The 118,947-nt window shown below is 36.1% G+C and overlaps 5 protein-coding genes and 1 non-coding gene across 6 annotated transcripts; 2 read left to right on the forward strand and 4 right to left on the reverse strand.

Annotated features, from left to right (window-relative positions):
• Nucleotides 1–21,952: 21,952 nt before the first annotated feature.
• Nucleotides 21,953–22,923, reverse strand: LOC101975638 (olfactory receptor-like protein DTMT). Its single transcript, XM_005337385.2, has one exon. It carries the CDS (start codon nt 22,900–22,902, stop codon nt 21,961–21,963), a length of 942 nt encoding a protein of 313 aa, XP_005337442.1. The 5' UTR covers nt 22,903–22,923; the 3' UTR covers nt 21,953–21,960.
• A 19,326-nt stretch (nt 22,924–42,249) lies between these two features.
• On the reverse strand, nt 42,250–43,949 carry LOC101973286 (olfactory receptor 1468). Its single transcript, XM_005337289.2, has one exon. The coding sequence runs from the start codon at nt 43,571–43,573 to the stop codon at nt 42,635–42,637; it is 939 nt and encodes a 312-aa protein (XP_005337346.2). The 5' UTR covers nt 43,574–43,949; the 3' UTR covers nt 42,250–42,634.
• Nucleotides 43,950–51,134: 7,185 nt separating this feature from the next.
• Nucleotides 51,135–51,239, forward strand: LOC120884601 (U6 spliceosomal RNA). Its single transcript, XR_005727025.1, has one exon. It is a non-coding gene; the product is annotated as a U6 spliceosomal RNA (small nuclear RNA).
• A 721-nt stretch (nt 51,240–51,960) lies between these two features.
• Spata22 (spermatogenesis associated 22) lies at nt 51,961–80,243 on the reverse strand. The gene is made up of 9 exons (XM_040269555.2): nt 80,157–80,243; nt 78,811–78,922; nt 77,052–77,180; nt 73,929–73,983; nt 73,712–73,807; nt 69,923–70,262; nt 67,422–67,548; nt 55,370–55,467; nt 51,961–52,449 (listed from the first exon to the last, which is right to left on the reverse strand). Exons 2-9 carry the CDS (start codon nt 78,851–78,853, stop codon nt 52,258–52,260), a joined length of 1,080 nt encoding a protein of 359 aa, XP_040125489.2. The 5' UTR covers nt 78,854–78,922; nt 80,157–80,243; the 3' UTR covers nt 51,961–52,257.
• Nucleotides 80,244–88,972: 8,729 nt separating this feature from the next.
• On the reverse strand, nt 88,973–91,938 carry LOC101975918 (uncharacterized protein C12orf71 homolog). Its single transcript, XM_005337386.4, has 2 exons — nt 89,597–91,938; nt 88,973–89,179 (listed from the first exon to the last, which is right to left on the reverse strand). Exons 1-2 carry the CDS (start codon nt 90,236–90,238, stop codon nt 88,973–88,975), a joined length of 849 nt encoding a protein of 282 aa, XP_005337443.3. The 5' UTR covers nt 90,239–91,938.
• Nucleotides 91,939–99,766: 7,828 nt separating this feature from the next.
• On the forward strand, nt 99,767–112,472 carry Aspa (aspartoacylase). The gene is made up of 6 exons (XM_021734564.3): nt 99,767–100,162; nt 101,669–101,864; nt 103,341–103,434; nt 105,886–105,993; nt 108,857–108,966; nt 110,935–112,472. The coding sequence occupies exons 1-6, from the start codon at nt 99,927–99,929 to the stop codon at nt 111,130–111,132; spliced, it is 942 nt and encodes a 313-aa protein (XP_021590239.2). The 5' UTR covers nt 99,767–99,926; the 3' UTR covers nt 111,133–112,472.
• The last annotated feature ends 6,475 nt before the right edge of the window (nt 112,473–118,947 follow it).

Consider the following 118,947-nt stretch of genomic DNA (forward strand, 5'->3'; position numbering starts at 1 on the left):
GTTTGTTGGAGTCCTTGGTTTTCCTAGAAGATTAATTCACCATAAAACAGGGGCTATTGCACTCGTTCTTACTGAATTGGATGACTTTTATTCCTTTCTCTTGTATAATTGCTCCAGCTAGCATTCCCAATGCTTTGGTAAATAGTAGAGGTAGGAATGGGAGTTCTGGCCATGTTTCTGATCTTAAGGGGAAATAATTTATAGTTTTAGGTTTTCACTGTTGAGTATGATGCTATTTGCATGCTTGTTATATGTGGTGTGTGTGTGTGTGTGTGTGTGTGTGTGTGTGTGTGTGTGTGTGAACAGTGTGTTGTTAAGTTACTTCAATCTATGGCTAGTTTGTTGAGAGATTTTTTATCATAAAATATTGAATTTTGTCATTTTTTTCTACATCTATTGAGCTGATAATATGGGTTCCCTTAGTTTTATAGATATGATTTATTATATTTATTGATTTGTGAATATTGAATCATCCTTGTACTTCAGGTATAAATCCCACTTGGACATGGTGAATGATCCTTTTAACGTACTATAAAATTCAGCTTTCCAGTGGGTTTTTTAAAAAATAATTTTTGCATTAATGTTCATCAGAAATATTAATCTGTAATTTCATCCCCTTTTAATGTCTTTGTCGGGCTTTGGTGTCAAGGTAATTTTTGCCTAATAAAATTACTTTAGAAATCTTCATTACACTTTGACTGGAAAAGTTTAAGAAGGATTTGTGCTATTTCTTCTTTAAATGTTTGATAGAATTCAGTAATAAAGGCAATATGGTTCCATCTTCTTAGTTTTTATTAATCTATTAAGAAAATCTACTTCTTCTTGTCAGTCTTTGTAGGTTATGTATTTCAAAGAAGTATCTATTTCTCCTAGTTTTTCTAATTTGTTAATCTATAGTAGTTACTGCAATGTGTTATGATCTTATGATCCTTTTATTTCTGTAGCATCAGTTGTAGTGTGTCTTCTTTCATTTCTGATTTTATTTATTTGTGTCATCTCCCTATTTTGGTTTAGTTAAGTTTGTATTTATTATTTTTTCAAAAAAAATGAACTCTTAACTTTTTTCAATGTCTTCTATGATCTCTATTTCGTTTTTTTCCTGATCCAATCTAATCACTTCCTTCTTTCTACTACCTTTTCACTTACTTTATTATTTCTCTGATGTTTTAAGATATACCGTTAGATACTTTCTTTGTGACTCTCAAGTTCTAATGTGGACATTTATTACTATATACTGCAGGTTTTAATAAATCTTGAAATTGGATTCTGTCATTCCTCTAGTGTGGTTCTCATGCAATACTGTGTTCACCATTCTGTGTCTCTTTTTCTGTATAAACTTTATATTCAGTTTGTTAATATATATGAAATAACATGCTGGTATTTTGACTAAGATTGCATCAAATCTACAAATCAAGCTGAAAGAACAGACATATTGATAATACTGAGTTTTCTAATCATGAATGTAGAACATTTCTCCATAAATTTAGTTTTCCTTTACATCTTTCAGCAGTAGTTGGGACTTTTCTTCATGTATATTTTTGATGTATTTTTAAAGATGTATACCAAACATTTATATATTGGGGAAATTCAAAAGTAAATGGTATTGTGTTATTAATATCAAATTCCACATGCTCATTGTTGCTACATAGTAAATAAATTGACTTTTAAATGTTAACAGTGCATCATAGAATCCGGCAATAATCATTTGTTGGTTACTGGAGATTTTATGGACTTTTTTGTATTTACCACTTAGAGGATAGTGTTTTATTTCTTTCTTCCCAATATGAAGACTGTTTATTTATTTTTCTTCTCTCATTGAATTGGCTAGAACTTCCAGTATATGCTGAAAAGTGGTGGTAATAAACAACACTCTTATCTTGTTCATGATTTTGGTAAGAATGCTTCAAGTTTCTCAACATTAAGTATATATTGTAGCCATTCTTTATGAAGTTTAAGAAGTCCTAGTCTATATCAAATTAATTTAGAATTTTTTCATAAAAGGGCATTGGATTTTTTCAAGTGACTTTTTTCTGCAGGTACAAAATCTGAGATGGCCAAAAAGTCATTAACAAGTGTGTAGCATGGACATGCTGAACACAGGGATTATCCAGATCCCTAGAATGATGGAGAAAAGTACAATATTTCATCATGCTGCTCAGAATGGTGTTAAATTTAAAATTATCGATTATTTATTTTGGGGATATTCCCCACTTAATATTTTGGAATGCAGTTGAGTTGAAAGAAACCACAAAAAACAAATACACAGGCAGGTACTACAGGGTGTATATGAGCTTTATATTTTCAAAACCACAAAACAGTGACTAAAGAAATCTAAGACTTAAGAAATTAGTAGATATACTATTTTTCTAGACTATATTCTTAAGATGCATACTCTTCAAAAACTACTTATGACAAGTTATGTGCATGTACAAACATCATAATTAATACAATTATCATGTAAAATTATAATGTACTAATAAAAGCCATTTAAAAAAACATGTTGAGATTCCATCTCACTTGGTCAGAAAGTGACTGAACAATTCATAGTAGCTAAGCTATGGAGACAAACTTGATGCCCACCAATAGATGAATGGATAAAGAAATTTGGTTTATATACACAATGGAACATTAATAAATAAATTAACATAAAAAATGACTTTATGACATTTGCCAGTTAATGAATGAATCTGAAGACTATCATGCAAAGTGAAATAAGCCAACCCCCCAAAAACAAGGGGCAAATGTTTTCTTTGATATGTAGAAGATAATCCACAGTAAATGGGATGGGGGTGGAGAATGGAAGTTCAGAGGATTAGACAAAGGGGAATAAAAGGAAGGAAGGAGGGACAGGAATCGGAAAGACAGTGGAAAGAATTGGACATAACTTTCTTGTGTTCGTATATGAATATACTACAGTGAATCCCACCATCATGGACATCTACAAGACTGGGGCCCTAATCAGAATAAGATATACTCCATGAATGTATAATTTTATCGAAATGGAATCAATAAAAAATACAAATATTAATAAGTGTTGGCAAAAATGTAGGGGAAAGGGGACTTTGACACACCATTGGTGAGAATGCAAGTTAATGCAAGTTAGTGTAGCCACTATGGAAGTTAATATGGAGGTTCCTTAAAAATCTAAAAATAGATCTACCATATGATCCACTTATACCACTCCTCAGTATATACCTAAAGGAGTTAAAATCAGCACACTATAGAGATACTTGATACCCATGTGTTGAGAGCCACAGCCAAAGGGGCCCCAGCAAACTTTCAGACTGCCAGCTGATGATTGGCTCACAGCGGCCCTAGCAACATCTAGCTGATTGGCTCCTCTGCGGTGATGCTCATTGGGCTGTTTCCCTGCCCTTTCAGACCACGGAGCTGCTCATTGGGGGACTTTTTAGGCTCCACCCACATGACCCAGCCAATCGGCCTCAAGAGCAGGAGGATTGTGGGAGGTGGAGAGGCTTGTGGTTTTGGGGAGAGGCTTGTGGGAAGCCGGTGGTGGCAGTTGGGCTCTGAGGGTTTTTCCTGAGGAGCTGTTTTGTTTGGTGTGTGTGGTTCTAAAAATAAAGTTAGTTTCTTTTGACATATTACTCTATAAAATTAAAATGCAATAATAAAAACTGAGATTCAACAAAATCCAAATGATAATTCCAACAGGAATATTTGTGTACAAATTGATAATATCATTATAAAAGAAACTAAAAATCAAAGACAATTTTAAAGGAAGAACAAAGTAAGAAAATTTATGCTCTCTGGATTCCAGTCTTACTATTAAGTGAGGGAAAGTATGATATTAAAGAAAAGATTGAAATATACATCAATATTGAGAGTACAGAATAACAAAGAGGACAAAAATATCTACTCATATATTATATGCTTGCTTTTCAACATAACTGCAAAGGAAATTCTGTGAAACATGGTCTTTTCCAACAAATGGTACTGGAAAAATCATATTTCCATATGCAAAAATAATCCCTCAATGCCCTCAGAGAGGATCCAGACCTTCATATTTGTGTAAGAGTGAGGAGAGTCCCTGTGACATCTTTCTCTGAAGTCAGAGAAGTCCCAAAATAAGAATCAAGGAGCAGGTGGAGAAGGACTGAAGTGAGATGATGATGAGTTGCATCTACCAAATCTGGACGAAGTCAGTGCAGAGCTGGTTCCTGAAGCTGTGGCTGAAATAAGAGATGAGATTGACAAAACCTAAAATGGTTCATCAAAGTATGTCATTTTCAAAGCATGTGTTCTTCTGCCAGAGGATGTAACACCAGTTTTATTGATTGTTTTAGTTGAATCTCCCACACCATCATTTCTTTTGGTTCTTAATGTAAACCAATGTACAAAGAGAAGGGGTGTCATTCTATCTTGGATGATTGACACTGAAATCAAGGGAACACTACTCTACGCACCTGGAAAAGGAGGTCTGTGTCTGAAATCCTGGGAAATTCCTTGAGTACCATGTTTCTATGTCCAGAAAGAAATGGGAGTATAAACCATAACAACCCAATAAAGGCAAGACTAACGAGGACACAGATTCTCTAGAAATGAAAGTTTACCTTATATCACTAGGTACAGCAACTTGCCCAGTTGATGATTGCCTAGTGAAAGGAACAGGTAGAGGAAGGAATGATAAATATCAGCTATGGCCCTGTGAGCAACTGCAAGGACATGGAACATGGCATTAGGAGTTCATTGGATATGTATGGAGAATGGTTAGGATGATGGTGCTATTAATCTTCTCCTGGAGAGACAACAATGTAGAAGAAACTGAATGGGGTGAGAATCTGGCTCATTTTTCTTTCTTATCCCTGTCCTTTCCTTAAACAGGCATATAAATACGGTTGGATAACAGAATTCTGATCTTTATTAGCAGCATTTACCTCTCCTAGGTCCTGTTTAGGTAGAGTTGTGTCATGGCCATTTTGGTATTTTTCCAAAGATTTCCATGGTGGTGCTCTGCTTGAAAGCTCTGTAAACTTCGTATGCATAAGACATTTGAGATCATTAACAGTCAGGTCCTTGATTACTTTTATGAATTTTTCAAACATTTTTTCCTATCTTGAAATAGGGTCTACCAGCACAGAACTCCTGACCATTCTCTAAACAGGCAGCATCTGTCCCTGAGCTCTCCATCCCACCAAAGTATAGTCACCTGTGATCAGTGGCTATAATCAATCATCATACAGGGCTCTGATGAAATTTGTTCCAGTTAGGTCCAGATAATTACTTTGTGTTTAATGGGTTACTCCACAATCTGGACTCCTCTGGGATGCACAGCCTCTCAGGCCTGGGGATAGCTAAAAGGGGAGATATTAGAAGGGACAGTGCAATTAGGTGATGACCACAGAGGCTGTTACTCCCTATGCTTATAATGAATGAAGGATAATAGGATCTTGGGTCAGGGCCCTGGAGTCACCCTCACTCTGGGTAAGTTCGCAGAATAGAGAATGAGCTGGTGCCTTACTGTCTTTCCAACCTGAGGGTCTTGATTTGCTTGGTTGCAGGATGTTCTGTAAGATAATTCTTAGGTTTGATAATTTTCTTCTTTTCCACCTGTCTTCCTCCCAAGATTTTGTCACACTGTAGAAGTATTTTGTTTAAAGATCACCATTTATTTTTTTATGTGAAGCCTTTAGAAGTTTCATTTGAGAATACAAAATTACAGCTAATTCAATTTTATATTAGATATAGGCAATTTTACATTGACTCAAGATTAGACATGGCCTCAGATTCTGCAATTCCAAATTCAATCTCCAACTAAAGATTTTAAAAATTGATATGAGTCTTAACATACATGTGTATAACTATATAAGCTAATGTACAATAATTATTTTAATGAGCCATTATAGAAATTCAATAAATCACTAAATTACCTGAATTTTCAAATACAATTTTTTTCATATTTTTGTTGGTGAATTATAAGTATACACAATAGTGAGATTCTTTGTTAAATATTCATACATGAACATGTTATAAGAGCATAATTTGGTCAATATTGTGGCTAGAATTTCCCCTTTCCCTCTCCCTTTCCTGCCCCCAGTCCCTTTCTTCTACTCTACTGATCTCCTTTCTGTTTTCAGGAGATTCCTTCTTCCCAATTTTTTCCCCTTTTCTCTGTAACTTCAATATATGAGAGAAAACATATGACCTTTGACTTTCTGAGTTTGGCTTATTTTGTTTAAGATAACGCATTCAAGTTCCATTTATTTTTCTGCAAACTACATAATTTCATTCTTTTTTATGGCTAAATAAAACTATTATATATATATATATATATATATATATATATGCAATAGAACATGAGACATATATATATTTGCAACAGAACATGTTCTTTATTCATTCATCCATTGATGGGCATCTAGGCTGTTTTCATAATTTGGTTATTGCAAACATCCATGTTTATAGCAGCATGCATCTATTACTATTGTATGCTGACTTTAATTCATCAGGATAAATACCAAGGTGAAATATGGTTTTGAAATGGTGATTTGTAGCTCATCAGAGATGGCCACCAAAGCTTAGTCACATTTGCATCTCCTTATCTGGCACAAAATAAGCTCCCAAAGAATGTTGGATGAATAAATAAATGAGTGAATGTTAAGTAGAACACAGTATTTAAAAACGTCTTTTTGTTCTTGTCATTTATTTTTGTCCAGAACATCCACTTGCTTAAGGTGTGCATTTCCCATTATTTGCCTCATTCACCAGGAAGGATTTTTGACTTAGACAGAAAAAGAAATGATTTTGTTACTTAAATGTGCATATCAGAAAACATATCATGACTATGACCTTTACAGCTAATGATCACCATTTATAAATTTTAAATAATAATAGTGTTCATCATTGTTATTTGTTGCAATGAATTCTCCTAATATTGTGTCATTCTCCTAATATTGTAGAAAATTCAACACCATAACAACTCTGTGAAGTAGGGTTCAGTGTAATGGTTCTTAAGCCTTCTTTTTTTAAATATTTATTTTTCAGTATTTGGTGGATACAACATCTTTATTTTATTTTTATGTGGTGCTGAGGATTGAACCCAGCGCCCCGCGCATGCCAGGCGAGCACGTTACCGCTTGAGCCACATCCCCAGCTCAAGCCTTCTTTACTTTAAACTCACCAGTAAACCTTTAACAAATCTTGCACAGGCCTCCTCTTAGATATTATGATAAATTTGTCTGATGTTTTAAACCAGTAATAGGTATTATGTAATATGTTTTAAACCAGTAATATGCCCTTTTATCCCCTTCTTTAAATCTCAATTCCATGCAGAATTTATGTTTTAACAGTATCCCTATGGGTCATATGTGGAAGTTTTTCACATATGGAAGTTAGAAAAAATAAAAGAAAGGGATCCCTTAAAAGTAATAGCAAGATATGTATTTGCAATTCAAGTGCAGTCCGTAGTCAAGTGCAATTCCATTGATCACAGTATTAACCTTACCAGGCTGTTCATTTAAAAACATGTAGAATTGGAGCTACAGATCAGAATCAGCATTAAATGTTTTTATTAATGCATTATAATTATACACAATAGTAGGGTTCATTTTTACAAATTCATACATGCACATAATATAATCTGCTCCATTTCCCCAATATTTCCCCTTTCTCTCTCCTCCTTCATCTCCTGACCCCCTTCTTCTACTCTACTGGACTCCTCCTATCAATTTATTGATTCTTTTAAATTGGTACATTATAGCTTGACATAAAGTAAAATTCACTGTGATCTATTTATACATACACATAGCATAGTTTGGTAAATTACATTCTGCTGTTCCTCCCCTTTCCCATTCCTCCTGCCTGCCCTTTCATCCCCTTCTTTAAATCTCAATACCATGCAATATTTGTGTTTTAACAGTATCCCTATGAGTCATATGTGGAAGTTTTTCACATATGGAAGTTAGAAAAAAATAAAAGAAAGGGATCCCTTAAAAAAGGAGACCAGTAGAAGAGAAGAAGGGAATTGCACAGGAGGAGACAAATGGGTATAAGGGAATGAATGAAACAGACTAAAAATTTATGCATTGTGCATGTACAAATATATCATGATAAATGTCATTATTACATATAATTATATTACACCAACAAAATATTTTAAAATATAATAAATGAATAAAGTGTAGCACCTGAGACACTATATTACAATTAGTGTTTAACAGAACACCAGCTCATTTGTAAGCCTATTAAATTTTACAGACACTGCCCTGGTGATTCTTATGTGCAGTCCAGCTTGGGGACTTTGCATTTAATGAATAAGATTTAATTTATGGGTCATCAGGGACAACATCTGCAGGTGATATCTCTGGTTTGTGATCCCTACAAATACTAATATTTTTTATAAATACAAAATTACATATGTGATGTTGGTTTTATCATTTTATCCAAATTCCACATTGACCATAGTGTAACTTTTAAATAGTGCTAATAATCTTAGTTTAATATTCAGTAACATCCAAATATCTTTACCTCCCAGCTACCTTGTAATGTCTCCTACCTCATGTTCCTGCACAAATTTGACTCTTTCTCTCAACTTTCCCACACCTCTTACTTATTGTCATATCTATGCTGTTTTTCTCTTCCCTCTTTTAACCTAAATAAATTTTTCTAGTTCTTTGGCAATAGTTTCACTGCACAATTTTGTCTTTATTTGTAATTAACTAAAATCTAGGGATTCTTGTATTTATTTCCCCAGGAAATGACAAAAGAAGATTGAGGATAGTAAAAAGTTTAGTTTTAGGGATGTCTCTCTTACATCTATGTTTTAGATACAAAATTCCTTATATCAATGTTTTTATTTGTATTCTCACAACAATTGAAGGAAAAAGAGAAGATGTTTTCACTAGAGACTGAAAAATGTGAAGCTCAACAACTTTTTTATGTCACCCAGAGGATCAGTTGTTGAGCCTATGGTAGACAGGAGACTCCTCTTATCCTGCAGTTTCTTTTCATTCTCCCAATTCTGAAACAGGAGGAGCAGACATTCTTTTTAAACTCTTAGCTCCACCATAGCATGGGCTGTTTGCAGCCTCGGCCCATTCATTTCCTTAGTTGTCCCCTCTAAGTGATGGCATTCAAACCCATTCCTTTCCTCCTTTTACACAGTCTGCTAACCCCACCTCTTTATCTGAAGACCAGAACTTCCTCAAGAGCTCCCAGCTGTTCTTTCATCTGCCCATGGACATCTCCACTTTGAGATTTGCGGACAGTTAAATCTCAGCATGCAGAACCTGGAACTCTAGGTTCGCTTCAAGCCTTTCTTCATCCTTTATCCCATATCTCAAATTATGATGCCACCTCCTACACCACTTTTCTGTTATTTGCATTATGCTTTTTCCATTCAATATTATTCTGAAATGTTTTGTTATTTTCCATGTGGTTGTTAAGGTACTACCAGTTCTTAGACAACCTCTGAAATCTCAGTGACACAAAATTATCAGTGACAAGATAGAAGATTAATATTTCAATTAAAATACTTTCCTCTGTAACAGAAAAATATGACTAAAAATCCATGAAGAATGCATCCTATGCCTGATAGTAATGAAAATTAGGTTCAAGAACTATAGGAAAGAAATAAACTATCTTCTATATAAATATAAATGATATAAATGAGATATAAATGAATACCACAATAAAAGGACATACCTAATAGCTCAATAAATCATGTATCTTTTCAAAAAATTGTTTTTATTTTTCAACTGAACATAAAAGCATTAAAGTGGCTCAGCGGTAGAGTGCTTGCCTAGCACACGCAGGGCACTGGGTTCAATCCTCAGAGCCACATAAAAATAAAATAAAGGTATTGGGTCCAACTACAACTAAAAAAACAAAGTATTTTTTAAAAAAGCATAAAAGTGTAACCCAATCAATAAATGGGCCAAGGAACTGAACAGACACTTCTCAGAAGAAGGTATACAATTAATCAAAAATATATGTAAAATGTTCAACATCTCTAGCAATTAGAGAAATGCAAATCAAAACTCCTCTAAGATTTCATCTCACTCCAGTCAGAATGGCAGCTATTAAGAATACAAACAACAGTGAGTATTAGTGAGGAAAAGGGAAAAAGGCATACTCATACATTGTGGTTTGAATGCAAATTGGTGCAGCCAATATGGAAAGCAGTATGGAGATTCCTTGGAAAACTGGGAATGGAACCACCATTTGACCCAGCCTTCCCACTTATCAGTCTATAGCCAAAGGACTTAAAAACAGCATACTACAGGGACACAGTCACATCAATGTTTACAGCAGCACAATTCACAATAGCTAAACTATGGAACCAACCTAGATTGGTTGGTTCCATAGTTTAGCTATTGTGAATTGGTTAGCTAAACTATGAAACCAACCTAGATTGGTTGGTTCCATAGAATAGCTAAACTATGGAACCAACCTAGATTGGTTGGTTCCATAGTTTAGCTATTGTGAATTGGTTAGCTAAACTATGAAACCAACCTAGATTGGTTGGTTCCATAGAATAGCTAAACTATGGAACCAACCTAGATTGGTTGGTTCCATTCAGTAGATTAATGGATAAAGAAAATCTACAACTAAAATTTTTTTAAATAAGAAAATGTGGTATACATACAGAATGGAATATTTTCAGAATTAAAAGAGAATAAAATCATGGCATTTGCAGGTAAATAGATGGAGCTAGAGAATATAATGCTAAGTAAAATTAGCCAGCCCAAAAAACTAAATGCAGAATGATTTCTCTGATTTAAGGATGCTGATTCATAATATGCTCAGGGGAAGATGGGAGGATTAAATGAACTCTAGATATGGCAAAGGGGAAAATGGAAGAGAAGGGAAGGGAGGGGTCATAAGGGTAGGAAAGACGGTGGAATGCAATGGTCATTATTACCCTAAGTACATGTATAAAGACACAAAGGATGTGACTCTACTTTGTGTATAACCAGAGATATGAAAAATTGTGCTCTATATATGTAATATGAATTGTAATGCATTCTGTTGTCATACATAACAAATTAAAGTTTTTAAAAAGCATAAAAGTGACATGATTCCATTCCTTTTAACTCTTGAATTATTTCCACTATATACGTGTACCACACTTTCTTTATTCATTGATCCCTTCATAGTTTGTTTCTATTTCTTAATGCTACAATGAACATGGGAATGCAGTTGTGTATTCAACATACTGATTTATTTCCTTTGGATGCATACCCAGTAGTGGGATTGCTGGATTACATGGCAGTACTATTTTCAATAATTTGAGGAGCCTCCATGCTGCTTTCCATATGGCTGAACTGTTGTTACATTCCCACCAACAGTGTGCAAGTGTTCCCTTTTCTCCACATCCTTGCCAGTACTTGTTATGTTTAGTTTCTTTGATATTAGCCATTCTTACTGGACTAAGGTGATATCTTACTATGGTTTGCACTTGTATATCCTTGATAATTAGTGCTATTCCACATTTTTTCATGCATCAGCCACTGTGGAGATCTTCTTTTGAGAATTGTCTATTTGTAATCAATTGGCCATTTTTAAATCAGGTTATTTGTATGGATTTTTTTTCATTTTGGCTATAGAATTTTAGAACTGCTTATATATTCTGTATATGTAAATTTCTTGACAGGATGTACACTTTGTAAATATTTTTTTCCATTCTTTACAGTTGTGTCTTTGTTCTGTTAATTATTTCCTTTGCTATGAAAAAGCCTTTTAGATTGAGGTAATACCATTTGTCTATTTTTTGCTTTTATCCTGATCTTTAGGGGTTTTATATAACAATTATGTCTATTCCAATGTTCTGAAGCATTTACCCTGTGTTTTCTTCTAGTGATTTCATAGTGTCAGGTCTAATATTTAAGCCATTAATCTATTTTCAGTGGATTTTTGTAAATGGTGAGAATTAGAGATCTGGTTCCATTCTTCTACATGTGAAGATCCATTTTCCCAACTACTTATTGAAAATATTATGTTTATCCCATTTGTTTTCTTAGTACCTTAATAAAAAATCAATTGGCTCTAGATGTAAGAGTTTACTTCTAGACTTTCTATTCTATTCCACTTGTCTATGTATCTGTTTTTATGCCAATAGCCTGCTATCTTCATTACTCGAGGTCTGTAGTATATTTTAAAGTACAATCAATGCCACCCACTAGTTCTTTTTGCTCAAAATGTCTTTGGCTATTCAGGGGTTTGGTGGTTTCTTATAAAATTTAGAATTTTTTTTCCAGTTACATGAAGAATGTCAACCATATTTTTCTAGAGATTCTACTGACTTTGAAGATCACTCTAGGTAGTATGGGCATTTTAACAATATTGATTCTCCCAATGCATGAACATGAGATGTCTTTATACATTTTTGAGTCCTCTTCAGTATCTTTTATCAATGTTTTTTAATTTTCACAGTAGAGCTCTTTCACCCTTTTGGTTAAATTTCTTCATAAAAGTTTTATATAAAATTTTAACTACTGTACATGGGTTTGTTTTCTTGATTTCTCTTTCATTTGCTACTGGCATTTAACAGTGCTACTTATTTTTGTATGTTGATTTTGTATCCTGCAACTTTACTGAATTTATTAGCTTTAAAAGATTCTGATGGCATTTGGGGAGTTTTCTTATTTTTCTTTTATTAGTTCACTATAGTTATACATAAGAGTTGGGCTCATTTTGACAAAATTGCACATTCATGGAATTTAATTTACTCCATTTCAGTCCCAAGTGCCTACCCCCTTTCCCTCTCCTTTTCTCTCTTTTTATTCCCCCTCCTCTACTTGTCTTCCTTTCACTCATCTATTTTTTTTGTTGGTACTTCCTATATATGCATAAAGGTGGAATTTACTGTGACATATTTGTATATGAACATAGCATAACTTTGTCAAATTTATTCCATATTTCTTCCCCTTTCCTGTCCCTCCTCACTCTAAATCTCCTTCTTCTATTCCACTGTTTTTCCCTGTGTCTTTATGACCTCCAACGTCACCTCCTTTTTTCTCTTATTTTGCTCTAGCTTCTGCATCTGAGAGAAAATATTTGATCCTTGATTTTCTGAGGTCTGGCTTATTTCACCAACATGATGTTCTCCATTTCCATCTATTCACCAGTAAATGCCATAATTTCATTCTTCTTTATGGCTAAGTAAAACTCCATTGTATAAAAATACCATATTTTCTTAACTCACTCATCTATTGATAGTCATCTGAGCTGATTCCATAGTTTGGCTACTGTGAATTATACTGCTAAAAACATTGTTACATTGATGTGGCTGTATTGCTATAGTATTCTGATTTTAATTCTTTTGGATAAATATTGAGGAGTGGGATGGATGAGTCAAATGGTGGTTCCATCCCTGGTTTTTATGAGGAAACTGTATTGCTTTCCAGAGTGGTTGTACTAGTCTGCAGTCCCACTAACAAATGTACGTGTGTACCTTTTTCCCCACATCCTCACCAACATTAATTATTGCTTGTGTTTTTGATAACTTCCATTCTGACTGGAGATAAAATCTTAGTGTAGTTTTGATTTTCATTTCCCTGATTACTAGCGATATTGACATTCTTCATATATTTGTTGGTCATTTGGCTTTCTTCTTTTGAGAAACATCTATTTAGTTCTTTTGCGCATTTACTGATTGGGTTATTTGGGATTTTTTTCCTTTGGTGTTAGGCTTTTTGAGTTATATATATATATATATATATATATATATATATATATATATATATATATATATATATATATATTCTGGATGTTAATCCTCTGCCAGAGAAGTAGTTGGCAAAGATTTATTTCCCATTCTGTAGGCTCTCTCTTCACACTCTTGTTTCCTTTTCTTTTCAGAAGCTTTTTAATTTCATAGCATCACAATTATTGATTCTTGGTTTTATTTCTTGAGCATTAGGAGTCTTGGTAAGGAAGTCAGTGTCTACACCAGTATGTTGGAGTATTGACCCTATGTTTTTTTAAGCTTAGATTTAAATTTAATTATATTAAACATTTAAAATTGTATATACTTTTTAGAAAGTTCAAACTTTTCCCACAAATTTCATGTTTTCTTCTAGCAATTGCAAAGTTTCTGGTCTAATTCTGAGGTCTTTGATTTGACTTTGTGCAGGGTGAGAGATATGGATCTAGTTTCTTCTACATATGAATATCCAATTTTCCTAACATTATTTGTTAGAAAGGCTATCTTTTCTCCAACATGTATTTTTAGCACCTTTGTCTAGTTACAGATGACTGTCAGAATGTGGGTTTATCTCCATGTTTTCTATTTAATTGGTCTTCATGTCTGTTTTCTGTTACTGTAATTCTGTAGTATAATTTGAGATCAGGTATTGTGATTCCTCCTGTATCACTCTTCTTGCTCAAGATTACTTTGGCTATTCGGGTCTTTTATTCTTCCAAATGAATGAAATATCAAACTAATGTAATATTACATCATTGCAAACAGTGATAATTTGACTTCTCTGTTTTCAATTTAATTTCCCTTTGTTTCTTTCTCTTGACTAAATGTTCTGGGTGGGACTTCCAGATACTATACTGAAAAAGGGGGTTAAAATGGGCATCCTTGTGTTGTCCCAGATTTTAGAAAGCTTTCAGTTTTTCCCCATTCTGTATATTATCATCTGTTGGTTTATTATAAGTGGCCTTTTGTTATATGTTTCTTCTATGCCTGATTGCTTAGGTTTTTATTATGAGGAGTGTTAAGTTTTATCAAACGCATTTTCTGCAACTATTGAGATGATTATGGAGTTTGGTTTTGTCTTTTGTCTGTAGATGCACTGTATTATAATATTTATTGATTTGAATATTTTGAACTATCCTTATGTCAACTGAATGAATACCACTTGATATTGATGAGTAATCTTCATAATGTACTTTTGAATTTGGTTCTAGTATCTTGTGTAGTGTTTTATGATTTCATCAATAATGTTGGCCTGATGTTTTTGTTTCATTTGTCTTCATCTTCTTGTGGTTTGTGTATTAGATTAATGCTAGCCTCATAGAATATGTTTGGGAAAATTCCTTCCTCTTCAATATTTGGAATAATAATTAGTTTTTCTTTAATTTTATCTTTTAGAACTTGGTGATGTAGCCATATAAATCCTGGGGTTTTATTTGATGAAAAGCTTTTATTAGGATTCAAATTTGCTACTTGTAATTGGTCTTTTCGGGTGTGATATTTCTTCATGATTCAGTCATGGAAAGTTGTATATATCTAGGAGTTTGTCCATTTATTCTATGTCATCATTTTTACCAGCTTGTGAAGATGAATTTTGACATGATAAAACCAGTCAATTTAAAATAATCAATTTAGAGTTCTTGCCTAGCATGTGTGAGACCATGGGTTTTATAAGCAGCATCACACACAAAATAAAATTTGCAATTTGATGAGATGTGAAGTCATGATATTATTTGAACAGCATCAATTCTTCTGAAGTACATTTGCTGATATCCATGCCAGGTGTTCAGTGGAATTATTTTCATAGAAACTGTCAAGCTTATTCTTAACATTCATTTGGAAGACAAAAGGAGTAAAATTTCTAAGAACTATTTGAAAACCTGGAAACATTGGTTGCCTCCATACCTACCAAATATCAATACATACTTGAAAAAATCCTATAATTAAAATAATGCATATGTATGCAAGAATTGACAAAATCAATAAATTAGGAAGGATTTGTAGCAGTAGTCATAGGTATGTGGGGATTTATTTTATGATGAATATAGTGTTTAAAATCAATGTGGTAACCAGGTGATGCGAGCCTGTAATGCCACTCCCTATAACTTGGGAGGCTGAGGAGGATCACAAGTTTGAGGCCAGTGGCAGCAATTTAGTGAGACCCTTTCAAAATAGAAATTAAAAGGACTGAGGATATAGCCAGTGATAAAGCAGCCATGTGTTCAATCACCAATGTTGCAAAAATAACTAAATAAATAATAAAATAAAATTAATCTGGAAAACACAAAGAATAAATAACAATATAAAATTCTAGATGAATCCCTTACACTCTAAGTGAAAGAGCATTTTAGTTGGCTTAAAAAGCTAAATGTAAAAATACTTTCATACAAGAAAACATTCAAATTCATATAAAACCAAGAAGCTATATTTTAGAAGTTTCGTGTATATGACCATGTAAAAATATGAACATATGATAACATAAACAAATTGGGAAGACTATAAGTACATGTATGAAAACACAAATGATGTGACTCTACTTTGTGAACAACCAGAGATATGAAAAATTGTGCTATATATGTGTAATATGAATTGAAATGCATTCTGCTGTCATATATAACAAATTAGAATAAATTTTTTAAAATTGGAGAATTCACAGACTATAAATGTCTAACAGATACATGATTGAAATTCACAATATATAAATGACTTCTGCAAATATAATAAGAAAAAACATAGTAAAGTGTTCTAAGAATAGGAACAGAATTCATAAAGAATAAACAATTTGAAAAATGTTCAGCTTCAGTATTAATCATGAAAAAGCTAATGGGAAAACAATATTTGATCACTGGATGAGCATGTGAATGGCTAGTTTATAAATGATTTACCTTCTATGATAATAACAAGAATGTGGGCATTTTTCAAGTTTCTTGAAATATAATATACATATAAGAAAATGCACCCATTTTAAGTGGGTAGTTCAAGGTGTTTTGTGTGTAACCTCCACCCTAGTCCAAATCTAATATAATTACATCATTTCAAAATTTACCATGAACTCTTCCAACCACTCTCTCACCTCCTGCAATTTATCTTACACCTATCTGCTTTCTATCACTACAGATTAGGCTTGCTTGTTTTGGTACCAAGGATTGAACCCAGGGGACTTAACCTCTGAGAAACAACTCCAGCCTATATATATATGGAGATAGGTTCTTGCTAAGTTGCTTAGGGCCTTGCTAAGTTAATGAGGCTGGATTTGAACTCATGATTCTCCTGCCTCAGCTTCCCAAGCCACTGGGATTACAGACATGGGCCACCGCACAAGGCTTGCCTATTTTTTGAACTTCATATAAATGAAATCATTTAGTATGTACTCTTTTATGCCTGGTCTTTTCAGCTCTTCCTAATATTTTGTACTCATACATATAATTGTGTGTATTAGTAGTCTGCTTCTTTTTATTTCTGATGGTATTTTAGTGTATAACATATACCATTCATTCATTCACCTTTTGATAGATTTGGGGATGTAGTCATTGTTTGGAAGGTCATGAATTGTTGAAAAGTGCTATCTATCCTTTCTCCCAGAGAATTCCCTGAGTGACTTCATATAAACTCAATTGAGACTTATTTCATTCCATTGATCTATATGTCTCCTACTCAGATGTTCCTGTTATTCATCTTATTTTTCCAATGTATATTCCTATCTACCTTGTCTTTTCTAACTTAGTCTAACCTCAAAGGATCTTTCTGAAAATTATTGCATGATAACTGTACATACTTATGTGGTAGAGTGTCATCTTTTAGTACACACGTACCTTGTATAATGATCAGATCAGTGTAATTGACGTATCCTTCACCTCAAATGATTATCATTTCTATGCTTTTGGAACATTCAAAATCCTCTCTAGCAGACATTTTGAAATAATCAATTAATTGTCAACCATCCCACTGTGCTACAGAACATTAGAAATGTTTCCTCCTATAAAACTGTGCCTGTATAACCATGTACATCTTCCTCTATTCGCCATGCCAGACTCTTCTATTCTCCTTCTGTGAAACCAACTTTTATCTCCCCTATTATAGCAATAAACATTGGACTCTTTAATGGCATTTGTCTTAAATTTAATTTTGTTATCAAAATATGTGTGTTGTTCAACCATAAGAACGGGATCCTAATTAGAGTAAGTTTTACTCCATTATGTATAATATGTGGCTACAGTCTACTGCCATATATATCTAAGAAGAACAAATAAATAAGAATATAAAAAGGTGATGTGTGCTATTTTCATTTATTACTATATTTTTCTTACATTATTTTACTTACATTAAACAGAAATATTCCTATCATTCTTTTAGTATAATTACTTTATTTACCATAAAATCATTGCCACCACATTAATGTATATTTGCAAGTATTCTGTGCATCTCAATCTTGCACCAAAGACAATTTAGTAATAAATTATTTTTAAGTAATACCAGCAAATTAAAAAAAACTTCACATAATCATTGAAAAAATAATTGGCATAAAATCTGTGACAATTATATTGTGAAATACTGTTATGATTATTTAGCTTTTGAGAAATATTACAACTGTATTATTATATTATATATAATCATAATACTATGATTACATAAATATTTTCACTGAAAAAGAAAGATGTATGATTAAATTCATTGATTTATAAAAACTAAAAATCTATGTCATTAAGCCCATCATATTCAAAACAAAGATTCCAGGCCTAATGCTATGTTAGTTTCCCTTTCTTGTGCTATATTTATTCCTCATTCCATCATTTCACCTGTTCATACTGGTGTCATTTGCCTATCTCTCTCCCTCCATTGCTTTCTTTGTCCTTCCATTTCTCTCTTTCTTCTTCTCCCTCTCTCCCTCTTTTTTTCAGGTGTTGAGCTATTTGAGATAAGTTCTGACACAAAGACATTTACAGCTGAATAGTTCAGTATTCAGAATCTCCTATGCAGTAGAACAATATTGTATACAACTGAACCATTATTAGACCAGAAATTTAACACTAATGCACAAATACTTAAAAATACAATCTATATTTCATACACTTGATTCAAGTGGGTTATGAACTCCCATTTTTACCACATATACAGATTGCAGATTCACATTGGTTTCACATTCATGTTTATACATACTGCCATACTAGTGTCTGTTGTATTTTGCTGAAATATGATATGTCAAGAGCATTTTAATGTTTTGAACAACCAATAAAAAAATAAAATAAAATAAAAAATACAATCTATACACAAATTCTCCCAATTATAATGATTACTTTCAGAGATTTATTAATATATATTATACATACTATACCATTCACCTATTTAATATGTACAATTAAATAGGTTATTTTTATATATTCACAGAGTAGTATTATCCATCATCACAATCAATTTTAGAATATATTCAGTATCCCCAAAAACCCTTGTGTCTACTAATAATTACTCGTTATTTTCCCCAGTCCTACACCCACCCAGCCATAGACAACTCTATTTTACTGTATGTCTCTATGGATATTCCTAACTTCATATGTCACATAAATAGAAACATACAATATATGATATTTATGGCTGCCTTCCTTTAATTAGCATGTTTTAAGGTATGTGTATGTACGTGTATGTGTATCAGAGTTCATTTATTTTGTTGCTGAATAATATTTCATTGTATGAACAGATTCTTTTCACATTTAATTTATCCAATCATCAGTAGATACTTATTTCACTTTGGGACTATTATAAATAGTGATGCTGTGAACTTATATGTGCAAATATCAGAACACTGCAATTATTTTATGTATATACCTCGGAGGAGAATTTCTGGGTCACACAGTAGTAATTCTGTGTTTAACTTTTTAAGGAATTGCCAAATAATTTTACCAGAGTACCTGTACCATTTCATGGCCTCCAAGCAATGTTTGACAGTTCTAATATCTCCACATTCTCACTGACATTTATTTTCTATTTGCAAAAACTAAATCACCGTAATGGATGGCAACTACTGTGGAAAGCAAGCATTCCTCAAAAAAACTTGGTGTTTTTTTTAATTTTGTGTGTGTGTGTGTGTGTGTGTTTGTGTGGTATTGGGATTGGCCCAGGAGTGCTTTAGCACTGAGCTACATCCCCAGCCCTTTTAATTTTCTTATATTTTGAGAGAATATCTCACTAAGCTGAATAGGTGGGACTTGAACTTGCAATTCCCTGCCTTGGCCTTGCAAGTCACCAGGATTATAGGCATGTACCACCATACCCAGTCCCTTGAAAATTTTAATATCCATAGAAGATAACCAATGATGTTGAACATCATTTTGACATGGCTCCCTGGCTGCTAAGCCATGCAGCCAGCCCACTGGCCCTGCCAAAAAGCCACAAGAGAGTGGTGAAGTAACAGACTGGTGGCCAGGCAGGTTAAAAACACAGGTAGCAAGCATGGGCTGCTGTGCGGAGCCTGCCATGCCACTCTGGGCCTGAGGGCAATGGACCAATATAAAAGTGAGCAGGGCAAGCTGACCTGTCACCCCACGACAGCCAGACCTGCAAATTGCAGAGGGAACACAATCCATGCAGGACTACAGTTCTAGACACCTCCATCCCCACCCCACCCCCACACACTGAGCATGCGCAATTCAAGGACTTCAACCTCCCACTTCCCCAAGCCAGGAGAAAATGAAAGTAAGGCAAACCTGAAAGGGATTTAGGGCTAACCAATAGCTTCTCCAAACCCTAATTAGCATAAGTTTGGACCAATAGTGTCCAAATATAAACCATATGTATATATAGTGTCCAATGTAAACCCTAGACTTGCACAATCAGACAGCTATCCCTGTCAGGTCCCCTCTCATCCTGCAAGAGTTCTGATCTATGCTTACTTGAGTATATCCTACTTTTACACTCACTCATCTTGGTCTCTGAACTTCATTCTTCCCAAAAAGATGAAATTGAGGGAGTGCTGCGGGGGTCTGTCACAACACTGTTACAACATAGACAACTATTAAGAGCCTCAACACTTGCCTGCTCTTTGTGTAGACCTCACCTGCCAGCAGAAGCAGTGAATCCAGTTTCATCTCAAAACTTAGGTTTCAATTTCACATACATCTTATTTGAGGAAATTCTGTTCAGTTGCTTTGCACATTTTTTAAAATTCTTTTTAATTGTTGATGGACTTTTATTTTATTAATTTACTTATATGGGGTGCTGAGAACTGAACTCAGTGCCTCACACATGTGAGGCAAGCACTCTACCACTGAGCCACAACCCCAGCCCCACTTTGCACATTTTTCATTCAGTTGTCTTTTTGTTGTTGAGTTGTGCAAGTTCTTTATATATCATACATACCATATTCCTACCAGCCTATGTACAAATGTGTTCTACCATCTGCAAGTTGTTTTAACTTTCCTGATACTGGCAATTGATGCATAAATGTTTACATTTAGCTATTCTTACTTTTTATTGTTTATACATTTTGTGGTGGTAGAAAATAGAGAATAGATTAAAATAATGGGTTTGGATGGCATCATTTAAATGGGACAACAAGAAAATTAATGGACCAAATTTGGAAATGTTGACAATGGCATACATGCAGCCAAGATTGAAAAATGAATGACTGAGCCCCCTATACCTGAGGTGGAGAGAAATGAGAAGAAACCCCATAATATAATCATCTGAGATATCAAACACAATGAAATATGGACAAATTTAAATTCCACATTTTTAAAATTTTAACAGAGTAACAAGGTTTCCTTCCCTTTATGGAATCATCACAGGAGTAAAATAAGATTGTGGATATAGAATTTATGGAAAAAGTTGAAGTATGAACAATGGAAAAGTGATCCTTAAGCAAAGTTGTTTCCTGTGCCATGCTTGAGGGAACAACTTTTGGGAACCAAATATGACTTAATTCTCAGATAAAAACAGACAAAACTGCTATAACAATGTAAAAAAAGGTTCATTTTCAGTACATATCAGGTTTCAAAACAAATAATAGATACTAAAAAAGAGAACATGATGAATTTGTGTTTTAACAGCTTCAGACAGAAGTTTCAATAAAAAATTTTACACTGTGATTCCTAAGAGTCAACAGTAATTTAAAAATGGAAAAACATTTCCTATCAAGTTCCCCAAAATACACAATACATAAATTATACACCTCTACTTCAGCTGTGTCATTTGTTGAAAACCACATAATATTTTATATTAATAGAAACCTCTACAATTAGAAAAAGGTCTGGAATAACATTCCAATATCCATATACCTAGTGCATTAAATTATGTAATAATACCAAGCATTACCATGCTAGGATAATTTTCCTCTTAAAGATTCTTCCAATTGCTCCCTTCATGTCTCTGTTCCTCAAGCTGTAGATGAAGGGGTTCAGCATGGGAGTCACCACCGTGTACATCAGAGCCATGACAGTATCTTTCACAGTAGAATTATTAGCTGATGGACATAAGTAGAGTCCAATGACTGTCCCATAGAACAGCGACACCACAGACAAATGGGAGCCACAGGTGGAGAAGGCCTTATGGATACCTCGAGCAGAAGGAACCTTGAGAATGGAGGACACGATGCGCCCATAGGAAAGAAGAATGAGGACAAATGGAATGAGAAGAATGAGGCCTGCTGTGATGAATATCACCAACTCATTGACATGAGTGTCAGAGCAGGACAGCTTCAGAAGGGCAGACATATCACAGAAAAAATGGGGAATCACATTCTCTGCACAGAAACACAATCTGGCCATAAGCAGGGTATGGAGCATGGCATGGAACATGGTCAGCACCCAGGACAGCAGCACCAGGAAGAGACAGAGCTTGGGGCTCATGATGGTAGTATAGTGGAGGGGAAAGCAGATGGCCACATAGCGGTCATAGGCCATGGCCACTAGAAGGAAGCTTTCCAGGTCTGCAAAAAACAGAAAGAAGTACATTTGGGTCAGGCAGCCTGCATAGGAGATGGATAGAATTTGACTCTGCATGTTCCGTAGCAATTTGGGCATTGTGACAGAGGAAAAGCAGAGATCAGAGAAGGACAAGTTGCTGAGAAAAATATACATGGGTGTATGCAGATGGGAGTCCAGGCGAATGAGGACGATGATGAGGAAGTTCCCCAGGACAGTGATAAGATACATGGCCAGGAATAAGGCATAGAATAGGTTTTGGTGTTCTGGCTGGATGGGCAGGCCCAGGAGGAGGAATTCTGAGATGATAGATTGGTTTCTTCCTATCATGCTCTATCTCCAGTATCTTTAAGAGAAAATAATAGGGTTCTTTTAAAATATAGATAATAAGCCAAACCTATTTCTATGATGTGCAGTCTCTTTGCATATTTGATCTCATTGATCATGCACTCAGTATTCAAAACCACATCTACAATGAGATTATGACACACCATTCAATCCAAGCCATCTCTCAGACTCACTTATCATTGAACGTAACAATGCTGATTCTTTTCTCCCTTCTGATATAATGTCATCTACTAGATTCTGTGTGATAATATTGGTTCTTCTGATATTCCATGGACATTTATTATCAACAATTATGACTTCTTTCTTTTCTGACAGTGTCTTGCATATCATTGTTTCTGAGCTCCTCCCTAAATACTCTTCTATTTCTGTAGATATAGCCCTTTACATACTCACCTAATCTCATGGCATTGATTGCCATCTAAACAGATGATGAACAGCTCTATCGCCTTCAGTTCCCTGTCACCAACAGCTTACTGATTATTTCCCCCCATAGGTGTACCACAACCATCTGCAGCTCAACAGATCCCAAATGAAACTCACGATGCACTCTACCCTCTCCCTTTCCACTCCTCCAGTCTCTTATACCTCAATAAATCCAGGCTCAAGTCAGACACCCAAGAGTTGTATTGTGTCTGTTAATTTCCCTTTCCATCAATAGCTCACCTAACAAGCCCTAAAGATTCTGCCACTTCATTCTCTAATTCATCTACTCTTCATCCCAAGTGCCATAATCTGGACCACTGATGACATACCTGGTCTGGACTTCAGAAAAACCTATTGTTTCATCTCCCTGCTTCCATGCTCTCTCTCCTTCAAACTCATCCCACTCTGGCATCCTGATGATAGGAAAGGTAGCAGAATACAACAGTTACTAATAGGGCATTATGTAAAAATGTGGATGTGTAACCGATGTGATTCTGCAATCTGTATTTGGGGTAAAAATGGGAGTTCATAACCCACTTGAATCTAATGTATAAAATATGATATGTCAAGAGCTTTGTAATGTTTTGAACAACCAATAAAAAAAAGAAAAAGAAAAAAAATAAAATCCAATCATCAATCTTCTGAAAGTTTTGTGGATTCTCATCATTCATAAGATCAAGGTAATAATTCATAAGGTCAAGAAGAAAAAGATGTGTGGGGAGCCACTCTGAATGACTCATGCCTCTGAAGCGAGAAGCTTTGACCATCACTACATTTCATAGTTATCTGAGTGCTGTCCCAGTTCAGGAAGTTGAGGGTGTGTCTTTAGATGTAGACTCACCTGTCCCTTGTAATCCAGCCCCTTCTGGTCTTTATTGGATGTAACTTTCTAAGAACAAGGGTCCCCTCAATAAAAGCCCACTTCCAAATGTGCTTGCTCTCTCTCACTAGCCTCTCATGACTTTCTCTTGCTCTCCCATTTGGGGAGCCTGAGGTCAAGAGCAGAGAAGCTGTCCTGAAGTTTGTTTTAAGGTAAAGTGTGTGCCTGTGTTTTATTTGGTGTCCCTGGAAATTCACACAAGCGATCTTAAGTTCAGCTGCCCGCTTGGGTTGGGGGCAGCAAAGATGTTTCACATTGTCACCCTTACCTACTTCCACAGTCTTGACTGACCCCACAATCACTTTTACATCATTTCTCCAGCAACACTGGACATGTAGGTCACGACTTCTTGATATCAGCCTGAAACACTTACTGTTCTTCTTGTCTTACCTTCTCTCACCTCTTCCCACTTCATTTGGCTTGCCCCCACTTATTTTTTGGATCAATTACTTGTGACTTGCTTAGCTATTTCTATGTTCCTATTTCTATGTTCCCACTGCATTCTGTACTCATCTCATAGCATTCAGTGTCCTTGATCCCTTATTTATAGCTGACTGCCCTGCTGGATTATGAACTCCATGCAGGAAATACCTTCAAGTCTATAGCAGAGCCAGCACCAGGCACAATGCCTGGATATGAGCAGTGTTTCCTGAATATCTACTGGCTATTCTTCAGACTGAGACATACCTCCAGCAAAATTCAAAGGCAATAAACTCTCTTTGAAGTTAGAATCATTACTCCTTCTACATCCTCCCAGGCTTGAACCATGTACAATAGATTTTGACACTGGCTATAGAAATCCTGGCTATAACTTTAGATATATGGAAAAAGTTAGACTCAACCACACTACTCTTTTTCTTAAACAGACAACCAGACCACCCTTTATGCATGACCACACTGATACTTTATCTCTTGTGTTTATATACTTCTGACTCATTGATATTTATGTGAAAATATTAATCTTTAGTAATTTGGGGGCAAAAACAGGAAAAAAAAGTTCTACCTTTAAGATCTCCAGTTCGTCTCCAGATATCTATATGCAGAGTGCGTAAGAGCTAAGAAAAATTAAAGGACATTAAGACACATGGGATGTTCCTTCCCTAAACAGGTGTAACTGAGTATAGTTGCTAAAATTTTCACCCTGTTTATCTGTTTTATCTAGCCACATTTAATAGTTTATTACATTTGAACATAATACATTGGAATTGCAGGTAGGAAAGGGAACAATGAAATTTTATACACTTAATTTCTCAGAATGTTGCTTGCCTAGGAAATGAATGGGATGCATCTGTGGCTTCAAGGATCTTATTACGAATCACAAAGCACAGAGATACCACTTGCAGATGATGCCACTGATTAGACACTAGCATTTCAGTGTTCTGGCAATGCTGCCTCTCATCTTCTTCAGTTTGTATATGCATAGTTGGCATACTGAAATGTACATAAGGCTCATAAGGGACAACACTTTTATTCAGTAGGTGTGGGCCTAAAATATTATATTTTTTTAAGAGAGAGGGGGAGAGAGAGAGAGAGAGAGAGAGAGAGAGAGAGAGAGAGAGAGAGAGAGAGAGAAAGAATGAATTTTTAATATTTATTTTTCAGTTTTCGGTGGACACAAAAAGTGGTGCTGAGGAAATGAACCCAGCGCCCCACACATGCCAGGGGAGTGTGTTACCACTTGAGCCACATCCCCAGCCCTAAAATCCTATATTTTAAAAGATAAAATTTTACATCTGGTGATGCTAACTCTCCTGGCCAGTGGACCATACTTTGAGTAGTACAATGTAAATTTTTAAAATACAGATCTGTGCCACTCTTCAATAAATATGATCAGAATCTCTTGGAGGGGGACAGCTCTAAGTATTTCAGAGCTCCTTGAATAATTTGATTATATAGTCAAGGGCTAAAAACCTGTGTATTTAATTCCTATCTCACAGATATGTCAGTATGCTGAAATGATACAATCTTGTGAGAATATGTTGCATGATAAGTAATATTAATGAATATTATAATAAAATAATTGCAAGCGACAAACTTTAATTCTAATGTTACTAAGAGAAAAGTCTTGTGAAATGATATGGAAAAGGAGAAAAATAGCATACCTGAAAATATATCCTGCAGAACATCATACATCCTGGGAAATCAAGACCCTCAGGGTGGAAGGACACTCAATCTTCTTCATAACCCTGACAAATTACCCAGTGTCTGAAGGTAACTCTAGAGCCCAGACCAAGATCTTGCTCCCCTTTATTCATTATGGGCATATGAAGTCACAGCCTCTGTAGTCATCACCCATGTATGCACTGTCCCTATTCATATCCCTCATTCTACTCATCCCTGGGCCTAAGGGACTCTGTGTCCCAGAGGAGTCCACATCCTGGAGGAGCTCATTAAAGTCAAAATAATTACCCTGTACCTCCCCAGGACAAGTTCTTTCAGAGTCCTGTAGTGATGACTGATTACAGTCACCAATCACACCTGTCTATACTCTAGGGAAAAGGTAGGATGGAGGGAAGGTCAGGGATACAAGCTTAAACTTTTCCCATCTAAGGAATGGAGTGTTTTGTTTAACTGGAGCCTATATTTTGGGAGGTGAAGAACAGTTTTTGCAGAAGCCACAAAAAATGTCAAAATCCAGACTGCAGATGATTTTAAATATCTTAGAAGATTTAGAGTTTAACACAAGAAGCCATCAGTGGATTTGAATCCTTTTTTATTGATTTTTAAAAAATGGCAGCATTACAATTCTTATTACCCTCATACAGCACAATTTTTCATGTCTCCAGTTGTATATAAAGTATGTTGACACCAATTCCTGTCTTCATACATGTACTTTGGATCAAAACTACTCTAAGAATCATCTCACTCCAGTCAGAATGGCAGCTATTATGAAGACAAACAACAATAAATGTTGGTGAGGATATGGGGGAAAAGGCACACTCATATATTGCCAGTGGGACTGCAAATTGGTGCAGCCAATATAGAAAGCAGTATGGAGATTCCTTGGAAAACCAGGAATGGAACCACCATTTGACCCAGCTATCCCTCTCCTCAGTCTATACCCAAAGGACTTAAAATCAGCATACTACAGGGACATAGCCACATCAATGTTTATAACAGCACAATTCACAATAGCTAAACTATGGAACCAATCTAGATGCCCTTCAGTGGATGAATGGATAAAAATTTGTGGCATATATATACAATGGAATTTTACTCAGCAATAAAAGAGAATAAAATCATGGAATTTGCAGGTAAATGGATGGCGTTGGAGAAGATAATGCTAAGTGAAGTTAGCTAATCAAAAAAAAATGCTGAATGTTTTCTCTGATATAAGGAGGCTGATTTATAGTGGGGAAGGGAGGGGGAGCATGGGAGAAATAGATGAACTCTAGTTACTAAGGACTGGATCCTAATACCACTAAGAAAGACAACTGCTAGGGAAAGATTCCCCAATGGCAGTCTCAAAATACAACATGATTCACTTCAAACAGCCCTAGGTAATGGGATTACAATGCTAACAAGGATCAGACTTCTATGACCCCATTTTCCATGTGTTTCAATATATGGAAAAGGCAGGTATAAGAGAAAAAATGAACTCCACCAGATCATATTCAACTATTCTTTAGGTCAAGATAGATAAAGATAGACCCAGATTCCCACCCTATTCAGTCAGTTATGCCTCCTTACCTCTAAAAAACATTAATAGTACCCACCATCTTCCCAGCCACTCTCCCTATGTGTCAAATGACCTCCTAATACTATGTTCTATGTCCCTGAAATTGATCACAAGGCTATAGCTGACATTATTCCCTCTTCACTACTTGTTCTAGGTTTCCCTTGTATAAATCATCAGCTGCATGAGGTTTTTTGTTTGGTTGTTTGTTTACCTAGGTTCATAATATGAATTGTCCTCCTCAAAATTATCCTTTTCATCCTCATTTATGTTTTCTTTTGGGGGTTGTTATAGATTATATTAACATTTATTTTTGGACATGAAAATAGTATGTGAAACCCAAGAAATTCCCAAGATTTCAGACACAGTCCTTCTTGTTCCAGGTGTGTAGAGCTAACAGGATTTCTCATGCTGTGAGTTCAGTCGTCCCAGATAGAATGACATCTCTGTTTTTGGTACATTGTTTTCCATAAGAACAAAAAAAATGGCTGCATAATGGGCTCAATTTCCAATTCAGTGAAACAACTGCTACATATTCTGGTAAAAGAACCAAACTTTGAGAACTACATACTGTGGTACACCATTTTAGGTTCATCAGTCTCATCTTTAAGTCACAGCTGCAGGATCCAACTCTGTACTATAATCAACCAGCTTTAGTAAATGCAACTTGACAACACCTCACTTCAATCCTTCTCCACCCACTTCTATTTTTTTTGCTCTGGGATTTCTCTGATTCCAGAGAAAGATGTCATAGCAAATCACCTCAATATTCACATGAACCTTAAGATCTATGATCCATTTTTTTTTAATTTGGTTGTAGATGGACACAATACCTTTATTTTATTTATTTATTTTTATGTGGTGTTGAGGATGGAACCCAGTGCCTCACATGTGCTAGGCAAGTGCTCTGCCACTGAGCCACAACACCAGCCAAGGTCTGTGACCCATTTTGAGTTATTTTATAGAGTAAGAAGGGCAGTATGAGGTTCACTTTTTAAATTTTGTTTTTGCATATGAAAATCTTACTTTTTCAGCACCATTGGTAGGAAAGGCTATATTCCATTGAATTGCTTTAGCATTTCTCAAATATCAGTGAAGAATATAAGAGTAGATCTATTTGTGCATTCTCTGTGGTATCTGTATTCTCCATACTGATGTATATTTTATTTTTTTCTAATATCATACTTACCTGATTATTGTCACTTAATAGACTGGAAGCCAATCAGTGTGAGTTCTCCCTCTTGGTTCCTCTCTTACAAAATTGATTTTGATTCTTAGTTTGTTTGCCTTACACATAAATGTTATATTCAATTTAAACACAAAAATTCCTATTGGATTCATGATTGGCATTTTGTTGAATCTCAAGATGAATTTTTGAGGTATCAACATCTAACAAATACCGAGTCTTTAGTTCAGAAAAATAGTATATCCATTTCTAAAGTCTTAATGTCTTAAATCAGTGTTTCATATTTTTCAAGATATAGATCTTGCACATACAGAAATTCCCCCTTTGTGTTTCCATTCTCCATGGTTTTAGTCACCTGTATACAACCATGGTTAAAAAAAATACATGGAATATTCTAAAAATTAACAATTCTTAAGTTTTATATTTACACATGCCATTCTGAGTAACATGATGAAATCTTTGTTGTCCCACTGTATCCTGCCAGGGATATGAATCATCCTCTGTCTGGTACATCCACACTGTAACTGCTAAACATTTATGTCACTCAGTAGCCATCTCAGATATCAGTTTGAAGTGACAGTTTCCCAGGGCTTGTTTTCAAGTAAACCTCATGTAGTAACCTAATTCTACATGCCTTCATCACTCACCTCACTTCATCTCAATGGAGAGGCATTGCATCATCACATCACAAACAGAACAATGAGTACACTAACAGTTAACATATTTTTAGAGAGGGACAGATCACATTCACATAACTTTTCTTCAAGTATATTATTACAACTGTTCTATTTTATTCTTAGTTATTTTGGGAATTCTTCCTATGCCTAATTTATAAATTAAACTTCATATATGTATAGTACAAGATATACAATTCAGTACTATCTATAATTTCACTAACCACTGGGAGTCTTGGAATGTATCACCTGTAGATAAAGGAGGAGACATGGATAGTGTAAGATTTGTACTTAAATGTTAAAGAACTTAGTCTTATTTTAATGGGTGTTTTAGATTTTTTCCCTATTTCTGTCCATTGCTATTTGATATAACTTTAATTTACTAATATTATATATTCACATACAAAATACAACATTTTAATAGGCTAACCTCATATCTTATGACCTTATTGAACTCACTTATTAGTTTTAGCACACCACTTTAGATTCCTAGAGATTCTTCATATTCAAACATGTTATTTTTTAATAGAAATAGTTTATTTCTTTCTTTTCAATAAGTATACATTTGAGTTCTTTTTCTTGGCCTTTCCCACTATATAGTAGCAAAAAGGTCAATTTTACAACAATACAATAATCCCTAAATATATTTTGACCTGAATGAAAATGAAAACACAACTTATGAAAACTTGAGGAATGCAGCAAAAAAAAGTGCTTAGAAAGAGATTTATAAAATTGAATAGATATATATATATTTTTTTCTTCCAGGATGTAGTGTATATTTCTTTTTTTTTTATTGTTGGTCGTTCAAAACATTACACAGTTCTTAATACATCATCTTTCACAGTTTGATTCAAGTGGGTTATGAACTCCCAACTTTACCCCGTATACAAATTGCTGTATCACATCAGTTACCCTTCCATTGATTGACATATTGCCTTTCTAGTGTCTGATGTATTCTGCTGTCTGTCCTATTCTCTACTTAGATATATATTTTTAAAGAACAATCTGAAATCAATCATACACATTTCTATCTTGAGAACCTAGAAACAAGAAGGAATTAATCAAGAAAAAAATGTATGATTAAAAAGAGGAAAATCAGTAGAGATGAACAATGAAACCAAAAGCCAGATCTCTGAAAAGATAAATAAAACTGAAAATCCTACAGCCAGGCTGAAAATTAAAGAGAGAGGACACCAATTGCTCAGAACTGAAAGAGAAAGCATGTCTATAAGATGCCACTCACATTTAAACATCATAGACTTTTTATTATTTTTTCTGGTGCTAGGGATTGAACCCAGGGTCTGGTGCATGCAAGGCAAACCCTCTCCCAATGAGATACATAATCAGCCCTCACAAGGGGATTTCTGAGGTAAGATGGAGGAATAGAAGTATTTTCTGTGTGACTCTGCAAGTAAGAAGAGTCAGGGCAACTAAAGAGAAACTGTATTTTGAAGCAAGAAAGAGAAGAGCTCTGGATACCAACAAACAGGTGATGGGAACACTAAACAGAGAAACAGAAAGGAAACTCAGATATAATACAAAGCAATCTGAAACTTCAAACACATCTCCACAGCAGGGGAGAAGAATCCCAGGCTAAGCATCAGATAAGCTGGAGAGGGCAGCCAACACTGATGATAATAGTAGATAGGCAATCCTAGCCCTAGGAAAAAACCCATGGTTTTTATAAGCTTTAAATCCAGTACTAGGGTTTGAACTGAATGTGACTCCTCCTGCATAACAAACTAGCTTTACAGAACAATCTCTTATATATCTGACCATCTCTCAGAGTGCTATAACCAGAATCATACTCAGATGGCTCCTATTGTTACAGAGAAGAAGATTAACCCAAGGAGCCCAAACAGCCATGCGGGTTCTAGCCACTAGTTCTTGCAATATTGCAGGAAGAACTTCAAGTGAGTCACACAGAGTAACAAGCCAGAGTTCATTAGGAAAGATGGAGGTAAAAATGACCATGACAGTCTAACTAGGGCCACCTCTGGGAGGTCAACAGGCCCTAACAAAGTTGGGTTTTTAAGAGTTTTGAGTCCCCTTGTCCCTGGGTTGATATCACATATCCTTTTTATTGGTTTACTACACTCTGTGAATAGCCCTCAGTATACTTTGTATGGTTCTGGATGTCCTGATAACAAGGATTGGTTGGGTAACTATGAAAAAGTTTCAGTGATGAAGGAAGGTCATGGCAACCTGGTCACAGAAAGTGCGATTATGTAGTCTGGAAACAGTAGTTCCCTTTAGAGATTGTAATTAACTATGGCTGGAGGGGGTTCTGATATGTCAAGCCCAATTTTCATGAAGCTTATCTGCTTCAATAAGATTCCCCAAGTTTTTAATAATAGTTCCCTTAAGGTATTATAGTTACCTAGGCCTGGGAAAGGTTGGACATTCTGGATTCCATTTTCCAGATCCTTGCCTGCCTGGTAAGACTCCTTGTGGTCTATTTTGGACTCATGGATTTTCTTAATGCAATTATTGCCCTTCATTATCCTGGTAACTGTGAGCCCCTCTCTGGTAGAACACAGTGACATGGTGGTCTATTTGCTTTAGCACACCAAGGCATTTGGGAATATGCTGTGGTTCAAACATTTGCTATCTCCCTAAGCTCTCAGCAGTGAGTACAGAGTGAGTTTGTGTACCCACTTGGCCAGTCTACAAAATCTTGGAAGAACAATCAGGAAAAAAGGCTTACAGACAGCTCTCATTTACACCACATGATTGGTATGCATACAAAATGCCTCTGGAGTGTATTCAGGCCTGCCACAGACAATATTAACTTAACCAGCTCTGAGGGAAGACTCTGGGCAGGGTTCTCCCTGCATATAGCACTGACCTGTTTGGTGAGAGCAGAGATAAATTACAATTTCCCTTAGCTATGACCACTACTCACCCCATATCTGGCAGATTACAATACTAGGGATTCCTGAAAGAAGTTTTCCACTCTCAGTACCCTGGCTACAAGCAAGTTTCCCCTTGTTTTCCTTTTTCTCTTTTTTTCTTAAATTTCTTTTTCTTTTTGTCCTCTCATTCTTTTCTTACTTTTAATTAATTTTATTTTTTAGTAATTTAATTGGATTAATACAATTTAATCTCTATCTTTTCTCATTTCTTTTGTTTTTTAAGTCTTTCATTTTTCATTCCTATTTTATTATTAATTTTATTCTTATTCATTTTGAATTGTTCATTGTGTTCTAGATTATTTTTGCCCCTTTCATTTCTATTGTTATTGTCATTGTACTTACTGTTGCTGTTCACTGGCCTTTATGTTATTTGTTTTTATGTTGTTGTTACTGTTGCTTGTTTTATCCTGAGTGCTACTAAGATAAATCCTAAGACTTCAAACACATTGTGTGGCTGTTTGCTTTCTCTCTGAGTTCAGTTGAGAGGAAACTATGCCTTACTCCAACCACAACCTAACCCTAATTGAATCCTGGTGGATATTCAACTTAAATAGTAGAGGAGATAACCATCAACTGATGACCCAGCTCCAAGTGGACAAAGCTAGAGGGGCCTGAAGTCCCACTTCTGGACATTCATGCCATTAGCAATGGTAGAAAGAATTAACAGTTAAGGACGTAGCACCTATGAAAAACCTCATCACAGGTCACTCCTACACCCTTTCAGAATGCACATCACTGACAAAATTGGAGGAGTAACCTCAAAAACTGGAGAAAGTGCACCCCAAATACTTCACTCTCTACAACATACATGACTGAACAACAAGAAGGACCCCAGTCTTGCAAAACCTACAGAGAAATCAGACCTCCTGGGCTCCAACACTGTATGCACAGCATAAATCCCACTAATCTCAGCCAAGGAAAGCACAGGGAAAATACACTAGGAAGTCCATTTGGAATTAAGGCCAACACTACACAACAAAACAATATCTCTGGGTTCATCATCAACAGAATGTTTTTCCAATTCCATTCACAATAGCCTATAAAAAATAAGATACCTAGGAATAAATAACAACAAAGGAGGTAAAATACCTCTACAATAAAAACTATAAAAACACTGAAGAAAGAAATTGAAGAAGACCTCAAATGATAGAAAGACCTCCCATTTTCATGGATATGGATAATTAACATTGATAAATGGCCATACTACCAATAGCAATATACAAATTCAGTGCAATTCCCAACAAAATACCAATGACATTCTTCACAGAACTATAAAAAAATAGTCCTAAAATTCATTTGGAAGAATAAAAGACCCAGAATATACAAAGTCATTTTAAGACAAAAAAAAATCAATGCTGAAGTCATCACATACTTGACTTCAAATTAGAATACAGAACTATAGTAACAAAAACTGCATAGTACAGGCATAAAAACAGACACATAGACCAATGGTGCAGAATAGAAGGCACAGAGACAAACCCACACAGATATAGTCATCTGATCCTTGACAAAGGTGCCAAAAATACACATTGGAGAAAAGACAGCCTTTTAAAGAAAGGAAAACTGCTAGGAAAACTGGTTATCTGTATGTGGCAGAAAAAAAAAAACAGACCCTTATCTCTCGCCCTGTGCAAAAAATCAACTCAAAATCGATCATAGACATAGAAATTATACCTCAAACTATGTATCTCCTAGAAGGAAATACAGGGTCAACACTCAGGCTTTTAGGCATAAGCAATGACTTTCTCTATAGAACCCCTTAAAGCTCAGGAAATAATCCCAAGAGTTAATAAATGAAACAGCATCAAATTAAATCACACAGCAAAGGAAACAATTAGAAATGTGAAGATAGAACCCATAGAACGGGATAAAATCTTTCCCAGCTCCTCTTCTGACAGAGGATTAGTATCTACAATATAAAAAAAACTCAAGACATTTTACACCCAAAAATCAAATTACCAATTAATAAATGGTTTAATGAACTAAACAGATACTTCTCAAGAAATACAAAATGGCCAGCAAATACATGAAAAAACGTTCAAAATCATTAGCAATTAGGGAAATACAAATGAAAACGACACTGAGATTTCATCTCACCTCAGTCAAAATTTCAGTCATCAAGAACACAAATACATAATGAATGCTAGAGAAGATGTAGAGAGTCCCACTTGTTGGAACTACCGCTATGGAAATCTGTATAGAGATTCATTAAAACACTATGTATGGAACCAGCATATGACCCAGCTATATCTCTTCTCAATACTCACCCTGATTAATTAAAGTCATCTTATTACAGTTGTTTATTCCAATTTCTAAATAATAAGATTATGCAAATACACTTTTAGAACAAAGACTATTTGTTATAATCTATTGGTTAAGTTGCCAGTTGACTGTGTTACATAGTTACTCTAAATGAAAAACAATTTCTGTAAAAGTCTGTCTAGGTAGGAATCAAGTTTATTTTATTTACTATACAGAGCTTTATCGTTTAAAATTCATTATTTTATTGATGTATATTAAATAGGATGGCATGAAATTAAAAAGCATCTACAAGCAAAGGAAACAACAGTGTGAACAGATAAACTACAGGATGAGAAAACATCTTTGCCAGAGGTTATCCTCTCTTTTGACAGAGGATAAATATGCAGAATATATCAAGTATACAACATTTAACAAAAACCTTAATCAATAAGGGAGAAAATGAACTAAAGATACTTCTCAAAAAAGGAAGGAAAGAAGGAAAGAAGGAAGGAAGGAAGGAAGGAAGGAAGAGAAGAAAAAAGAAGAGAAGGAGGAGGAGGAGGGGTGGTGGTGGTGGTGGTGGTGGTAGTAGTAGTAGTAGTAGTAGTAGTAGTAGTAGTAGTAATAGTAGTAGTAAACTGGCCAGCATTAGTAGTAGTAGTAGTAGTAGTAGTAGTAGTAAACTGGCCAGCATTTATACATCTTTAGCATCTAAGAAATGCAAATCAAAACTATACTGAGTTCCATCTCACTCAGACAGAATGACACTCATCAAGAACAAAAATAACAGTAAATGCTGGTAAGAAATTGAGAGGAAAAGGAATTTTTATACTCTGTTGGTGGGAATGTAAACTAGTATGGACCCTATGAAAATCAGTTTGGAGATTCCTCAAAAACCTAAAAATCAAAATACTATGTGATTCAGCTATCCCATTCCTTAGAATTTACCAAAAAAAGTTAAAGTCAGTGCTTGAGGGATACACACATAGCAATGTGTATTGTAACACAATTCACAATTTCCAAGTTGTGGAATTAGTCTAGGTGCCTGTCAATAGACGAAGTGGTAAATAAAATGTAGTACACATACACAAATGACATGATTTCATTTTTCTTTCAACCACAAAGAAAAATGAAATCATGTCATTTTCAAGAAAACAGATAGAACTGGAGAGTTTCATATTAAGCAAAATAAGCCAGACTAAAAAAGGTTAAGTATCACATGCTTTCTCTCATATGTGAAATCTAGGAAAAATAAAAATGATGGCATGAAAAGAAAAGAGAGACTATTAGAAAAGAGGAAGGGGATCAGAGGAGTGAGTGAAGGGAGAGCAACAGAAAATAATCAAGTGCTATATGCATGTACAAATATTCTAAACTGAAACCCATTTTTCTATAAATTAGCATATGCCAATACAAAAGATCATATCATATGCAAATGGAGATCATTTTACTTCTTCCTTCCCAATTTGGATGCCTCATTTTTCTTTCTCCTGTCATTTGCATGGTCCAGTGCTATCTTGAGCAAGAGTGGTGAAAATGGACATCTTTGTCTTATTCTAAATCTTAGAAGAAACACTCTTGAACTTTTCCTTGTTCAATATGAAGCTCACTGAGGGTTTCCCATATTTGTACCACTGTTCTGTTGAGATACATTCCTCCTATACCTAACTAGTTGTGATTTTTATCATGAAAAGATGTTGAATTTTCTCATGTTTTCCCTGCATCTAATGAGACGATCACATGATTTTTTGTCCTTTGTTTTGTTAATGAAGTGTATCCCTTTTATGATTTGCAAATGCTGAGCCATCCTTCCATCTCAGAAATAAATCCCACTTGGTCATGATGAATAATTTTTTTAATGTGCTGTGGAACTCACCTGATTATTTTGCATCTGTGTTCATCAAGCATATTAGCCTGTAGTTTTCTTTTGTCAGGAAGTTCCTGTCAGACTATAATTTCATGGTAACTCTGGTCTTGTAAAAATTGAAAATATTTCTCCCTCTTCCAATTTTTTGAAGAGTTGTGGAGAATTTATATTAGGTCTTAATATGTTTTGTAGAATTCAACAGTGGAACCCTCAGGTCCTAGGCCTTCCTTTGATGGGATTTTTTTTTAACCAACTCCATCTCTTCTCTTCATTATTTGTCTTTTCAAATTTTTTGCTTCTTTGTGATTTGATCTTAGTAGGTTCTTTGCGTCTAGCAATTTACCACTTCCTCTGGGGTATCCAATTTGGGGCATATAATTGTTCATAACCATCTCATGATCCTTTGTACTTCTGAGGAGGCAGTTATAAGGTTTATTTTTTCATTGCTAATTTTATTTGATTCACTTCATTTTCCTTCCATCAGTCTAGACAGCTAATTGTCTGTTAATTTTATTTTTTCAAAAATAAACCCTTGACATAGATATTGTTTCACTGTATTGTTTTCCTAGCCTCTATTTCATTTATTTCCATCTGATATTTATTATACCCTTGCTTTGCTAACAAACTAAGATTTGTTATTCTTTTCCTATTTTCCTGAAGTATAAAGTAGTTTATTTTCCTTCTTCTTGGATATAGGTGTTTATTCCAATGAATTGTTATCTTACAACTGTTCTTGCTACATTCCATAATTTTCTCATTGCCTCAAGGTATTGTTTTCATTGCCTCAAGATATTTTTAAATTCCCCCTTTTAATTTCTTCACTTACCCACTAGTTGCACAGAATCATGCTGCTTAATTGTCATGTAATTGTGAATTTTCTGAAATTGCTTATTATTGAGTTCTAGTTTCAGAGCATTGTATTCAGAAAAGGCCTTTTGTATGGTTTCAGTCTTCTTAAGTTTGCTAAGATGTGTTTTATCCTAACATATGATATGGAGAATGTTCCATGTGCATTTGAGAAGAACATCCCTTCTGTTGCTGTTGGATGAAATGTTCTCTATATGTCCAATAGCTCCATTTTGACTAAAATGTTGTTGAAGTTCAGTTTTCCTTATTTTCTGTCTGGATACTGTCCAATACTGAAAGTGCTGTGTTGAGATCCCCTATGAAAGGGCCTAAAATGAGAGGATCTTTCATATTTGCTTCACATTGTTAGGTGTCCCATTGTTATTCCATATATACTTAAAATTGTTATAACATTTTGACAACTTGATCATTACATTAGTATATAATGTCCTTTATTTCTATTGATAGTTTCTATTTAATGTTTATTTTGTCAGATAAACATATTGCTCTCTCTCCTCTTTTGCATAAATATTTGTATAGAATATCTTTTTCTATCTTTTCACTTTCAATCTCAGTGTGTCTTCAAAAGTGAAGTGTTTCTTATAGAAAGCATAGAGGTGGGTCTTGGTTTTTTGTTTGTGTGTTTTTTGTCTTGTACATTCACTCAATGTCTTTTTATTGAATAATTTAATCTATTTTCTTTATTCAAGGTTATTATTGATGGATATGGACTCACTACTATTATTGTTTTGGTATTTGCTTAGTGTTTTGTAGATATTATGCTTCTTCCACTCTTGTTGCCTTCCTTAGTGATTTGATGGTTTTCTGGAGTGGTATGTTTTGAATGTTTTTTATTTTTCTCTTGTGTGTCTCATAGAGATCTTTCCCTTACTGTTCCCACTGGGGGTACAGAGAAGATCTTACATTTGTAATAGTTGATTCCAAATGGACAGCAACTTAATTTGTATTGAAAATAACAACTTTACACTGAAACTCTTACATTTTGAGTTTTTAATGTCTGAATTTATATCATTTTGTAATATATATCTTTTGACAGTTTATTTCAATGATTGCTGCAATTAGTAATTTGTTATTTGCCCCTTGTACTAGGTATAAAATTACTTAACTGCTTTCACAGTCTCAGAGTATTCTGAATATTGCTCAGTATTACTTATACCATTGGGTTTTAAACTCCTGTAAGTTTTATGCTACCAACTGGTAGACTTTTGTTTCCATTTAATGAATTTTCCTTAGTATTTTCTATAGGGCAGGTCTAGTATTTGTTTACTTAGTAAAGTTCATATTTTCCCATAAATTCTGAATTCTTAAAGACAGCTTTGCTGGGTCATGTTCTCTGTAGTGTGTTGTTAGCAACTTTATCATTGTGCTAACAATGATAAACATCATTGAATATACTTATACTAACACAACTATGATGTCATTCAATAATATAGACTTACGGAACCACCCTTGTATGTTTACTCCATCATTGACTTAAATGTCATCATGTGCAGTATGACTGTATTTATAAGCTTCACATTGTAACCCATAATTATATAAAATCATTTATCAATAGAGGCAAGGGACAGGAGTAAGTAGGGCCAGATGAGGAGAGATTGATCTATAGGTACTAAATTATAGTTAGGAGTAAGATGCTCTGGTGACTATAGATAACTATAATGTACTGTAAATTAAAAAAAAACAGAAAAAGAATTCTGAATATTTTTACCATAAAGAAATGATGAATATTTGAGGATTCAGTTTGACTTTTTTAAAAAATTTTTTTAGTTGTCGATAGACTTGTTTTATTCATTTATATGCAGTGCTGAGACTCGAACCCATCCCTGCACTGAGTCACAACCCCAGCCCCTTGACATTATTTAAATATTACACAATAAATATATGTATCCAAACATTACATGATACACCACAAATATTTTTTTTGGTACTGGGGTTTGAACCCAAGGGCACTTTTCCACTGAGCCACTCCCCAGCCCTTTCTTTTTAATTTTGACGCAGGATCTTGCTTAAATTATGAGCCTGGCTTCAAACTTGTGATCCTTCTGCCTCAGGCTCCCAAGTAGCTGAGATGACAGGCATGTATCACCACCCCAGGCTATTATGTACAATTTTTATGCTTTAAGGTATCAGTTAAACATTTAAGTTAAACATAAACAATTTTAAAACTTATATTTCAAGAATTCTAATAAATCTATACCAAAAATAAAAATGCCTTTTTATTTTGTGCCCACTTATCCACAAGCTCTTCATTCTGACATGTAATATCAACAATGAATTCACCCTCATATCTAGTTGTACACTATTCAACCCAAGCTTCTGATTGTGGGGAGAGTTATATGAATCCATACATGAGATAAATACCATAAACTCCAGAGAAGGGCACATTGTAAAATGATGCATGAAAAAAACTGGTGAAATCCAAGTATATTCTGTGGTCCAGTTAATTACCTTGCACCAAACATCAATTTGTTTGTTTTGATAATGTATTCTAGTGTGTAAAATTATACCATTAGGGTAATCTGGGAGAGGTACAAATGACATTTTGGTGATTTGTCTTAAAGTTGCAATTCTATAATTATACAATAAAAATTTTAGAAACATATACATTTTGACAATAAATCATATGGTATTTTTAGCCAAATGTACATAGTTTAGTGACTCCCTTTAGTCTCCCTTTCTGGACTTTATTAGTTATTTCATATAACTTCCCTGAGTTAATGTAGCAAGACATCTAAACATAAGGCAAAAATTCATGGTTCCTACTTTGATAGGAAAATGCGAGCATCATGTTGAGTGAATTAAGTCAGACTCAAAAAGTCAAGGATCATATGTTTTCTCTCATATGCAGAAGACAGAAAATAAGAGGTAATATGGGGCTAGGGTTGTGGCTCAGTGGTAGAGTGCTCGCCTAGCACATACAAAGCACTGGATTCGATCCTCAGCACCACACAAAAAATAAATAAATAAATAAAGGTATAAAAATAAGGAGTAAGAAAGGACATCATGATGCCCTTCAATATATGAATGGATATAAAAAAATGTGGCCTATATAAACAATGGAATATTACTCAGCAATAAAAGAGAATAAAATCATGGCATTTGCAGGTAAATGGATAAAGTTAGAGAAGATAATGAATGCTAAGTGAAGTTAGCCAATCCCAAAAAACTAAATGACAAATGTTTTCTTTGATATAAGGAAGCTGATTCATAGTGGGATAGGGAGCAGGAGCATGGGAGGAATAGATGAACCCTAGATAGGGCAGAGGGGTTGGAGGGGAAGGGAGGGGGCATGGAATAATTAATGATGGTGAAATGTGATGATCATTACTATCCAAAGTACATGTATGAAGACACAAATTTGTGTGAATATACTGTGTATATAACCAGAGATATGAAAAACTGTGCTCTGTATATGTAATAGGAATAGTAATGCATTCTGCTGTCATATATAAATTAAAAAGTCTCTTTGTAGTATTTGATCTCATTTTTTTTACATAAAAAAAGAAAGGACATCATGAAAATACAAGGGACATTACTAGGCTAGAGGGAAAAGATCAGAGAGAGGGAAAAGAAGAAGGGAAGAGGCTATACTGGGGAATAAAACTGATCAAATTTTGTTATGTGCTTATACAAATGTTCCACAAAGAATCCTCCTATTCTGTATAATTATTATTTTTCAATGGAAAAAATGGACCATAAAAAATCTTGACTCTCTGAATAGAATTCAGGTGAAAAAAAAATTCTCTCACTACCTCCCAAAACTGCATCTCAGTTGAGGAATATGGCTGAATTCTGGAGAGAAAAATGTAGATCAGAATGATATATGCAACTTCTAGGCCTGGCTTATAAAATTCTTCTATGTAATCCTCTACCCATTATCTTTTTCCAAATGAATGGCAAAACTTGAGGTGCCTTTGGAAACCATATGTTGAAGATGACAGTGCCTTCATCAGCTGGATAGCAAGAAACATGTGCCTCCCACACTTCAGTGCTGACTGAATTTTGAGAGCCTATCCATTATAGCAATTAGTGTAGCTTTAGCAACACAATGAGAATATTAAAATAAATCAGTAATCAGTTTTAAATAACAAATTAAAACTGGATGATAATTCATTGTCACACTGGAACCTTGGCAAGTTCAAATTCCACATTTTTCAGTCTTTAACAGTAATAGTTTCCTTCCATGCTTAAATCTTCACAATAGTAAAATAACATGACAGATGTAAAGTTTAATGATAGATTTTTAAAATACCAAGGAGGAAAAAGAGATCATTAAAGAGTGAGGTTGATAAGCAAACTCTGAATTTCTTAAGCATCCTTCAAATATTCCTTCCATGCTTAAAGGAATGATGTTCAGGGTCCCAGACATTACAGAGTTCTCAGATAAATTCAAACAAAACTATTATAAAAGAGCAAACTGAAAGTTCACTTGAGGTTAAGATCAGGTTGAAAAAAATACAATGAAGGCATGAAAATAAGGAAGCTTTTTAAAAAAGATTAAGAGAAACAAGGATGTGAACACTTCTAAGAAAGAAAAAAAAATTTTTATTCAGTAATGAAAGTCAAATTTAAAATATGGAATAGTATACATATTGAGATTTAGTATTAGCATGAAAGGAGAGAATATCATTTGAAGCAAATATGGCTTATAACTGTTATGGCTTTTCAAGACAGTGCTTATAAAAAACAACACAAGTTAATTAGTGGCTTAACAGTTACAGAGAGAAATTTCAATTAAAAGGTTTTTTACCTTATGCCTCCTCACCCTCAGCTAGATTTAACAAATAGAAAAGTCCTACTAGAAGATTCTAAGAACCTTTTATATAAAATACACACCAAATATAGTTGTCTTATTTACTGGTTAATTATGCTATATTATATTTAAATAGTAACTTCTCTTAAAGGTCTGGAATAGCATTCAAATATCAATATATCAAAATCATCATTTGCAACAGAAAATGATGCAATGTTCCCAAGCATTACCATCATAGGCTAAAGGGAATTTTCTTAAAGATTCTTCCCATCGCTACCTTCATGTCTCTGTTCCTCAAGCTGTAGATGAAGGGGTTCAGCATGGGAGTCACCACCGTGTACATCAGAGCCATGACAGTATCTTTCACAGTAGAATTATTAGTTGATGGACATAAGTAGAGTCCAATGACTGTCCCATAGAACAGCGACACCACAGACAAGTGGGAGCCACAGGTGGAGAAGGCCTTATGGATACCTCGAGCAGAAGGAACCTTGAGAATGGAGGACACGATGCGCCCATAGGAAAGAAGAATGAGGACAAATGGAATGAGAAGAATGAGGCCTGCTGTGATGAATATCACCAACTCATTGACATGAGTGTCGGAGCAGGACAGCTTCAGAAGGGCAGACATATCACAGAAAAAATGGGGGATCACGTTCTCTGTACAGAAACACAATCTGGCCATAAGCAGGGTATGGAGCATGGCATGGAACACGGTCAGCACCCAGGACAGTACCACCAGGGAGAGACAGAGCTTGGGGCTCATGATGGTGGTGTAGTGTAGGGGAAAGCAGATGGCCACATAGCGGTCATAGGCCATGGCCACTAGAAGGAAGCTTTCCAGGTCTCCAAAAAGCAGAAAGAAGTACATTTGGGTCAGGCAGCCTGCATAGGAGATGGATGGAACTTGACTCTGCATGTTCTGTAGCAATTTGGGCATTGTAACAGAGGAAAAGCAGAGGTCAGAGAAGGACAAGTTGCTGAGAAACAAATACATGGGAGTGTGGAGATGGGAGTTCAGGTAAATGAGGACAATAATGATGAGGTTCCCGAGGACAGTAGTAAGATACATGGCCAGAAATAAGGCATAGAATAGGTTTTGGTGTTCTGGCTGGATGGGCAGGCCCAGGAGGAGGAATTCTGAGATGATAGATTGGTTTCTTCCTATCATGCTCTATCTCCAGTATCTTTAAGAGAAAATAATAGAGTTCTTTTAAAATATAGATAATAAGCCAAACCTATTTCTATGATGTGCAGTCTCTTTGCATATTTGATCTCATTGATCATGCACTCAGTATTCAAAACCACATCTACAATGAGATTATGACACACCATTCAATCCAAGCCATCTCTCAGACTTAGATTCCTCACTTATCATTGAACGTAACAATGCTGATTCTTTTCTCCCTTCTGAAATTATCTCATCTACTAGATTCTGTGTGATCACTTTGGTTCTTCTGATACTTCCATGGACATTTATTGTCAATAATTATGATTGCTTTCTTCTCTGACAGTGTCTTACATATCACTGTTTCTGAGCTCTTCCTAAACACTCTTCTCCTATAATTCCGTAGATATAGCCCTGTACGTACTAATCTCACGGCATTAATTGCCATCTAAACAGATGATGAACAGCTCTATCGCCTTCAGTTCCCTGTCACCAACAGCTTACTGATAGCTTCCCATGAGTATACCACAACCATCTGCCACTCAACAGATCCCAAATGAAACTCATGATGCACTCTACCCTCTCCCTTTCCACTCCTCCAGTCTCTCATACCTCAATAAAAAAATCCAGGCTCAAGTCAGACACCCAAAAGCTGTATTGTATCTGTTCATTTCCTTCTCCATCAACAGCTCACCTAGCAAGCCCTATAGATTCTGCCACTTCATTCTCTAATTCATCTACTCTGTCCCAAGTGCCACAAGCTGGACCAGGCTGTTGGCATACCACTTAATTCTCTAATTCATCTACCTTTTATCCCAACTGCCACATCTGGACCGAGCTGAGGACATACCTTGTCTGGACTTTAGAACAGCCTATTGTTTCATCTCCCTGCTTCCATGCTCTCTCTGCCTCAAATTTCATCCCACTCTTATCCCACTCATCAATCTCTTATTTTTAGCTGACTTCCCACCAGAGCATAAACTCCATGCAGGAAAGACTATGTCTACATTCATGACAGCAACAGAGCCAATATAAGGCATGATACCAGAATATGGCCAGTGTTTCATGTATATTTGTTGGCTGTCCTTAAGGCTGAGATATACATTCAGCAAAATTCACAGAAGCTTTGTAATGAATCTGACCTAACTTTCCTATGTACATATGTGAATATACCACAGTGTATCTAACCATTATATATATCCACAAAGCACTAATTTAAAAATCAAGCAACTAGGGCTGGGGTTGTGGCTCAGTGGTAGAGTGCTTGCCTCCCAAGTGTGAGGCACTGGGTTCAATCCTCAGCACCACATAAAAATAAATAAATAAAAATATTGTGTCTATCTATGACTAAAAAAATGTAAAAGAAAAACAAACAACTATAGGTTAATAGCAGAGAAATCATTAGAGTAGAAGGAAGGTGTAAGAGTTCTGTGTTTGGGATTGGGGTCTCTGATGACAGCTTCATGACTGTGGCATGCTTGATGGCTAAGGAAGTTTCTGTGCAAAGGCACTGAATGCCTGGCTGCTAAGAAATGCCTGGCTGCTGTAGCAATGCTCTGCATGAGAAGGCTCTATATTAGAGTCTTATCAGCCTCCCTCTTGATCTCAGGCACATAGCTCCTAGAAATAAAGAAACTCTCTTTTAAACAACCACAATGTTTCACCAAGCTCTGCTGCACCTGAACCTGTCCACATAACAGTAACTTTAAACAATGGACTTTCTTGAGAGCTCCACAAAGCTCCTAACATTGCAACTATAGTATGTAACTGAGGAATAAGCTGCATAATGCTGCTAACTCTGTAACCTGCCTAATGACATAATGAACAATAAGGTACTACTGATGCCAGTGACCTAATGTAACCTATTGATATAAATAAAGCTGGCAGCTTGGACAAGGAGCATTCTGCCATTCAGCCTTGCACGTTGTACATCTTCTTTTGTTTCCTTTACAGGAAGGGAACAGGGGTCAGAGTGGGGAAGAAAAACGAAAGCACTAGGGACTGAATTAGGGCAAAATATTCCAAGCTTTTGTAATTATATCAAAAATGAATCCTAATATATGTATAACTAAAAATAATCCATTAAAATACTATTGTGATTGTAAGCTTATAATAAATAATAAAATCAGGAAAAGTTCAAAGGCAACAAATTCCCTTTGAGGTTAGAATCACTACTCCTACCTACATTCTCCCAGAGGAACTCACTAGCTTGAACTGTGTACATTAGATTTTGACCATTTATTACAGAATACATGGCTTCAGATCCATGTAGAATATTAGATAACTCAATCACATTAGTCTTTATCCTCACCACACTGACATTTTGCTTCTTGTGTTGTTATTCACATGACTCATTGATATCAGTGTGAAAAATGTTAATCCAATAGAGAGGTTTAGTAATTTTGGGAGAATTAAAGTAATGAGGATATTTTCTACATTTGAGACCTCACTCCAGTTCCTCTCCAGATATCCATATCTGAGTACCTCAGAGATAAGGAAAATGAAGGGGGACATTAAGGTACATGGGAAGTTCCTTCCCTAAACAGAAATACTGAATCCAATTGCTGGAATTTTCACCCTGCTGATGATGTCTAACATAGTCACATTAATGGTTTTTACATCTGCCATAATATACAGGTATTTCAGATAGGAAAGTGATCAATGAAATTTTATACACCTAATTCCTGAGAATGTTGCTTCCCTGGGAAATGAGTGGGATGTATCTTTGGCTTCAGGGGTCTTAATTGGAATCACAAAGTACAGAACCACTCTCAGGTGGTGCCACTGATTGGGCATAAGCATTTTATTGCTCCCATAATGCCACCTCTCATCTTTCTCACCTCTACATCTGTAGTTCTGAGTCTAGACTGTATATTAGACTCACAAAAGATAGTGCTTCCAAAATGGCAATCTAACATATGAAGCACATGGTTGTTAAATTTTGGTTTGGATTTAATAGTTTTTGTGTGGGACTTGCTTAAAATTCAACATTTTAAAAGATAAAATTTCACATTTGGTGGTGCTAACTCTACTGATCTACAGACTATACTTTGAGTAATAACATCAAACATTTTTATTTTTCATGTAAGATTTAATTAACACTAAAGTAAATTTTTAATTTTTCTTATTGTGGATAGTTAATATTTATTTTTAAAGTACCAATTTTTTGCCATCCCCCATCAAATGTGATCAAAATCTCTCTGAGGGGGACTATGGCATTTTTAAAGCTCCTTGAATAATTCAATTATATAGACAAAGATAAAGAACCTTTGTAAATGTCTATCTCATAGACACATCAGTATGCTAAATGATACACTGAGAGAATACACTGCATAGTAATACTAACGAATACTATCATTAATAAAAAAAATTGTTAAGTGGGAAAATTTAGTCAGAATATTTTTACAACGTGGAAAATTGATGGAAAGCAGGAATTTATCATACCTGAAGAAGTATCCTGAAGAGAAGAATGGGAAGAGCAGGAAGGGAGGGTGGTGGCTGTGCTCAGGGAAGAGTCTGCAAACTTTCTGTTCAAGGGCATTGTGAGAAGTAGACATGGTCTGAGGCTGGGGCCTCACCTGTCAGCAGCGCGGCTCCTGCACTTGGCTCTGGCCCTGGCCCTCGGTGCCTGTGAGCAGGGTGCTTTCAGGTCTGGGGCAGTGGTGGCCAGACCACCATGTAAATATCAATGGATATAACCTACACACATACACATAACCATCTTTGGGGTTCTCAGTTCTTAAAGAGTGTCCAAGACATATCATAATCACCGTTGTGGAACTGTGACAGGAATTAGGAGTACATGTTCATGAAAGGACTTGGAATAGCTTTGTCCATTCTAAGTGCTTGGAGCCACTAACTCCTATGTCATCACTATCATGGGTGAGAAAGAACAAGCTACTCTCCCTACCTTTCAGCAGCTCAAATGCTTAGCCCTCTTTGTTGAGGGCCAGTTTGTGACCCGCCTCTGCCTCCCTATTTGGATATTGGTTCCTGGCTCTTGCTGGCTATTTTGCAAGGAAGCTGGAAGATGCTTACAGCAGTTACCTTGTACTCTACACTCAGAAGGTGGTTCTTGATTCCATGTGCCAGCAACCCTGGTTTCATATCTCCTGTAGTTGGGGCAGGGTCCTGTTTATATCTGGATCATACAGTTTAAGTCAACTGTGGACTTTATCTTGCTTTTGTTTTAGAAATCTCCACCCTGGAAAATGATGTTAGGCCTCTTGTGCTTCAGGAATCCCACAGGCTCTGAGCCCAGTATGTTTAAAATCTTATTGGTAAGAATTTACTGTTGAATGGTCAATAATGTTGATGGATGAAGGAGAATGTTGTTATAATTTTTCCTTTAAGAAAATAGTTGTGTGGGGCTGAGGTTGTTGCTCAATGGTAAAGCACTTGCCTAGCATCTGTGAGGCACTGGGTTCAATCTTCAGCACCACATAAAAATAAATAAATAATGAAGGTATTGTGTCCACCTACAACTAAAATATACACATATTTTAATTTATATATATATGTGTGTAAAAATATATTTTTACTAATACTAATATGTATATGTATACTAATGTATACTAACACTATATGCATATGTATACTAATACATATATATTTTACTAATACATACTAACATACATATTTTTACTAATATACTATAAATATATAATATTTTTACATATATATATATAAATATAAAAGAAGACAGCTGTGAAAAATGATAAGAGTGATGACTGAAAAGCTTTGGGAACACCTTTAATAAAAATGCAAGTGTACTTTGGTTTATGCTGTGCACATACTTCTGAAAAGTTGAGGCAACTTTCAAAGCCACATAGTGAACAAAACAGGGGAGTCACTCACTGGAAGAAATCAAAAGGTGACCCCTTTGGAAATACACAAAATCATCTTTTTGTGTTGCAAATCCAGTTCTCAGGTTGTGTGTTATTTATATCAAGTGAGATAGACTTATACTAAAATATTCAAAGATTTTTGGATTTTTAAATCTGAGTTGAGAGAGAACTCGCCAACTGACCTGTGAAGCCACCTCTTTGTCAGAATTCATATTAGTTTGAAATAGCACAAATGCACACTTCTTTTAAATAAGATTTAAAAAACATTTGCCCTGCTAGTTGTAATCTCACTATGTATACACAACTAGAAAGGTTGAAGAGAGTTGCAGAGAATAAGGAGACCCCGCCACGCACATTTCTCCCAATAATCAACTTCTTTGATCTTTAAAACAAAAAGGTATCCTGAATATCATACAACTTGGGGAATCAAGAGCCTCAGGCAGACAGACACTAAGACACCAGCTCATTCACCCTCCTGACTACTTACCCAGAGTGTCTGAGGGTGACTCTAGGGCCCAGAGCCAAGATATTGCTCCCCTTCATTCATTATGGGCTATGAAGTCACAGCCTCTGTAGTCATCACCCATGTCTGTACCGCACCTGCTTACATTTCTCAATGTACTTATCCCTGGGCCTAAGGGGCTCTGCATCCCAGAGGAGTCCACATCCTGGAGGAACTCATTAAAAACAAAATAATTACGCAGTACCTCCCTAGGAAAAGTTCTCTCAGAGTCTTGTATTTTTGAATGATTACAGCCACTGATCACACCTGACTATACTTTGGGGAAAGGTGGGGATGGAGAAAAGCTCCATGACACATGCTTTCTCACTGCCTGCCTAAGGAATGGAATAGTCTTGTAAAACTGCAGTCTACATTTTGGGAGATAAAGAATAGTATTTGAAGAAACCATAAATTAAGTAAAAGCCAGACTGTGAATATCTCAGGAGCATAAGAATTTATGTTTTACCCTTTGGACAAGAAGCTATAAGTAATCTCTGAGTTGAATAACACCATGAAAGACTCATATTTCGAGAATTTTTCAAGGGTAAAAGAATCTCTCACTACAACTGAACTCCTCATAACCACACTACAGGAGAGAAATAAGCCTTCCTTATTTATAGGGATTAGAATTCAACAACCCAAAGACATGTAGACATATAGGAAGGACAGGGATAAAAGATGGACTCTCACAAATTTTGTTCCATTTTTCCTCAGGCCAAAATAGAAAAGAAAATCCAAATTTGCATCCCACTGAGTTAATTCTAGCTCCTTACCTCTTTAGAAAAATTTTAATAGCACCCATCACCAACCACCATGCTCCCAACCAGTCTCTGTCAGATTATCTTGCAGCCAGTTTTTCCTTACCCTGCAATTGATCATGAAACTATAATTGATATTTATAACTCCTTCTTCAAAACCTCTTCCATGTTTCCTTTTTCATAACTAGCTACATTCAACCTTCATTCCTAGGGAATCTGAATCCCCAGTATTTTCCCCCTTTATTGGGTTACTATAATAATTTCCCATTAACGTTTACTTTTGACACCCTCCCCCAGAATCTCCTGGATATCAGAATGGTCTCTTCCTTTCCTCATTATGTAGAAAAAGGCAAACTTCCATTATTAACTGGGATTGGATTGCCACAGGCAATATACTAACTCTCATTATTTGTCTGTTGTTCAGTGACATAAAGAACCCTAAATTGCTAACTGACAGAATGAAACCACTGAAGCATTCTTGGTAGAAGCATTCCTTCCTTGGGAATTATAGCAGACACTTTTTGTGTACCACTTCAAATTCTTTCAGCCATCATCTTTTACTTAAGACATGGCTGCAGTAAGCAGTTCTACACAGATTTCAACCACTAGCCTGTGTAGTTAGTCTGACAGCATTACCTCAGACATGTTCCATATGCTCCTTATGTCCTGCCATGGGAATCATGGAATTCCATGCATGTGAGAGCTCAACTCTCACACATGCAGAACTGGTAAGTGCAGAGGAGTTAATATCAATTCTTACAGGTGCTAAATGCTGATGAATACAGGCTTCAGTCACTCTTAATGGGGCCAAGTCATCAAGCCTTCCTAGTATTGGGTATATCTTCTTCCCTATTTAATATTCCTCTATTTCTCATTTCTCACAATGAGATATAATCCTCAAACTTGCACTTAAGACTTTGTCTCAAGTCTCTTTATTGATTTTTTAAAAAACAAATAACAGAGGAATGCATTAAAATTCTTATTAAATATATACAGCACAATTTTTCATATATCTGGTTATATATAAAATATGTTGATACCCATTCCTGTCTTCAGACATGTACTTTGGATAATGATGTCCATCACATTTCTGCTTTTTAAAAAAAAAAAATTGGGGGGGAGGGGCATTAACAGGCTATGAAAGAAAGTAAAATCTATAATCTCTAAACCAACAAAGCCCCAAACTGTGGTGATGGGAAGCAAAAATTCTGTGAGTGTTATTTGGCTTAATAATGAAAGACATCCTGTTATCATCCCTTTGATTCCCAGAACTGTGAATCATGTCTATAGGAAAAACAGCACCATATGTGGGTTTCTGGTTCAAAGTACATGTCATAATCTATAATAAGAGACTACAATGACTTTTCTGGTACTCTTAATTTTTGTTATTCTGTTTAGTATTTTGTTCCAAGCAAACTTGAAAAAATATTTGACATAGAGTAGATTCTCATAAATATTTGAAGTAGTGCTTTAAATCCAAATGAACTAAAATCCAAATGATAAAGAGAAGATGAGCATAGCCTCTGCACCAAGATAAAATGCATAAAGCTTTCCATATCTTTTTTAAGAGACAAACATGTCATTAACATATAAAAACAGGTTTGTGTTTTAAGGAAGAAAAAGAAGCATTTCAAGAAAAATGAGAAATTATATCCCATCTGATTCAAATGTATGACTGTCAAGATCATTGTACTGTCATGTGTAACTAATTAAAACAAATTTTAAAAAGAAGCATTTAAGAATGAGAAATGGTAGGCAGGTTAGTACAGCTGAAGATTATAACTAGTGGGAAAGAACTCAAATACCTAGCACTAGAGTTAGTACCTTGTTACTTGTTGTTAAAACATTTTAGGAGATATCACTAGTCCATACCTCTTCATCTATCTACTATCCTAAAGACCAAGGAAAGACTGTCCAAAAGGCAAAAAGAAGGATGGGAAAGAAGAAAGGAAAGTGATATAAGATACAGAATAGAAGGAAAGAATGAAATGAAATAAATTGATATCAAGGAAAAGGAACATAGGATGTGTTTCTTGGTATCTCTGTTGAACTGTGATTGAAGCTATGTAAGATTAGTTGCCTCTAGAGAAATAATTTTATAGTTTAAAACTATATTAAGCAAGCTTCTTTTAAATCCTTGATTTAACTTTTTCCTCAAATTTTATACACCAGAAGAATAAAATGCTGTTCTTGAAATTTAAAAAAAATGAACTAATTAAATGAACCACATAAACCAGCAGTTCCAGAAAATGTTTAATAATAGTACTTAAGAAGAATGCTACTGATAGTCACAATGTCTTCAATGATCCCCCTTCAGTGAGACACTGGCTTTTGGGCTGCCTCAGATATGTTATGATCCCAAGGTGAGAAAGTATCCATCTATTTCTATTATAGTGGGCATTTTTATCTAAAATCATCACTGAATTTTAGTAAATACATCCCATCTTTCAAAAACTATTTCCACATTTTAAAAGGATTTAAATATTTTAATTCAAGAAGTAGAACACAGAAACACAGAAGCTCCATAACTTTACAAACAATAAATTAAACAATATCAGAAAATGCTTTAATTTATACTATCTAAATTTCATTCATTACTTTAGTATAATAACTCATCTCAGCATCTACAATTTTAACAAATGTCTGGAAAGTTTTTTGTTCAGAAACTGATGCTGGTCTGACAGAAACACATTTGAAAATGTTCTTTTTCTGGTCATAGTTTCCAATACACCTATGAACTCGGCCTCTAATCAGTCTTGGAAGTTCACGATCCTGTTTTTCAAAACATAAATATTTTTTAAAACTTGTTACTTCATCTAAATTTTAATTTTTAACAAATAATGTAACAACTAGAAAGAATCACCCCAAATATTATACTTTCCTCACCTGAGTCAGGGCCCCACTGCTGACAGAGTCTATGACAGTTAGTCATATATGGATGCCCTATCACAGAATAAAGACACGAACTTGGATAGGGCTTCTTACAAGATAGCAAGATGCTGCTTATTAAATAACTTAATAATTCTTAATGTAATGGCCCATAAATTATCCACTCTTCTGTCAGACTGTCAAGAGTTCCACTTTCAGTACATGGCAGAAAAGGTGGTTCATATCAACTAAATACCAGCTGAGAAGTAGAATAGCTGGACTAAAAAAAAAATGTTTAAAATCCCCTGCATAGGCATCAGACATATCAAAGCAGTGAGGAGTTATATAAACCTCATCTGGACAGCATGAAAGTTCAAGATGAAGCCTGATTTTGGGATGCATTCTCCTTTAAAATATCTGCCATTACAGAAAGGTAATTTAGAATCTAAAAACTGAACAGAGATTTTAACGGTCTTAGAGCTGGGAAAACAAAAAATGGAGTCTGATGATCCCAAGTAAAGAGATTCTAGCAATCACTCCCACCCTACCCCAGGTTTAGGGTTGGAACCAAAACAAAGCTACACATTTAAGGGAAATAGTTAATCAGAATAAAAGACCAGAAATCTCCACACCCCCTCAATCATGAATGAAACTATAGCATTCAGAAACCTCTTTCACTAAAAGGTTATGACTTAAAATAGAGGAAAAGACTTGATGATTTTTAAAATGGACTACAATAAAATGAACAATTTCCCTCCATTATAGCCACCATTAAAAGTAAAAAAGCAAACCATGGAATATGAAAAAAATATTTGAAATAAATATTAACAAAAAGTTTGTGCCTAGAACAGCTTTTCAAAAAAATCACATAAATCAATAATAAAAAGACCACTAATTCAATTGGAAAAAAGCAAGAGACCTATCAGACTTTACAAAAGAAGTTATCTAAATGGCCAATAAACATATGAAATCGTGCTCAGCAACACTGGTCACCAAGCAGAGAAATGAGGTAACATTTATCTTGCTCAGAAAGGCTACAATAAAAAAGACAATATTAAATGTTGATAAAAATGCAGAGAGGGGTTGGGGATATAGCTCAGCTGGTATAGTGTTGCCTTGTTCAATCCCCAGCACCACACACAAAAAAAATAGAATGCAAAGAAACCATGACTCTCCTACAATCCTTGATGGTGTATGAACGGATACAATCCTTGGAAAATCCTTTGGCAATAACCACTATATTAGCTCTATAATGTGGCAATTTTACTTCTACAGATACACCAAACAGAAATACATGCATATGCACAAAAAATAAAACAAAAAAGTTCATATTCATTATGCTTATTATTCATAACGGCAAAAAAACTTTTTAACTAGCCCAAATGCCCATGAACAATAAAATAAAATTCCAAATTGTGGAATATTTGCATAACCAAATACGTAGCAACGTAAATGAATGAACTATAGCTACATTCAATAATATAGATGAATCCTACAAACATTGTGTTGAGTGATAACAACCATACATTTTTCAAAAGATATACCATATGATACTATTTATGGGAAGAGGTTCAATGGGGCTTCAGAGATGACAACATTTTACTTCTTAACTTGGGAAGTGTTCACTTTGATGCTTCATAGCACTATACAGTTAGAAACACTGTACTTTTCTGTATATATTATAGCTCAATAACAGGGTTTTTAAAAATACTTACACTGGAAAAAATAAACTTCCAAGATATTAAAATAATTAACATGACAATTACTATTTCTTGATCACCTACTTTTGAGTCAGGCACTATGCATTTGTTTTATCGTTTCATCTCCACAATAACTTTTCAAAGCAGGAATTCATCTCCCCATTTGTAGATATTTTTTTAATATTTATTTTTTAGTTATCAGCGGACAAAGTATCTTTATTTGTATGTGGTGCTGAGGATCGAACCCGGGCCACACGCATGCCAGGCGAGCGCGCTACCGCTTGAGCCATATCCCCAGCCCCATTTGCAGATATTTAAAAACCTGAAGCTCAAATAGTTTGAGCAGCTTACTTATGTCATAAGGCTGGTAAATACTGAAGTATACTAAACATTGGAATCCAAGTGTGATTTCAGAATTGAGGCCAATTTCAGAAGTAAAATCAATAAAACATGTAGGTCTTAAAAGGTCTCCAGCCTCCTTTAGGATCTCTAGCCTTTGTTACCTAGCCTTTGCTTATATCCCAAGCCACTCCTGCTTTAACTTCAGAATCCCATACCCTCAACCCCTTCACTTACTAATTCTCACTGTGGTAATTATATATAGCTCCCTGAACAAGTCAGACTTTCTCTTAGCTTCATGTCTTGCCATATGTTGCCCCCTCACCTTAAAATGAATCTTCCCCACCTATTGCCCTACCAACACTTGGGCTTATTTGGTTCTTATGGGTTCTTAAATATCTAAGATAATACAGGTGATGATCTCTTTGAACATCCTTCTCTGATCTGGCCCACTCTTCTTATCTACATCTGTAGCACCCTTCTTATACCTCTATCATGTAACATTATAACATTTATGTATTTGTCTTTCTATTTGAAATTAGAAATTCTTTAAGAGAAGGAGCCATTTATCACTTGTATTTCACATTATATCTTTTGCACCCAATGCAGTGCTTGACACATAGGAAGCTCTCCAGATTAAGTAAATAACTTTAATATCTGAACTACAAGCAAACAAAATGTTTAAAGTACTAAACAAATGGAATTTCTAATACACTGAAATCACAGCCTGCATTTTTTGTTTTGTTGGCATGGTCTTTGCATAGAATGCTTTAAAAAATACTCACGATTTCATAAAATACACAAGGCAGAGTATTTTTCCCATCTCTCATAAGAAAATTCTTTGAATAATATGGGCCAGGTGTAACAGCCGAATCGAGGACAGCTAAACCACATTGAAATAAGGGGGAAAATCAACATTAGAAATGCAAATAAATAAAATAAAATGTAACAAAAAGTTATGTTTAAATAATTCCCACATCAACCTCTTAAAGTTCTATTTATAGTAATAAAGAGGACATTTTTAAAAGGAATGATATTTCTGAAACAATTTTATGGAAAAGAAAAAATTTGAGCCCTTTCTTATTTAGAAACAGATTATATGTCAAGTTCGTACAATTGACAATGGTGGGCCATCTGAAGCTTTTTCCATAGACTGTGTTCTCTATAGAGGTTAACTCCCCAGAACAGTCTACTGTATTGTAATAATAAGTACATTATTATAATAAGCATGACAGCTTAATTGAAAAACACTAAATTATAATCAGAAGTCATGCATTCCAGTCCAAGTTCTTCAACTTACTAATATTTTGTAACTTCAAGAAAAATGGTTTTTAAATTTATTTTTAATGTATTATTCAGGGTATACAACAAGATACATACATATATGGTACTGAAAATGTGAAATAATTAATACAGATAAGCAAAATTAACATATCCATCACCTTCCACAGTTACCTTTTTTCATGTGGAAAGAGCACCTAAGATCTATTCTCTTCAATTTTTCAACATACAATTCATTAACTATATTCCTCCATGAATACATTAATTAGATCTCTAGGTTTACTCTACAACACTGAAAATCTTTACCCTTTTACCTATGTCTCCCCATTTCCTTCCCCTTGAGCAAACTGTTCAACCTCTTTACAAAGCTATTTCTTTACCTGTAAAATACAAATACTAATCCATGCTTATCTTCAGAAATTTTTATCAAATTACATTGTTTATTCCTTCAGTAACCATCTACTAAGTACTAGTAGTAGGCATTTGATGTTTTGAGGTTCACTTACATTTATCCTAATAAGATCCAGATTTTCCTTTAGGAAACCTCTATTGGAAACCACATCTATTCCATTTTTAGATGTGGGTGAGCTATGTCCCCTTCCACAGATCCAGGGGTGACCTGTGACTTAAGCCAAGGCATATTCCATTCCCCAGCTACACAGATCAGGGTTTCAGTGATGGGTATGGTACCATTCAGAAATAATGATACCCAAAAGTCCATTAGTTTATTTCTTGGAAAGAGCAACCAAAAGAAATTCATCTAAAAATGTGACAATGTGGTGTAAATCTAACACAGGTCAGGCAAGGTCGTGTTCCTTTTGAAATCTTCTAGACACTGCATTCTTTGAATTATGACTCTTTTCTCCAACTCAAAGCTGGCAGGATAATATCTTCCAATCTTTCCCTGACTCTGACCTTCCTGCTTCCCTTGTAACTATGTTAGGCCCACCAAGATTTCCAAGATAATCTTCCCACTTTGAAATCCTTAATTTAACCATATCATCCAAGTCCCTCAACCACATAAGGTAATATTCATAGGCTTTGGGAATTCAGACACAGACATCTGAGGTGCTAACAGTCTGCCTACCATAGATATTATTAAATCTGCAATTGTCATTACTATTATTAAAATTGCAATTCTTTGTATATATTTCAGGGAGCAGCAGAAATAACACTTTTATTTCAGAGGGAAAGAACTACCCAAGATAGAAGTTAAAACAATGAAGAAACACCATACCTAAATCTCAAAAACAATACTGGCTGAAAATGCAAGCTTTGTATTTCTATAATACATAAACCAAAAATATAAGCTTATGGAATCAAATGTATACTATAAAATGATAAAAATCATGGACATAAAAGATACTACAGTAGCTCTCTCTAGAGAGGCAAATATACAGGGGCATCAAATACACCTATGACATGGTCATATGGATATTATATTCTCTGTACGTTTCCATATGTTTGGATTATTTTGTAATTTAAATAAATACTATTATTAAACTTAAATAATGGAAATAAATATGTTTTGAATCTCAAATCTTACTTGTTTATCCCTTCATTCTAGGTAATATCAAGTTCCAGAAACATTCTACAAAACTCACCTACTTTTAAATGCTAATTTAGAAAAAGATTAGTTATAGGGTGGTTATTCTTATCAGTAAAGTATTCTTAATGTTCTTTCAGAGTATTTCAAATATGATTTAATTTATATTTGGATGAGCTTTGCTCCAAATGCTAGATTTAGAATAAGGAGATTCAGATTCTAGATTCTTTTTTTATTTATTTTTTATTTTTTATTATTAGTTGTTCAAAACATTACAAAGCTCGACATAATATTTCATACATTTGATTCACGCGGATTATGAACTCCCATTTTTACCCCACATACTAATTGCAGATTCACATCGATTACACATTCACTTTTTTACATACTGCCATACTAGTATATGTTGCATTCTGCTGCCTTTCCTATCCTCTACTATCCCGCCTCCCCTCCACTTCCCTCCCCTCCCCTCCCCTCCCATCTTCTCTACCCCATCTACTGTAATTCATTTCTCTCTCTCGTTTTTTTCCCTTTTCCCCTCACTTCCTCTTATATGTAATTTTGTATAACAATGAGGGTCTCCTTCCTTTACCATGCAATTTCCCTTCTCTCCCCCTTACCCTCCCCCCTCTCATCCCTGTTTAATGGTGATCTTCTTCTCATGCTCTTCCTCCCTGCTCTGTTCTTAGTTGCTCTCCTTATATCAAAGATGACATTTGGCATTTGTTTTTTAGGGATTGGCTAGCTTCACCTAGCATAATCTGCTCTAGTGCCATCCATTTCCCTGCAAATGCCATGATTTTGTCATTTTTTAGTGCTGAGTAGTACTCCACTGTGTATAAATGCCACATTTTTTTTATCCATTCATCTATTAAAGGGCATCTAGGTTGGTTCCACAGTTTAGCTATTGTGAATTGTGCTGCTATGAAAACCGTTGTAAGCTGTATCCCTATAGTTCGATCTGTTAAGGTCTTTAGGGAACAGTCCAAGAAGGGGAATACCTGAGTCAAATGGTGGTTCCATTCCCAGCTTTCCAAGGAATCTCCATGCTGCTTTCCAAATTGGCCACACCAATTTGCAGTCCCACCAGCAAAGTACAAGTATACCCTTTTCCCCACATCCTTGCCAGCACTTGTTATTGTTTGACTTCATAATGGCTGCCAATCTTACTGGAGTGAGATGGTATCTTAGGGTGGTTTTGATTTGCATTTCTCTGACTGCTAGAGATGGTGAGCATTTTTTCATGTACTTGTTGATTGATTGTATGTCCTCCTCTGAGAAGTGTCTGTTTAGGTCCTTGGCCCATTTGTTGATTGGGTTATTTGTTATCTTATTGTCTAATTTTTTGAGTTCTTTGTATACTCTGGATATTAGGGCTCTATCTGAAGTGTGAGGAGTAAAAATTTGTTCCCAGGATGTAGGCTCCCTATTTACCTCTATTTATTGTTTCTCTTGCTGAGAAAAAACTTTTTAGTTTAAGTAAGTCCCATTTGTTGATTTTGTTGTTAACTCTTGTGCTATGGGTGTCCTATTAAGGAATTTGGAGCCCAATCCCACAATATGTAGATCGGAGCCAATTTTTTCTTCTATCAGACGCAGAATCTCTGATTTGATATCAAGCTCCTTGATCCAGTTTGAGTTAATTTTGTGCATGGCGAGAGAAGGGGATTCAGTTTCATTTTGTTACATATGGATTTCCAGTTTTCCCAGCACCATTTGTTGAAGATGCTATCCTTCCTCCATCGTATGCTTTTAGCCCCTTTGTCAAATATAAGATAGTTGTAACTTTGTGGATTGGTTTCTGTGTCCTCTATTCTGTACCATTGGCCCACCCGCCTGTTTTGGTACCAGTACCATGCTGTTTTTGTTACTATTGCTCTGTAGTATAGTTTGAAATCTGGTATCGCTATACCGCCTGATTCACACTTCCTGCTTAGAGTTTCTTTTGCTATTCTGGGTCTTTTAGTTTTCCATATGAATTTCATGATTGCTTTATCTATTTCTACAAGAAATGCCATTGGGATTTTGATTGGCATTGCATTAAACCTATAGAGAACTTTTGGTAATATCTCCATTTTGATGATATTAGTTCTGCCTATTCATGAACAGGGTATATTTTTCCATCTTCTAAGATCTTCTATTTCTCTCTTTAGGGTTCTGTAGTTTTTAATGTATAAATCTTTCACCTCTTTTGTTAGGTTGATTCCCAAGTGTTTTATTTTTTTTGAGGCTATTGTGAATGGGGTGTTTTTCCTCATTTCCATTTCAGAAGTTTTGTCACTGATATACAGGAATGCCTTTGATTTATGCATGTTGATTTTATATCCTGCCACTTTGCTGAATTCATTTATTAGTTCTAATAGTTTCTTTGTAGACCCTTTTGGGTCTTCTAGGTATAGAATCATGTCATCCGCAAATAGTGATAATTTAAGTTCTTCTTTTCCTTTTTTATGCCTTTAATTTCTTTCATCTAATTGCACTGGCCAGTATTTCCAGAACTATATTGAATAGAAGTGGTGATAGAGGGCATCCCTGTCTTGTTCCAGATTTTAGAGGGAATGCCTTCAATTTTTCTCCATTCAGAATGATGCTAGCCTGAGGCTTAGCATAGATAGCTTTTACAATGTTAAGTTACTGTTATCCCTAGTTTTTCTAGTGTTTTGAACATAAAGGGATGCTGTACTTTGTCGAATGCTTTTTCTGCATCTATCGAGATTATCATATGGTTATTATCTTTACGTCTATTGATGTGGTGAATAACATTTATTGATTTCCGTATATTGAACCATCCTTGCATCCCAGGAATGAATCCTACTTGATAATGGTGCACAATTTTTTGATGTGTTTTTGTATCCGATTCGCCAGAATTTTATTGAGGATTTTTGCATCTAGGTTCATTAGAGATATTGGTCTGTAAGTGTCTTTGTCTGGTTTCAAAATCAGGGTGATGTTGGCCTCATAGAATAAATTTGGAAGAGCTCCCTCTTTTTCTATTTCCTGAAATAACTTGAAAAGTATTGGTATTAATTCTTCTTTAAAGGTTTTGTAAAACTCCGCTATATACCCATCCGGTCCTGAGCTTTTCTTGGTTGGTAGTCTTTTGATGGCTTCTTCAATTTCATCCATTGATATTGGTCTGTTCAAATTGTGCGTATCCTCCTGACTCAGTCTGGGCAAATCATATGACTTAAGAAATTTATCGATGTCTTCACTATCTTCTATTTTACTGGAATATAGGGTTTCAAAATAATTTCTAATTGTCTTCTGTATTTCTGTAGCATCTATTGTGATATTGCCTTTTTCATCTCGTATGTTAGTAATTTGAGTTCTCTCTGTTCTTCTCTTCGTTAGCATGGCTAAGGGTCTGTCGATCTTATTTATTTTTTCGAAGAACCAACTTTTAGTTTTGTCAATTTTTTCAATGGTTTCTTTTGTTTCAATTTCATTGATTTCTGCTCTGATTTTAATTCTTTCTTTCCTTCTGCTACATTTGCTGTTGTTTTGCTCTTCCTTTTCTGGGGCTTTGAGATGAAGTGTGAACTCATTTATTTGTTGTTTTTTTCTTTTTTTTGAGGAATGACCTCCAGGCAATGAATTTCCCTCTTAAAACTGCTTTCATTGTGTCCCATAGATTCCAATATATTGTGTCTGTATTTTCATTTATCTCTAAGAATTTTTTGATTTCCTCCTTTATGTCTTCTGTAACCCATTGATCATTCAGTAACATATTGTTCATTTTCCATGTGATGTAGGGTTTTTCCTTCCTTCTTTTATCATTGATCTCCAGTTTCATTCCATTATGATCAGATAAAATGCATGGTGTTATCTCCACTCCTTTATATTTACTAAGGGTTGCCCTATGGCATAATATATGGTCTATTTTTGAGAAATATCCAGGTGCTACTGAGAAAAAAGTATATCCTCCTGATGATGGTTGATATATTCTATATATGTCAGTTAAGTCTAGGTTATTGTGTTATTGAGTTCTATAGTTTCTTTATTCAACTTTTGTTTGGAGGATCTGTCCAATGGTGAGAGAGGTGTGTTGAAGTCACCCATAATTATTGTGTTGTGGTCTATTTGATTCTTGAACTTGAGGATGGTTTTTTTATGAATGTTGCAGCACCATTATTTGGTGCATAAATATTGATAATTGTTATGTCTTGTTGGTGAATGGTTCCTTTTAACAGTATATAATGTCTTTCCTTATCCCTTTTGATTAACTTAGTCTTGAAGTCGATTTTATTCGATATGAGGATGGCCACCCCTGCTTGCTTTTGAGGACCCTGTGCATGGTATGTTGTTTCCCCAACCTTTCACCTTCAGCCTGTGTATGTCTTTTCCAATCAGATGTGTCTCCTGGAGGTAGCATATTGTTGGATTTGTTTTTTTAATCCATGTTACCAGCCTATGTTGCTTTATTGGTGAGTTTAAGCCATTAATGTTTAGAGTTATTATTGATATATGGTATGTACTTCCAGCCATGTTTGATTATTTATCTTTTTTTAAAATTTGGTTTGTTTCTCCATGATTAGCTTTTCCCCCGCCCTCTCACTTTACTGAGGTACTTCCCACTGTTGGTTTTAGTTATTGTTTTTCATTTCTTCCTCATGTAGTGTTTTGCTCAAGATGCTTTGCAATGCTGGTTTTCTGGCTGCAAATTCTTTTAACTTTTGTTTATCATGAAAGATTTTTATTTCGTTGTCATACCTGAAGCTTAATTTTGCTGGATACAAAATTCTTGGTTGGCATCCATTGTCTTTCAGTGTTTGAAATACATTGTTCCAGGATCTTCTAGCTTTCAGCGTCTGTGATTAAAAATCCATTGTTAACCTTATTGGTTTACCCCTGAATGTAATCTTCCTCCTTTCTCTTGTAGCTTTTAATATTTTCTCTTTGTTCTGTATATTGGATATCTTCATAACAATGTGTCTTGGTGTTGGTCTACTGTGATTTTGTATGCTCAGTGTCCTGTATGCATCTACAATTTGTACATCCGTTTTTATATCTGGAAAGTTTTCCATAATTATTTCATTCAACAGATTTCTCATTCCCTTGGTTTGAACCTCTATACCTTCCTCTATCCCGATGATTCTTAAGTTTGGTTTTTTATGTTATCCCATATCTCTTGGATGTTTTTCTCGTGATTTTTTACCAGCCTTTCTGAGTTGGCTAGACTCTTTTCAAGATGATATATTTTGTCTTCATTATCTGATGTTCTGGCTTCTACTTGCTCCACTCTGTTAGAGATAGTCTCATTTGAGTTTTTAATTTGGTTTATAGTTTCCTTCATTTCTACAATTATTGCTTGATTTTTAAATAATCTCTATCTCCTGATAAAGATGCTTATTTGCTTCTTTTATCTGTTTATGTAATTCATTTTCAATGTGTTCTTTCATTGTTTGAATTTGCTATATCATATCCTCTTTAAGATTCCATTCCATCTGTCTAAGGTATTCCTTGAGTTGTTTGACCATTTTTCTGATGCAGATTAAAGCAGATTCTTCGTTTCTTAAACTGTGTACGGATTCTGATGGCAGGTAGCGGTCTGTGGTTTGGTATTGGGACTTATATTTAGGTCGAATGATGTGATGGTATTGAGGTTGGTATCTCTTGGCAACCTTGGAAGGTTGCTCTACTGACGAGGGATATTAACAGGAAAATGGTCTGGGGTATTTGGGGGTAGCTAGGGACTTGGTAGCACTATATAATGCCTCAGAACATTTACCTATATTTATTTAGTAAATTACACATAAACAGCGTGGTGATGCTTGGGAGGAAAGGTATTAGAAGGGGAGGGAAGAAGTCACTAAAGAGAATGAGAGTAAACAGGTAGAATTCAAGGAAAGGGAGGGGAATAAGGAAATTGAAAAGAAATGAAAAGAAAAAAGAAAAAAATAGAAAATAAAAAAGAAAAAATTTATAAAAAATAATTTTAAAAATAAAAATTAAAAAAATATTTTAAAAAATAAAAAAGAAAAAGGATATAAAATCAACACACATAAATCAAAGGCATTCCTGTATATCAGCGACAAATCCTCTGAAATGGAAATGAGGACAACCACTCCATTCACAATATCCTCAAAAATAATAAAATACTTGGGAACCAACCTAACAAAAATGGTGAAAGATTTATACAATGAAAACTACAGAACCCTAAAGAGAGAAATTGAAGAAGACCTTAGAAGATGGAAAAATATACCCTGTTCATGGATAGGCAGAACTAACATCATCAAAATGGCGATATTACCAAAAGTTCTCTATAGGTTTAATGCAATGCCAATCAAAATCCCAATGGCATTTCTTGTAGAAATAGAGAAAGCAGTCATGAAATTCATATGGAAGAATAAAAGACCCAGAATAGCAAAAACAATACTAAGCAGGAAGTGTGAATCAGGTGGTATAGCGATACCAGATTTCAAACTATACTACAGAGCAATAGTAACAAAAACAGCATGGTACTGGTACCAAAACAGGCGGGTGGGCCAATGGTACAGAATAGAGGACACAGAAACCAACCCACAAAACTACAACTTTCTTATATTTGATAAAGGGGCTAAAAGTATGCAATGGAGGAAGGATAGCATCTTCAATAAATGGTGCTGGGAAAACTGGAAATCCATATGCAACAAAATGAAACTGAATCCCCTTCTCTCGCCATGCACAAAATTAACTCAAAATGGATCAAGGAGCTTGATAGCAAATCAGAGACTCTGCGTCTGATAGAAGAAAAAGTTGGCTCCGATCTACATATTGTGGGATTGGGCTCCAAATTCCTCAATAGGACACCCATAGCACAAGAGTTAACATCTAGAATCAACAAATGGGACTTACTCAAACTAAAAAGTTTTTTCTCAGCAAAAGAAACAATAAGAGAGGTAAATAGGGAGCCTACATCATGGGAACAAATCTTTACTCCTCACACTTCAGATAGAGCCCTAATATCCAGAGTATATAAAGAACTCAAAAAATTAGACAATAAGATAACAAATAACCCAATCAACAAATGGGCCAAGGACCTAAACAGACACTTCTCAGAGGAGGACATACAATCAATCAACAAGTACATGGAAAAATGCTCACCATCTCTAGCAGTCAGAGAAATGCAAATCAAAACCACAATAAGATACCATCTCACTCCAGTAAGATTGGCAGGCATTATGAAGTCAAACAACAATAAGTGCTGGGATGTGGGAAAAAGGGTACACTTGTACATTGTTGGTGGGACTGGTGGTGCAGCCAATTTGGAAAGCAGTATGGAGATTTCTTGAAAGGCTGGGAATGGAACCACCATTTGACCCAGCTATTCCCCTCCTCGGTCTATTCTCTAAAGACCTAAAAAGAGCATGCTACAGGGACACTGTTACATCGATGTTCATAGCAGCACAATTCACAATAGCAAGACTGTGGAACCAACCTAGATGCCCTTCAATAGACGAATGGATAAAAAAAATGTGGCATTTATACACAATGGAGTATTACTCTGCATTAAAAAATGACAAAATCATAGAATTTGGAGGGAAATGGATGGCATTAGAGCAGATTATGCTAACTGAAGCTAGCCAAGCCCTAAAAAACAAATGCCAAATGTCATCTTTGATATAAAGTAACTAAGAACAGACTAGGGAAGAAGAGCATGAGAAGAAGACCAACATTAAACAAGGATGAGAGGTGAGAGGGTAAGGGAGAGAGAAGGGAAATTGCATGGAAATGGAAGGAGACCCTCAGGGTTATACAAAATTACATACAAGAGGAAGTGAGGGGAAAGGGAAAAATACAAGGGGGAGGAATGAATTACAGTAGTGGGGGTAGAGAGAGAAGAGGGGAGGGGAGGGGAGGGGAGGGGAGGGGGGATAGTAGAGGATAGGAAAGGCAGCAGAATACAACAGACATGAGTATATCAATATGTAAATCAATGGAAGTGTAACTGATGTGATTCTGCAAGCTGTATACAGGGTAAAATGGGAGTTCATAACCCACTTGAATCAAAATGTGAAATATGATATATCAAGAACTATGTAATGTTTTGAATAACCAACAATAAAAAAAAAGAAAAAACAAATAATAAAAAAATTTTTAAAATGCAGTCTTAGAGTTTGATTAACTTCTCTTCCAGCAGGTGAAGCTGTGCCCACCGGGCCAAGCTTCTCCTCTCTATACGCAGGAACCAATCACTGTGGAGCAGCTCCTCCTCACCGACTGGGCAGTCTCCAATCCTGAGTGCCTAGGGCCTTTTCTTGTGTCTTGTCACTTCCCCACTTTTCCTCCAGCCAGGCCCCGCTCACGGGTGACGCTCACCACAATACTGGCTACATGCCAGGTCTGCTGCTCCCGGCAGCCCTATTTTCTTGAACGACTGGGCACACTCTCCCTGCTTGCCATTCCCTCAGACCCTAAGGTTGTGGAGCGTGGTGCTGAGAACCTCCGGTAGCCACGCCCCAGGTAGCTGGTGAAAGAGACCTCAGTTGTCAGCACTGGTGGGAGCAGTAGCCGGGGGTCCCATGCCACGGGTCCCGCGCCGATCCTGATTCCCTCGGTCTGACTATCGCACTCACGGGAGAGCTGGGAGGGGCCCTTGAGGTTTCCCCGTTGTGTGGAGAGGGAGGGCTAGGGGGTTACACACCTGCCGCCGCCGGTTTCAATGAAGTTATCTCCTCCGCTGCATTCTGGTGACATCAGTTCTCTGCCATAGTGATATCCCATGCGAATGGCAACAGTTCTTTTCCTTTGCCGGGTGTCTGATGCAACTGGTGGGTGGGTCCTGACCCACTCTCCCAAGCCCTGTCTCAATCCTGTGGCCACTGCCTATGAAGGCTCAGTTGGTATTAACCTCCGCAGGTTCAGGAGTAACCGACAAGTTGATTCAGCGGGAGCGTTTAGCTGAGTCACAGCCATTTGTCTGCAAGAAGCAGGCGAACGGGAGCCTGAATTCAGCCACTCCAGGCTCAGTGTGTGTTCTGAGAGGTGCAAACTGTTTGCCCCAGATCCACGTCAACTCAGCATTGCCTAGTGATCCTGAGCAAACAGCATTTAGTCGGTTTAAGACTCCTTATGCCCCTGCAGCTGAAGAGGTCAGAGACTTGATCTCTCCGCACCCGCCGCCATGTTGGATCAATTCTTTTTTTTTAATTTGTTTTTATTCTAATTTGTTACATATGATAGCAGAAGCATTACAATTCATATTACACATATACAACACAATTTATCATATCTCTAGTTGTAAATAAAGTATATTCACACCATTCGTGTCTTCATACATGTATTTAGGATAATGATATCCATCTCATTCCACCATCTTTTTTACTCCCATGCTCCCGCCCTTACCCTTCCACCCCCTTTGCCCTATCTAGAGTTGTCAAATCCTCCCATGTCCCCTCCCCAACCCCACTATGAATCAGCCTCCTTATATCAGAGAAAACATTCAGCATTTGGTTTTTTGGATTGGCTAACTTCACTTAGCATTATATTCTCCAAGGCCATCCATTTACCTGCAAATGCCATGATTTTATTCTCTTTCATTGCTCAGCAATGTTCCATTGTGTATATATATATACCAAATTTTCTTTATATACTCATCTACTTAGGGGTATCTCGGGTGGTTCCACAGTTTAGCTATTGTGAATTGTGCTGCTATAAACATTGATGTGGCGGTGCTCCATTAGTATGCTGTTTTTGATTCTAGATTAATTTCTGCTGCTAACTAGCTTCATAATTTTAATCAAGTCTATTTTAATTATTTGCCCAATTTCCTCATATAACTCAAGAGGATAGATTACCTGAAAATGTCTTTTCAATTATAACACTATAAATCAGAAGAATACTGCCACAAATAACCAAATACTTAACTCATACAAATCAATGACACACCCAACCAAGAACTTAAAGAATTCTAATAAAACATATTTTCCTTTCACAAAATTTTTTCTTCAATATCCCTTAGAAATTCCTATCAATATTAAAAACTTGTCCAGATAGTATGACCTGACATATTTTTAAAGTATTATACTTACCCAACACCTCAAAAAGAAGTACAGTTTTCTGTGCATGTTCACACCAATACTTCATGCTTTCAATAACTGCAGAAATAATTCTTAGAGAATTATTTTTTTCCTTAAACTGTAACTGACATGAGGCTTCCTTTTGAAAAATAAAAACATTACATTAGAAAAATCTTTCTATTTCTCTTCATCATACTTTTACCTTCTATGTAAAGATTCTAGGTCTTTATAAGTAAATATGTAAAAAGAACTACTACAAGTTTCAGTACAATTACTTCATTAGTATAATATAGGAGGATAAACCAGGATGCACTCAGAGGCAATCAAGAAGAGAATCATTTATACAGCACTCATCCACTCATTCGTTCATTCATTCAATAAGCATCATGTGCCACATCCTGTGATAGACCTGTGAGTAAAACAGTTTCTCCAATGTGCTCACACACAAGGAGGTGAATCAGACACATTCACTAATTCACTTCAAAAGTGTTTACTGGGCACCTACTGTGTGCCAAACATAGCTTCTAAGGAAGCAATAATGAAAAAAACTAACAAGATATCAGCCTCCACATATTTTATAATTTAAATGGGGATTCATACAATAAATAAATACATAACAGAACATTAAGAAGTGATATATTCTATGCATTTTTAAAAAACAAGATAAAAGGACAAAAAGAGAATTATTTTTAGTGGGTGGTGAAGTGGGGCAGAGAGAATAGCAAGTGTAAAGATCCTAAGGTAGAAATTTTTTTAGCATTTTTACAGATCAAACTAAGAATACAATGTAAGATACTAATTTTCAGGGGTGGGGACAATTTTGTCGGGATGAGTTTTGTAAGAACACCTGATGGGATTCTTTTTTTAAAAAAAATACAATTACTTTGCCCCTTTTCTTCCTCCTAACAACAATTCTAATAAAACTACAGTTGAAGATGAATGTCATAGGGAGCCACTGTTACTAAGGTGACTATATCATTTATGTACAAGGAATCATAAAGTTGAGAATCACTATAAAACGTGCTATATTGGTCTCATGCTATACTGGTCTCCAGAGAGTCTCTTTTCTTTCCAAAAACAGAATTTACCCTGATGGCTTACTGAAAAGACTGTTTTTACAGACATAGGGACAAAACAAACTTAAGCACCCAAAGATTAACAATAGTATGAAATTATTACCACTCCCAGGCTGAAAGAACAAGGAAAGAAATAAAATTATCCAATCTATGAAAACCAGACTCCTGAAAAGACTATGTTATGTAGGGACACAGCCACTTCCATCAGTACGACATTTAAGTAGGGAGAAAAGTGGGAAAACACAACCTCTCCACCCACCCTTTAATGTTCTCCCAATGACTCCCATTGGGCAATCTTTAGCAAAAGCCAGCAGATAAGGAATCCCAGGATGAGGTACTATATAGATGATTCAGCCTTCTAAGGTACAGAGAAGAAGAGATAAAGAATCCAATGGGCCAGGGGAGTGAGAAAGGGAAGAATAACCAGCACACATACTATATAGAAGACTTTTATAAAAATAAGTAGAATATTGTGCATAAAGAGAATATGAAGCAGATATAGAGAATACAAACCAAATCAGGGATCAATTAGAATGCATGCCATGTTTGTTTGGAGAACTGTGCAGAGTTTGGAATGACTAATACATTTAAGAATTAGTGGGGGGCTGGGGATGTGGCTCAAGCGGTAGCGCGCACGCCTGGCATGCGTGCGGCCCGGGTTCCATCCTCAGCACCACATATCAACAAAGATGTTGTGTCCGCCGAGAACTAAAAAATAAATATTAAAAAAATTCTCTCTCTCTCTCTCTCTCTCTCTCTCTCTCTCTCTCTCTCTCTCTCTCTCTCTCTCTCTCTCTCCTCTCTCACTCTCTCTTTAAAAAAAAAAAGAATTAGTGGAATGTGAAATACGGAGTTTGGTAAAGGAGAATAGATCCAGATGATAAAACAAAAATCAGCAAACAATGGCCTGTACTCCAAATCTAATCTTTGATGTTTCTTTACACTTTTAATGGAACACTGACATACCCATTCATACTGTCTATGGCTCCTCCAGAGTTGAATTAACATAGATGTATAATTGCAACAGAGATAGTATGGCCCATGAAGCCAAAAATACTTATTATTTGGCCCTTTACAGAAAAATGTTTCTGTTCTCTCTGTTGGGGAAAAAATATGTAAGAATGATAAACAGAGTTGGATAATTTCTGAAAGCAAAGAATAAATTGTTATGCTAATAATCAGTAAGCAGTGAAACATAGAATCCACTAGGAAACTCTGAAGCACTTATGAAAAAGAGCAGTTATCTGCTAAGAAAATATTTTACAAACTAATATTCATCCCTCCAATGGAACTGGATATTTATGCTAATCAAGTAACATATACTAGGGGATTGATTTCAAATATTCTTACCTCTATAACTTTCCTAATAGCTATTTATTTCACATTTTAAAAATATAAATAAGTCATTCATTCATTCATTAATATTTAAATGTTTACCTTCAGAGTGTTTTCTTCTGGAATAGCATCCAACATTTTTTTCTTAAATTGATTTTGTTGAAAATTGGGCTTAAATGTCTGTAATGCACTGTTTTTGTCTGAGCCTTTTATTGTAGAGCCAGAAACTTTTGACGAACACATTTGTCTGAGTACCTCAGTTTCTCTGTGATGAGATAAATTAGGAGTTTCAGATACCCTTAATTGTTTCTGTAGTATCTGAGCTCCCAAATTCACTGGAAAAGAATTTTTTCCATCATTTGTCATTAGTTTTGTTGTTTTACATTGAGGTCTAAAGTCATTTTTATCCCAAGTTTTCAAGCTGGTATTTTTGTTGTCATCTCTGTAGATATAATAGGAAAAAAGAAAAAGAAGGGAAAAAGGAAAAACATTTATTTCTTTATACTTTTTTAAAAGACAATGATAAAAATTTTATTTATATGGCAATTCCTGGTTTACAAACTACTTTGTAACTAACTAGTTTTAAATTCCAAACACATCATTGCGACAACTCTACAATAAATTATCTCTATTTCCCGATGAGGACAAAGAGCCTTGGTGAGGAAGTAGCATATATCAAGTTACTAACAAGTTTAGAACCAAGAGAAACCTACACCATATATTTTTAAACTATGCCAGCCTTTAAGTGACAGTGGTTGTCTCCAAGTGGAAAGATTTTGCTTATTAATTCTTTATACATTTATTTTTAAATTACTACAAAGTAAATTTTTAAAGTTAAACCATGGTTTATCAATGATTTTAAATCACAAGCAAAATGAATATACACAGGGTAGATAGCTCTAATTAGATATTTTGTGCTTTTACTGTGTATCTAAAAAGCCATACTAATCAACCTGTTACAGTATTTACTAACTACATTAATCTAAATGGAGTTGTAGCAGTTGATCAGAACTTGTTGTTAATGAGGCTAAAATCAGAAGGGTGTTTTCTAAATATTAAAGTTCCAAAGGAAAAAGCTAGTGCAAGTCACAAGTTCTTAATTCTGAATAATTTTCCTAGAAATATCACAATCAATACAACCCATCTCTTGTTTAAGAAAATAATCCAAAAAAAGGTCTAGATTTGCTAGTGATAGGAACAAATCTAGGTTTTCTGGAACCCGAAGCTTGAATAATTTGGAAAGTACAGTTAAATAAATTAAGTATAAAATTAAATGTGAACAAGATGGAATAAAAAAATCACAATTAAAAAATTTAAGTTATACCATAAACATTATAATATCCAAGAAAAATATGACTAGGATTATTATTAATTAACTGCCTGACACTCAAGACTTTTTTTCCAACACTGATCACCTCCTTTTCCTATGACAACAATTTTGTTACTTTATTTCAGTAGAGAGTACAGAAATACAATTTTGTCTTTCCTCTCTCATGGCTATTCAAATTATTTTATTTTTTATAGTCTAGAAAGATTTCTTTTAGCTTCACAACTATTTAATAGTTCATCTAACATTAGCAACATTTTTACTCATTAAGATATTACTGGCCTGAGAACTATAGTCCTTTCACCTTTGCAGTGGGCCCACACAGAGATCATGTCTCAAAAGTCAATCCAACTCAGCCATGTCCTCAACACCCCAACCAGACCATAAAGTCCAAGTTGCAGGGGCTTCTAAGCAGGGAAGTAGCAGAATCTCCCCTTAATCATTCTTGTTGAAGAAAATATAGGTCCAGATAGTCAACAAAGTCCCCAACAGCAAGCTGTTGCTGAGTCCATATGGATGTGAAAGTAGGGCTAGCCACCCACTAGCCAGGGCCTGTAGCCCCAGATGTATCATCAGAATATAGTGGATGACCCTAAGGCTGAGATGCCACTTTATAAGGCTGAATTTACTGCCTTCTTCTCTGGCCCATGGATGGGGATATGACTTTGAAGGGGACAATATAATTAAGGTCTTGATGTGTAAGCATCATTAGTTTTATGGTAAATTCCTCTGCTAATGAAAACTATCACACTTTTTTGTCATTTAGTTCTTTAATCGGGCCATTATAATTATACATAATAGTAGGATATACTTTGTGGCATATTATACATGCACATAACATAATTTAATTCCCCAGTATCTCTATTTTCCTCCCTCCTCCCTCCCCCTGATCCCCTTTCTCTACTCTACCGATCTCCTTTTTAATTTCATGAGCTCCTTCTACCTTTTGTTTTTCTTTTCCTTTTTTCTCTCTAGTTTACACATGAGAGAAAACATGACCCTTTGACTTTCTGAGCATGATTTATTTTGATTAACATAATGCTCCCAAGTTCCATCCATTTTCCCGTAAATTATATAATTTCATTCTTCTTTATGGCTGAGTAAAACTCCAGAGTGTACAAATCCCACATTTTCTTTTCCATTCTTCTGGTGACAGAGACCTAAGCTAGTTCCCATAACTTGGCTATTGTGAATTACACTGCTATGAACATGTGTATGCATGTATCACTGCAGTATGCTGACTCTAGTTTTTTCGATAAATACTGAGGAATGGTAGAGTTGGGTAATATGGTAGTTTCTTTTTTAATATTTATTTTTTAGTTGTGGTTGTACACAATACCTTTATTTTATTTATTTATTTTTATGTGGTGCTGAGGATCAAACCCAGGGCCCCACACTTGCCAGGCGAGTGCTCTACCACTGAGCCAAAACCCCAGTCCATATAGTAGTTTCATTCCCAGTCTTTTGAGGAAACTCCATACTGATTTCCATGGTGATTGTACTAATTTACAATCCCACCAACAGAGTTCCTTTTTCACCATATTCTTGCCAACATTTATTATTATTTGTGTTTTTTGATGATTGCTAGTCTAAATAAACCTCCTACACTTTGAATAACCTACTGAACTATACTCAATCATTCACAATTCAGAGTAGCAAGAAAATAAAAGCTCCTTAGACTACCATCATGAAAATCAATCAAAAATTCATGTGTATTATTTTAACATTTTCTAAAATTTATACTGTAAATTTTACAATACATACTGTTCTAACAGTCTCTAAAAGAATATGTGTAACATTTTAAAATTATGAAAATCCTACAAATTGCTGGACATAATTATTGGAGAAGTGAGACTAGAAACCTTAGAGAAGTTAGAACTTAGGTTCAAAGCCAAAATCATTAAAGAGAATGGAAGCTACTGGAGTAGAGAAGCACACTGATACAAAAATAAGAGACAATATGCTAGTTTTAATAGAAAGAAACTAAAATTCTCTTCTCCCTTCACCAAATGCCTGTAAACATGAGAATATCTGGTTCACAAGTATTTATTAAGCTTAGATTAAATTACCAGCAATTGCCAAGGAACTGAAAGATCTCAACAGGTTATGTATTACAAGAAATGCTAGAGTTCTTCAAGTTGAAACAGAAAGATGCTAAAAAAGCAATACGAGATTACACATATGAAACTCACTAGCAAAGGTAAATATGTATAGAAAACAGAGAACAGTCAGCCATCTGTACTCACAGATCTCCACATCTACAGATTCAACCAACCACAGCTCAAAAATATTTGGAAAAAAATAATATCTGTACTAAACAAATACAGACTTTTTCCTTGTCATTATTTCTTAAACAATATGACAACTATTTACACAGAATTAATATTAGTTTTGTATATAATCTAGAGATGATTTAAAAGTACAATGAGAATGTCCATAGTTACTAACATAGAAATCTCCTAAATGCAATTCTATCTAAAAAAGGAGAAAAAGTTAAAGGAGGGGGAAAGAGGAGGAGAGAGTAAAGACAAAAAGAATAGAAGACAAATTTTAAGTAGACTCACCTCCAACCACTTTGGCTTCTTGCAGTATTTGACTGAATTGATTTAGGAATAGAATCTTGACTTCTCAGGGGATGAGAAACTGAAGGTGGTATTTGGCTTTCAAGGAAATATGTCTTGTTAAATGTAAATAATTTGTTTTCAAATCAATAAATATAAAACACACACAGAAAAATGGCATCAGACACACATTTTTTAGCTTATATTTTTCTCCACATACCTTGTGTTCATTGTTAAAGGAGCCCACTCTTGATTCATAGCCTCCCAGGCCCAATCTCAAAAGAATAAGAACACAAACAAAAGTAAAATAGGTAACATTGTTCAAAATAACTAATTCATATTTATTTAACTTGGGAAATGTAAAAACTTTAAGAGAAAGAAATTCTTTTCAATAGAACTTTATTGTTGAATTTGCCAGTAGCCTTCCTTATTGATTTTCATAGATATCTTTCCTCCCCTTTGTACTGTAAGCAAAAATAATAAATTCTAATATAGAATCTTATACTTTGTAGCATAAAAATTCTAATATTCTTATACTCTATAACATAAATGCAGTCTATCCCAATTTTTTATTCCACCCCACAGTAAGAAATAGATCATCATAATCCATAACAGATACATACATAATGTGTGTTAAAAGAGATGAACAGAGGCAAACAAAAAGAGGATAAGAGAATGTAACAAAATTTCACCATCAAATATTATCCTTATTATGTATGTCACACACTGATCTTTTCTATCATACTCTAGTCTCTTTCTTTTTTTTACAGATTGGTTATATCCCAGCCCAACTCTTGAGTCAAGACAAAAATTTGGAAAACACTGATGTAGTCCTTTTCCTTATCCAGTGTAAGATCTTATTATATCGGTGACAAATAGTAATTTCAGTCAGAGCTTGAAGAGTTCAGAATTGAGTAAAATGAACATTTCCTTATGAAGTAGTTCATACTTATTAGTTTTTAAGGTCAACATTCATGCTACTTAGAAAAAAATTTAAGTGGTGGTGAACTTTTTTTATTTTTTCCATATTTTTATTGGTACATTATAGTTGTACATAATGGTGGGATTTATTGTTACATATTCATAAATACATACAATGTAACAACATAATTTGGCTACTATCAATCCCCAGTACTTCCCCTTTCCCACTCTTCCTCCTCCTCCATGGTCCCTTTCCTTTTCTCTACTGATTTCCCTTTAATTTTCATGAGATTCCACCCCCTCACATACACATACCCCACACATTTATTTTCCTTTTTTCTTTCTAGCTTCCACATGAGAAAAGACAGATGACCCTTGACATACTGAGTTGGATTTATTTGGCTTAATATAATGTTCTGAAGTTCCATCCATTTCCCTACAAATGGCATAACTTCATTTTTATTTTATGGCTGAATAAAACTCCATTGCATGTATATATATATATATATATATACACACACACACACACACACACACATACACTACATTTTCTTAATCCATTCATCCACTGATGAACACCTAGGAGGGTTCCATAATTTGACTATTGTGAATTGTGCTGCTATAAACATGGTTATACGTGTTTCACTACAGTATAGTAACTGTAATTCTTAAGGAAAAATACTAAGAAACTAGCTCAGTTATATGGTGGTTCCATTCCTAGTCTTTAGAGAAATAGTAGAAAATTTTTTAAATGATAGAGGATGACTATATAAATGCTGACTTGTGCCTACCCATGTGAATTTCTAATTTTCTATACATAAAAATGGGAATATTAGAAACTTTATACCTCAAATTCCTCTAACATGAAAGAAAAAATCATTTTAGAGCTACATTAAGGTCTATGGGAAAATAATAAAATAAATTAACAATACAATTATACATATAATACAATATATTATATATAATATATAATACATATATACACATTGTATATAGTATAATACTAGTAATATAATATGTATTTTATACATAATATTAGTATATATAATTCTGTACAATATGTATATATGTATTATATATTATATATGATATATTGTATTATATATAGTATTATATATACTTGTATATATAACACATATACTTATGCATATAACATATATACTTGTATGTTACATATACAAGTATATAATATATATATTATATATGCAATACAAGTATATATATACACACAAGTATGTAAAGATCTTTTAAAATTCTAGTTGCATAATATTCTATTAATAATTTTTAGTATCTACCAAGTTTAAATGTATACAGCCATTTTGCACCAAATATACTTTAAAATGTCTGCCTTTCCAAGCCTTCATCCAGAGGAAAGTACAAAGTTAGCAAACATATCTCCCAGCACTCACCACCATGGCTAACTGGTTCAGAAGCTAAGCCAGGATTTTAGTGGTCTTGCTTAAATGATTAAATGAACCAAAGCCTCCCTGCCTCCAGGACTTAATTAAGAGATACAGAAGACAGTCAACCAATTACCTCTAAAAGCTAGAACTAAAAGATTATGTAAACTCCTTGCAATGGCAACTTAGTTCATGGTTCATGCGCTAGTTGAAGCTATAAGAAAACAAACTGGATAGGAGTGCCTTAGTCCATTTAGGTTGCTAAAACAAAATACCTTTTACTGGGTATTTTAGAAATAATAGAAGCTTACTTTTGAACAGTTATGGAGGTTGGGACGACCCATATCAAAGCACCAACAGATTAGGTATCTGACAGATGGCACCTCTTACATGATAGAAGAAATAAAAAGCTCCTTCAGAAGCATGCACAGTGTGTGTCCCGAATCCTGTGCATGAGGGCAGAACCTTCATGACTTAATCACTTTCTACAGACCCCTATCCTTTAATACTACTATCACATTGTTGATTAAATTTCAATATATGAATTTTCACACCATAGCAGAAAGTAAAGAACCAGCAAATAAGAAAGGCAAAAACAAAAGAAATCAGAACCAAGCACCAAAAATTCCTGGGCTTCTATCCTTCCTAGAGTCTAATTTTTTTCCCACATTTTTTCCTGTATTTCATGCATACTTATTCCTGTTCCTGAGGCAACTTGAGTTTCTCCAAATGTACAGATCACAAAAATCTATATCTGTTTGAAAAAGGAAAAAAAATATTTGCAATGTAGTTTACTACTTCATTAGAACAAATCTAAGATACTCCATTTAAATGCTAAGCAACCCTTATAGAGAGACACTCACACTCCTGTACCATAATGATAAGGAAAAGCCAAGATATTTCTGTATTTGGACAGTAAAAGAAGAAAAAAATATTTCTACTCTCATTATAAAGAAAAAGTGCAATTTTCTACAATCCCAGTTCTTGTTTCCTGAAATATTTCACCTTACTCCTTTTCTTACCTGTTGGTATTGGAGGGAAATCATAACTGTCAGAAGCAGTACTGATACCTGGATCATTTTTAAGTGGATTAGATGTTAACGGCTGTCTATTCCTCTTCTTCTGATTGAACAATGGTACAGGCAAACAGCCTACATTGAATATACCAATAAATTAGTACATAACAGAAAATAAATTATTACATAATCAGATCTACTTATAGAATAATTACTTATAATGCACAACTTTAATGTCTACTTCCATATATTAATATACTTAATAGAGGCATATTTCTATGCCCTTGAATTGGTTTTTACATTTTTTTTAAATCCTAAATAGCTTCATTTATCTCTCTAAAAAGTACTTTTTTATTCAATCTTAACATTGCTTTAACTCCTCCTGTTTGGAACTTATTCCCATTTCTTCTCTCATCCCACTTTCTGTTTTCCTTATTTCTCTCATGTGCTTACCTATTACCCTATTAACTACAGAAAATCCATGGTGTACAACAGAGGTCACTGAACCATGCTTCTCAAAACCCCAATCACTATTTGGATAATACCAGCACATCTTTTAGGTATGGTTCTCAAGTTTATTTTGAATTAGATTTAAACTAGAATTCCACTTAACCTCAAGTACTAAGACCATAAACCCATTCTTATAAAATTTTATTTCAACAGATTTGGTCTGGAACCCAAAGTCTCACCCCCAGCATCTGTAATGATATTTTTATATGTAATTTTGAGAATGCCTTAGAGAGAGACACTATCAAATCCAAACAAGAAAGAAAAAAAACTAACTCTACTTCCTAAGGTAGCAGAACTAGGATCTCAAGTAAGGCCAAAAGTCACAATATATAGATTTTAAATCTTATAAGGAGACTCAGAGGAAAAGAAGTCCAAAAAGTTTGCCTATCACTTCCAAGAAAGTATCTGGAAGAATCCAGATAGGACCCAAGCTTCCTAAATCTTAGTTCAAATCTCTGGCCACTAGACCATCATCTAGCTATCTGCCATCACTACACTTCAGAGTACTGACTCTAAAACTTTCTAATGAAGTACTAAATTATGTGAGATCTTCAGTGAGACTACCTAGGTAATAATTATGTATTTGGATTACAACTTCAAAGTATAAACATGGGCAATTTCCTTCAACTCTTTGTGCCAATATGACACAAACTGAGATGGAGAATAACATAACCATTTTGTGTCTTGGTTTCTTATAGGAAAAACAGGGACAATAATAATAACCTATTTTAAAGGGTTGATGGAGGAATTAAATGAATTAATATGAATAATTAAATGTCTAAAAATGTTCACCATAAATAATAGTTATTATTATCTTCATTGTGCATCATATTGATTCTTTGACCTGGTTCTCACCATTTTTGTCCTGTCCTTATATTACCTAATAAGTTAGGAAAATAGAAATGATAGCTCTTAGGAAACATATGTATTTCTGGAAATATTTTTAACAAATCAGTCACAAATATAACTAAAAATAGATCTATGTATTTGTTTTTATCTTAAAAGCAAAGAACAACTCAAGCACATAGGATCTGCAGAAGAATACCAGAATGAATCTAAGCTTTTATTTTACTCCCACCTCTGTCACTAAATACTTTTAGTTAAGTTTTACTTTACCTCTTTGGACCTAAAAAGAAGTAAGACTCAATGTTTCATCTTTCTTAAAGTTCCTTCCAAAATGTTTCACCTACAAACTACACAAGCTTTAAATGGCATATACAAAATAAATAAGCTTCAAAAATAAAGTTTTCAATACCTGCTGTACTTCGAGTTGAATTTTCATTTAAGTTTCTCTTCATTTTCTTCTATATCAGTCTATAATCTTTTTTTGCATTCTACATTCAAAAAATGAAGTTGTTTGACCAAACCTTCAAAGAAAGAACATTGTAACTCATATTGTAACAAAAAATAAATTCCCAGCATATTAATTATGAAAATTATCATTGAAAACTACATTGAGATCTGATAATGTAAACATTTTAGGGAGTCCTTTGCTTCTGAATAAGTATTTACAACAAAACTTATGTTTCCAGCTCTGTTCAAAATAATTATAACCTTGCTTCCTAATATGTGCATATTTTCATATTGTCTATACAATTTACTCCAGAATCAAGGACATACCATAATTCTGAATCAGATCTATAAAGAGAGAAATGGATTACTGCATTGGCAAACTCACAGGTAGAAAATATAAAGTACAGAACTAGCCATAGGAGACCATAGTCTGTTGCACTTCATGACACTATGCTTTAGCTATTAGTTTGAGACTATCAAAGACTAAATCCTCACTTAATATTCAAATAAATAAATATGAAATTTCCACTCAGTTTTTGCAATGTAAACAAACGAAGTAAAGGGGTTTTTTCCCTGTAATTTTTTCCTTTTGCAACATATTTGCTTTTGTGATTTTTCCAAGTATAGCCTCCTAATATAGTTCAATCAAATTCAATAACTACTTGCCCATTGCATGAGTGAAAAGGAAAGATACAAACTTAAAAATTAAGATCATTTCTGCTCCAAATTTCCTATCCAATAATACATATAGACATAAACACAAGTAAGGAATGATGCAAATCAGACTTAGGTAAAAATTAACTTCCAAATATCATTGTAAAAATAAAACTTGGGAAACATGAGGTGAGGGGCTACCTCTGCTTTGTTTCTCTATCTTGACTTTAGATACAATAGGCCCTTTTGAAAATACTTTTGGTTCTATTCTAGGAACCAAAACACAAGTCATGCCACTTTTTCTCAATGCAAATTATATCGGAAACACAAGGGCGCCTACAAGAGCCATTACATCTTCAAGTGTCGCGATCAAAATAAACTGATTTTTCAAGTGAGAAATCCTCCCCTGGATCCCTGGCTCGCACAATTCCTACTTCCAGTTGGACCTGAGTGGCTTAGTGAAGCGGCTGTGTGGTACACTTCCGTCCCCAAAGACCGTTGCCTCAGGAAGAAGCCAGAAGGGCACGTTTGGGCCTCTCCTTGCCGGAGAGGCGGCGAGGTTCCTGCCCCACCCAGGGGACCCAGAACGGTTTATAACTAGAGCCAACGCAAGGGTTTCCCCTTCTTGAACGCCCCCACTACAATATTACACACAACTTGAACCCTCAAGTTTCCCCGCCTCGGTCAACCGTCGACGAAAGACCCCAGTCAGCGAGAGCCAACCTTCACGCCTCAGGAACCTAAGCACAGAAAGTGGGTTATGCGCAGACGCAAGCGAAACCTACGCAGGCGCACTTGGCTGAGCAGGTGCGCGCGCCACGAGCGCATTGGTGCTGGGGCGTCTGGCGTTCCTGCCTCTGAGAACAGCGGGAAGGGCAATGTTAAAGCACTTCTCTCTGAGTTCTCACCCTGTAAGGGGGAATGGCCCTGCCTACTTATGTGGCCCTTTGCCCAGACAGGGAAGGAGGCTGTTGGGGGTCACTGGAGAGGCAGAGACAGATGTTCAATCCAGTCATCTTCTGCCTCAGCTGCGTCGGAAAATTACGGCTCCTTCTTTCCTGAACCCCCTGGTCATCTCATAGACCTATGGACCCAGGATTAGAATTAGGGGTCTAGAAATAAACCATAAATTCATTCATGGTTGATTGGTTATCAACAGTGGTGCTAAAATAATTCATTATGGAAGTCACCTTTACAACAAATGGTATTGGTTCAAGGTACCCATTTGCAAAAACAGGAAGCTGGACCCCTACTTCACACCATTTGCAAAAATCAACTCAAAATGAATGGAACAACTTAATGTATGCGCTAAAACTAGAAAGCGTGGATAAAAATCTTTGTGAACTTGGATTAAGTAATGGTTTCTTACACATCAACCCAAAGCATGCCAACCAAAGAAGGAAGAGAAAGAAAAGGAGAAGGAGGAGGAGAAAAGTTAAACTTATGTAGACCTGATAAAACTCCTAAAGTTGGTATAAAGATTATTTTAAAGTAAAAGTATTTGAGCTAAAGACAATGCAGAAGAAAAACATATCTGAACTGCCTTTATCTGACCAAAGAACAGTCACCAGAAAATACAATTACCATTAACTCTCATGTTATGGAGAGACGCCTCAGCACTCTTAAGTCCAAATTTCAAATCAAAAGAGAGCTTTATTTACCTGGCCAGGGTCTGTCACTCACCTTGGAGACTCAAGCTCTGTGGGAGGATAGCAGCTTCCTGGTCCATCCAAAGAGAATATAAGGATAAAACCACAACTTAGTAGTGACTTGCTTATCGCCATGTGAGTTAGCCAATCATAGAAATTAAAACATTAGTAAGTGGAACCTGTGGGCTCTAGGCAGGACTGGAATTTTCCAGTCAGCAAGCAAGCCAGAAGCTAAAAAAAAAAAAAAAAAAAAAAAAAGCAATAGCTTTGCAGTTCAGTTGACACAGTCCTGGGTTCAATCCGGTGCCTGATAGTTGCATCCTGAATTTGGGCGGGGGTTGGAGGGGTGAGAATCTATTGCAAAGTCATGCAGACCCACAAGGGCATTCACACCCAGGATGTAGCTCACCAAGACCACCGACCACCGTGCATCCTGAATAGGGTATAATTTGTAGGGTACAAAGTACAGAAACACAATTTTTATAAGAAAACAGCTTTCATTTCAGTTTCTCAGAAACAGCTCTTGTAACAGTTTTTATAGAAGGCAGCAAAATGAAGTCTTAGGCCTGTCTATAACAGTTTTTGCTTTATAATTGTCTTATCTCACTTATCAAAATCTTATACCTATAATCTATATTTTTTACTAACCTATAACTTATAATTTACACTCTTATTGATTGTATTTATCAGTTCACACCACAACATCTCCCAGAAATCTTCCTGCAAATTTAGCTGCTATGAAGATAGACAGCCCAGTCTCATTGTCATCAAAAGCACAATAGAAAACATTCTCTCAATTAATTTGCAGATTCATAATGTACCCAAGTTGGTTGTGGAAAATTCAAGTACACCCCAGTTGGAAGTGGAAAAGTTTTCTTACCACTAACCTGTCCAAAAATAATTTTTTTGTGTGTTTCAAGTGGCTCCAGAGGCCGAGACAGGAGGATTGCAAGTTCAAAGCCAGCCTCAGCAATGGCGAGCACTAAGCAACTCAGTGAAACCCTGTCTCTAAATAATATACAAAAATATGGCTAGGGATGTTGCTCAGTGATGGAGTGCCCCCCCCCCAAAAAAATGTGGGGACTATCAAGGAAGTGAAAATGAAGCCAAAATAAAAAACAGAATGTTTGCCAATCATATATCTAATAATGGTCTAGTATCCAGAATGAATTTTAAAACTTATATTAAAAATACAACCTATTGTGGGGTTGGGGTATGGCTCAGTAGTAGAGTGCTCACCTAGCATGCATGAGGCACTGGGTTCGATCCTCAGTGCCACATAAAAATAAAGATATTGTGTCCATCTAAAAAAATAAAAAATAAAAATATAAAAAATACATTGTTTTGAAAAATGAGGAAAGTATTTGAATATGTGTGTGTGTGTGTGTGTGTGTGTGTGTGTGTGTGTCTGTAGCCAATAAGCACATGAAAGGATGCTTAACACTGCTAATCATTATGGAAATGTAAAATACAAGTAAGATTGTAAAATACCACTCATTAGAATGGCTAAAATAAAAAAGATAAGTCTTATCAAGAATATGGAGAAATTACAACCCTAGCATTGTTGGTATGACTATAAAATGGGATAACCACTTTGGGAAACAGTTTGGCAGTTCCTCAAAAAGTAAAATGTAGATTTACCATATAATCTAGCAATTCCATTCCTAGATTAAAAACACATGTCCTTACAAAAACTTTCAGGCATGGAAACTCATTCAGAGCAGCATTATTCATTGTAAACCCCAAATGGAAATAACCCAACCGTCTATCATCTGATGAATGGATAAATAAATGTGGTATATCCATACAATGGAACTTTACTCAGTCATAAAAAGAAATCAATTACTGATACATACTATAGCATGGATGAACCCTGAAAACATTGTTAAAGAAGTTAGATATTAAACATACTGAAAGACTCAATTCATATAATGTTTAAATATAGGTTATGTCATTATTTAGGTCCTATAATGCCAATGAATCGGGAGCCACTGAAAAGATAATTTATTATATTCCCAAGAGGAGAGGGCACACTACATCAGAACAAAGGCTATATGGGAAAGCACTGGGTCATTCAGGAGGCAATATGACATACTTAATACATATGAAATAAGCAAGTCTCTGGAAACAAAAATTAAATTAGTTGCCAGGAATTCAGGTGACTAGGGAGTGACTGGTCATAGAATTTTTTAATAAGATAGTGAAAATGTCCTGGAATTAGTACTGACTGTTGCCCAACCTTGTGAATATATTACAATTTGTACACTTTGAAAGGCTGGGTTTTATGGCAAGTAAATTATATCTATCAATTAAAATTTACAAGTCTTGCTAATGGATAGAAAAGCTCTCTGCGACAAATATTCTGCTTGATGCAGGGAAAATAGTTTAGGGGCAAATACATTTTGAAGGAAATTTTTATAAACTTTTTTATATTTTTTATAACTTTTTATAATTTTTTATAACTTTCCTCTAGTCAAGGAAAGGACTATCAGGCAAAATTAGGTTTTTAAGAATGTAGCCTTTTTAAAAATCTTGATTTAATGCAATAAGCTATTTAAACCATTTCTTCTGGCTAAAATAAAATATACTTCACATCATATAATAGAATGAATGGCATATGGAATCAAGTTAGATGCCCATCAATGGATAATGGGTAATAAACAGGTGACATATACACATGGTATATCATTCAGCCATAAAGAATGATATTCTATCACCTCCAGGAAAATGGATGGAATTAAGTGAAACAAGTCAGATACCAAAAGACAATACTATGTGTTCTCTTTCATGCGTGGAACCTAATAATAAGTTGACGTGAGTATAGAACAGTGATTATTGGAGGCTGGGATTGGTGGAGGGAAGGGAATATTAGGAGATTGAATCATAGACATCAAAACACAATGAGATAGAAGGAGTAAGTTCTAGTGTTACACAACGCAGCGGAAGCACTACTGATCACAACTACCTATAATGTATTTTATGGATAACAACAAGAGATGAGCTTGAGGGCTCCAACCATAAAGTTAAGGAGATGGAAATGGTAATTAGCTTGATTTGATCAGTATACATTGTTCAAATGGAAATATCATTCCATACCCCCAAATATGTACAATTAGGATTATAATTGAAAATAACATAATGGCTATCCATTCTCTATTTTTGGTGAACAAACTCTAACCTCGATCCCCTTTGTAGCTGTACCTCCTCCATGGGATATAGGACTTAGGCCTGACCAAACTAAGGCATCACATTACCCTAGAGGTAAAGGTAGGTTAAGGCATTCAGATCAAACTGCCAGTTAAATTAATCCCTATGCAAGATCAATTCTGAGATTCCTACCTGAAGAAAAAGGGATGTGACCTCTCTCATGGAATTAACCTGGCAGGAAATATCTTAAAACTATAGAGAATGAAGTCAAAGTGAAAGTCAGAAGCAAGACATGGAAAGAGAGATTGGGTCATAGTGTCATCACTTATGTACCTGGATGAAGCCATGACTGCTCAGTTATGAGAGGCCACAATATTTTAGGTCGGTGTAAGTTGATCTCAATTGAATTGCCCGCCATTTGCAATTGAATAAACCCTAAAGGAAACCCAGAAAATGCATTCAGAAAAAAATGTAAATAATATAGCCCATGAAGGATCTTGATTAGAAAGAAAAAAGCAATTGTTCATAAATTACTTTACAACTTTTATATGATCCTATTGATCAGCTACTGTTGACTATATTGTACATATAAAATTTGGAGTTCCTGACCAATTCTCTGGGTTAGGAAAGAGAAGATGGCCTGTTTCTAGGAAGTAACAAACCTAAAAATAGGTTATTGATTGGAGGGAAGGAATCTTCAAAGGTGTTTCTATCTAAGGAAAAGCAATTAATGGAGGTCAGAATGATTTGTATGCTATTATAGATGCTTTAAATGCTATTGCTCATATGTTTTAAGGATCTGTACCAGTGTCATGCTAACTCCAAGGGAACAGCATGACTCTTCTCTATTATCCCTAAAGGAAAAGTGGATGGTAAAACCCCATGTCCCCAAATGACCCCTTTATGTAAGCTTGTAATTTGTGTTGGGTTTGGAATTTTCACATTCCTCTGATATCCCAGTGCATGTATATGAATTTTATCTTTTTCTTCTTATTAATCTGCCCATTGTCCATCTATTTCAGCCAATTCTTACATCAAAACTTCAGAGGTAAAGTTTGAACTTTACTAATTCAGAAAGAGTTTGAATTTGCTCCTTAACCCAAGGTCAGTCTCATTACATGCCCCAGGGCTGAGCACATTCTTGTGTGATTCTAGGAGGTCAGACTTCCTACCCTCTTACACAAATATTCATATCCTCTACAATGTGGGAATGATACCTCATACAGCAAAAAAGGACATAACCATTGTGATGAAGTGGAGGATTTTGAGACGGAAAGATTATCTTGGATTATCCAGGGAAGTTCTAAATGTAGTCACGGGTGTTCTTGTGAAAGAAAGAAAAAGGAAGATTATGTACACTCCCACAGAAGAGGAGAAAGCAGTGTAACCACAGAGGCAGAGATTGTAGTGATGTAGCCACAAGCCAAGGAATGTCAACAGCCACCAGAAGCTGGAAGAGGCCAAGAATGGGTTTTTCTCTGGAGCCTCCATAAAAGATATAATCCTTCCAACCATTCAATTTCAACTCAGTGATACTGATTTTAGACTTCTAACCTTCAGTACTGTAAGAAAATTGACATCCATTTTTTATGCTGTTAAATTTGTGAATTTTTGTCATAGTAACCAGAGGAAATTCATATTATGACTGACAGTACAAATGTTGGTGAGGATGTGGGGAAAAAAAGAATGCTCATACACTGTTGGTGGGACTGAAAATTGATGCAATCCCACTGGAAAGCAGTATGGAGATTCCTCAAAAAACTAGGAATCTCAAAAACTATTTTTTGAATTCCTCAAAAAGCTAGGAATATAACCACTATTTGATCCAGTTATCCCACTCCTCTGCATATATCCAACGGATTTAAAATCAGCATACTAGAGTGACAAAGCTACATCAATATTTATAGCAGTACAATTCACAATAGCTAAGCTATGGAACCAACCTAGTCGCCCATCAACAGATGAATGGATAAGGAAATTGTGGCATAGATACACAATGGAATATTACTCAAGCATAAAGAAGAAAGACTATGACATTTTCCAATGAATAGAGGGACCTGCAGAATATCATGCTAAGCAAAATAAGCCAAACCCCAAAAACCGAAGGTTGAATGTTTTCACTGATATGTGGAAGCTAAACCACAATAAAGTGGGGGAAGGGAAGAAAAGAAGTTTAGTAGATTAGACAAAGGGGAACCAAAAGAAGGGAAGTAGGTAATAATAGGAAAGACAGTAGAATAAATTTAACATAATTTTCCTATGAACACATGTGAAAATACCTAAGTGAACCCCACCATCGTGACCACCCACAAGAATGGGATCTAATTAGAATAAGAGATATCCTATTTATGTATAATTTGTCAAAATGCATCCTGCTGTCATACATAACTAAGAAAAACCAAGAAAATAAAATTTAAAATTTTTTTCATTTACTCTATCAGAACACTTATAAATCTTTTTGCCTTTGAAAGTATGCTTAGATGCCCATGATGATTTTTCATTATGTTTATCATTTCTGTTAAGTGTGAATTTACCTAGAACATATTCTAATGTAGACTTAAGAGTGTAATCTAACATTTTTTTATGAGTTGACAGATGTGAGTCAATGAGTAGTGACACAGAATTCAGAGCAACTTTCTCCCCACAATTTTTTTTATGTTTAAATTTTTTATGTCTTTATTATTATTTTATTTTATTTTTTTATTGTTGGTCGTTCAAAACCTTACACAATTCTTAATACATCATATTTCACGGTTTGATTCAAGCGGGTTATGAACTCCCAACTTTACCCCGTATACAGATTGCTGTATCACATCAGTTACCCTTCCATTGATTGACATATTGCCATTCTAGTGTCTGATGTATTCTGCTGTCAGTCCTATTCTCCACTATCCCCCCTCCCCTCCCCTCCCCTCCCCTTTTCTCTCTCTACCCCTTCTACTGTAAATCATTTCTTCCATTTGTATTATCTTGTCTTACCCCTCCATTACATAGCTCTTGATATATCATATTTCACACTTTGATTCAAGTGGGTTATGAACTCCCATTTTACCCCGTATACAGCTTGCAGAATCACATCAGTTACACTTCCATTGCTTTACATATTGCCATCCTAGTCCCCACAATTTTTATTTTTTCAAGCTATTCTAGCTATTTACAGGCATTTCACTTTATCAAATTAAATATAATGAAAAACATTTTCTTTGGAGAGACAATAACAGAGTTAATTTATTTATCTAGGTATCTAAGAATGATTTCTTCAGCCTTTCTTACAGGATCCCTTTCTTTCCCATCGTCAAATACTTTCCTTCATCAATGATCCCCATTCATCATGATTCTTATCTGTTGGTTGATCTTGGGCCTGGGAATTCCCTCTGGTTGTGTTTTTCGTTTGGTTTGTATCTGTCACTTCCCTTTTAAGACATGTGGGCTGGGGATATAGCTCAGTTGGTAGAGCTCACTTTGCATGCACAAGGCCCTGGGTTCAATTCCCAGCATCACAAAATAAATAAAAAAGACATGGCCAATACCACATTAATCCTGTAGGTAGTCTCTTGGGAAAGATCTTGGCTGGTCAATTTAAAGTTTCCCATCTGTTAGTCATGGTTCTGGGGGCTCCTCTCTTGTTGTCTCTGTGTGTTTTAGAAAATGTTGCAATTGGAGTTGGTCTGTCCGTGGAAAGTGAGTTGAAGAAAGGACCACCTATAGGTATGAGCCTGTCTAAGGTGTTTTGATGTAACAATTTGCTTTGGAATGGCTTTCTGGATTGTTACACAATCTTGAAATTGGAGTAGGTCTGTCAAAGGTAAAGTAAATGGAAGAAATTTGTACATGCAGTCTGTCTGTTTTAAAGGTTACCATCTATAAACCCTGGTTTTGGTGATCCTCTCTGTTTTTTTTCATATTTGTTACTGGCCATTTAAGACATGGGCCATGCCTCATTGATCTTACCAGTACTCTCTTGAGCAGAGAGATTTTAGCTGAATGGGCCACCTTTAGAGATAAGCCTGATAAGAAAACACAGTTTACAGTAGCTCTCACCTTCCTTCCCCATGAGCCACATGTGTCAGCAAACTTGCTAGAACTAGACAACATGCCAGGATATTTTAGATTAACATGCTAGAACCAATCTGGTTCCCCAGGGACATCAGAACTGCTTTCTGATTGTCTGAACACTATTGATTAACATGGACACTTCCTAGTGACTCACTGCCCTAAGCCACTTGCTCAAGACCCAGAAGTTCCACCAAAACCGTCCTGCCATGTGGGAGTCACAGGGGTCCTGCTGCCTCTGACACTGCAGATAGGAGTTAATGATGAAAGAGGTTGAAATGCATGAAATAATAGATAAAATAGGGGGAAATACAGTAAGAAGGGACATAGGGAGAGAGAAATGAATGCCTTCTATTTAGGAAGCAAAATACTCCTCCTTGTGAAGTCCTCAGAATCAATTTCAGTCTTCTAGTCAATATTCGTACTTTCAACCTGGGCCCAGATGTTATCTTGGAAAAGGAATAAGACATGGATAACAAGAACATTTATTGGGAAAACAAAAAGGCATGCCAATTTTAAAATACGGGCTGGGGAAACAATTAAAATTCTGGGTATATAGGGTTTCCTAACTAGAAGGATTCTTGAGGTAGGAGTCTGTGGCGTCAACAATGTGTCTTCTCTTTAGTGCCAGCAGAATGGGGACCTTGTTGGCCCTCTCATGGCACTTTCTCCCTGGCAGGTAGGAGACCATTGCTTCCTGAGCCACTGGAAGAAGCCTCTAAAATTCAGACAGGAAATGCTTTCTGCGTCTGAAGGCACGTCCTCTTCGTCTGACTGCTCTGCTGAGACTGAGGCACTTTCTGCAGTGCCAGGCTCCTGGCTTTCCATCTGCCAAGACAATGAAGAATAGTTAGAGACATTAAGGGTCAGCGGTAATGGAGCCAATATTGACTCATTTATGGAATTCTAATTTACTTTTGTACCAAAATTAGCCAACTGTAAGTGCAAAGTTTTATTACTCTTTCATCATGAAACGCACACATGCACACACACACACACTAGTTTGTTTAATCCTTAGTACATCTCTCTGCTCCTCCCCTCTCTTTCTCTCAGTGTTCCTTGGCATTTTCCCAATACCTCTTCCCTGTCTCCTTTCCTTGCAGTGGTCCTTCTCCCATTGCTCATTTGGCTCAGATACTGGGGTCCTCTTCTGCTTCACAGCAGGTACAAGGACTCCATGCTGTCCCACCTGGCACCCCTACACACACAGGGCCTACCCCTTGCTCTGGGCAGATCTGTGCTCACCTCAACAATTTCATCATCCTCAAGCCCAAGAGGCATTTCTGGGAACTGTGTGGTATCTCCATTTTCTGGTGGTTTCCACCTGGGCAAGTCCTGACAAGCCTCGTGTTCTTCAGGAACGACCTGATCCATATGGGAAGAGATACTTCTGGATGGCTGAACATCCTCCTCCTGAGGAGGACCAGAAAGCACCAAGAAATCATCTTCGTCATCATTTGTATTGTCTAGAAATGCCTTGATATTTTTCATGAGATCATCGAATTCGAAGAAGGCCCGAGTGACCGTCTCCTGTTGGCACTTGTCCATCCTCTGGTAGTCGTCACTTTGAGGCCAGCCAGCTAGTGAATCTTCCTGGAGGCAGCTCAGATAGGCGTACAAGATCTCAATGATGGCTTTTTCACGAAGCTTCTCTGGCTTGTCCTGGATTTTATTTCTTCTCCCCATGGATCTCCTTACACTCTTGGTTCCCCATGCCCCTTGGACACGAGGGAAGATGAGGCCAGAAGGACCCTCAGAGGTCAAGTCTTCACAGTCAGTGCTGTCTTCAAAGGGGAAAGAGCCTACAGAGAGGCTATGGTTAAATTTGGGTTCTGAAATGCAGCGCTCTGTGTCAGGGCAGCTGCTGCCGGAGGATGAGTCCTCCATGGAGTCCAAGGGCTCAAATGCCCAGTCTCCCTTGACACTGGAAACATCAAAAGAAAAACATTAATAGGTGATAGTGAGAAGAATGTACTTTAGAAAATAATACTCATTCCATTTTCTGTTCACAACTATCACACTTGGGCAGAAGTGCATCCTATATTTGCACTCTCCAGTCAGGGGCAGAAGAGCCAGTTCTTTCTCTTTAAAAACTTATTGAGTAGTAACCCTCTGCACTGAGCATCTCCACCTGATTCCTCTTATGCTTGATTTTATTACTACAGTTGAAAGAACTGCTTGTCATAAAAGATGGTTATGTAAAATTTGAAAACAACAGGAAAATAGTAAGATAAAAATAAATCCCCCCATCCCACCATCCAAGGGGAATAATAACTATCAGGAAAAGAGTTTCCTGCATTCCTTTATAGTACTTTTTTCTTCGTATCTACATGTACGGATGGATTGTACATGTGTGCACACATCTTAGGTGTGTGAATGTCACATCAAACAAAGTGAGATTATTAAATTTTATGACACAGCTAGCAGGAAATACATATGTGACTATTCTAACCACTTTCCCATTAAGTCTCTTTGCTGATCACCTATTAATGATCAATGAACCTCACATGATTAAGACCATTGACAATAGTCTTCTTAATGATAGTAAACCCCTTATCCAAAAATTTCTGCCTCTCCTTTTATAGTCCTATAGGTTATTAGATCCAAGATTACAAATCCTTTTAAAATATGATAATTGATATTAAATTACTTCTAGAAAGAATACAGCTATTGAAATGTCTATCTTCCCACCATCTGATGGTATATGTTGTCCAGCATTTCCCATGATGCTCCAGCAAGCCATTGGGGAAGAGAATATACACACATTGGCTTTCACTTGATCTCTCCCTCTCCCTCTCTCTCTCATTCATATTCACGTACCTTGTAGACACTATCACACCTGGCTCTAGTGTCTTCCTTAGGAAAAGAGATGCTTCCAACTCCTGAGGCAGACACAGGCTATCTGAAGTCCTTCAGATACTGAATCCAGTAACTAAGAAGTGCAACAGAGCACTAAGACAGTTGGCTACCGTGGAAACAGAAGAACACAAGTGTGGAAGGAAAAATAGGGATAGAAATCCAAAGGACACATTCCCTTGCTTTATTCATTTTTTTTCTGTCAGTGTGACCAAAGTATATGACAAGAACAACTTAGAGAAGGGAAAGTATTTGGGAGCCTCATGTTTTCAAAAGTCATAGATAACTGGCTCCTTTGCTCTGGGTCCACATTGCATCGTGGCAGGAGGACCCTGAGGAGGAAAGCTGACAACAGATAGGGGTCAAGAAGCAGACAGAGGAATGGACCACAGGAAGAACACTTCTAGACCATGCCCCAGTGACTCACCTCCTGCAAACATGTCCCACCACCTACCTTGACTCACCAGTCAGTTCATTCAAACTAAGATGAATTTATTAGGTTTTAGCTCTCACAATCTACTCCTTTGACTTCTGAATATTCTTGCATTACAAGAGCTTATGCTGAACACCTCACATCCAAAATATAATATTCTGCCCCTGTCTCCTAAACAGCTCATATCCTTCTCACAGAGCAAGATGAATTCCAAGAGTCTCATAGTCTCCACAGCTCCGGCACTGTCCAAAAGTCCAGGCCAAGTCCAAGTGTCTTCTGAGACTCCAGACCAACTCTGGGTTGGGATGCCTATAAAAGCCAAACAGAAGTTTCATGTATTCAAAATACAGTTGCACATAATAATCATTCCCATTTCAAAATGATATTTGGTTAAGCATCATTCTGGGTGTGCCTGTGAGGATGTTTCTAGATGAGATTAATATTTGTAACAGTAAGCCAGGTGTGGAAGTGCAAACCTGTAATCCCAGTGGCTTGGGAGGCTGAGGCAGGAGGATTGTGATTTCAAAGCCAGCCTCGGCATCTTAGCAAGGCCCTAAGCAACTCAGCGAGACTGTCTCTAAATAAAACTTTAAAAGGCTGGTGATGTTGTTGACTGGTTAAGTACCTCTGGATTCAACACCCAGTACCAAAATAAACAAATAAATAAATAAATTTTACCCAGTAGATCTAGTAAAGCAGATTGTCCTCCTCAGTGTGGGCAAGCCTCTTTCAAATCCATTGGAGGTCTGAATAAAACAGAAGACTGCTCTTCCCAACTGTCTTTGGGCTTGGACATCAGTGCTCCCTGCCTCTGAACTTGGACTGGACTCATCTCATCAGCTCTCCTTCTTCTCCAGCTTTGAGACTCAGACTAGAACATTACCATTGGCACTCCTGTTTCTCCAGCTGGCAGATGGCAGCTCCTGGACTTCTCAGACTCCATAACTCCATCATCTAATTCGTTGTAAAAGTTTCTCATTTTATGTGTAATATCTTCTATGTTTTTCATCTTTACTATTATTTTTCTTGATACTAGGAATTTAACCAAGGGGTGCTTAACCTCTATGACACATCCCCAAGCCATTTTTTTAAATTTTTTTTTTAGTTGTAGTTGGACATAATACCTTTATTTTTTTTTTAAATTTATTTCTATGTGGTGCTGAGGATCGAATCCAGGGCCTCACACATGCTAGGCGAGCACTCTACCAGTGAGCCACAACCCCAGCTCCCCCCCAAGCCATTTTTTAAAATATATTTTATTTAGAGAGAGGGTCTGGCTAGTTACTTAGTCCTTGTTAAGAACCTGAGACTGACTTTGAACTGGCATTGTCCTGCTTTAGCCTCCTGAACCACTGGGATTACAACTATGCACCGCCACACATAGACTACAATCTCCTACTTATTCTGTTTCAGGATTCCAGATTACATACTATGCCTGCCCTTCCTTCCTTCCTTCCTTCCTTCCTTCCTTCCTTCCTTCCTTCCTTCCTTCCTTCCTTCCTTCCTTCCTTTTTTCCTTCTTTCTTTCTTTTCTTCCTTTCTTCCTTCTATAGCAGTGCCAGGGATCAAACATAGAACCTTGTACACACTAAGCAAGCATTCTACCACGGACCTCTACCCACACCCTTTTTTTATTTTATTTTGAGACAGGGTCTTGCCACGTTGTCCAGCTGACCTTGAACATGTGATCCTTCTGCTTCAGTCACCAGAGTAGCTGGGGTTACAGGATGCACCACTGCACCTAGCTTCCATTTTTTTTAATTATGATATAATTTAAAAGTATAAAAAAGAGGCATTCTGATCCTGCCATAAGATGCATGGAATGCTCAACAAAGCCTCTATGGATTCTTGCCAACATGCATCACCTTACTGCAGTTATGGTAAAATGACAGACAATTCCAACGGTAGGACATTTGACAAAATATCTCATCATTGTCAGTCATGAAAGGTAAGAGAAGACTGAGGTCCTGTCACAGACTGCATGTGACTCATGGGAAAGTACATTTAAATGCAACTTGTGTTCCTCATGAGATCTTACAGTAGGAAAAGGACATTAGTGGAAGAACTGGGGTAATTCCAATACTGTCTTTGTGTTAGTTAATGGTACTGCACCAAAGTTCACATCGTGGTCTGCTCATTGTGCTAGCCATGTAAGATGTCCATGGAACAATGGGTTGAGGGATATATGGATGCTCTTAGTGTGCTTGCACCTTCTCTGGAAGTGTACACTGAGGCCAAGATAAAAAGGTCAAAGAAAAATACATTAAAGTAGAAAAAATGATAAAACAACCAACCACATATTATAACTAAGTTTTTTAGGCCTTAACATTTTGCCACATTTGATTCATTGCAAGTGCAGGGGTGCATGCCTGTAATCCCAGCAATTCAAGAGGCTAAATCAGGAGGATCACAAGTTCAAAGCCAGCCTCAGCAAAAGCAAGGTGCTAAGCAACCCAGTGAGAATCTGTATCTAAATAAAATACAAAATAGGGCTGGGGTACTGGCTCAGTGGTTGAGTGCCCTGAGTTCAATCTCCGAACCCCTTTTAAAAAGAATATATTATAGATAAAAATTTAGGCCCCTGATCTCTCCCTTTGGGTGTATCATTTGCTTCCCACTTCCCTTTTAAGCACTTTTCTTAACTTGATGTTTACATTATGCATGTTTTAATGCTATTTCATGTTAATATGTTGCTTTACCTTGTAGACTCAACATACGGAGATATGAATATACTCAAAACATCTGGATTGTATGCATAAAAGTGGATAAACAGGTACACTTTATATGTATTTTAACAATTAAAAAAAATAGGGGGAAATACCAATGTAAATGGACATTATGTGATACTTTTTTATGAAAACTTCAATTCAACTCTCTCAGGCTGAATTATCCATTCTTTAGAACTCTTTGTATACTTACTACAGACTACTCTCACCTTCAAGCCTTTATGGTCATAGTTTCCTGTCTTTAACTCTTCAATAAATAGCCCCTTGACCCCAAAGATCCACATATCTTTTTTGGTTACATTAAGCTAGTGAGGATTCTATGTGCTCAATGTCTGTGGAAGGGAGGAAGGAGATAAGGAGGTTGAAATTGAGGAAAGGAAGACTCTAAGACTAAACACTCATAAGCTTCTCAAAATGTGAACAATGAAAGTCACACAGGGCGGTAGTAAAAGAAGGAAGGGAAAAACCTTTGAGGGAAACTGTGGATGAGTGAGAAAGATGATGTTGGCCCTGGGAGGTGAACTGGCAACCTAGGAAGAGTCAGCAAGAAGGATAAGTCCAACCACCCTCAAAGAGGTTGACCTGTAGGAGAATTTTAGTGACACTCGCAGAGGAAATTCAGAGAGCACAGTGAGGTGGATGGAGAGGACTTGGTTAAATCAAGATCTGGTGAACACTTTAACTTTGGGTGAAATGGCTTCAGTGCTCCATGAGAGTTGACTCCAAGTCCCTCTCTTAGATATGCCTTGGATGACGTGTTGGGGGGGAAGATCCTCAGGAACATAGCACCCCCACCAGCCATAGTACTTATCAAGTGCTTGCTTCATCTCATTCTGGAACAACCCTGTGAGGTCTTGTAATAACATCTCCCTCAATTTATAAATGAAGACAGCCAGACTTATGGTGGTAAAGTGACATTCCCAGCCCCGACCCTCACCCTCCATGTTTCCCTTATGCCAGCCAACTTGCTAGAAGGAGCCACCATGCCAGGATATTTTAGAATAACATGCTAGAACCAATCTGGTTCCCAGGGACATCAGAACAGCTTTCTGACTGTCTGAACACTATTGATTGACAGGGACTTCCCAGTGACTCACTGCCCTCTGCCACTCCTCGAGACCCAGAAATTTCCCCAAAACCATCCTGGGAGTCACAGGGGTCCTGCTGCCTTGACACTACAGATAGGAGTTAATGATAAAAGAAGTTAATGATAAAATGCATGAAGTAATAGATAAAATAGGGGGAAATACAGTAAGAAGAGGCCTAGGGAGAGAAAAATGAATGCCTTCCGTTTAGGAAGCAGAATACTCCCTGAGATGTCCTCAGAATCAATCTCAGTCTTCTAGTCAACATACCTACTTTTAACCTGGGCCCAGATGTTATGATGGAAGAAGAGGAAGATATGGATAACAAGAACATTTATTGGGAAAATATAAAACCATGCTAATTTTAAAATACAGGCTAGGGAAACAAATAAAATTCTGGGTATATAGGGTTTCCTAACTAGAAGGATTCTTCAGTCTGCAAGATGTTGGTGGCAACCTGGACTGTGTCTAAAAGAGAATGACTCCAACAGCCACAAAACCAAAGTGTAAGTGTCTTGCTTGGTCTGGCTGCATATCTGAGTCAGATTTATCTATTGGGATGAGAGTCCCAACAGAGGTTGGTGGGAGAGCTGAGGCCTGTGAGTGGGGCACAGCCGGGCATGGTTGCAACCATGCCAGGCAGAGAGTAGTCAGTAAGGCAGAGCCAGTGCTGCTAGAGCAAAAGAGCCCATGAGCCAGAGATATTCAAGCAGAAGGGTGCAGCACCTCCGAGCTCCTCCAGCTACAGGCTTCCTGCCTGGGGAGACTGGGTTCTTGGACCTGTGATTTTGAATAACTTACCAGCTCTATACCTACATTTCCTTCTGCAGTAAAATACCAGTATCAAAATTTACTTAATTTCCCTAAAAATGCTAAGGGAAAATGAACAGTCCTACCTAATGCACAGTAAGTGCTCAATAAATGTTAGGCCTCATTTCATAATAGTGGCTGCCATTTATTGGTTACTTACTATAGACCAGATGTAATAATTTTAGGTCTGAATTCAAAGACCATATTCTTTTTTTTAACCATATCTCCTGTTATTCAAAGGCTGGGATAGGTGAAAGGAAGAGGGAGAGAGAGCTGAGAGGTGGGGTTGGGGGGAGGTTCTTAATAATTAAATCTAAGGCCATAAAACATATTCCTAGTTTCTTTGAAAAGTTGGGTCAAATAAGAATGTTTGGAGATAAGATTAGAGTCAGCTTGACACCAAATAATAGTAGACCTTGAGTGGCAGGGTACGGAATAAGTGTTGAAGGAACAGGTTCATCTTTTTAATTTGGAAAGAAGATTTCAAAGAATAAAATGTCTGAAAAGACTTGTTATTCATCGTAGTAACAGTTAGGAGACTTACCCAAAACATGAACATCAAGGAAACTGATGACATACATACATACATTTCACCCACTTCCTGGAAAAAAAAAAAAGATATCTCATTTAAAAAGCAACATTAAGTCCAGGAGGAGCAATATCCTGTGCTATATCTGTAAGGAATGCAGACATGAGCCATATGGAATCTTTCCTAGCACTTTGTTGTTATTGTTGTTGTTGTTTTGTTCTGTTTTGGTTTTTTTGTTTTGTTTTTTGGTATCAGGGATTGAACTGAGGAGGACTTAACCACTGAGCCACATCCCCAGCCCTTTTTTGTATGTTACTTTATGCAGGGTTTCATTGAGTTGCTTAAGACCTCACTAAATTGCTGAGGCTGTCTTTGAACTCACGATTCTCCTGCCTCAGCCTCCTGAGCCCCTGGGATTACAGGTATTACCACCATACTTGGCCTTTGCTAGCAGTTTATAAACTCATCTGTTCTCTATCTGTTATCGTTCATTTATTTCCAGGTGAAAAGTTGATCAGAATGGGTGACAGCATCAGGGCAAGAGAAGAAAGAAAACACTAAGGTAGTGAGAGTAGTTTGACGGCATGACTCTTGGACAGCCACGTTATGTATAAGACACTTTATAATATTGAATAGGAAACCCTCTTTATTCTCCAGTCATACCAATTAGGCAACAAACCCACCTTAAATTTTTCTCCTACAAAATTTCTAACATTGATCTGTTGGATAGCCATAACCATGAAATACAAATTTGTTCTCCTTTTGTTTTAAATCACATGATTTTATTAACAGATCAGTCATCTCCGTTGGCACAACATATTTGTAGTGCTGGAAGTTATTAAACATCTACTTCAAAACATTAAATATTTAACTTAATAGGGAGATAGTGACAACTAGAAAAGATTTCACTTTATATATATTCTCAGTTCTCTAAGTTCTCAAAAAAAAAAAAAAGAAGAAGAAGAAGAATTAATGCAACTGCATAGTTTTTGCAAGGATCCAAACTCAAGTGTGCTTTGGGAGACAGGGAGTTAAAAATGTTTTGGAAGTTAAGTTGGTATAAGAGTATGAAAAGCCTCTGTTGCTCTAGTTCTAAGGAATTGCTCTCCTTTTTCTAATAAAGCTTTCCACAGAAGACAAAACTGTACACAATAAACAAGGTAAGTATAAGAAAGAATTACTGCAGTTCATTTACTTTCAAATAAGTTATTCACTTGGACAATGTAACAGAAACTTTATGGATATGAAGTGTGCTTCAAAATGCTGATCTGTTAAAATTCCATAAAACAAGCCTCAAAATGCAAGTCATTTGTGCCAGCTAAAGGAGAAAACTAAAGTAGCATTTCCAGAGGGACTAGGGCAAAGGACAGAACAAACTACAAATCAGCAAGGAAAGAAAAACAAAACATAGCAGTGTTAATAATTTACCATAGTTACTGCTCTTGAAACCAAAGTAGGATTACAGTTGTTATCTCTTTACATTTACGTGTGTTTTCATCATCTCTGCAATGAGGTGTTTAGTGTACACTCATGTGTGCAGAAAATCAAAGGCTGCAGGGATTTGTCTTAGAACAGTAATTTTAACTTGTAAATTTATATTTTCTTATTTTGCTTTATCTTTACATTATGGTCTCTTAAAGGAAAAACATGGAAATTGGTTTATTAAATATCATGAAGCATTCATATTTCATATTTCTCTCATGTATTTTATTTGTAAGCTCGTTGGTTTCCTGAGCACACTGTAGTGGTTGTTTATGTGAATTCTGAAAGAGCAAAAGTAGAACTTCAGAGGAGACCAAAAATAACAAAGAGGCACCCTGTTGCCCTGTGAAAAAACACTGGACTTAAATCAGAAACATGGGCCCCAGGCCTAGTTTTCACTTACGTAGCTGTGGAAACTTATTCAGGTTGCTTAACCTCTCTTTGTTTTATCCCTGCAATGGGGATGTCAATACTTACCCTGTTCTATCTTACAAAGTGCATATATAAATAAATTGAACTAATGTATGTGGAAGAACATCATAAATTTAAGTACTTTGCAATTGTAATGAATTATTCTTGTCCTGCTACAAAACAGCCTGGTATTATCAATACGTAGAATTTTAATACTTGAACATATTTGAAATTCTGGGTGATTGAGCATGAAATCAAATCAGATTTGGCTCAGAGTCATTTCTCCGAAGGCATGTAATCATCTTAGTATTCTGGGTAATTTCTTCTAATAGGACCCTTTTCACACAACACACTCCAGTGGAGAGGATTGCTGTCAGTAAATGAGGCCATGTCTTTATAAATTCATATCATGTGGTTAAAATATATAGTATGTCCCAAGACATTTTTGTGCATTAAAGGGATTTGAAAATTACTAACAGTTGCTTTTCCTTTGGTACATTGGCAAGATACCTAAGGAAATTGACAGAGGATAACCAATAACATCATGAGAAAGAAACTAAGGGATGTTTCAAAGTAGCTTTTCAAGACCCAGTGATCACCAACTGGGACCCTGTGTCTCTTACCATGTAAAAGCAATTCCAAAGAAAGGTGCTGGCTCAAGAAGAGGCTCTAAGTATCTGCCTTTGACTGTTGATAGACAGGAAACTCAATGCCCTCAGATCATGAAAAGTACCTGGATTTACTTCAGAATTTTTTTTTTTAATGACAGTGGAAACAAATATCAAATGAGCCACTTTTTAATTTTTTTATTTTGGATGATTAGAACTTTACAAACTATTTTTATTATTACAAGTGATCATGAAAGCCCTATTGGGTGGCATTCTAGCTGAAGGGAAAAAGGACTTTTTGTACTGGTAGGAGATGTCAATTTATTATTGTACTTAGACCTACTGACCATCTGAGGGAGTTAGAAGTTAACAACTGTATCTCTGGTTGATCTTTGCATATTTTAATCCAAATATGGTAAAGGACAGGGCTACAGAGGGGAGTGCCCACATAATAATAAAGGGCTCAGAACTTGTAACAGAAGATGTTTAAAGTCCTCCACTCAAGGGAACTCTGTACTTTGCACTTTGGTTAAATTCTCATTTGAATTTAAATTTCTAAACTTTTCTTAGGACCTTAAGCTTCCTTTGATCTCCTCTCTTCTGAATTGCAGAAATCAGATAAAACTATTGGTAAAATGACCTCTCGTCACATTACTGAAGAACCTATTAAAAAGATTGCTATCTTTGGAGGAACTCATGGGAACGAGCTAACGGGAGTATTTCTAGTTAAGCACTGGCTGGAGAATGACGCTGAGATTCAGAGATCAGGGCTGGAAGTAAAACCATTTATTACCAACCCAAGAGCAGTGAAGAAGTGTACCAGATACATCGACTGTGATCTGAATCGTGTTTTTGACCTTGAAAATCTTGGGTAAGAATATGTTTTATATAGTGTGCATACGTGTGTGTGTGATAAATATTAATGTTTGTACATATAGTGTCTATAATGAGTAAGATCGCTTTCACTTTTAATCACACTGCGTTGTGAATTACACAATTGTGGAAACTGGGCATTCATATCTCTTTTAAATACTTTTTAAAGTACTACATTATTTGATTTTTCTCTTCAAATATATCCTATGCGGGCTGCAAACATATATGAGAAAGGTTTTATTTTTAAATCATATCTTGAAAGACAGATTTAATAATCCTTTGCATTAAGTTAGTGTTTGGCCACTATGTTTGTATACACATTTGTTAACTGTGTGGGAAATTCACTACAATGTTTTTTTTTTTTTGCAACTATGTTTATGGTAGCACATAAAGTTCTAGTTAAGAAAAATATGATGTTCCAATTAATATTTGTTGAATCAAAGAGTGAATAAGTATTCATTTTCAGAAAACATCAGACCACCCCCTGCAGCCTAAAGAATAGATGTGTTTACCTTCATTCATACTCATATGCACACTATACAAAACATTTAGGGCTGGTGGGGTGGCTTCATGATGTCATCAGGGCCACAGGTTGCTTCTCTCTTCCCCCTGTGCTCATCTTCACATATACCTTTTTTGTACTCATGGTTTTTGCTTCATAACTGCAAAATGGCTAATCCACCTTCTTGATTGCATTCCAGACAGGAAACACTCAGGTACAAACTGTAGGTCCCTTGAAGATACTAGTAAAAATAGCCGGGGAATAGAAAGAGACGGAATTACATGAAAATGTGGTTGAATGATTTAATGAGAAAAAATTAAATTTAAAACATCATCACGTACAGCAAGCAAAAATGTATCCTAACCATTTCAGGAAGTGAGAGGTTATATTAAGACCCATCTAAGAATATAATGATATCTATTAACATCTGTCTCACAAAAAATAGATACACATGTACCTGTAAAATTTTGTATTTTGGGAGCGTTTACAGACTCTTATCTATAAACCTTGTCCCTGGACCACCGATGACCGTTGGGCATCAATTAAAAATACCTAATGATGATGTGAGCATCTAAGTTTGACTCTGTTTCAAAAACTTGAATTACCCAGAGTAAAGACTGGGGGCAAGATACACTTAATGATCTATCCCCATAATAAATAACAAGTGCACTATAACTACAAAAAAACTATAAATAAGATTAAAGGAAAAGTTTTGTTCAAGGTTGAAGTCAAATGGTAAATTCTGTTTGAACTGCCCTACCTGTGACTAGCCACATAAATGAACACATTATTTTACAAGAATACCAATGAAATATTAGTTGTGTGAAATCAAATGAGAAAAAAATATTTTCACTTATAAAAATTTTAGATGTTTTCAATTGCCCCACAAATTTTCCAAATGAAAGGTTTGGCAACTGGTTCTTTGTACATGGTATTCTTATTGACTATATATATTATCTTAGCCACAAATATTGTTAATCTTTCTCTTTCTGCTAATAATAGCAAAAAGATGTCAGAGGATTTGCCATATGAAGTGAAAAGGGCTCAAGAAATAAATCATTTATTTGGTCCAAAAAATAGTGAAGATTCCTATGACATCATTTTTGACCTTCACAACACAACTTCTAACATGGGGTGCACCCTTATTCTCGAAGATTCCAGGAATGACTTTTTAATTCAGATGTTTCATTATATTAAGGTAATGTCAATATTATTAATTTATAAGTTTATATAAGTTGATTATAGGTGAGAAACAACCAGAACAGGGTCAGGAAGGAAGGTCCAAGAGAAATGGGATCTGTTCCACAGCTGGGCTGGGAGGTGGATGGGAGAGGCTGTACCTAGATACAGAGGTGGTGATGACAGGCAGGAGAAAAGGAGAAACAAGTAAAATAACAAATACAAGGAATAAAATAATAAGACCTTGTGGATTTTTGTGCCTATAAAATTATAAATTTTATTCCAACAGCCACCAATTCATAAGCTATTGAACAAAAAAAAACAAGTAAAATGAATATAAAAGTTTTAAATGTTATGGTTGAAATATCAAATTTACAGGGTTTTAGGAAGCTCAAAATATTGTCATTTCCAGTGGTGAAGACATTGTCTCCCTTTAGTCCTGCCCTTGTCACCATTTGATTGGGATTACCCAAAACACACCCAATCTTTTGTCATATACTTCATAAAGCTAATCATTTTAACACTCAGGAATCTGTGAGATTAAAAATTCAGGCTTCCAGTGCCTTTAACTAAAGAAAAAAATTCTAGAAAATAGCAAACAAGCAAAAACACAAATAATGTATTTTGTATTTGATTTTATATAATAGATGTTCTTCCTTCCTGAGAGCTAAAATGGTTCACTAAGAAAAGTTTGACCCAGGTAGCCAGAAGCTGGGTTTAAATCTTGGCTTTCTCCTTCACTAACCTTGAAGAAGTTCAACTCTCAAAACAGCTTTCTTCATTTTATAAAATTGGCATAAGAATACTCCCCCCATATGACTGCTCAAGTCTTTAAATGAGAAAAAAATATATTCAAGGCATTTAGACTAATGTCTACCCTGCGATGAGGGTTCACTATTACTTTTGTTCCCCTTGAATTCTGGACATTAAGTAGGTAGTGGCTGTGGTGGGAGATCCTTATGCAGCTGTTCTGTGTTGCTCCTTGAAGAAAGCTGAATGCTTTTGTGGCCAGACATGGAAGCCTCAAGGTTGATTTCTGGTTATCAAAACCAAGAGACCTGACTCAAATTTCCATTCAAATAGAAGGATGAAAGGGGAATCACCTGACATTTGTAGAACCTGAATTACAGGGTCAGAAACAGAGCTCTTTAAGAAATAAATAAACTAAATAGTAAGGGTAAGCAATGATGAAAACAAAAATAACCAAATCCATTCAGAAGGAAAGTTTATTTCCTATTTTTTGGTCATGGCTCTGGAGAATTGTTTAATGTCCATTTTACCCAGAAAACTGCATGTGATTCAATTTTACATGCAATTTATTTGTATGTTTTCAAAGCTATAACATTGAGTTTTAGAGTGTTTCACAAAACTGTCTGACTAATCTTAGTTGATGAAGTAAAAAATATGAAGTCCTTACTGACTCCGTAGCAGCAAAGAGAAAAAAATATATATGGTCTTTACATAATAAGGAAGATGTTTTAAAAATTCTTTGCAGACTTCTTTGGCTCCATTACCCTGCTATGTTTATCTCATTGAGCATCCTTCCCTCCAGTACGCAACCACACGTTCCGTAGCCAAGTATCCTGTTGGTAAGTCTGTTGGCATAGCTAAATAAAATGTGTCCTACCTGAAACTCCAAGAAAAATTAAAGAATATTTATAGCTACCTTGCACATCCTTAAGGCTTATAATTATCAGATAATAAGCAAATTAATCCCAGGCAGACACTATACTTAATTTCCTCAATATCTCAGAGAAGCTTTCTGGTTCTATTCATATTATTTTCTTCACTATTATGTTTGACCCTAAAAATCAGTCTGACAGATTCTTCTCCTTCCCAAGAATTAAGTGAAAAGTCACCTTTTATAGAACCTTATCTCTAACTCCACTCCACAAAATTGCTCTAAAAATGTGTACTTTCAACAGATATTTATTGTGTGTCTACTAGAGACCCACCACTGTGCTAGGTTCTGGGAAAATAGTAATGGACAAGGCACACAGAATCCCTCAAAGAGCTTAGTATCTAATGAGAAGACAGACATTAACCAGGTCATCACTGCACAGAGGGAGAAATGGCAGATTAGGAGTAATTCATTCTCTTTCCTGTGAGATACACTAACATAATTAACTATTTGCAAACTATACTATGATTAAAATTTCTATTGCAACTTAAGTGGTTTTTGTTAGATCTTAGATGCTTTAACCAAGAGTAAATTTAAGAGCAAGTTGGCAAATAACATAAGCAAGTGAAAACTTAACAATTATCCTGGTTACCCAAGTATTGATACTTTTGACACATAATTAAGGAAATCAATTAATTATTAATTATAAAGGAGAAAGCTAAATATCCAAATATAGGCACAGAATTGCAATAAATGTAATAAACCAAAACCTTACTATATGAAATAGGGTTGAGTGCCTCTCAGTGGTACAGTGTTTGCCTACCATGTGTAAAGACCCAGGGTTCCATCCCTGGCACCATAAAAAATAAAAATAATAATAATAATAGATCATGGGTTATATTTAGTAACAAATAAAAGTGTAAGACTTCTAAACTTTGAGATATTATTAGCCTTATAATATGATATTTATGGGCAATGCTGTTTTACCTAGAACAAATATCTCTGATAAGTTTGACCCTTACGAATAAAGCCAAATCTTTAAAACATTTCAATATGAGGGAGTATTAATTACATTTTAAATAATTAGAAAATATTAATATGTTCTTCTTCCAACTTTGCTCTTTTATAATTTGAAATCTATTATGTCATATACACGTTGGCAGCTAATGACAGTATCTGATGGAGGAAGGAAACATCAGGAACTCCTCTACTAATCTTTCATTATGGCCCCTTTATCAGAACTGAATAATATGTACATTCTTAAATCATCAGGATGGTTGGATTACTATAAGTGAATTAAACTTTTGATATTTACTCTTAAGCTGAAGAAAAGTTAATTAATATCTTAAAGATTGGATACGCAACCAAAATTTGATTGTATTAGAATGGAGGAAAATGGGAGGCATTTGGAGTAGTCAAACAACAATGTCTTCCAAAAAATGCACATAGACATATCCATGAACACAATTTTCATACATTTGTACAAATCATTTATGCACAGAGGCATGCCTTAGCCCCATTTATGATACCATTTACTTAAATGAATAAATATACACAAGAAAGTTACACACAGTACAACATAATGAACTTTTTGAGTTGGAAAATAATAGAAATAGGTGAAAATAAGATGGGTTAAAAAGAATATCTTTGAGTTGAGTGTAAGAGAATGAATGTGGGTGATATACTTAATAAACAGATTGATAAATGGAGAAAAGAATAACTGGAGGGATGACTTTGTGGGAAGCTCGAACAGGTGGAGGAGTATTTTGCAGGTGTAAGGATGGATGTTTGACAGCTACAGGAAATAGACCTGGTAGTACAAGCATAGTTTTATTGAGGTTAGAGGAAATACAAATTTTTCTATAGAAAATAAGAACCATTGCACTATCTTATCAGAATGGATTAATATTAAGTATAAAAATGTTGCCCTAAAGTCACACAGATTGCATGTTAACTTAAATTCATAGTTCATCTAGCTATATTTCTATGACTAACTAGATGTCTTTCCTCCTGTGAGAGCTAAATGTTAGTCTGTGACCATCTCTCTTTGTGGCCACCTATTACTTTGTCATTGCAGGTTTATCTACTTCTTTTGCTATGTTACGATACTTAAACATTTGAATCACATGAAAGTAAATTTAAAGAAAAAATAACCCTAAGTTCCGACTACTCAAACACAAGTCTGATTTTTTCCATGTTCTCTTCCAATCTTTATTCACTATGCATTTATCACTCTGTGTATTTAAATGTGTAAATGTTCTGCTTTATTTTTTGCCTAACTTTCTGTCTCAAATACTTTCCATGATGCTAACTGGTCTAACTTTTAAATATTTATGGGGTTCTAGATATAATAAAATGCTTAATTTCACAATACATTCTAATACTTATATAATATTACTATCTTCCCTTCTGTACTTAGGTATAGAAGTTGGCCCCCAACCCCAAGGTGTTCTGAGAGCTGATATTTTGGATCAAATGAGAAAAATGATTAAACATGCTCTTGATTTTATATATCAGTTTAATGAAGGTAAGTGGTGGGTAAGAGTTGTTTCCTTAATTGTGGGTATTTGCATATTTAGCTGTGTGTCAGTCAGGTTTGAATTATTATGTCCAAAATATCTGACAAGGACAACTTAGAGAAGGAAATTTTTATTTTGGATCATGTTCTCAAAGGTTTAGTCCCTGGTTGGCTGGGTCCATTGCTCTGGGCCAAGGTGAGGCAGACATCATGGCGGAAGAGCATAGTAAAGGGAAGCAGCTCAGAACATGGCAGCTGAGAAGCAGAGAGAGGGAAAGGGCAACCTCTTCCAGCCACTCCCCATCTGCCTATAGTTACCACCATTCAAGCTAGAATAGACTGATTACATTTCAGCACTCACAATCAAATCATTTCACTTCTGATTATTCCTGCATTAACATAGGAGCTTTTGGGGGATACCTCATATCCAAACCATAACAATACTATACATACATTACATAGTACATATATATTGCACAGATATGTATATATGTACCAACGTACAACACTTTAACCGTGTGTGTGTGTGTGTGTGTGTGTGTGTGTGTGTGTGTATAAAACTTAACCACTTAACATTGAAGTAGTAATTGAAATTTAGGTCAAATTCATCATGCTCATAATCTTAGATGCTTTTACAATTTTTTTTATTCACTTCCGCTATTCCTCAATCACCAAAATAGACACATACAAGAAAAACAGTGGCCATATGAACAACCCAAATCAAATCCTATTTTCCTATTAATCTCCATTTTAAAAACCAAAGACAGAGTAGGAAATACAAATGCCCAATAAAAGTAGAAAAGATGTTCAACATCACAAGTAAAAGGGAAAAACGCAAATTAGAGTGAGAAACCATTTTCCCCATCAGATTGGACAAAACAGCATCTGACGATATTAAGTCCTGGTAAAGGTATAGGAAAAGGAGATACTCTCATTCCCTGCTGACAAACATTTGAATTGGTAAAGACACTTTAAAGGGTAATTTTATAGCATCTACTGTATCTCCTTATTAAATTGTGCAATTCTTATAACCCAGCAGTTCCACATTTCAAAGAAACACAAGCTCATGAATACCCAATGGCTTGTATTCAAGGGTGGTTATTATAGCTTTGTTTTGCAAAGGAACTGACTCAAATGTGCATCCGTGGGTGAACAGTTAAACAATAATAACATGGAAGAATCTTCAAAACACACTATTGCTTAAAAGAAAGAAAACTGTAGACCAAAATATATGATATAAACATTTACTTTAAAATAACAATAATCACTTGCTAGAATGCATATAAGTATGAAATTGTTGACAAACACGTAATTATGGTAACACAGCCACTACGTCATTCAATGTCTGTGGGGAACATAATTCCTTTGCCTCAGATGTGCAGCCCCCTGTGATCACAGGAACTTCTTCTCTATTTGGGAATACTTTGGCTCCAAAGTCATGAAAACTGAAAATGAGCTAGATGTCCACCAACTTTGTATGAGGGCAGGTTCTCTACTCTCTAATGGAACTGGTATTGGGAAGGTCATAACATATTCACAAGAAATTCTCAGATAGTAAGTGTGGAACTCTAATATGCTAAGAAATGATATCTCCAGAGAGAATGCCACAAACCTGAGTGGAACGGTAACTCAAAGACACTCCGCTCTCTGTTTTCGCATCCATCAGTCACCCCCATCTCTTGAATCTGGGTTGCCCAAGTCGCTTGTTTTTGTGCCACGAAAGGGCTTGAAAAAGACTATGTATTGGGACTTGCCCTCTTGTGGCTTTTGGGAACTCTGTGTGGCTATTATGTGAGTTAGTCCACACTAATCTGATGGATACGAAAAGGTTATAGAATAGAAGACTCAGACACCCCCGCCACCAGTCATGCAGCTCGAGCCTTCAAACTGTCAATTGCCAGACATTAGATTGAGGCCATCCCAGATTACCCAGCCACAAGCTGATTTGCCAGCTCATCCCAGATTCATGAGCAAAGCAAACAGAAACTAGCAAAGAGAGTCCAGACTAGAGGAACTTCCTAACCAACCCACAGAACTATAAGCTAAAAAAAAAAAAAAAAAGGTTGTTGCTTTAAGCCACTAAGCCACTAAGTTCTGGGAAAGTGTGCTATGCAGCAAAGCTAGCTGACATAGGATTCATCTTAGGATCTCCTCATCCCAACTTCACTATAAAGGCAAAGGAGGACTTTTCCTTTAAGATGAAACCATAACATCCTGTGGATACACCATTGGACATACGTTCATCCTGTTTGCTCAGAGACCACATGGTATCTGTGTAAACTACTCCTTTTCCAATTTATGGGCATTGAGCTGAGCTCAATGTCATCTCTTTGGAAGCTGGTAGACTGCCTGCATCCCAAGATTTCACTACTTAGGAGCCATCTAAGTGTTTAATGAACTTGATTAAGAGAAAGAGCCTCTAGACGGAATCCACCTAACTTGCTCAAAGTCCCCCTGCGAATATGCAATCACTGAATGTCAGAGCTGGAAGAGTCTTTCAAGATAAGCTAATCCAAAACCCTCTTTTGACAAGATTGCTCAAAATAACACAGCTAGGAAAAAAGAAAGATGGCACACCCAGCAGAACAGAGCCCAGAGTCCTGACTGGCAGATCTAAGCTCTTTTTCTCCCACACTGGCTTCTTTAAGTTCTGTTTTCTACCTCTGTTCATCAGTGCACTGATAGGAATAATTCCAGAATTTTTGGCTTTATATTGTTTATGAACATCTTTAAGTTACTTAATGTGTTCTCCTTGTAACTGTCTTCATTTTGTTGTTTTTCTTCCTTCCTTCCTTCCTTTCTTTCTTGAAGTATCGACTTCCCTTTTTTAAGGTTTTTTTAATTGCTAAAATATGTATTATTTTTGCTGTAGGAAAAGAATTTCCTCCCTGTGCTATTGAGGTCTATAAAATAATGGAGAAAGTTGATTATCCCAGGAATGAAAGTGGAGAAATAGCTGCTATTATCCACCCGAATCTGCAGGTAACATGTGCTGTTTCTTTAAAATAATGAGAATATTTTAATAATGTTGTACCTTTGAGTAGAAGTTCACAGTTCATACAGCATTTTTACATATATTAGTTAATTTGATGTTCACAAAACCACTGCAGTGTAGAGAAGTGTATTAGTTAGCTTTCCATCACTCAAATAAAATGCCTGATGCAATTAATTTATAAGGAGAAAAGGTTTATTTAGTCTCAGTCCAAGGTTGATTGGGTGATTCCTTTGCTTTGGGCCTCTGATTGAGGCACTTAATGGTAATAGAAGAAAGTATGCATTAGAGCAAACTGCTCACACCTGTCTAGAGTTTAAGAGTGATGGGGTTACTTATCAGAATTACCTAGGGGATTTTCTCCCCCAATGCATGGAACCCATCACAAACTACTAAAGCAGTGCTTCTCAAACTCAGGCCATGTAAGAACCAGCTGAGGAGCTTTTCAAAAGCCCAGGTTCCTGGGTCCCAACCTCAGAGGTTCTGATTTAATTTACAAGGTGGACACAGGGAATCAAATGACTGCACCAGGTGATTTCATAGGACTCAGGTCTGGGGAGCATTGCACTACACGGGAACCTCTGCAGATGTGATCGACCAATGGGCGTGGAAGTTCCTTCAGTGATTCTGGGCATATCTCTGCCTGAAAAGCACTTGTTCAGAGCAGCATTCTCAACCAGGCCACCCTGTAAAATCACCGGGGACTTACAGAAAGGAAGGAAGGAAAAGACAGGAAGAAAGGGAGAGGGAGAAAAGGGAAAAGTGAACTATAAAAATAAGAAGCATGAGGGACTGGAAGAAGTGGGTGATAACATAGATGTTTTTATTACATAGCTATAGGTTATATGACTATGCTATGTATATATCAAAATTTACAACCGCACACAAAAATTGATGAATTTTTTACTCTATAATTAATTTTTTCAAATAAAACTTTAGTAAAAATGTATTTATTAAAAATAAAGCCACTCTTTAGATTCTGATTTGCTATATCTGAGATGGGGCCAGCCCTGTACCCATGTAAATGTATATTAATATCCCAAGTGATTCTAATGTATGGCTAGAATTGAGACAATCACTGAAATGCAGTGCCATGCATACTTCAGTATCCTACATGTAAATCTCTGACAATTTGTGAACATGAAGATTTTGATTTAGTAAGTCTGCAGAGGGGAATAAAATTTTGCTTTTCTAACAAACTGCTGGGTGATGCCGATGCTTCTAGAAAATATTAGAAATGCGGAATCTCAAGGCACCACCCTGACCATTAGCATCAAAATCTGCATTTTAGCAAAATCCCCAAATGATTTGTAAGCACAGCCAAGTTGGAGAAGAACTGTTCTAGACTTCCTATGATATGACAACATTGGTGCTTGAAGGATCGAAGGGCCAAATCCCTGGGGCAGGACCTGTCAGATAACACAGTTGTTAACATAGTGTGGGGACACACCTGCAGTACATCCACCTCGTCTTAGACTTTTCCCCAAACCACTCACCAATCCTCCCATCAGAATAAAGTCTCTCTGTGGGCAAATACAATGTGACTCATTTTTATGTCCCCAACAGTAGAATGTCTTGCACACAGAAGGCTCTCAAAAAATAGTTCCTAAATTTTGCTGAACAGAATTTGACTTCAGATGGCAAAAAGTAGAATATGCACTTAGGTGGATTTGAAATTTATTTTTCCTCTTAATATTATAAACCTCTTTGGCCACATTCAAGGCAAACTTGGTGTCAGAGAAACTCTAATTACACATGTTAACTGTAAGAATTAACAGGGAAACTCTTAAAACTGCTGCCCAAGACAGTTACATGGTTCCAGTGGAGTCAGGTCTCTCACATGCCTCTCAGGACACCCTTCCAGGATCACTTTTTAAAGAACAGAATGGTATTTGTTAAACATCTAGAGTCTTGACATGAAAATTTTGTAATTCATTATTTTAACTGTCTTCCAAAAGGATCAAGACTGGAAACCGTTGCACCCTGGGGACCCCACCTTTGTGACTCTTGACGGAAAAACTATCCTGTTGGGTGGAGACTGTACCGTGTACCCTGTGTTTGTGAACGAGGCTGCTTATTACGAAAAGAAAGAAGCTTTCGCAAAGACAACAAAAGTCACTCTCAATGCAAAAAGTATTCGCTCCTCTTTCCACTAGAAATCAGTGCTAGCTTACTTTTTGTGGGGCATCTTGAAAAAGGACCAGTCTGTACGCTCCTCAAGAACAGAATTGTGCCTTATTCAAGTTCATGATCTGAACTTGACCCAGTCCTGACCCAGTCCCCAAGCAGTAGGCATTCACACCAGTGTCTTAAAGAAAAAAAATAAATTAATGAATGTCTTTTAAAGTTATCATATTTTATGTAGATAGCTTCTTCAAAGAAGTGTGCTTCCTATTTCTGCATAGATTTTTATACATTTACACTCTGACAGTTTAACATTCTTAAAAATAGCCTTCTCTTTCAAAGTACAAAAGACATAGGTACTATGTGCAGAGTTATTAACTTGAACATGGCATGAAATGTATGTTTTCAAGTAATTTTTGTTTGTTTTTGTGGTGCTGGGGATTGAACCCAAGGCCCTGTGTATGCAAGGTAAGCACTCTACCAGCTGAGCTATATCCCCAGCTCAAGTAATTTTTAAGTGCTACTAGAAATTAAAGGTGGAGACTATTTTTTAAATTTTTCATGATTGAGTTAATGACACCATATTAAGTATTCAGTCCATAAACTAGCAATAGTTGTGATACCCATAGTAGATTTTGGCTGCTCTTCCTCAGATGACATGTTGAAGAGAAATGAGGGCTGATTGTAAATATACATCTAGAAACACTGATGTCTTACACTCACCTTGAGAAGCTACGTGTCCTTCTCAACATGAACAATTAGGAAGAGGCAAATTCCTCTCATCTGCCACTTCTTATTTTGAATGAACACTCACTCTTACTCCTAGCCAAAGCGTGAGGAGATCTTTGGATGCCAGTAGCTGCCAGCCTAGGTGGTTAAGACCCATAACGGAGGACAGAAGACACCAATAGAAATGGGACCCTAATCCATGACTCTGGTTTGCAAACACACCCTTTCAAGAAATTCTCCCATTTTTTTTTTAAAGCTGAAATCCCTCACCTCTTGTCCTCAAAGGACCTCTGGCAAAACACTGCCTCCCTCCCTGCCCCATTCTCAGGGCCCTCCCCTCACCTCTTTTAGGTCACAGCAACCAAGTAAGGAACAACTTTATCCTACGATTTGAACCCTAAGGAAACACATTTATGGCTTCAAATGTTTTACCAAAAATACTAACATTATCTGGAACTTATATAGGTACACAAATATTTTCATTCTTCCAGAGCTAACTCCACTAAGCCAATTTAATTCCATATTCATTGTTTTATAGAGCACAACTAAATGATTTCTGAATTTTGCACTAGAAAAATCATTGTGAGCTTTGCCAAAATTATTTTCATTGGAATAAACTTCCTTCTGAAGGTTGTAGTAAAAATGTGTCGATCTTCTTTAGCACGTAAGTTTTACCAAGTGTCCTTCTCCCTCTATGAACGAATGTTCTGTTATGTTTTATCTTAGTCCAAATCCTCAGGGTCAGTTTTTCCAGATGTAAATTTTGGCAAGGAAACTTTATCCTTCCATTGAGTTTTAGTTATTTATGTAATTTATAATGTGCCATTTAAGTCACTGTGGTTTCAGTTTGGGGGATTCATTATTTCTTTTGAGCGTAATATTTCCTGACTCAGTTGTTATTGTCTTCATTGTTTCTAATTAGATGTGATTTTTTTTCTTAATCTACAACACATGGCTGTGTAGTTTTAGTTATTTTCAGTTTTATTTTTATTATTGCTAACTATCTGCCAGCTCCATTTTCTCATGTATAAAGTGGGGGTGAGGGCTGGGGATGTGGCTCAAGCAGTAGCGTGCTTGCCTGGCATGCGTGCGGCCTGGGTTTGATCCTCAGCACCACATACAAATAAACATGTTGTGTCTGCCGAAAACTAAAAAATAAATATTAAAATTCTCTCTCTCTCTCTCTCTCTCTCTCTCTCTCTCTCAAAAAAAAAAAATTATAAAGTGGGGGTGATCACAATAGTAATGCTTCTACTGTGGGGTTACTGAGGATTAAGCAAGTTAATGCATGTGAGCACTTAGCTCAGTGCCCAGCACTTAGTTTAAACATAGCACAAAAGACCCTTTGTGAGCTGCTCCCTCCCCCACAACCTCTCTAGACTCCATTCCCAGTCTCTCTGTTCCAAGGCCCTTGTGTTGTTTTATTCCTGAACACCTTCATCCAAACTGATTCTTCCCCCTAAAATTTTCTCCCAACTTCATGCATATCCCCCACACACCCATACACACCCACCCCAGGCCTTGCTCTAGCTAATTCCTGTGTTTCCTTCCAAATGCAACTCAGCTCTCATTTTAGGTGTGAAGCCTTCGTCTCTATCTGACTTAGTTGCCCCATTTGCCCATCCTTCCATCTATGCCATCTCAAGGACATTAACAGAGTCTTTTTCAGAGTCTTCAATCTATACTCACCTAATAAAGGTGAGTTGAATAAATGAGTGAGCCCAAATGCCCTTCTCTACCTAAACATCTCCACATTCCACCAATCTCCCTCCTTCTTTTTTCCTTCTTTCTCCGTCACTTCCTGGGTCTTCTCACCTCCTCTCTTGAGTGAAACTCACCCCATCCCACACTCTTCAGACTGTTACTGTATCTCAAAGGAAAGCAGGAGAAAAATAGTAGTAATAAAACACACTTTTAAGCCTACAATCCCATCAGATCAAACAGGGAAATATTCTCACTCAGTAGTTCCCCTGTGTGAGACATTTTGGTGGCTTCTCCTTACCCTTGAAATGAAGTGACAAAGCCTCACCTTGATGGGACAAGCCCTACATGCTCTGGGCATGGCCACCCCTCCAGCATCATCTCATGTCACTTAGCTCCTTGCTCCAGCAGTTGGGCCACACAGGCTTGATTCTCCAGACCTCAGATGCATCAAGCTCCTTACTACCTGGGGGTCTTTGCCCATGTGTTTTCTCTTCTTGAAAGTCTGTCCCACCCTCTTATCCCTTGACCCAGATGACACTTGTCCTCAGTGTAACACAGCCTAGGTTAGGCCCCTCTGTTATACAAACACACTTTTATATCAGACTAGCACATACCACAACTCCAAAAGTACTAATTTATGAAACTGGGGTAGAAGACAGTTAAATGTGTGTCCCTTTACTTAAACTGCAAAAGCTCTAAGGGAGCAGGGAGAGTGTCTTGTTCTTTGAAGTATCCATAACTGAATACATTGCTTACCACCTAGAAGTCAATCAGTCTTGTTGGATACATGAGACTGATATGAGTGAAACCATTCCAGAGGGCTTCCTCAGAAGAGCAGATTGACTTAGAGACCTCAGAAGATGACCCTGGAGACCACAGAGATGTCACTGGGGCAGAAATGGTGACCTACATACTGTTACTGCTCCAATAGGAAAAGCAAGTTGGAAGGGGCAGCGGGGAAACTCTGAAGACCAAGGCCATTGCACTGAGAGAGGAGCCTACAATCCCTGGGGGCACCAGGGCAACTGAACCAGGGCACATCTGCAAAGCCTGCATTCGCATACCCCATGCAGACACAGTCTGAAGGGAATTGACTGCTTAGGGATTCCCCAAATCTTTTACTATCTCTGTATTTCCACATATATTGCCTTCAAAAGAGACTCATAACTTACCCATAGAGACCTTTATAACCCCCACCCCAACACAGACACACGAAGTCCAGCATTGGGCAAATAATAGTTCCTTAACACATCAGATCAATGACTTGGAGGCTCTCTATGGAGTATTTCACCCAGGGATGCCACATAAGGCTTCCTGGGTCACACAGTACACAACTCCAGGGAAGCAAGGCTGTAATCCCCTAAACTGCAAAGTGAATGGCATAGCACAGGATTTTATGCCCTATCAAACTGAAAAACAGGATTGGTATTGCTTCTTTTGGCTGAGAAAAAGAGCAGGGACTTTGTCAGTAATGTAAAATCCCCCTCAAAAAAAAACTGGGGTCTATAGGTGATTGCTGTGATTAACATATAATTAATATAAAGTAAAATTTAGAAAGAAAAATATTAAAGCCACAATAGCTAAATATCATTTTAAAAATTTATGATATTTAATGTGACACAGGCTGGGTTAGGCCCTAAATATCTTAAAGGCCCATTTTAGAAAATAAATCTATTAAATGGAGAAATAAATTTTACCATCATGAAATAGCATAAGACATCTCAAGGAAGTAGAGTGCGTCCCCTGACAGGATATTTCAATGCTGTGGGTATGAATGCAGATAAATTTGTAGGTTTGGTGGTCAAAAGTTGAAGATGTTTCCATCTGATGGCTTCTATTTTCACTACTAAATAGGAGGTTAAACTACCTACAGGTATTTAAAGAGAAATGATGGGGTGAAGAATGACAGCTTTGAAATAACTACTGGAAAATATAACAGAACTGATGAAGGAACTAGAGTAACCACTGGGGTATTGTAAGGATTAAATAAGACTCTAGGTAAAATGCATGGCATGTTGTAGGCACTCAATGTTCACGTCCTTCCCTCTCCTTCCACCACTTTTAGTGGAAGAAATTTTCTCATTCATATTTGTCTCCTCTATCATTATGCATACTGGATGTCTAATTTTTGTTGAATCGGTTGTAAGTCCTCACACACAGCAGGTGAGATACATTTTTTGGAATTGCACTGGATCCCATCCTTTCTGCAGAATATTGCTGCTATTGTCAGAGAAGTGGCCTGGTGCAGTAAAAAAAAAATGGTTCTTTTTTAAAAATATTTCTTTAGTTGTCAATGGATTTTATTTTATTTATTTATATGCAGTGCTGAGAATCAAACCCAGTGCCTCACACATTCTAGGCAAGCACTCTACCACTGAGCCACAACCCCAGCCCAAGTGGTCTCTCTTGATACCAGCCTAACTAAACTTTATAGACCTTGGATCCTCAGGTCAGGAAAAAGCATCATGACCTTTGCATTTCATGCCATTTACTCCAGATCTCAATTTCTCCACCAATTAAACTGGGATATAATACTGAACCTATAAAACTATCTTATTAAGATAACACAAAGACTGAAAAAACTGCTGTGACCATTTTGGCAGTTAATTTTGCACAGTCTCACATGCCATAAAAATGTTCATGCCCATTGACCCAGGCATCCCATTCCCAGAAATATATCCTACAACAGAAGTTTCCACCCTTTTTCTATTAGCCTATCCAGAATGTTCTCATGAATGCATGAATGACCTATTCCTAGATCCTGAGCTAAAACCTGTTTAAGCTGTGATTGTGTACAACAGACTTTACTTTCTTCTTCTTCTTCTTCTTCTTCTTTTTTTTTTTTTTTTTTTTTTTTTTTTTTTTTTTTGGTGTGTGTGTGCCAGGAATTGAACCCAGGGGTGCGCCTCAACACTGAGACACATCTCCAGCTCTTTTTTATATTTTATTTAGATATAGGTCTCACTTAGTTGCTTAGGGCCTCGCTAAATTGCTGAGGCTGCTTTGAACTCCTGAACCTACCACCTCAGCCTCCTGAACCACTAAGATTACAGGCATGCATCACCACGCCTGGCACAAGGACCTTTTCTTGGCCCCTCAATAAGACTTGCCACAGTGAAGGAAGATATTCTGGGAATCATTTAAATCAAGTAAATAATTCACTAAACGCAACATTTCACCTAATAAAAATTTGGTCACACTTTCCACAACCCATTAAGATAAAGCTGTTTGGGGAGAGCCAAGTTGAGAATAACCATCTTTATAAAATAACTCAAAAGAATGAAAAATGTTCATACACATGAGTTGGGCTGATGGGCAATAAAGATAGTAATAGTAGCAGCTCTTTCGTGCTCATTCTCTCATTGCATCCTTATGAAAACCCATAAATAGGAAGGATTTGGACGTCTAGTCTCCTGGTAGAGCCGTGGGGTTGTAGCCATGCAAAATAAGCTGAGAGCCAGCAGGGCCAGACGGGTAAAGCACTGCATGGGCATCTTGTGGCCTAAACCACGAACACCATCTGACTGTGAATCCTTTACTCAAGCTGCTTCCACAGTTGCTGAGTGGTTCAGATAGAATCCTGGACAGGCATGCACATTGAAGTGTAGACAGAATGTGAAGGTCACATGTCTTACAGCATGCTGACCGTGAACTGGGACCAATAATGTTTGGGGTCCAAAAACTGGCCTTCCTCATATCCATTTCGGTTAAGCCATACTCCAGGATTTCTAGTCAGTCTTCACATTCACATACCAAGAATAAAACGTGGCCATAACAAGGCAAAATAAATATTTATTAGAAATCAAAAAGGCATTTCTTCAATGGAACTAAAATATTTTCACTCTTTTTATGACTTCTTTCTTGAAAATAGCTTCACACAAATGCATACAACATTAAAAATATGACTATAAATTACAACTTACAAGATTCAGGCATCATTGGTGAGAATGGGGTGACATTCTGTATTTGGAACCAAGTTCACAGGAAAAAAAAAGTAAATTGATACAGACATCAAGTATGGCTTACAGGCCTGGATAATAACCTATCCCCCTGGGCCCCACCCAGAGCAGAGGATACAGTTCATCCAGCCTTGAGGAAGGAAAGGAATGTCAATAATACTGCACTCTCTTGAGCAGGTGCCTTTAAGAGCTGAATGGCTTCACAGTACAACCTGGCACATCCCAGGGAGGAAGGTAAGCACCCTATTTATTCCAAACAAGACATATGACATAATGTCTACAATAACGAATTATTCCTAAGGAAAACAGCATTGCAGCCAAAAATAGCCTGAGCCTGGGGGATTCCATCACTGGGAAAAGCCTTCCCCTTCAACGACTGAAATGTAAATCATGGAGTTTGAAGATATCCTGATGGGCTCAGGGGTTGGTGGGGTGTGTATGTGTGTGTGATTTTTGTGCACAACTATGTGCACACTTGAATTTTAGACTAGTCACAGGGATTATAGGGACAAGGCTGACTGCCAAATGTGTCGTCAGAGCAAAATCCCTAGCTCTTTGACATGTGCCAATCACAAAGATAGACTTAAATTTACTAAATAACTGCTGAAAACATTGATAAGGGATATATCTGTGACATAAAATTAGAGGACATTCCAGCCTCAACAACTCTGATATGATGTCCTCCGTGTTCCTTTCAGAGCTTTAGGTTCCAGGTATAAAATTGCCCAATTATTATTATTATTTTTTGCCCAATTATTGACTAACCTCCCAGCTTTTGCCCAAGTGGAAAATGGTTTTACGCATTAAAATCTAAGTCAAATCAGTTCTGGAATTCCCAGATCCATAATGTAGTACATGGCACCATGGATCCAATGACTGCCCTTCAAGGCCAGCACCTCTGTTCGGGATCAATGCAAGGAGGCCACTCCAGCTCTAGAATATTGATTTGTAGACTCTCCAGGCTGAAAGGAATCTTAAAATTCCTCCTATTACTTTCTTTAACAACACCTTCAGTAAGTATTCACCCAGCTTCTGCCTAAACATCTCTAACGTCTGGAGCAGGTAGGGACTGATTGAAACCAAAATCTTTCTCTAGTTTTTGACTAGTTCTGCCCATCTGGAACACATCTGCTCCTTCTGCCACTGGAGACACCTTTCACTGAATACCAGAGGAGAGTGCTTTGTTGGTTGGTTGGGCTCTAGCCACCTGGGAAATTTCAGTCTCCACCTCTGCCTCAAAACTCTGTGGAATTTCAGAGGACAGAAAATCTGAGGGTGAGGATCTAAAAATAGGCTCCAAGTCTTGGCCAAATCCTCCTCTCATGAGCCTTCCCCTTCAGCCTCAAAATTCACAGTGAACAAAATACTTACTCCCGGAGCATTTCAGTCATTTTGCTAAATTCCCCAAGGAGAAATAACTGTTGTACACTAGTTGCCTCAGAGATTGAAAACCAT

This window comes from Ictidomys tridecemlineatus, chromosome 3 (assembly GCF_052094955.1).
Source record: "Ictidomys tridecemlineatus isolate mIctTri1 chromosome 3, mIctTri1.hap1, whole genome shotgun sequence".
Lineage (NCBI taxonomy): Eukaryota > Metazoa > Chordata > Mammalia > Rodentia > Sciuridae > Ictidomys > Ictidomys tridecemlineatus.

Coding starts and splice junctions, on each gene's coding strand:
- LOC101973286 (XM_005337289.2), bottom strand. CDS start 43,573: ATGATAGGAAGAAACCAATCTATCATCTCAGAATTCCTCCTCCTGGGC.
- Aspa (XM_021734564.3), top strand. CDS start 99,927: ATGACCTCTCGTCACATTACTGAAGAACCTATTAAAAAGATTGCTATC. Junction 101,865..103,340: donor AGATGTTTCATTATATTAAG/GTAATGTCAATA, acceptor AATTCTTTGCAG/ACTTCTTTGGCTCCATTACC. Junction 105,994..108,856: donor TATATATCAGTTTAATGAAG/GTAAGTGGTGGG, acceptor TTTTTGCTGTAG/GAAAAGAATTTCCTCCCTGT.
- LOC101975638 (XM_005337385.2), bottom strand. CDS start 22,902: ATGATAGGAAGAAACCAATCTATCATCTCAGAATTCCTCCTCCTGGGC.
- Spata22 (XM_040269555.2), bottom strand. CDS start 78,853: ATGAAGAGAAACTTAAATGAAAATTCAACTCGAAGTACAGCAG. Junction 73,808..73,928: donor CCTTTAACAATGAACACAAG/GTATGTGGAGAA, acceptor TTTCCTTGAAAG/CCAAATACCACCTTCAGTTT. Junction 52,450..55,369: donor CTTGTGTATTTTATGAAATC/GTGAGTATTTTT, acceptor TTTGAAAAACAG/GATCGTGAACTTCCAAGACT.
- LOC101975918 (XM_005337386.4), bottom strand. CDS start 90,238: ATGGAGGACTCATCCTCCGGCAGCAGCTGCCCTGACACAGAGCGCTGC. Junction 89,180..89,596: donor AGGATGATGAAATTGTTGAG/GTGAGCACAGAT, acceptor TTGTCTTGGCAG/ATGGAAAGCCAGGAGCCTGG.